Consider the following 144,179-nt stretch of genomic DNA (forward strand, 5'->3'; position numbering starts at 1 on the left):
TATACAGTTAAGGTAAATAGTACAATTTTTAGTTACTGACAGGTCTTTTCATCCTTCCTTGTGTACAACTGGCCTTAGCACTTTACATCCTCAATAATCTTCCTTACCTGAATTTAAATCAAGCTGTTTGAACTGTGTTAATAGTTACTCTTTAATTGAATGAGAGGGTGTTCCCACCCTTACTATTGAATTCTGTTAGTCTGTAACATACATGGCAAAAACATTAGTATAAGTTCAAACTTATTAACAGGCTGTGTTAAGAACATCACTGTAAATTAGTTGTTTGGAACCTGAAGTTTATTTTCCCATGGAAATAGTGGTTAAGTTCCCAGAGGGTCTACAAAAGCTTGCTTGATTAGGAATGTAGCATAAATGAACAGTTACATTTGTGTTGACTTTTGCCGATTATACTGAGGACTCTGTGGATTTCCCTTCTTACTACAGTGTTTTGGCTAACCAGTACTTTTCGGACACAGTTCTTTCATTATAAATTATAGAAAAGGGTGACTGTAACTTAATAATTCTACCCAAATCTAGTCTTTGATACTGCTTTAGGGTGTTTCTTTTTACTAATAATCATTACTTAAAACATGACTTCAGTGGAGAGTTGTTTTCCTTTGTCCAAGGTCAGGAGTCAGAGAATGGCCCAGGAATGCTTATAGCCTTGGTTATGTCCTCACATTATCCGCATGCACCCTGATTAGTAAGGCAGTGAAATGGCATCAGGGATACATCTTGCCTCTGCTGTTGCCAGTGACATCTGGTTCCTGAATACCTTTTGGCCCTTGTGGGATTTAAATAAACACTTTCCTGGTTTCTGGCTTAGCATCAGGTCATAGTTCCCAGGTCTCAATGTTGTGTTAGAATTTGGAGATAAATTACCTGATCATGTCTACTTTAACTATAGTTTAATCTATATTACAGAAATTTCATACTCAAATAATCCAAAGCTCTGATGTAGACATCTGCTTGTCTCAAGAACATTTTCTTGCAAGTCATACTAACAAAATAAAACCAAAATCTTTTGTTTTAGGTAGAAACATCACCCACAAATGTTTCCAAAACAGAAATACTTAATGTGAAAAAATGTGTCTATGGCCATCATAGTGGTTTTGAAAACTTGAAGGCTCTCTACACACCCCACACCTCTACCTTTTCACCTCCTTGGGAGTTTTTACATTAGCTAGGGATTCTTGGTATAACTTCAGAGTCTGCCTATAGAAATGTTAGAGAAAACATTTGTATGACTACGTAAGGTTTATATCCACATCCTTACTCCTCCAAACACTTCCCTAAGTTTGTAAATACCTGGTCTGCTATCGTGTCTTTTTAAATACTTGGTGATTCTGTCAGCAAACATCTGCCAATAAAGGCATGGATTTATTGCTTAAGGACATCTAATATATTAAACATGTATAAATCTTTCACTTTAAATCAACCGGTCTATGACTGAGATCTTTTAAGGATATAGGTGATACTTTCTTAATAACTTCAGCATAGTGTTCACAATAAGGTGGTTATTTTTACAAAATTAAAATCATTAATACCAAAAGGCACATCAATTAAAGATTCTAAAAATAGTAAAAATATTAAGACTAGCTTTCCTATTTCAACTAAAAGCCAAATAAGCTACTTGTGAATTAAGGCATAATAACATAAAAAAGTAAAAACCACTACTGCTTCAAGTACAACATAGGTAAAACTTTGGCACTCATGGCTACAAGTCACTGTCATCCATTAACTAGATCTTTAAAAAAATAGCGTTGTTTTACAATTGCAGGTAACATTTCTAATTATGCTAGTGCTTTATAACATATACTGTTCATTTTCAGGACCAGGAAGGAAGTCTTAATCACAGTGCATTTCAATCGACAAATACATATTTTTGCATTCCTCAAAACAATGGGTATACTTAGGTACTAGACCTCATAAAGGTGAAATAAGCCACTAATAGATAAAAAGGGGTCCAACTCCTGGCTTTGCAGTTTGTTTTTGGTAAAGAGTATATGGTAGGAACACAGCATTTCCAGATATAGATCTCAGAAACTCTAGAGCAAAATTTGGCATCTTATTGGAAAGCTTTAGGGCCAAAGTCTATACTCCCTGAAAGAAAATGACAGACAGTGATCCCAATTTTGTTTAATAGAAGAAGAAAAATAGGAGATAGAAGACGGAGGAGGAGGAAAGAAAAACAACAATAACATTTTGAGCTCTTGGGGGAATTAAATGAGAGCGCATATAAAAAAGCATCCAGCAAGGTTAACAAGATGCTTTAAGTGTTCCAAAATGTTAGTCAGGTTTGAGTGTGGAAAATTTTAGTGGGCAAAATAGGGTTATTTAATTATATCCCTAATTTTGTTAGCACCTGCAACTTCTAGGAATTAGAAATAGCCCCTGAGTTCTGGTATCAACTAAAATAAACACTGACCAATGAAATTCACCAATGTTGCAAATGTAGCAGGATTTCTTTCTTGGTTGGGCTGTAATTCCCCAAGTTTGGGCTATTTAGTTCAGCTGGTGATAAACAGCATGGACTATAGCAGTGTACAAGTCAAGCTTTATAAAGAAAAGACATTGATGCTAAGATTATGCACCATATCCCTATCCCCGGATAGACATCATGCAAACAAGTTTGTTGGTCACAAGAGGGATTGCATAAAAGAGTGCAGTCAGCTTAAAGCAAACATCTTAACTTCTTGAAAAATTCAAAGCATAACTACAAAGCCTTGTCATATAAAAGGAACAAGTTGTTCAAAAACATGTTTTCAAGTCCACTAGAGTTCTACATTAAGGGAACTAATTTCCCTATGACCAGCGTGTTTGATCTTGAAATGTTAAAAAAAAAAAAGGTAAATACAACACAACTGCACAACTGAGGTTTACAAGATGATAAGAATCAGTTAATTGCTTTCGATTTTTCTAACAAAGGGAAAACAAAACACAACACAAAGAAAACCTAGATTATTCAGCTACTGTATTCAAATTCAGATGATAGAGTTGGGGGTATGAAACTAATAACTGATATATGCATTACCTGAACTCACTTCAACATTATGGAATTTCTAAATTTGGAAGCTCAAAAACAAATATTTTAAGTTGAGTATCCATTATTTCTAAATGCTGTCTTTGCAATAAATATTTTTAAATGAAAGAAAGTAAGTAATTCTAATCCAAGGCACTACTGTAATAAATTCATTCACCATTAGCCAACATGTGTGAGGAAAAATAACTTTTAGAACAAGATTCATCTGTCCCTGTAGAACATACAAAAATATCATCTGGTCATTTTCTAGAATTCTTCTTTATTCACAAAAAATAACAGTATCTCTGAAATTTATTTTCCTCCCATAACAGTTCCACTGAAATTTTTGCAAGTAGGCAGTAGCCTTCTCTTACCTCTGTGTTACCTCAGTATTGTGTGGCTTTGGTCCTATTTATCCACTAAATTTTGTTCATTTAAAAAAGCAGATTCATGACATCCGTTGTAATATGTTAAAAGTAATTTATACTGCCTGGCGGCACACTGGAAGTTCTGAAGCTTCAACTCTTAACAAAAATAGGCACAGTTTTCAATTCTATGACACAGAAAGGATAGCAACATGTATAATGCGCCAAAAATCTTAACCTTACAGAATCTAAATAAAACTTTAAAAATTAATTGCCAGGATGTAACTCTTAATTAGCAATTTTACTTAAAGGAAATCTAAAACTGTCTTTAAAATCATTTCCAATTTTACAGTAACGTTTCTTCACAGGCAGACCATAACAGAATTAAGATTATTTCCAGAAATGTGGTCATTTATACTCGTATTTAACCCCCCAGTGATATTGCCTTTATTTGCACTCTGAAAAATAAACAGCTGTATCATGCCTTTCTGGATGATCACTAGGTTTTATTTACATTGCTTTGACAAAAGGAGACAAAAGACATCCCTTTACAATTGTCTTTCAGCAATGTTCTGAGGGGAGTATGTAACACCAATTTTTATACGTAAATAAACAAATAAACACATTACAAAAGCATACAACAGAGATAAAGTGGCTATGCAGTCTCTTCAAGTACAATTTATACACGGACCACCAGACACAGAACTTAGATTTCAATGGAGAAAAATCATTATCAGCCTGAAAAAAAAATTAAAATACCACTGTCACTAACATGGAGAACATGAAATAGAAAATAGAAAACAATAATCACCGGAAAACCTGTGTCTCGTAAAGATTTCTTCCCATCAGAAGATGCAGAAACATTTTCCCCCTGGTGCAAATGAAAACGTTTCTTAAGGACCCCCAGTTTCTTCCCTGCGTTTTCCCCCAGGAGCCGGTGTGGACTTTTTCTCAGAGATGAGAAGCAGAAATTTGTACTTTATCGGGAGCGGGTGCACTTTTCCCCCTTGCCCCCCTTTCCTCTGCCTCCAAGATGGTAGGAAAGTTGTCGTTTCGGAGGGCAGAGGAGCGGCTCTCTGGTGTTATGTCCTCGCAGTGCCTGTAGTGGTGCTGTAGGAGGCTGCCGCCTCTTCTTGTGCAGCCCCGGCAGCCCTGCCTTCTTGGCTGGAGAGTATATTCAGGGATTTCCCCTTAATAATCACCGACCCTGGGAGCACTTTTTAGTTTCCAAAATAAAAATATGATCCTCACCCCTCTTGCTGGACAGGGAAAGGCTCTCTCCGGAGCCCAGGGGGAGCAGTAGCGGCGGCAGCCGAGATTCCTAGTCCGTCGCCAGCGCCTCTCACTCTGATCTGTCAGCCCAGCCGAGGGAAAAGGGGGGAAGGAGAAAAAAAAAAAGCAGCTGAAAGGTAAGCAGAGGCGGCCCCAGGCCCGGCCCACATCCCCGGGCTCCCGTAGGGAGGCGGGCAGGGCCGCGCAGGCAGGGCGGGCGGCGAGCGCGCTTACGTGAGGCCGGGGATTCGCCGGCCCGCGCCAGGCCCAGGACAGAGAATGAAAGGGTGAGAGGGGACGGCGCCGGGGCGGCTTGGGCTGGGGGCCTGAGGGCCCGAGGCGCCCGCGGACGAAGACGGCGGGCGGCCGGAGCAGGGCGAGCGGCGCGGCCTTCGCGGGCCGGGACGGGGGGTGGGGAGCGCCGGTTAGGCCTCGGCCGGCGGGTCCCAGGGCGGCCGCGCCCTGCTCCCGCACCGCGGGCCTCCCCGCGCCCCTGGCGTCCCCCGGGGACCCTGGGCGGGACGGCGGTGCAGTTGGGCCGAGTGCTGCGGCGGCCGGAAGGCTCTCCCGCAGGGTGGCAGGCCCGTGCTCGGGAGCCGGGGCTTCAGGGCCTAGGAGTGGGGATTGGGCGCCGACCCACCCCTTCCCTCGGTCTCCTGCAACCGCCCCCCCAACCCCAATTCCGGTAATAGTTGCATTTATTTATCCCCCTCCTCTGCGCTGCGGGCGTCCAGGCCGGGGCGGGGCGGGCGGCCTGGCGGGCGTGGGGTGGGGTGGAGGGGCGGTGAGAGTCAGGTGCAGCCGCGGCCCGGAAAGTTTCCTTTTAGGCCCGATTTGGGGACTGCCCTCCCTTCGGGGAGTTCTGGTCCCAGCGCTCGCGACCCCCGAGGGCGAGGGGGAGAGCCTCGGCTATTTTGAAACTCTTTGCCAGTTTCCGTCCATTGAAGGTACTCCGCCCCTGCACCCCTCGCCCGCGCCCCACCCCATTCCCCCGCGAGCCCTTCCAGGGCTGCGAACTCCAGCCCTTTCCCTTCGAGCCCCCAGGTTGGGGAGACGGCCTTCTCTTTCCGTTTGGAAAACTTTTCCAGGGATTTTTCTTAGCTGACTAGTTAGTAACTGAGCTTTTTGCTATGGGAAAGGTGGAGGTAAATTCAGGTGGTATTTCTACCGGGCAGGTTTTCTAATCGCCTTTTTTATTAGCCCTTTCCCCAGAAACGGGGGGTGTTTCCAGATTTAGCACCCACCCTCCTCCTCATCCCGGACTCTCGTGGGTCTCGAGCCCCCTTTTCTGGAGAAGCCCCTGCAGAGGGAAAAGATGTGGGGAGCGGTGAGGAGACTGTCAGTGAGAGGGAGCAGAATGTCTGGAGCAGTCCCCAGATGTAGGAGTTTCCGGTCCTATTTGGTCACCGTCCGGTGAAATAAACACATGAATTGAACCCAAGGGGGAGATCCCGGTTGTCAGAATGCTTGGAAGCATTAAACGGGAGGGAGGGAGAAGGGGTGGGCAGGGCAGTTCCTGGAACGAGGTCTACGGTTTAAGGATCAGTAGTTATTTATTCTGATAACTATTTGGATTTATGCGATCCTCTTGTATTCGACCCTAGAAATAGAAAAGTGGGGATTTTAAGGGAACTAGTTATTGCTACAACTCGGAAGGGGCTGTGGAAGAGCCCTCAGGGAACTGAACATAGCTGACACAGTGTGGTTTTGGTATGTTTTTTTTTTTTTGTCCCCCTACGTTTAAACGGATTCAGTTTTAGCAGAATTTGGTGCCATGAGTTTTGAAAGTAAAAAAAAAAAAGACGTTGAAAACTTTAATTTCCAAATCTAGATTTCCTGGTTTTCAGAAATGGGATGTTTCCTGTGGCTACAACTTAACCTCCTTCTGGTTGTTCTTTCGTATGGAAGTTGAAATGTTAATGTACCCTGCCCCCAGCTAACAGCCCCCGGTGTGAGCCTGTTGGGAGTGGTTATTTTTTCGCTTTACATTTCTTCTTTTTTCCCTCTTTTTAGTGGACGTAGGGCAGTATATTGTGTTTGTGGGTCCTGCCTGATAGCAGGCTGTAGTTGGCTGACAGAGGTGCTCCACGTTCCTGACCACTCAGCCCCCAGAGCACTATTACCCAGGGAAAAGCTGGCACTTGCAGAAGTATGGATAACCCAGGATTTGGTCATGCTGACTTCTGTCAGGCGTGGAAGTGAGACTCCTTGACTCCTGTGATTCGTACTAAGGGTGTTTTTCTTTTCCTTTTGTCTGCCTCAAATAAAACTCCTCCTGTTTCTTGGCAATGATAGATACCAGCCATTTAGCATTTTATTTAAGAAAAGCTAGGTATTTGAGATTGTGTGGATTTCATACAAATAAGCAAATTACATTAATCGTTTATTAATTAAAATTGCTTATTGACTTGGACTTATACTTGTATACCCCAAATTGTTACTTCTGTTATCGCTTGTCCTTATTTTTAGAGCTACTTGATGAAAAAAAATAATGAGTCTCTGAGAGCATTGTAAGGTTAAAAGAATCTGTCTCATAATTTGATGTAAAATTTTAAGGTATACTGTCGACTTCACATTCCTAACCTTTCAAATACTGTAAAGTTTTGTACTTTTTTCCCACCCTGTCCCAAGCATATATTAATTTCCTAATGTAATTGCTCCATGGGCTACTTTATTCTTGAAGTAATGGTGGGTTTGATATTTTAAAAGTTACATTTTATCGAAACTAGTAAGTTTCAGGGCAAATATTTTAGATTACTAAGGCAGTATACTTTTTCATTATTAAGTGTTTAATTTCAAAAGTGGGTGTGGATTTTAATTTATAAGCCTAATATAATTAAGTTTTCTTTCCTCTGAAAGATTAAGAAAATATGTATATCCCATCCCAATTTTTTCTCAGCAAATCGTGTTACTGTTTTAGAGAAATAACAGTTTAGATGATTAAAAAATTTCTGACAGCACCCAAAATTAAACATGTCTTTAAAAAATAACTCATGTTCTCCCATGGGTAAGCAGCTGTCACTATCCAGGTTTGAAACAGTAGTTAATGGATAATGAGAGGTCATTTCTATCTGAAAACAGCAAAATTCTCAGACCTTCCCTCCCCATACACACCTGGTAACTTGTAAACAATAGACGAATAGGTGAGACTGGCTTGGAGGCAGCAAATTGTCCCCCCAAAGCAGATAATCTACTGCATTTACTAAGAAGTTGTATTTTATTTATGCTAATTTAACCCTGTGCTTTGCAAAACAAACAGCAATGGAGTCTTCTTCCACTCCATCAGGTACAAGTTAGTCCCAGAGTTCTGACTGTAATGGCTGATTTCAGACAATGCTGGCTATTTTGAGACACTTGCAGAGATAACTCTTTGACTAAAGCTTAAAGTTAAACCTTAGGCCTTGCTCTTTTCCTTCCTCGCACTTAAGATGCCAGGCTATTTGGTTCTGATTCTTTCAGAATGTGATTTATTTTTTTAAGATACCGTTTTGGTTGGTTAAAGTTTATTGAAGCATGGTATCCTGCAGTCAGGCACATTTGGACTGGGCTTTGGGTTCTGACCCCAGCTCTTCCTACTGGGTGGTTACTTTATCACTTTCTTTGGTTTCCTTATCTGTAAAATGTAAATAACAGTTTCTGATGTAGGGGTTAGATAAGATAGCCTGTGTGCTTGGCTCTTGGTAGGTGCTCATTAAATATTAATTCCCTAGCCCACCTTACTTTTCTGTTAGCTCCATCTAAATGCCATTTCTCTTATTTGCATGTCTGCATTTTTCTGACTAAAAGTGATATATGCTCATATTCATCCCACTCAGACCTACTTATTATGCTCAGGAGATAACCACTGTTAACATTTTGCTGTATTTTCTTCTTTTTTGTGTGATTGTGTGTCCATACAATAAACACAATCTTTGGATTTTCCATTTAACAATGCTGTGTAGTTTTGTGCTGGTTAAAAGCTTGGGCTCTGGAGTCAAACTCCTCCAATCCTTCTTATGTGACTTAGACAAATTAAGGCTCAGTTTTAAAGAGGGTGGTGATAATACCTTCTTCATAGGGTTGCTGTGATGATTAAATGAGGACTTGCTCATAAAGCCTTTAGAAATGGCACCTCATGCCTGCCCTTTATATTTTCCTCTAAAGATTTTTAATAGTTTGGATATGAAACTTTTTTGGTGTGAATGAATTCTTGATTCAGTATATGTTAATAGAACTAAGAAGTATTTGAGTGCAGACAGAATATTAGAGTTATGTTCATGGGGCAAATATTGTAATGCCAGGAAAAAATTAGCAGTATATTCAAAGAAAAATTTCAGCAGCTTGATGTCTAGCCTCTGCTGGTGAAACCTGTGACTTGGCAAATAGAAAAGTTAGCACACCAGTGGGCAAAGGAGCTGGTTTATTTCTAGCTCCTCATTTTAAACTCTGGAATTTACCTGGGGGCGGGGTGTGTCTGTGTGTGTGTGTGTGCGCGCGCGCGCGCGCGCGTGGTTGGGGGGGTTGTTGCTGGGCTTTTGAAGATGCTGAGTACTCTGGATTTGGTGGGCTCACCTGGGAAGGGTGGGGTATTTGCCTGAGGCGTGGTAGGAGTTGCTGAAACTAGTGCTGTTTTCATTCATTTAACAGGTTAGCTTCCTTGGAGTAACTGTTGGCCTCTCCATACAGAGACACCTTCTCTGCCCTTGAGGTTTTGGTCTAATAGGGAAGGAAAACAAAACTGAATTTTACTACAGTGAATGCTACAGGATAGATTAGCCTGGAGGAAGGAAACCTATTTATTCCAGCCTAGGGGTAAGCCTGAAAGTGAGGATTGTACAGGTTTCTGGGCTTTTAGGGTTTCTTCCCTAAATGAATGGGAGGAGTTAGAAAAGCATTCCTGGAGGTAGGACCTTCAAGTATGAATAAATGCCTACGGACAAAAGAGTATTCTGTATTGCAAATGGTAGGAATTTGGGGAACAGGAATAAACAGTGGGTGACGGAGAGGTCAGTCTGGTCAGGTCTAAGGAGTTTGTATGTTAGGCTAAGGAGTTGTTGGATTCCTTTTACATTTATAAGCAGACCTTAAAGGCCTTTGGCCAGATAAACCGTTTGCGTTTTAGAGGATTTGAGTTGTACAAAGTGGCATCAAGGAGGGAAAGGCTGGAGTTAGACCAGTGAGACAGCTGCTGAGAAGCGATGGAGAGTTTGAGCTGAGGTGTGGCAGTGGCAGTGGAAGAAGTGAGTGGAGAGGCTGGTCGCAGAGGTGAGGTGAGGTGGGCTGCGCAGGCGGACTGCAGGTAGGTTTGGCACTCATCCTCGTACGGAACACAGTTGAAGTTGTACAAGTTGGAAGTTTTGACTGAGTTAGTGGTTGTAAGTCTTTTTTGAGAATCTGATGAACTTTATGGACTGTTCTCCAGAGAAATGCATTTATGTACATTCACAATTTCTGTACATTTGGTTTAAAACCTGGGATAGTGACCTGTAGTCTAGGGGTGGATACAGAAACTAAGATGAAAGTCTGTAGAAATGTTTTTGACCCGCACTTTTTGTGTGTTTGTGTGTGGTTTTATCACTGCCATTTCATAGATGAGGAAACAGGTTTGTAAAGTAACTTGCTCAAGGTCACACATCTTGTATTTTAACAGTTTAAAGGAACTGCTGACTTAAAAAAAAAATTGGGAGATTTTGTGGGAAAATCTGGATTTTTATCTTCCCTTGAAAAATTGGAAGATATGGAAACTCTGGGTCTGCTTCCTTCTACCCCGACAATAACTTGCTGGAACCCGGTTTGAGTCAGCCTCCTTTAGGTGAGCAGTTTGCCAAAGTCTGTCCCCCGCCCACCCGTAAGGCCCTGTAGGCATTTTGTCTTACATGCCTATAAAATAAGATTAGAGAATCTTGGGGGTCACACTGGCGTTTAAGTGTGGGGGGTTAAGAGAAAGGATACCACTGATGGGAAAGCCCGAAGTAAGAGATTTTCAAGGAGAAAGTGGTCAACAGTGTCACATGCTGCAGAAGGGTCAAGTAAGATAAGGATGGAAATGTGTATGTGGAATTCAGCCACAAAAAGGCCATTAGTTTCAGGTTCTTAGAGGAAAGAATTTTGAGGACTATGGCTACAACTTACTTTGTTTCTTCTTCTTGTCCTGCACTATAGGGTTTCTGTAGCAATTGAGGGTGACTGTGGCATGGATGAGAACTCAGCCTTTGTTGTAAAGAATCATTAACTGGAGCTAAGGAACGCTATAACCAAATTAGATACTGCTCATTCTGCTAGCATTTTCCATGACAAGAACATCAGTATTTAAATACTCTGTAGATTGTGGAAAATATTTTTAATATTAGATTTTTAATATGGATATAGGAAACAATTCTTAATGGATTTTGTTACCCTAGTCCCAAGAAGGTGGGAGGGCCTGACTTAATGGAGAATTATACTCTTACCATTCAGAAAACCATCAGCAGCCGGAGAGTGCATTTAGCCCTGCAGATTCTAGATTAAAGTGATAATACCAATAAACTACTACTTGCTGCTTCCAATAGTAGTTAAGATTAAGTGATTACTATGTGCTGGGTACAATGCTTAGCATGGTTCATGAAATACCTAATTTAATTCTTCTAAAAGGTCTCAGTGAGGTTCCTACTATTGAAGTCCTCTCTTTACATATGAGAAAACTGAAACCCAAATAACTTGCCCAAGATCATAACACTTAGTAGTTAGCAGGACCAGATTTGGGCACCATCTCTGATACCCACTAGAGCCAATGATGCTCCCAACTGCTGCATAAACCAACCATCCTTACTTTTTAAAACAAATCAGGTAAGGAACTCAGCTAGTGTAAGGCCATTTCAACTTAAATTCATAATGAAAACTTGTACAATGCTGTTTGAGCACAGTATTTGGCACAAAATAGATTCAGTAAGCAATTACTAGATTTGTTTTTAAATATTCTAGTTTGAACTTTATGCTGATTATTGACAGTTTTTGGGTAATAGGCAATTTTTCTCACTGATCTTTCTCTTTGAATCACATCAGTTGATAGATTTTCTTGAATCACATCAGTTGATAGATTTTCATCATATCTGAGTTTAATTTTACTATTCTCACATCAATGTGTGAGATGTTAGTTTTTTTAATCAATATATTTCATCTGTTTAGCATCTTACTACATTTTTGTGATCCGTGAAGATGAGTTAAAATCCATTTCAGAAAAAGCTTATGGTGGTGGGGGGTGCTTTCTTAGGCTTTAAAGTATATGACTAGGATAAGTAAATATTCTTTTCATTTGTATTAAATATGCTAGCTATAAATATATATTAAATAAGTGTATTTAAGTTCATGTTGGATTAAAAAAATTGTAAGGTACGTTGTAGGTGTAGGTTCTTAAAAAGGGGTAGAAATATAAAATTACAGAAGGCAATTAGGGAAAAATGCCATGGCAGTGAAATGAACATGCTTCTGAAACATGAGACTCAAAAGAACAGTAATGACATACAGTGATTCCACATGGAGGTGATAAAGTGGCAGTCCCAAGGAGAATAATGTTCATATTTTTGTCAAATTGGTTCATGGTTGCCTTTGGAATACTCAATGGCCCATAGGTTGCTTTTGTTTAAAGCTTATCTTCCTTTTCTCCCTGCTAATGTCTTATTCCTCTATATTTTCAAGAAGAAAGAAATTACAGAAAGGAGTTGTTTTACTTTCCAGTAAAGCTCAGCATAATATCAAGGATAATTTTTTTTTTTTTAAGATTTTACATGTGACCATATTTCCCACTCTTGAATTCCAAAATAAGGGTATGTTTGCTGTGGAAATACTCATTCTATGAGATTATTCTCAGTAATAGTTATTTTTGCTTTTTGGTATAATTCTGCTACTGCTATAAAGTGCTTAATTATCTGTGTTCTCTTCTTTAAGGGTGTATAGATTTGCCCTTAAAGTTTATATTCTAAGTAAGTTATTTCCACAGCTAAAGGTAATACCTGCTATAGCTGTTAATATATTGAGTCTGGTTAGGATTTTTTCTTTTTTTTAAGTGATACTCATCATGTTTTCAAAAGTAGAGCATAGGTATGGCTTTACTTCATGGATTAGACAATGGTGTACTAATTAAATATGAAGGTCTCTAAGTCATTTGATTAAGATCAGGTGTACTTTATGTAGGTTTCTTCTCTTCTTTGTATCTTGCAATGAATGTCAAAGAATGAAGGCTATATGAACTTCCCCTTTGGTGTAAAGAATTTCAGTTGTGGGTTTTTTTTTCCCCCTGAGATCTCCCTTAGTGCTTTTGTTTTGATTTCTTCCTAATTAAAAAGGAAAACCCTACTAATATAGAAAAGACCAGGTTAATTGTTTTCAGTTTATAGACAAAGTGATTTTTATATTAAATAACACTCACTTAGGAGGAAGTTAGATTTCAAAGCAGAGGGCCATTTTCTCCTAATATTCTTTACCTTTATGGTATATAAAGTGAGTCTGAGTACATCAGGGAGTTGAAAATATAAAGAGTAAGTTGAGTTTTCAGAAGAGGGATTTGAAAAATGGAGAACAATTGATTTTTCAAAAAGATGCACAGAATGATGAAAAGTTGGCTTGTAGGACTTTAAAATATTAAAAATAAAAACGGGAAGAAAAAATTAATCACCAGTAGATGTAAAAAAGTTAAGCTTTGGCATCTGTGGCAGATGCTGAAAGAGAGATAGATTAATGTATACTTAGAGTTAAAAGGAAATTGAATAGGCAAATTTTAATGCACTCTTAACATTTTTTAAAAACATTATTTGTTAAATTGCTAAGACATTGGCCAGCAAATTGTATGACATCTGTTTGATGAAATGTTTGATGTAGTACCATGAGGTGTACTGGAATATTCAAAAAATTTAAAGCTTCTTAATTCTAACTTTCTTTTGGCGTACGACTGTGACTATTAGAAATTATTTTATAAACTATTTGAAGTACCTACTCAGTGATTTTTAAAAATTTAATGATCAGTAGGTGAATCTAGTAGCCTTTGTTTTGGTAGGCAACCTGCAGTTAAGACTTACTGTCACAGAAGCTATTTACGAGGGCAGCATGTACATACTGAACACTCACCTATTACCTTCTGGACACTGAGCTAGGCCCTGGGATATAACGATGAACAGAAAACTGCTTGTCTCTCTGGGAGCTTATTTTCTAGGAGTGAAGACAACAGAGAATAGGCAATTAAAGTAGCAAGTAATGAGTGACAAACAGGGAAATACATGGAGCACCTCAGCAACATGTAACTAAGTCAGTTTTTGGAGATCTTGTGGGATGACTAAACTGTTCTGAAGTATAGGACTAGGGCTGGGTAGAGCAGAGGGCGCAAAGTCCATTGCTCTGGACACGGGGCAGGCTGCCTGTTCTTACAGGTTTATAAGGCGAGAGAGGGACCTGGGGTGCTCAGAGCTGTGGGTGAGGCCCTCCAGTTGTGAATGCATCTCATCTCAGATTATAGTCTTCTAAGGGCAAAAGTTATGTCTCTCACTGTTATATTCTCCACAGCTTCTGGGAAAACAATGGACTTTTCATAAGTGTATAACAAATGAACACTTGCCATTAAAGCTAGGAGTCACATGAATTTGATGGTGAAAATAAATCATTTAGTAACTTTAATAGCATGTTGAGTTTTTAGAATAAAGAGCATTATTACACAAGTAATGTTTGTTATGAAAAATAGACAATTTTTTTTGGCCTATTTTACTCTACAGAATTTTAAAAGATATTTCTGGTTAATGATGGCAGAGTACTGACATCTCTGTTCTCTCTAAACCAACTAAAAATAAGGAGAATAAGAAACAAAAGCAATTCAGTCTTTGATCACCAACAAAACCTTAAAATGAGAATATATGAATTGATGTTATTAGGCATAGTAAAAATTGAACCAGGGCACAAGAGGATGATTTCCTCTGTAGAACTCAGGCTAAGTGAGGGGGCTGCTTTCTCCCAAGTAGTGATAACACCATCAGAACAGAACCAGTAACCCCATACTTGGAATGGCGAAGTTGGTATGTGCATTAGGCTTTCTGAGTGGCAAGAGAGGTGGCATTGAATTCCAGACTGTACTGTCCTATTTTTGCAAGAAGTTTAGAGGAGAAATTGGCAGCCAGCAGCCTTACAGCTGCTGATATTAACATGGAAGAGAAATAAAGCCTAAATTATATCCCTTAAAAATCTGCCATGTGGGCCACCGTGAATTGGGGAGACTAGTCCAGCTTTGGGTCAAGCCTCAAGGGAAGAGTGTTGGTGATTGAGAAACAGTGCAGCATGTGAAAATTAGGAACAAATGTTCCCATTGGTGGAGTTGGGGGTGAGACATGGCTCCTCTGAAACAGGCGTTTAAAGATGAGATACAAAAGCTCAAGAAATAAGTGATAAGACACCAGAAAAAGGTTAAGAGTAAGTGGATGGAACCAGGTAACAAAAAAGAAGAAAAACAAAGTCTATTAAAAAAATAGAAATGAAAGTAACTTTTCAAAACAGCAAATATACACTGTAGCTGGGGATAAGATAGTAAGCTTGAGAAATTTGAGCTATCCAAAATAGGAAAAGTAAAAAGAAAGGCTAGAGAGAGAGTGATAGGTACAGAATACAGTAAATCTAGCATACCAATAATTGATACCCCTGAAGAAGACAAGAGAAAAAATGAAGTGGAAAAAATTTCCAAGACATTAAGGAAGAATTTCCCACAATAGAAGAAGACGTGAAATTCTATCTTTAAATATAGACTTTTATTATGAGGTCATAATTGGGGGAAAAATCAAGCCCCCTATAAAATGAAGATGCTGGTCTCAGACTTGCCATTCATGGAAAGTACAAAGTGAGTAGACAAAACAAATATGATCCAAGGATTTTCTATCCAGGCAAGCTATAGTTTAAGTATAATATCAGTTGACATATATTTTCAAACAGAAGAACCATCACTTAGTTTGTGGAAGTCAGCTCTTAGGGGCTGGGATAGAGAAGAGAGATGAGATTATAAATAACTGTTGAATTAAGAGGTGAATTGAAAACTAAGGTTGAAGGACTAGTGCTTAGCAGTGAATAAATTTAAATATAGAACTAATACTAAAATAGAACTAATACTAAAATGTTATAAAAGTATGACAGTGTAGAAATAATAACATAAGTTAAAAATAGGGGATGGGTACGTAGTTACATAAAATGAAAATTTTTCTTATTCATAACATGAGATAATCAGGATAATGCTAAGTATACTTATTTTCTTACTGCATTCAAAAAAAGCATTCAAAAAGATAAAATTAGGAAGAAATATTTGTCATGTAAGTAAATATGAAATTGTGCATTGGATAACCTCATTAAAATCACACTCAGATTGGAGCAAAAAAGTTGAACCTATTAAGAGATGCATCTAAAATGGGTACTCAATTTTAGTAACTTATTTAGTAAATATTTTAGGACTTTTAGCCATGCAATCTCTGTTGGAACTACTCAGCTCTATTATTATTAGCATGAAAGCAGCCATAGATAACATGGAAATGAATGAATAGGACAGTGTTCCAATAAAACTTTTATTTATAAAAATATATAGTGGGCCAGATTTGTCCTGTAAACCAGTTTACTGACCCATGACCTTAAGTGCCTCAGAAAGCTTAAGAATGTAAAGGTGGGCAAAGACTTTACTGACAAATTGAAACAAAAATATGACAGTCCAGATATTTGTGTCAGGCAAGGTTGAATTCAAGACAAAACATCAACAGAGTTGCATTTCATAGTAAGAGTGACAGTCTAGTGGTCATGATCTCATATATCAAACAATCCAGCCTTAAAATTTATAAAACAAAAACAAGGAGAAACAAATCAGATTATAGTAGGCGATCTTGGTTCATCTGTTCTAACTGTTGGTAGAGCACAAAGACAAAATAAGTAATAACATAGTGGACCTTTAATAGCATGATATATGGTATAAGCAAACAATATACCCTGGTAACAGTGAATACTCTTTTTCAAGCATACCTATTAGGCCCCAAAGAAAGTATCAGTCGAATCCAAGAAGCAGAGATATATGCGGATTGTGCTGTGTATTCTTAACAAGAACTAAAACAAAGGAAAGCATAAAGTGCTGCTGTCTGAAAAAAATAACTGTTGGGTCAAAGGAGAAATTAGAAAGTACTGATAATAAAAATTCTGTGAGTTAGTACCTGTGAAATATTGCTAAAGCAGTACATTCTCAGAGGAAAATTAATAGATGTAAATAAATTAGCAAGCAAGAAAAGAATGAAAATCAGAGAATTCAGTCCAAGAAGTTACAAAAATAATAAAGTAACTAGAAAAAAGCAGAAGGTATTAGCAAAGATACAAGCAGCAACTGATGAATCTGAAAACATACATGGAGGTACCAAAAGAGATTTGTTTGTTTTTAGAGGATGTTGGTAAATAGATTAAACAGATTAAACCCCTATTGAACCTAATCACGAATAAAGGGAGAAAGCACAAATATCACATGCATATATGAATACACACAGAATATGAGAATGAATCAGGTATCTAGGAAACTAAATGTAAGTGGTCACATTGCTGAATTGTATACAGATACATTTGAAAACCTGACCTACTTCACAAACACTCCTCAGCCCAGGCAACCTTCTATTTTTTGAAATACTATATTGAGAAAACTGTAGACCATCATCAAAATACAAAATCCTGCATACTAGGAAGTGTAATTTAGCAACACCTTAAAAGGGCACTACGTGATGACCAAGTTGCTTTCATCCCAGGAACATAAGAAGAGTTCAGTAACAGGAAATAATGAACATCATATTTTAAAAAGTACAGAAGTGGAAAGTGAACATCTCCTTAGAAACTGAAAAAGAATTTAGTAAAATTAACCTTCAGTTCTGAGTTCTTTTAAAAAAAGAAACAACTCTTAATAGGAATTACTCCATTCTTTCTTAACAGGAAATATGTCTTATAAGAAAAGCATTATTCCTACTATTGACTTGAAGCAATTCTCAAATTTAATAAGTTAGGAGGAACAATGGTTGCCATTATTAACATTGAGCAGTTCTAACCAATTCGAATAGGAAAAAAAAAGGTGTATAAAAATTTGGGGGAAATGAGGGAAATCAATCTTGACAGATAGGATTGCATATCTAGAATATGTTAGAGTAAAAAGTGAAAGTTGGCCTTTATAATCCTCCATCCTTGCCCTCAGACTTTTTTGTATAATTCATAAGATATTTTCATACATACAGGTGTATAGGCTGATTTTTTTCATAATAGCAATCAAATTGATTCTGTGAATTGCTATTTGTGTTTACATCCAGTGTACTTTTTCCTGAAGTTCATGTAGGTTTACTTGAATTGATTCATGAAAAATTTGTGTTTGCCAGGTGGATTGTGCAGTCCAAAGAGAGTGTAAAAATTAAACAGCATAGGTTTGCTCTGAAATATTTCCTGTCCTGAACATCCAGACCTTCAGGGCAGCTAAATTAAAATGTTTAGTCCAACTTTTCTTCCTTGCATCCTAATAAAATGAAAAGGGAAAGCCCTTACTTTTGTTTAATGTTAATGTGTGATTAGGTTTACTCAGTAATGAGTGTGATTTTTTATTAACCAAGCTAATATTATTTTAAGTGTTTTTTTTCCTCCTACTAGAGTAAGTGAAATGCTTTTCAAGGGTAATATAACTTCTCTGCCTTTACTTAGCATTGGCAGGTAGAATGTAATCATAGTAAGAATCAACATTTATGAGTAACTTCCACTGGTTTAGTGCTTAACATGATCTAGACATGGTACTTAGTGTGTTACAGGCTTTGTAGCATGTGATCCTTAGAGCAATCTGATCATAACAGCTATTATTATTATCCCTATTTTACAGATAAGAAAACTGAGGTTAGATGATTTGTTCAAAGTAATACTGTCTAAGTGGCAGTTTTCAGACTTGAGAAAACATGTCTTCTGACTCCTCAAGCATTTATGAACCTAATCATTCACTGCTGTAAGGAATTTCATACTCAGTTTTGTAAAGGAGAGAGTAGTTCTAGAGTTTTTCTGTAGCTGGTATCTGACCTGTTCCACCAGCCATTTGGATTGCCCTTTGGAGTGTGGAGAAAGTAGATTAGACCACATCAGTCCTCTATGACCCTGACTTTACAAATTAGTTGATTCATTTTCATTGTAGACTATGTTGTGTTATAGTGTATAAATGCTACTGCTGGACCTTTTGTGTATAGAGAGGTAGGAAGTATAGTTTGATTTCTCCCTTCCATTTTCTTATTAAACCTCCAAAGACTCAGAAGCCATGATTACTGTCCTAATTGAATAATTGGGAGCATCATGTGGTGCAGAGCATTGAACTGAATGGTTGAAGTGTATGTGGTGGGTTCCTAGTCTTTGGGCTCAAGAAGTTAATAGTTTGGATGGGTTGTGGGGGAATGAATATTAGGAAAAACGAGTTTTTTAAATAACAGGAATGTGCTCTTTTTTTTTGTATTTCATAGACACATTTATTACAAATAGCCAAATATATTGCCAACATGTCAAAACATGTGGAATTTCTGAGGGAAGTTTTAGGTGTAAAGAGTTCATTCTGTTGGCACTGTAAAGAGATTTAGGTTCTGAAAATAGGTGTAGCATGTCACCAGTAATGAAATAAAAAGACCTGCCACTTTGTGACATTGGTTTGGTGGGAAGAGCCTTGCTGCTTTGAGGTATTTATAAAACTTAACCAGAGTAAAAGTTCTTTAGTTCATTTTGGGAGGGGTAAGGTAACAATATTTCATAATGCCTCTTATTATTTGAATTCAATATTAGGATGTTGGATTGCAATGAAGAATCCATCCCCTTAGGAAGGGTGATATTCTAGTATTTTACTTCCCAGGTGAGCAAGTTTTATTTATTTCTGTTTGTTAACTAGACCTTTTGATATTTTTGTAGACAATCTGCTTCATCTTGATTCTGCAGCATTCCAAACTGTGGTATCCTTGGGGTTCTCTAAACATTGCTATGGTGCAGAAGATTTAAAATCAGGTATGGCTGTGGGGCCAGAAGTCCCTCAGTGAAATTCTCAACTTAAATCTGACTTATACTCTCTGATTTATCATTTGGATTTCTGTTTTTTTTTTGTGTGGTGGTCTTTTAGCTGATGTTCACAAGGAATAGAGTCACGTGATGTATGAAGGGAAACATATACACTTCTCTGAGGTTGACAATAAGCCCTTGTGCTCATATAGCCCCAAACTGTGCAAGCAGCGGCGACTCAACGGCTACGCTTTCTGTATCAGACACGTTCTGGAGGACAAGACTGCCCCCTTCAAGCAATGTGAATATGTGGCCAAGTATAACAGCCAGCGCTGCACCAACCCCATCCCCAAATCGGAGGATCGTAGGTAAGAATAAAGGGAATCGATTTTTGATTTAATTAGCAGGGTTGGGGTTTTCTGTTTTTTTTCCTGATAAGGTGAGTTTAAATGTTGAGTTTTTTCAGGATAATCTAAGTAAACTTTGGAATGCTTCTAAAGATGAGAGATGGCAATTAAAAAAAAAATGTAGTAAATTTGGAGAATTTTATTTTTTATTTTTATTTTAAATGTTTTCTTCTTTTTTTTTATTGATTTGCAGACTTTGTAGGATTACTTAAAAAAAATCATTGCCCCCCAGTTTGTTGCTTGAAGTCTTGGTACTAAATGTGTTTGGTTTGCAGCCTTGTAAAGTAGTTGCTGGATTCTCTACTTAGTTCTGTCACTTGCCTGAACAAGAGAAATTATAGGAACTGCTTAGGTGTTGTAATCAATGATACTTTGGAATTTTTAAATCTGTGCTTGAAAGGTAGCAATTGGTATGAACATACTGAAAGAATATTCAAAAGAATGATTATTTGAATTATTCAGAAAATTTATTTCTTATCGGACTTCAAAGTAGTGTTTGGCATTGTTTTATAATCTTGCCTCTTTTGGTTAAAAAGAGTTCCATGATAACAAGGAATTATATTTTCATAGTAGGGGTAGACTTTATTGTTAGAATTATGAATTTGTGCTTTGCTGAATATTTTTTTAAATGTGGAGGTGTTTTTAAAGAAGGAGTGTTATGCTAGTTATTCATCTTCCATATTTTTAGGAAAATTCACACTATATTTCACATATAATCATTTTCATGTTTCTTTTTCTTCAATTTTCCAGAAACCATATTGGTCATTGTAGGATATTGCAGAGAAATGCATGCTTATTTTTCGAAAAGTTTATCCTTAGTTGAAAATTTGAACTTTTTACTTCTGTCTTTAAAATATATATATACACCATCGTTGTTTCCTCTGCGTAAGTAAAATGTCATGGATATTAATTGACTGAAAGGGAATCATGTATTTTATATGTCATGGTGAGCAATTTTTACACTTTTAAAGTGAAATAAATAATTTGTGTTGGTAGAGATCCCACCAACATGAGTGTAGTATAATCTGGTATAATTGGGAATACTCCCTTAGAATTTCAAATGAGCATGTAATGCTTCAAATTACAATACCCGAAAGTTAGAAACAGCTGCTTAGTAAGGCAAGGAATAAAACATTAATATCAGATGAGAAAGGGACTGCTGTATTAGGCTAATAAACATATCTGTCCAATTGGTTTTAGCTGATTGAATGTGATAATTCCATACTCTTGCCTTTGTTTAATGTGAAGAATAGATAAACTTGGGTTAATTTTTTTCATCAAGCTCCATTATAAACACACCTCCATAATTTTGTCTTAAATTCAGTTTATTACAGTTGCAGTTGTCAACCTTAGATTTTTTTTCCATTTCAGCTGAAGCAAGTATTAAAAGCTAACAGCAAGAAGTGAGAGTCACTCTGAATTGGTGCAAAATATTAATTATCTGAAGCATATGTCTTCACCTTTATATTTGAAGTAATTTCTTCTTTTTAGAACAAGAGAAGAATGGAAAGGACTTTGGTAGTGCTATGTCAAGAGAAGCTATACTCAATAAATACTGAGTTGTATTTTTTTTTCAAAATTGGTCCAAGACCATATGAATGCAAATGGGATTGATATTTTTATTATTTGTAAGAGTGTTTGAAAATAGATTAAAGCAGACATTCGCAGGAGGTAATGTTCCTATTTTACCTCAAGAAATCCAGGTTGAATTCATGAAATAATATGTCTAAACCGGTGTGTAAATATTGATAGTTAAAACTATACTAATGACATAAGGTAGAAAAGGTTAATATTCTTTTGAAAATAAACTTTCATTATGGTTGATGCAGTTACTCTTTGGATACTAGGGATTTGAGATGGTTTTATGTATTGTTTTAGAAAACAAATTCCCAAGGGCTTTTAATTGACAAAATTATCTGGTTGGTGGTCAGCTAGAGAAAGCTGCATAATATCTGGTGTCTAACTTACCTGGTGTGTATCATGAATGCTAATTTATGGGACTCCACCTTTTTAAAATAGAATATTATTATGTTCAGTAGAAGTATTGGTATAATTAAAAAGTAAAGTCCATTTTCTAGTACACTTTACAGTGGGAAGCTGAGACTCATTACTGTACTTGATTTCTCAGAGATACTAAGTTCGTTATTTTTATATGATATTTTAAATATGCTATAATGTGGTATGTATTTTTAGTAGTATGTATTTGCCAAGAAATTTGTTTCCTGAGTGTTTATTTTTTTTTCCAAACAGCTTAAGATACAATTCACATCACATACAGTTCCCCCGTTGGAAGTGTACAATTCAGTACTTTTTAGTATATTCACAGGATTGTGCACCTATCACCACAGCCTAATTTTACGTTTTCATCTCTCCAAAATGAACCCATTAGCAGTCCCCTGTAAATTTAGACTAGAAATTTATATTTGCATATTTATTTTAAATGTTCATAACTAAGCTCTTCTAATTCCGGTTATGAAGAATTTTCCCTTTTAGAAGAGGTGCAGGGTTTTTTGAGTTCAGACTATATGTTGTGCCAACAGAGTCAAGAATGAGGTTCTACGAGGACTGTACATGCAGATCAGCCTCTGCTCCGTTCCATAATGCAGCTCACAGTAGCCTCATTTACCAGTTCAGGCTGCCCAAATGTAAATGAGCAGGAAAGTTTGATTTCTAAACTAAAAAGAAAAACAACTCATTTCTTTCCACTAAAAAAGCTAATCATTTGTTAACTTGACAATGACTTGAAAACAACCACAAAAAACATTTATTCTTTATTGGGAAGCTTCCTCAGTATAGTTACCTTGAAACCCCTTTCCTTGTCCATAGCTGAATCTATTCTGTTTAGGGGATGTAGCCCAAATCTGCTAGGTACACATATACAGACACACCCTAAAGCTCTCATTGTCTGAAAACTATTAAGGAGTGCCTCTAATTTATTTCTAAGACTGAGCAGCAAAACAGTGTCTCCTGATTATTTGGTGAATCTGTATTTTTAACAGTTATGAAAAAAAATTTTTTGATGAAGCCCAGTGAGTTTGAGGATTGACATTAATTATTTTACTTTATTGCCTTTTTTCCCAAACTGTATTCAGTGGAGATAATGCAGGTGTGCTGCAATAAAAATAGATGCCACTTTCAAATAAGTTTGGGAAACACTGCCAGATGTGTACATCTCTACCTTAGAGTATAATGCCTATTATCATACAAAATGCTTTAAGAAGTTGTTCAGGAGAAATGAACAACAAAATCATTGTCTAATTCTGCTTAAGCCAGCATCTTCCAGATTTAGTTAAGCATGGAATACTGCTTTTACTACATTCTTTTAGCATATTATGGAACTGTGTGAGGAATACCAGTTTGGAAAAATAGTACTTTTCTACTGATTTAAAAGCCTCTACAGGTTCTCAGTGTGGTTTATTGGAATAATATGCATTCTATTTTCTCATTATATAGAAGGATCCTTTCATAGTATTTTAAAAATAGCATTCGCATCACCAAAGTAACCTGCTTGTGGTTGAAGACTAATAGGAGTCTTCATGAGCTTTGATTTTTAGGGTTCAAGTATCAGCCATCACTTTCTAGCTTGGTGGTTTTGGGCAAGTTAATTTAACTTCTGTAAAGTTTAGTTTCTTCATCTCTATAAAGGGCATCATTTTAGTACCTAGTGCATGGAGAAACTAGAGTGACAATCCATGTACTTATATCTGGCTCTTAAGGAACTCATTTCATCTATAATCCCACTAGCCAGTTTTATTATTTATTATTTTACTTTCTCCTTCCCTCTATTGTGTCTGTGTGTGTGTAGAACACACAGTAGATACTTGACATTCTTAAGGATTATGTTGTAAGGTCTTCGTGAATCTCTAGATACTTGAATTGCATTGGCACATAAATTTTTTTCTCCATAGGAGAATGTTAAGTGGTCCTTTAGGCTCTAGGATCCTTTAGGATGAGTTACTTTGTATACTATGAATGGAGAACAAAGCATGTGAGAAGCAATAGCTGGGCCATTCTCCAGGGCCACTCACTGTCTGAATGACTTGCTTCTGTCTGGCAGCCTCTGCACATGTATAGTTCACATACTTGCTTCAGTAAAATTCAGAGACTCTGAGGATTGCTTGAGAGTAATGGAAGTTGTATATATTAAATCCATGAATGCCAAGAGTTACCTATAGTTATGCATTTTTAACATATGAGGACTCACATTTTATAATATGTGGTTTTATATTGTTTTTAAATATGTATCATGAACATTTTCCCATATATATGTGTATTTTTAAAGGTACTGCAACAGCCACTTGCAGGTACTTGGCTTTATCCCGAAAAAAGAGAGGAAGAAAAAGAATGATCCTATAGATGAAGTAAAGGTCAGGCACCAGATGGATACCATGGCCTTCAGCCTAGCGGTGCCCACGTTGGCCCTGAAGATGCCGAATGGACTGGATGGAATGTCTCTCTCTCCACCTGGGGCAAGGGTCCCTCTCCACTACCTGGAAACTGAGTTGGAAGACCCATTTGCTTTCAACGAGGAGGAGGATGACCTGAAGAAAGGGGCAACTGTGAGAAAGAAGCTGCAGAGCAAGTTGGCCCAGAATCGGCAGCGCCAGAGAGAGACCGAGATTTTAAAAGTTCGACAAGAGCACTTTAGTCCCCCTCCTGCCCCTTCACAGCAGCAGCCTCTGCAGCAGCACTCCCACTTGTCACCTTCGCCCACTTCTTTAAAACCTCCAGCGCCAGCGCAGGGTGTAGTCTGCAAGTCACCTCAACCTCAGAACACCAGCCTACCAATGCAGGGAGTGGCCCCCACCACACACACTATAGCACAAGCAAGGCAGTTGTCTCACAAGAGGCCTCTGCCCCTCCTGCCATCCAGTAGGGCTCCCATCGCGGACCCACCCAGGACGGACCGGGTCCTTATGAGAGCCACAGCCTTCTCTCCACACTTCTCTTGTATAAGTCGACTGCAGAGACTGGTGAAACTGTGCACCCAGAAACATCAGTTGGACACTGATCTGTTTCCCCATTTAGGTGAGTTATCATCTCTTTTACCACATCATTTGTGTGCAGTATAACAAAATGTGCCCTTTTGCATGGGGCTTTATTTTCATAACTACCACCAGTATTCTATGGGTAGAAGAACCCCGGGACAGAATGTGCCAATTCAAGATTCTGTACTTAGACCACCTTAAAGTAAATATGCTACTGGAGAGGAGAATAATTGGTGGACAAGATACAGAAATAGGGGTTGGGAATTAGAATTTCAGTTGTAGCTTCTCACGGTAGTAGCAGCATGAAAAGGCAGTTTGTTTGATTGTGTGCCTCTGTGAGATCAGGGCCTGTGTGTCTAATGAAGTCTTCTCCATGACTTATCAGAGGACTTTGGAATAATGATAACATTGTTAATATCTGCCTATAGATTTTTTTTAAAAACTTTTTTTTTTAATTCCCAAAGAATACCTGTTCATGATTTAAAAGTGAAAAAATGAAGATAAAACTTATAATGTAGTCAAATGTCATTCTTTGTTGCTTTTGAGTTTTCTGTCTCACTCAAGAAAATCTCTCTGATCTCAAGTTTATACAGATATTCTCTATTTTCTATTAATACTTTGATTGTTTTGTCTTTGATCATCTAAACTCTTAATTCATGTAGAATATTCATGAATGTGCTATACACTGGGATTCTAACTAACTTTAGGAAAAAATTATTTGTGTGACATTTAGCAATAGGAAAAAGAGAACAGAATGGGAATAGAGGAAGAAGAAATACCAATAAATAAATGAAAACTTCAGTCCTCATAGCAGTGGGGTGGGAAATGCAGATTAAAATGGCAATGAATTACCATAAGATTGGCAAAAATTATATCCACTGTTAATGAGGATATGGGATCGTATGCATTGTTGGTGAGTGATGTGACAATACGTACAAAATAAAAGTATATGGTCAGCAAACTGACTTTTGGGATTCTGTCCAATGAATTAAAAAAGGATCAGATTGTAAGGATATGTGTTCAAGGGTGTTAATTGCCACACTGCTTACAATATTAAAAATCTGCAAATAACTTTTATAACCAATAGTAAATTACTGTATACATGTATTTTTTACAAAGTATTATGCAACTACTTTATAAAAAAGAATATATGAAATCTGTATCTTTTACTTGTGTGCCCATGATGTATTCACAAGTAGAAAAAAATCAAGAGGTATTATCCCGTTTTTGTAAAAATAAAGTAAATAAACAAGGACCATCAGTATGTATGTTGAATCAAGTAAAAGGATAGATTCTTGCCTATTTGGTATGCACATAGGTAAAGTGTGAATGGATATACAGTACCAGGCTATTGACACTGACTACCAAAAGGGAATGGAGTTGGACTGGATATATTTTTAGGGAGATGGGGGTGGTAATTCTTCTTGTATTGTTCTGTATTGTACTAAACTATGTATGACTTTTGGTAATTTAAAAAAACTAATAAGACTTAAAGAAAAAATATTGATAAACAAAAATAATAAATTCTAGCACACACTCTTTATAAATACCCATTTGTTAATACTTTTAACTTATTCTTTTAGATATATATATTTACATTGGTGTATATGTATGTTCTTTTAGATATGTAAAATTCCTGCCACACATAAAGTTTTGTGACCTGTTTTAAATTTTTTTCATGTATTATCAAGTTAGTAATTTTTCAACAACATAATTTGTCCCAGCTGAATTCTTTAAGTTATTTCTAGTTTCTATCATTATAAAAGTGTTATAGCTGTATAGCCTCACAATAAAATAATTCTGTCCATCTTTAATTTTCCTTCAAAAAGATTCCTAGAAGCAGAATTGACAATCTCTCTTTTTTAAAAAAGGTTTTTGATATGAGTTGCCAAATTTTCCTTAAGAATTATTTTGTCAGTTTAACCTTCTTTTAGCAGTATAGGAGAATGATAGTTTCTCTACGTGTTTGCAGCATGGATTATTAGATGATATTAAAAATTTGGTAGAAAATTTGCTGTAACTTGAATACCTTAGATCAGTGTTTCTCAGAATTTTGATTATAGAATCCCTTTATCTTCTGAAAAATTATTGAGGACACCATAGAATTTTTGTGTATATGAGTTGATTCTATTGATATTTATTGAATTAGAAGTATAAATTCAGAAAATTAAAAACACTGATTTGTTTAAAAATAACAAACTGACTACATTTTAGCATGTTCTTTTTATGAAAAATAACTATTTTCCAAAACAAAAACATATAATGAGAAAAGCAGCATTATTTTACATTGTTTATTAGCAAATCTCTATGGTTTGTTAGAAGACAGCTAGATTCTCCTATCTACCTCTGCATTCCATCTGTTGTGATATGCAGTTTTAGTTAGTATATGAAAATATGGCCTTACACAATTGTAGTTGGAAAAGGGCAGAATATTTTAATAGGTTTTTTTCAAATACTTGTGGATATTATTTAATTCTACACCAAAAGTTGACAAGTGATAGTTTTTTTAATTAAGATTTCATTGATATACAATCTTATAAAGGTTTCACATGAGCAACATTGTGGTTTCCACATTCACCCATATTATCAAGGCCCCCCACACCCATTGCAGTCACTATCCATCAGTGTAGTAAGGTGCTGTAGAGTCATTAGACAAGTGGTAGTTTCTTATATTAGTTGCAGTGTGGAATCTGAAATTATATCAAGGGATTTTACATACTGTTACCTTAAAATACACTGATCTATTTTGTATGTTGAATGGACCTGTTACCAATGCATGATTTTGTAATATCACATATTGGTCATTTGAAAATATTGGTTTACTGAGTTATAGAGTTGTTCCAGATGTTGACCTATTTCATTATATAAAGTTTAGAAATCTCATTTGTTAATATTACCACCAATCTCATCAGAAAAGTCTAACTATTAGGAAGTTGTTGTACTGTCAGTGATGAATTCAAGTTTTCAAAAAAACTGAGCTTTTAAAGTGAAAATTTGAATTTTATCATTGGCAACAAATATTTCCCATTGTTTTCCTTAAAGTGACAGTTTCACTGTGTTCATTTTAGAACAACTAACTGCCAAGTAGCCAATTCTTAATAACCACAGTTTGTGTGTCAGCTATTTTTTCAAATAAAAATGGTGTTGAACAAGAACAGTTCAGGTCACAGTTGAAACAATAGTCATGCAAGTACTTTTCTGCAAAACAACCGTCATACTTCTTCATATGCCGCTGAGGTACTCTGTATATGCTTTGCAGTCACATGGAATATTTTAAAGACATATACTCAGAAATCAAGATTTAATAAAATTCACAGCCCTTCATAGTGTTTTATCAAGGACATTCTTGAACTGGTTTTTCTGTTTTTTGTTTCTTTTTATTTAACTGCCAGTCAGGGAGTGAAACATGCATGTATCTATGTAAGGACTACAGTGCAGTCTGGTGCTGCTCCCTTGATTCATGCTGAGAAGTCAGAAGTTTTACCCATCATGGTGGTTTTACCATCAGTGCAAATGTCAACGTAGTGAGAAAGCCAAATAGCATCTTTGTTTTGTTTTGAAGATAATGTTAATCTCAGGGGCTTCTGGAGAGAGTTTCAGGGACCCTTGGGGATCTGCTAACCATACTTTGAGTGAGAACTGCTATTTTGGATTAGTAATATAGTTCTGAATGTTTGTTCATATGCTTTTTGGACATTTGTATTTTTTATTTAGCTTGTCCTTTCAATTTTTTTCATCCATTTTTAAAGTGTTTTTCTCTTTTACTAATTGGTAAGAGTTTTTTATATGTATTTCATGTTTGTTGCAAAGCCTCTCCTCCCTTGCATTTGTTCTTTGCTTTCAATACCTGTTATAATGATAAGGGAATTTAGAAGTTAAAATTTTTTTTGTATTCTTCTTTTAGGATTTTTTTCTTTATGAATTAGTTTTTTTTTTCCTCCTTATTTGGGTTCTTTTCATTCCAGGAATGTAAAAATATAGTCACCTATATTTTCTTTTAAATCTTATTATTATTTATGTTTTAGTCATCAATTTGGAACTCATTAAGCATTAGTTTTGAGGTAGAGATCTACTTTTTTTCCAATGTTTGCCTCATATTCCACCATTTACCTTTACCATCTAAATTTTTATTTATACTTTTAATTAGTTGTAGATGCTAATTTTTTAGCTTTTGAAACTATAGAATATTATGTTGAAAATAATAAAATTTTCTATAATTTTGAAACAAAAAAACCTAAAAACAACAAAAATCTAACAGAAAAACTATTCTTTTTCTTTTTTTTTTTTTTAATTCAGGTATATTAGGGGACTAAGTTTTCAAAACAAAAGTTATTTTGGAGAAACCAGAAATTGTAGTACACTGTTATGACCAAGCATAGTCTGCATTCACATCAGTAAAGAGTACTTAAAGAAAAATGTAGTCTTGGAATTAGCTTTTACAGCCCTGACTGGGCTGGTTATCTCAGTTAGTTACATTAAAACCAGTGATAATGAAGCCAGGATCAAAGGTTAGCTTTATTGGACAGTTAATTTCACAATAGGAGAAACAATTCCATCTTAGTTTTTATGACTTATATCTTGATTTTTTCAGAGAAAATATAGGTGTCTTAGTAGCAGTTACTAGTATCTACAGAAACAATGAAAGATAACTCATGTTCTCATTTCGAAAGTGTCACTTTGTGTTTGAAAGACCTCACCTTGCAACATCCTGAAGCTGATGCTGTTGTGATCACTTAATTAAAATTTTTTAAACAAATGACTAATTATTTTGATTGAGAGACAGTAACTTACGTTTTAAAAAGGTGACCTGACATTTTGGATTGTCATCTTGGAACTAGATTTGAGGTTTTTTTATGCCAGTGGCAATGTGTTACTCAATTTTAAGCATTTATAATTTGCATTTCAGTTAACCTTTTCTTAATTTCCCTATTTGGCACATGGAAATTCATTTAAATTATGAAAAACTATCTGTGAGGTTCTAATGAAGATGGTCTTTTGATTTTGAGGGTCTCAGGAAGGAAGACAATACTAGTTACGAAGGTATCTAAAATTTCATAGTGGTATGAGTATATTAAAGCTATGTAGTCCCACACATAGCTTTATTTATATTTTAGGCTGTGCAACATAGTATTTATCAAGACCTCTTCAAGATAAAAACTTTTAAAAAGTAAAACCCTTATATTGGAAACTAACAATTATCCAATCATTAAAAATAATAACATTTAACAAAATCAGTATTGTTCATACTATACTTACCTACTTTCCCTCTAAACTTGTTTTTCAAAATGGGACACAATGTGGTGGCTATTGTGTTAAGGTTTAAAAGAAACTCAAGCCACATTAGAAATAGGACAACATTGTCATCCTACAAGTGCCTCCAGGGTCCTGCCTAGTGGTTGGGGTCCTTTCACCCAGAGGTGTTGGGAAAGGGGCATGGAGTGTGTCTGCCATTAACAGTTGATTCTAGGGTCTTTCTTTATTGAAGTACAGAGTGACTCCACTGGCATTTTTTTACTTTTTTCTTGCCTGAATGTATATTAGGCTTCTTTTCCCACCATCTTAAATATGTTTCATGGTTTTTTGACATTATTTTAGTATATGATGTTTTGATACTTAAGACATTTTACCCTTTTTTTTGACTTGACCCCTTTCACTTTGTGTTGTTTCTACTCCATTTGTGAAGTGTCTGACAAAAGAAGTTCATTCTCAGAATGTGGTATAATGTCATTATTTTAAACCTGGGGGTATGTCGTACAGTCATTATTAATATCTTTGTCAGAACGGCGGTGAAACTCACCAGGAGGCATGTGTTCATACTGTTAGTACTTGTTGTAGGTATTGGGTTATGGAAGCTTTGTATCCAAACTGTAGGTGAATGTAAATTTGATTAAATTAAAACTATCCTCTCACCTGTCCCAGGGTTGGACTGGTCTGAAGAAAGCGGAGAGGAACTGGACGACTCAGAGCAGGCCTCGCCATACCAGGTTGCATGGTCCATCCGAGAAACCCTCAGATATGAAAGACACACGTAAGTCTTCCTTTTTGTCTTTATTCTTAACTTACCACTGTAGTAGATTAGACTGATTTTTCACTAATATCTTTTTATTTTATTGGATCAGGTTTCATTGTGATGGAGGTAAAATAGATTCCACTTAGAAAGAAATGTACTGTCTTACAAAGCCACTCTTAAGTTTTCTTGGTAGATTTGTTTTTGTACCTTTCCCATCTGTCACTGAAGGAACCAACTGTGATAGGATTTAGAACAGAAAGGGACTTCAGAGATTATCTGATCCCATTTCCTCATTTTATAGAAGAGGAAACTAAGGCCCAGACAGGTTAAGGAACTTCTCTGTGATCTCAGGGCTACATGGAGCCTTACGTCTGATTCTTCATGTCGTCTTTGGCCCTATCCCCACAGTAGCTGGAAATAGTGCTCTTTACTTCACCTCTGTCTTCTTTAATATTTCTTAAGTGCTGAACATTTCTAATGTGCTAAATGTTTTTCAAGATAACCTCATTAGAGGTTCTTGGTATCTACCATATCAAAAAGCTGTAGATTAATTCACAGCCCCTTCAGTGGTAGTGAGAAAGCTGGTTCTCTTTCAGGATACCACCTTTTAGCATCATAGGGATTCACCTGGTGAATCTAACAGTACTGGGATAGATCACTGTCTGGGGCCAAAATATGTATGACTCACACACCCTGGCTAATTATTACTTTTGAAGTATTGTGGTTTTTGTATAAATGTTCAGCAAGTTAGAGGGGAGACCTGTTGTCTACTCTGACTGACTCCTAAAATTTTAAATATCATTGTAGGGACATACACCCTAGGGTTTGATTTTTGAATTTATAAGCTTAAAAAATATGATTTGTAAGTACATTCAGAGGTTTAGAGGACTAATTCTCTAGAGACTAATATATAAACCAAAATGCTGTTTATAGTGAGAAATATCACTAGGGTAGTACAAGTGTCCACTAAGCAAAACTACATGAGAAGCAGATTATAATCCTCAGTTTATTTGGGCATGGATTAGAGCAAGTGTTAGTTGGATTTATTAATGGCCAGTGATTAAACTATAATGTCCTGATGCATCCATTTCCACTCTTGGAATTTATCTCCCATGTCATAGTTCCTGCTTCTCCTATCTCCTACATAGTACTGGAGAATACTATATCCTTTTTTCTCTCCATTTTATATGTCAGTCAAGACTTTTGCTTACCATTAGCATATTCTTGCTTTCATATGGAAGTACAATTGAGCTTAAGCTTTCTTCGTTACAAATACTATCAATCATGCTTCCCAAAGTTGATGCTCATGTCAGTTTAACTTGGATTATTTTGGGTTAATTTTACAAATTGTTAAAAATGAGATAACATAAATGCTTAGCACAATACCTGGTACATGGGAAATGATGATGAATGATAGTCATGATTCCTATTTTCATTCTCAAAGGGACCTGAACATCAGTATTGGGAGTATTTGCTCTTGATGAGGAGCAGTGTGTATTCTGTATCTGCCTTCTATGCTTGCAGTTTTCAGAGTATTACTTTTATTGTTTTAGAGTTGTGATGATCCTCATTTTTCTTCATTTCTGTAGCATTTCACTTTCTTAGCTGCCACTTTTGCTAGCTTGCTTCTTCTTTGCCTCACCGTGGTATCCTGCTTTCCTGGTTCTTCTTGTCCATCAGTGTATTTATCTCTTTTTTACAAGCATTTACCCTTCCTTTTTGCCCAGCCGTCACTTTAATCATGTCCCCTTCATCCTTCTTTCTTCATTCATATAATTACTCACTTATTCAACATATTCTTGTTGAACTCTATTGAGTGCCCCAGATCTGGAACACAATGTTCTTGCCCCCAGTGAAATGGGGATTGAACTGGTTTTCCATCCCTTCTATGCCTGCAACTCCACTTCTGTATCCGCCACTGTGTCCTTTCACAGGAATCTCTTGTCATGTATTTTAAACTACCTATACAATGGCTTTATTCCAATGTCTTGTTGCAGCTACCTGTCATTTATTGTGCTTTCTTATACTTACAGGTACTAAAAAATGGAGAGAATTTGTAGAAAATCAGTTCATTTAAGCAGAAAAAAAAAAACAGTTTGCCCATTTCTCCCATCTCCCACCCCAAACCCCATCTCTGCAGAGAAATTGCCAATTAGTTTCTGTATCTGTGAGCTTGATTTTTTTTTCTAATTCCACCTATTAGATCATACATTATTTGTCTTTCTGTCTGATTTCACTTAGCGTAATCCTTCAGAATCCATCCATGTTTTGTAAAGTGGCAAGATGTTATTTTTTTTATGGCTGAATAATATTGTGTGTGTGTGTGTGTGTGTGTGTGTGTGTACGTGTACGTACCCACACCACATCTTCTTTATCCATTCATCCATGGATGGACACTTAGGTTGATTTCCATATCTTAAATATTGTAAGTAATGTCGCAGTCAACATGGGGGTGCAGCTGTTTTTTTGAGTTAGTGTTTTTGTTTTCTTTGCATAAATACCCAGAAGTGGAATTGCTGAATCATATGGTAGTCCCATTTTTTTTTTTTAATTTAAGAGTAGTTGGTATTATTTTTAACTTTTTGAGGAACCTTGTATTCTGGTCCAGTGTCTGCACCAGTTTACATTCCCACCATCAGTATACCAGTTCCCTTTTCTTCACATCCTCATCAGCACTTGTTATTTCTTGTCTTTTCCAGAATAGCTATACTAACAGGTGAGAGGTGATATCTCATTCTGGTTTTGATTTGCATTGCCTTAATAAGTAATGATAATGAACTTATTTTTATGTAGCTGTTGGCCATCTGTATGTCTTTGGGAAAATGTTTTTCACATCTTCTGCTCATTTTTAAAATTAGATTCTTCTTTGCTGTTGAGTTGGTTGAGTTCATCTTTTTTTTTTTTAAGTATCATTGATATACAATATTATATTCATTTCTAATGTACAACACTGGTTCAATAGTTGCCCATATTATTAAATCCTCACTCCCTCTAGTGTGGTTACTGTCTATCAGTGTAGAAATATGTTAACAGAATCATTGGCTGTATTCTCCATGCTATACTACTGTCCCCATGATCAACTTATATTGTGATTGCCAATTATTGTGCCCCTTTATCTCCCTCTCACTTCCCGACAGCCTGCCCCAACCCCTGCCCCCTTGGTAACCACTAGTCACTTCTCAGCATCTATGAGTCTACTGCTGTTTTGTTCCTTCTGTTTTACTTTGTTTTTATATTCTAAAACAAGTGAAATCATAAGGTATTTGTCTTTCTCTGATGGCTTACTTCACTGATCATAATGCCCTCTATATCTGTCCATGTTGCTGCAAATGGGAAGATTTCTTTTCTTGTTATGACTGAATAATATTCCATTGTGTATATGTACCATATCTTCTTTACCCATTCATCTGTTGACGTTCACTTAGATTGCTTCCATATCTCAGCTATTGCAAATAGTGTGGTGATAAAAGGGTATATATATCTTTTTGAATCAGGAATTTTGTTTTCTTGAGGCAAATTCCTAGAATTGGAATTACTGGATCAAATGGTATTTCTATTTAGTTTTTGAGGAACATTTATACTGCTTCCCACAGCAGTTGCACCAATTTCCATTCCCAACAACAGTGTAGCAGTGATCCCATTTTTCTGCATCCTTGTCCACATTTGTTATTTCTTGTCTTTCAAATAGTGGCCATTCTAACTGGTGAGAGGTGATGTCTCATTGTGGTTTTCATTTGCATTTCCCTGATGATTAATGATGTGGAGCATCTTTTTATGTGCCTTTTGGCCATTTGTATTTCTTCTTTGGAGAAATGTTCAAGTCCTCTGCCCATTTTTTAATTGGGTTGTTTTTTGGGTGTCGAGGCATTCAAGTTTTTGATATATTTTCATTTATGAATATATTCTCCTGTACTGTAGGTTGCCTTTTTGTTCTGTGATGGTGACCTTTGTTGTACAGAAGTTTTTTAGTTTGATGTGGTCCCACTTGTTCATTTTTGAGTTTATGTCCAGGAAAAAATTTCTCATGCTTATGTTCAAGAGATTTTTGCCTATGTTTTCTTCTGAGAGTTTTGTGGCTTCATGTCTTACATTCAAGTTTTTAACCCATTTCAAGTTTACTTTTGCATATGGAGTGAGTAATCCAGTTGCATTCTCTTACATGTAGCTGTCCAGTTTCCCCAACACCATTTATTGAAGAGGCTGTTTTTTCCCCATTGCATATTCATGGCTCCTTTATCATTTATTAATTAACCATATATGCATGAGTTTATATCTGGGCTCTCTATTCTGTTCCATTGATCTATGGGTCTGTTCTTTTGCCAGTACCATACCATTTTGATTACTGTAGCTTTGTACTATAGCCTGAAACCAATGAGCATAATCCCCAGATTTGTTCTTTTCTCAGTATTGCTTTGTGATGTTTGCTTTTTAAATTTGTAAAAATGGGACCACAGCAGCCTTTAGTTTAGTGTTAATTTTACCCCACTACTGAGGCAGTATGCTTCCAAGCAGTCTACTGAGAGCCCGATGTATTACAGATTTTTCCACTTTGGGTGGTGGGAACACAGCTGCAGAGATTTGTTTTGCCTATTCTTCAGAGCTCTGCTCTTTGTATACCTCTCTCCACCCAAGTTCTGCCCTTTGATTCAAACATTTTTTGATTAGTTAGATGTGGATGGTCACACCAAATAAATATCCGTGTCTGAAGTTGATTGTGAAGGATGGGCTAAAGAACAAATTTGTCTTTAGTATATAAGTTGATGTTCAAGTTATGAAAATGAATGAGAATTCCCATAAATGAAATGAGGACTGAGCAGAGAAAGGAAAAGAAGAAAAATAAAGAGCATGTGATGGGAGAAAGCAAGGAGGTAAAAAGATTCAAGGTGAAGGGAAAAGAAAAATAAATGGATTCCTTGCATAAGAGATATCTAAGTGAGATAGGATTGAAAAGTATTTGTTGAATGTGTCTGTATTAATTAACCTAGATTGGATGTTTTTCTTTTTTTATACACTGCTATATTGAATTTGCTATTATTTTTTGTATCTATCATCAATAGGATTTGCCTATAATTCTCCTTTTGCCGTATTGTCCATATGAAATTTTGGTGTCAAGTTTATGCTAGCCTTATTAAATGAGGATATTTCCTCTTTTTCTGATATCTGGAAAATTTTTTGCATGCTTGGAATTATTTTTCCTTTGAATATTGGTAGAGCTTATGTTAAAATTATTTGGTGCAGGAGTTTTCTATATGTGTGTTTAATAAGTGATTTGATTTTAATTAATGGATATGGGACTCTTAATGGATATACTTCCTCTTGAGTCAGTTTTGTAACATAGTTCCAAAAAATTTGTGCTTTTTGATTAAGATTTAAAATGTTTTGGCCTGAAATTTATTATTATATATTCTCTTTTTACTTCCTGTTATCCATAGTTACATATTCCTTTTCATTCCTAATATTTTTACTTTTTTTTTTTTCTTATTGAGTTGATAAATTTTACCAGTTTGCTATTTGTTGGTATTTTCAGAAAACCAGCTTTGATTTTTTTCATCCTTCTTCATTATGTATTTGTGTTCTATTTTGTCGATTTCTGTCTTTATTTTCTACTTTATTTATGTCCATACTGTTGTTTTTTTAAATTTAAGTAGTTAGATGTGAATTTCTTTTTCTTTATCCTCTTTAGGATTTGTTGGGTCCTTCAGTCTGTAGACTGCGATCTTTATTTATTTATTTTTTGTGTTAAGGTATCATTGATACACACTCTTACAAAAGTTTCTCATGAAAAACATTGTGGGTACTACCTTCACCTATATCATCAAGTCCTCCCTGTACCCCACTGAAGTCACTGCCCATCAGTGTAGTAAGATTCCACAGATGTAGACTGCTGTCTTTCGTCAGTTCTGGAAAATTCTCAGCCATTATCTCATGAAATAGTGCCTTTCCCCCATTGTCTTTCTTCTCAGAATCCAGTTGGAACTATGATATACTTTCTCACTCTGTCATCCATCTTTCATATTTTCTTTCCTTGTCTGTACTGTATTCTGTATAAGTTTCTTAGTTTTGTCTTACATCTATGTCTAAGCTTCTGTTAGAACTGTTTATTGAATTTTAAATTTTAGTTATTTTATTTTCTACATCTATGTCTAAGCTTCTATTAGATCTGTTTATTGAATTTTAAATTTTAGTTATTTTCTTTTCCCAGAACTTCTCTTTAGTTCTTTTTCATATCAACTTGCCATTTATTCATATTCTTAAGGCCCTCTTTTATTTCTTGAAATATCTTACCCATACTTGTTTCATATTCAATGTCTGATCATTCCAATATCTAAAATTATCTGTCTCTTGTTTCTGTCAGCTGTTTACTCCACATACCTTGTTTTCCTTTGGTGTTTGTGAAGATTTAATGTTTTTTATAGTTAAAGTTTTAAGGAAAATTGTCTGTGAGAATTTTTTTAATGCTAGGGTGAAAGTGGGTTCTCCCAGAGAGGATTTATATTTGCTTCTGTAAAGCACTTAGAAACACTATTAGTCTGAGACCATTAAAAAAAAAAAGTGGCAAAATATACATAACATAAAATTTACCATTTTAATCATTTTTAGTTGTACAGTTCAGTGGCATTATGTGCATTCACATTATAGTACAATCACCACCTCTCAATCTCAAAACTTTTTCACCTTCTTAAGCCAAAACTGTACCCATTAAACAAAAGTTCCCCATCTTCCTCTCCCCACCCCCTGGCAACTACCATTCTACTTTCTCTCTGTTAGTGTGACTGCTCTAGGTAACTCATGTAAGTGGAATCATATAATGAATGTCCTTTTCTATCTGGCTTATTTCATTTTGTATAATGTCTTCAAGATGTTGTATTTGTCTTGTGATGACAATGTGTTGTTTTGTCCTCATTCTGTTGGTAGGGTCTGTTGCATTGGTTGATTTTTGTATGTTGGATCCAGCTTGCATTCCTAGGATAAATCACATTGGTCATGGTATATAATTCTTTGTTATGTGCTGCTGGATTTGGTTTGTTTGTATTTTGTTGAGAAGTTTGCATTTGTATTCACAAGGGATATCAGTCTGTAGTTTTCTTTCCTTGTGCTGTCTTAACTAATTTGGTATTGGGGTTATACTGGCCTGAAAGAATGAGTCAGGAAGTGTTCCCTTTTCTTCATTTTTTGGAAGAATTTTTGAAGGATTGGTGGTAATTTTTCTTTTAAACATTTGGTATAATTCACCAGTGAAGCCATCTGGTCCTGAGACTTTTTGTGGGAAGTTTTTTAAATTACTAATTCAATCTCTTTTCTTGTTACAGGTTTATTCATGTTTTCTGTTTCTTGAATGAGATTCAGAAGCTTATGCCTCTCTAGGAACTTGTCCATTTCATTTTTTAATCTAATTTATTGATGTACCATTTTTTTATAATAGTCCCTTATAATCCTTTTCATTTCTGTAACATAGGTAGTAATGTTCCCTCTTTCATTTGTAGTTATGGTAATGTGAGTCTTCTTGGTTAACTGAGCTAAAAATGTTGTCAATTTTGTTGATAATTTCAAAGAACCAATTTTTGAATTCATTGAGTTTTCTCTATTATACTTCTTATTTTTTCATTAATTTCTTCCTTACTCTTTATTATTTCCTTCCTTCTGCTTGTTTTGGATTTAGATTTCTCTTCCTCTACTTCCTTAAGGTAGAATGTTAGGTTATTGGTTTGACTCTTTAAAAAAAAGTGACTATAGTTGTAAATTTCTCTCTGTTGCACTGCTAAATAAGAGAAAATAGATAACCATCTGCCCCATGTCCAGAGAGGGGAAAGGGGCTGGAAATGTGGTTAATCATCGATTATGCCTACATAAGGAAGCCACCCTAAAATCCCAATAGTATGGGATTGAGAGAGCTTCTGGGTTGGTGAGTTCATGGAGAGGTGCTGAGAGAATGCTGCACCCAGAGAGGTCACAGAAGCTCTGCACCCCTTCACACATACCTCATTCTGTTTACCTCTTGCATCTGGATGTTAATCTTTATCTTTTATTATAACCTTTAATAAACTGGAAAATGTGTTTCCGTAAATTCTGTGAGCCACTCTAGCAAATTAATTGCACCTTAGGAAGCAGTCATGAGAACTTCTGATTTTTAGCTAAATCGGGCAGAAGCTGTGGGTAACCTGAGGATCTACAGCTTGTGGTTGGCATCTGAAGGTGGGAGCAGTCTTATGGGACTGAGCCCTTAACTTGTGGCATCTGACACTATGGTCAGGTAGATAGTGTCATAATTGAGTTAAATTGTAGAACATCAAGTTGGTGTTGCAAGACAGTTCTTTGGTTTGAAGAAGAACCACGCTTTTGGAAACCAGAATTGTTTTGTGTGAGAACTAAAAGCCAATATGGAAGAATGCCTAGGAAGGAAGAATCTTGAGTTTTTTCTTTATAGTCTCCAGTAAGTTATGATAGCTGTATTCCATTTTTACTCATCTCAAGATATTTTCTAATTTCCTTTCAGATTTATTTTTTGGCCCATTGATTATTTAGGAGTGTATTGTTCAATTTATATAAATTAGTGAATTTCTCAAGTTTCATTCAGTTATTAATATCTAATTATCTCTGCTGTTGTCTTTAGAAACTTTGTAGATTTAACTTACAGCTTTAACATTTAGATCTATGACCCACACAATATTTTTTTTCATACGGTATGGTCAGGGCCAAGTTTTGTTCTTTTTTTTTTAAATATATGAATTTGTAGTTGTTCCAGTATTATTTGTTGAAAATACCTTTCATTTCCTGTTTAAATGCTTTGACATCCTTGTCATAAATTGACATAGAAATGTGAGCCTATTTCTGAACTCTCTACTCTGTTCCATTGACTAATTTTTTTATTTTTAGGCTTCTTCCAGTTCTCTTATTACTGTAGTTTTATATTACTTCTAGGAATTCAGTGGTTTGAATCCTGTAACTTAGTTCTTTTTTATGATTGTGTTGACTTCTCTAAGTTTTTCATTTTTCCACAGAAATCTTAGAAACAAATTGTTGTATTCTACAAAATGGCCTATTGTGATTTTGTTTTTTATTATGATTCAGTTTGTGGAGAATTGACATTTTAACAATAGTGACTTTTCCAATCCATGACATGGGATGCTGCACTAGGTTTGGCCTTTTCAATTTTTTCTCAGTAATGTTTAATTTTTTGATAGGAAGGTCTTGTAAATATTTTTCTTAAATTTGTCCAGAAATATTTTGTTTTTAATGCTCTTGTAAACTGAATTATTTTTATTATTTTACTTTTCATTTGTTTGCTGCTTATGTAGAAATAAATTTTATTGTTAGGTTGACATTAGTCATGAATCATAGATTAGTCACTGATATATACTGCAATTTTGATAAACTCAGTAGTGTAGATTTTTTGGTAAATTTATAATTTTCTTTGCAAATAATCATGTCATCTATACATATGGTTTACTTCCTCCCTTTCAATCTTTTATGCCTTTTATTGTTCTTTCTGGCCTTATTGCACTGGCTAAGGCCTTCAGTAAAATATCAAGTGGAAATAGGGAAGATGGACATATTTGCTTTGTTTTCTTTTTCTTGGATAAAATATCCATGACATTTTGACTTGAAACAATTTTTTGTATATGAGGTTCATTTCTTTTCAGATCTGTCTGATTGTTTCTGTTGGTCTTCTGTTGCTTTCTTTCTTTGTAAATCGGTCCTTTAAACATTTCACATGTAATTATTTTATATTCTTTATCTCACAATTCCAACCTTTGGAGTCCTTGTAAGTCTCTGTCATTATTTTTTTCTTCTTGTCATGCAAAGTGGCTTACTTCCTTATTTGCATGGTAATTTTGAATTTATATGTCCTAGACTTTCCCTAGAATCTTAGGTTGAACTGCTTTATCTTCTTGGGATGAGGTTTTATATCCACTGTTAATGCCCCTATCATTATGTACCCTGAATACATACCCTTTTGCTCCATGCTTCCAACTTGAGCCTCAGTTCTGATTTTTTTTTTTAAATGTTTGTTTTTGACCTACCAGTTTGAAGAAGAGATTTCTTCTACTTCCTTGGAAACAAACAATGCATCCATAGGTGTACCCTATCCACTATGTAGTTGCTTTTGGTTCAGGAGAGTATCTAAATTTCCATATTGCCATAAGTCTTTCATTCTTCTGTTTTGTTTTAGCTGTTATCTCTATCACACACACATATAATTCCCAAATATTTTTCTCATGTCTCTTCCTTTTGAGATTGAACTGTCTATTGAATATTTCTCATTGAATATTCTATCAGTACCCTAAATTCAGCATTTCTAAATATTAGACTCATTATTTTCCTCAATATGTGTGTCTGTTTCTGAGTCCCATGTTTTTATCAGAGATGTTACCATTTTGCTCTGGTTTTAATAAACAAAAATAATTTTATTTGGAGAATTTCATGTCATGCCTTAAGATTCTGGCATGAAGTCTTAGGAAATCAGGTTTGGAGTTTACTGCTCCATATTTGGAGTTCTTAGATAATTTATAAAAATAATAATTTTATTAATATTTTAATAGTATCTATTAAATATAACACTTTAATGATGAATTTTATATTTATCAATAAAGTAATATCAATATTTATTAATAAATTTTGATTATAGATACTGTGATTATTTTAATAATTCCTATACTTATATTGTGATTTTATATATATCATTTCTTTTTTGTTTACTTATTTATTTTTTTATTAAGGTATTATTGATATACACTCTTATGAAGGTTTCACATGAAAAACAATATGGTTACTACACTTACCCATATTATCAAGTCCCCCCTCATACCCCATTGCAGTCACTGTCCATTGTGTAGTAAGACACCAGAGTCACTACTTGCCTTCTCTGTGCTACACTGTCCTCCCCATGATCCCCCCACCCCCACACCATGTGTGCCAATCATAATACCCCTGAATCCCCCTCTCCCTCCCTCCCCATCCGTCCTCCCCCACCTCTCCCCTTTGGCAACCACTAGTTCCTTCTTGGAGTCTGTGAGTCAGCTGCTGTTTTGTTCCTTCAGTTTTTTTTTTTTAAGGTATCATAGATACACACTCTTATGAAGGTTTCACAATAAAAATAATGTGGTTATTACATTCACCCTTATTATCGAGTGCCCCCCATACCCCATTGCAGTGTAATAAGATGTCACAGAGTCCCTGTTTGTCTTCTCTGACCTACATTGTCTTCCCTGTGACCCCACACACACATCATGTGCACCAGGCATGATACCCTACAATCCCCTTCTCCCTCCCTCCGTCCCCACCCGCCCTCCCCTGGCCCTCCCCTTTGGTAAACACTAGTCCCTTCTTGGAGTCTGTGAGTCTGCTGCTATTTTGTTCCTTCAGTTTTGCTTCGTTGTTATACTCCACAAATGAGGGAAATCATTTCTTGTTTGTCTTTCTGTGCCTGGCTTATTTCACTGAGCATAATACCCTCTAGCTCCATCCATGTTGTTGCAAATGGTAGGATTTGTTTCTTTCTATGGTTGAATAGTATTCCAGTGTGTATATGTACCACATCTACTTTATCCATCCATTTACTGATGGATACTTGGGTTGCTTCCATTTTCTTGGCTATTGTAAATAGTGCTGTGATAAACATAGGGGTGCATATGTCTTTTTTTTTTTTTAGAAAAGGTGATTGTCCCTCATACTATCTATTTTTTTTAAATTTTATTTTGGTATTATTAATCTACAATTACATGAAGAACATAATGTTCTTCATGTAATTGTAGATTTCTAGGCTCCCCCTTCACCAAGTACCCCCCACATACCCCTTCATAGTCACTGTCCATCAGCATAGTAAGATGCTGTAAAATCACTACTTGTCTTCTCTGTGTTGCACAGCTCCCCGTGCCCCCCCAACACTATATATGCTAATCGTAATGCCCCCTTTCTTTTTCCCCACCCTTATCCCTCCCTTCCCACCCATCCTCCCCAGTCCCTTTCCCTTTGGTAACTGTTAGTCCATTCTTGGGTTCTGTGATTCTGCTGCTGTTTTGTTCCTTCAGTTTTCCTTTGATCTTATATTCCACATATGAGTGAAATCATTTGGTACTTGCCTTTCTCCGCCTGGCTTATTTCACTGAGCATAATGCCCTCTAGCTCCATCCATGTTGTTGTGAATGGTAGGATAAACATAGGGGTGCATCTGTCTTTTTCAAACTGGAGTGCTGCATTCTTAGGGTAAATTCCTAGAAGTGAAATTCCTGGGTCAAATGGTATTTCTATTTTGACCATTCTGAGGAACCTCCATACTGCTTTCCACAATGGTTTAACTAATTTACATTCCCACCAGCAGTGTAGGAGGGTTCCCCTTTCTCCACAACCTTGCCAACATTTGTTGTTGTCTGTCTTTTGGATGGTGGCGATCCTTACTGGTGTGAGGTGATATCTCATTGTGGTTTTAATTTGCATTTCTCTGATGACAGGCGATGTGGAGCATCTTTTCATGTGTCTCTTGGCCATCTGAATTTCTTCTTTAGAGAACTGTCTCTTCAGCTCCTCTGCCCATTTTTTAATTGAATAATTTGCTTTTTGTTTGTTGAGGTGTGTGAGCTCTTTATATATTTTGGATGTCAATCCTTTATCAGATCTGTCATTTATGAATATATTCTCCCATACTGTAGGATACCTTTTTGTTCTATTGATGGTGTCCTTTGCTGTACAGAAGCTTATCAGCTTGATATAGTCCCACTTGTTCATTTTTGCCTTTGTTTCCCTTGCCCGGGGAGATATGTTCATGAAGAAGTCACTTATGTTTATGTCCATGAGATTTTTGCCTATGTTTTTTTCTAAGAGTTTTATGGTTTCATGACTTACATTCAGGTCTTTGATCCATTTCGAATTTACTTTTGTGTATGGGGTTAGACAGTGATCCAGTTTCATTCTCTTACATGTAGCTGTCCAGTTTTGCCAGCACCATCTGTTGAAGAGACTCATTTCCCCATTGTATGTCCATGGCTCCTTTATCGTATATTAATTGACCATATATGTTTGGGTTAATGTTTGGAGTCTCTATTCTGTTCCACTGGTCTGTGGCTCTGCTCTTGTGCCAGTACCAAATTGTCTTGATTACTGTGGCTTTGTAGTAGAGCTTGAAGTTAGGGAGTGAGATCCCCCCCATTTTATTCTTCCTTCTCAGGGTTGTTTTGGCTATTTGGGGTCTTTGTTGGTTTCCTAGGTATTTTATTCTTTTTGATGCTATTGTGAATGGAATTGTTTTCCTGACTTCTCTTTCTATTGGTTCATTGTTAGTGTATAGGAAAGCCACAGATTTCTGTGTATTAATTTTGTATCCTGCAACTTTGCTGAATTCCGATATTAGTTCTAGTAGTTTTGGAGTGGAGTCTTTAGGGTTTTTTATGTACAATATCAGGTCATCTGCAGATAGTGACAGTTTGACTTCTTCTTTACCAATCTGGATTCCTTGTATTTCTTTGTTTTGTCTAATTGCTGTGGCTAGGACCCACTATGTTGAATAACAGTGGGGAGAGTGGGCATCCCTGTCTTGTTCCCGATCTTAGAGGAAAAGCTTTCAGCCTCTGGCTGTTCAGTATGATGTTAGTTGTGGGTTTATCATATATGGCCTTTATTATATTGAGTTACCTGCCCTCTATACCCATTTTGTTGAGAGTTTTGGTCATGAATGAATGTTGAATTTTGTTGAATGCTTTTTCAGCATCTATGGAGATGATCATGTGGTTTTTGTCCTTCTTTTTGTTGATGTGGTGGATGATGTTGACGGATTTTCGAATGTTGTACCATCCTTGCATCCCTGGGATGAATCCCACTTGGTCATGGTGTATGATCCTTTTGATGTATTTTTGAATTCAGTTTGCTAATATTTTGTTGAGTATTTTTGCATCTACGTTCATCAGGGATATTGGTCTGTAGTTTTCTTTTTTTGTGCGGTCTTTGCTCGGTTTTGGTATTAGAGTGATGTTGGCTTCATAGAATGAGTTTGCATATGTCTTTTTCAAACTGGGCTGCTGCATTCTTAGGGTAAATTTCTAGGAGTGGAATTCCTGGGTCAAATGGTATTTCCATTTTTAGTTTTTTGAGGAACCTCCATACTGCTTTCCACAGTGGTTGAACTAATTTACATTTCCAGCAGTAGTGTAGGAGGGTTCCCCTTTCTTGCCAGCATTTGTTGTTTGTCTTTTGGATGTTGGCCATCCTAACTGGTGTGAAGTGATATCTCATTGTGGTTTTAATTTGCATTTCTCTAATGATTAGCGATGTGGAGCGTCTTTTCATGTGTCTGTTGGCCATCTGAATTTCTTCTTTGGAGAAGTGTCTGTTCAGATCCTCTGTCCATTCTTTAATCGGGTTATTTTCTTTTTGGGTGTTGAGGCTCATGAGCTCTTTATATATTTTGGGTGTCAACCCCTTATCAGATATGTCATTTACGAATATATTCTCCCATACTTGTAGGATGCCTTTTTTTTTCTACTGATGGTGTCCTTTGCTGTACAGAAGCTTTTTAGTTTGATATAGTCCTACTTGTTCAATTTTCCTTTTTTTCCCTTGCCCATGGTCTTTGATCCATTTCGAGTTTACTTTTGTGTATGGAGTTAGACAGTAATCCAGTTTCATTCTCTTACATGTAGCTGTCCAGTTTTGCCAACACCAGCTGTTGAAGAAGCTGTCATTTCCCCATTGTATGTCCATGGCACCTTTATCGTGTATTAATTGACCATATATGCTTGCGTTAATATCTGGACTCTGCTTTGTTCCATTGGTCTATGGCTCTGTTCTTGTGCCAGTACCAAATTGTCTTGATTACTGTGGCTTTGTGGTAGAGCTTGAAGTTGGGGAGTGAGATTCCCCCCTGCTTTATTCTTCCTTCTCAGGAATGCTTTGGCTATTTGGGGTCTTTTGTGGTTCCATATGAATTTTAGAACTATTTGTATATGTAGAAGAATGCTGTTAGTATTTTGATTGGGATTGCATTGAATCTGTAGATTGCTTTAGGCAGGATGTATTGCCTGCAATTTTATAATTATTTCCTCCCTGCTCTCTTCTTCCATCTCTCCTGACAGTGTCCTCTTCCTCGTGCATAGCTCTGTTACTGTTACTTATTTTCGTAAAAATCTACATGGTTCTTCATTGCCCATAGAATAAATAAACTTTTGATCTGGTGTTTAGCATTAGAAAGTTTATCTTACCCACCATCATTCCTTCCGTGCCCCACCCCTTAGCTGCACCATGCTACTTAGTCCTTCCTGTTCCCCAGCCTCCATCTCTGTATCTTGCTTATTTTGCTTTATCCTTGTGAGGTGCCCTTTGTCTCTCATCTTCAAATTCTACCCTTTCTTCACAGTTCAGCTCTATTGTCATCTCCTGTACAAAGCCTGTCATTCAGAATCTTTCTAATGAACTTGGACAGCACTTTATCTGTACCTCTCTTTTGTTGCTTAGTGCTTTCTACCTCATACTAAAGATGTAAGATACAGCACTCACTGACTCGACTAGAACTCCCAAATGGAGCCCTGCTGTGGGACTTATGGGGACAGTTCAAAATAAAGATTCTTGGGTCTCATGCCAAGTAAATTCTAGTTCAATGGATCTAGGGTAGGCCTAAGTTTACAGAGTAGCCTGTTAGAAGCCATTCTGAAGGAAAAAAGAGTGATACCACTTGAGAAGCCAAGCAATGATTTACAGCAGATTAGTAAGATAATATATAGTCAGTATTATCTATCACACATGTGCTATTTATTTATGTTATGGTAGAAGAGAAAGAAGATAAAATAACATGGGCCAGTTTTCAAGTCTAGTGTGCATTCTTCCTAACAGTAAAAAGTGAAATCACATTTGTTCCATAGAAATGTGACCTTTCTAACCTCACTGGAGGTAGACATTGCTAACTAACCACAGTATTCTTATTGCTGAGCCTAGGTGTGCCCTCAGCGTCATTTTCAACATAGCACTCCCCTAGGGGCCACCAGTCATTAGATATTTGCATAATGGCAGGAAAACCTCTATGTTAACCCAAGTATTAGAAATGTTGTTTAGGGTATGTCCTGTAGTTTAAAAAAAAGATACTGTAAACTGACTGTGATCCCAACAATCAGAATTCTTTATGTGCTTATTAGCAGAAAAGTGTAGTTAAAGCCAGTACATCTCAAAGGAGGTTCTTTGATAATGCCCTGGTAGAATTCACTGCTCTATTTCTAGTGTGACCTGATGTCTTTCATGAAATTATGCTGAGTTTTCCCTCCTAACTGCCATGTCATTTATGCAGAATTTTTAATAAGTAAAGGTAAATAAATTATTTTCTTCCTAAGAATCCCTAGTCACTTAACTTTTAGAGGCACTCATGCATTAAGGGCTAATGACGACATGCTGGAAAGGTTAAGCTCTGAGAGCACTGGATTGTCTCTACTGCCTTACTTAAGGTTGAAACATTGTCCTTATTTTCAACTCTACTGAAATGTCTTCCTCTAACTTTGTTAAGCTTGTGCTCACGTGACACAAGTCTTAGCCCCGTGCATCCAGCCACTCCTTCTCACCCACTTTTCCCCTTCTAAAACAAGCCTAACGCTTACCAATTTTTCACTTCTCTCCCTGCACTTTCCAGGTCAGATGACGATGACACGGAGAGTAGGAGCTCCAGGGTGACCCAACTTTGCACTTACTTTCAGCAGAAATATAAGCACCTCTGCCGCCTGGAGCGAGCAGAATCTCGTCAAAAGAAATGCCGGCACATGTTTAGGAAAGCCTTGCTGCAGGCGGCCAGTAGAGAGCCCGAATGTACTGGTCAGTTAATACAAGAGCTGCAGAAAGCGGCATGCAGTCGAACCAGGTTAGAGCCATACATAGCCACCTGTCTCAGTCTGTTTTCTGTTCTCTGTATTTTTTTTAGGGTAGTCGAGACACAATGGGTAGTAGGCATTGAGGCCTGAATACAATTAAGGATTGTATTTTGGGTTTTTTGCTCAGAATATGTTCTATACAGGTAACAAAATAATACTGCCAGGAGCTGATGGTGAAATTAAAGCATTAGTGTAATTTTGTTGGAGTTTGATTAGAATTTATTCAATAAAGGATTTGAGAATATTGCCTATCTTTAAAGAAAAATACAATGCTTAGAAATTCTATATGCTATTTAAAAGTAATATTTACAGTTTTTACTACGTAAGAAATAGTTTACATTTTTCACTTAAACAGTTGACCTTTGAGCAACGTGAGTTTGAATTGTGCAGGTCCACTTATACATGGATTTTTTTCAATAAGTATATTGGAAAAGTTTCTGGAGACTTCTGACTATTTGAAAAAACATTTTCTTCTCTTTAGCTTACTTTGTGGTGAGAATACAATATATAATTCATATAACATACAAAATCTGTGTTAATTGACTGTTTATGTTACCGGTAAGGCTTCTGATGAACAGTAGGCTATTCATGTTAAGTTTTTGGGGAGTTAAAAAGTTATATGTGGATTTTTGACTGCAGGGGAATTCACATTGCTAACCCTGCATTGTTTAGGGTCAACTGTATTATTTAAAAATTTTCTTGCCGGTGTATTTTCTGTTAATATCTGCATTAGCCCACATATTATATGTTCAAAATAGTTTATAACAGATTTCTTTTGGGGAAAAAAGCCTTTTTTTATAGTGCAGTACTTGCTTATTGTGAAAAATTTGAAAACTATAGAGTAGATAGAAGGGGAAAATCTCTGTAATGGCATCCACCATCCACAAAACAGAGCATAAGCCCTATGAATGTTTTGTTCTGTTTCCTTCTAGTCCTTTTCTGTGTGTGTATATGAAATCTCTAGTGAGCCATATGTTTGTATTAAAAAGTAAAACTGAGGTCATGGTATATATATTTTTTATTTCCTGCCTTTTTTCCACCTAACACTGAATCATGACCATTTTCTCATGATATTAATTATTTAAAACATAGCTTTTAACAGCTTCAGAATACGGATGTCAACTCCTGGACTTTCCCTATTTTATGTATATATTTAAGCAAAACTGGATCTATACTATTTGAGTTAATGTCCAGTTTATTCCTTTAAAAATATATCATAGCCATCTGCCTACATTCCTAACATGAGTTGTATTTCTTACATAATATTTTAGTGATTGAAAATCCATATTTTGGAAATGTATGTTTATTTGATTCTTCAGTGAAGATATCATAGTGTATTACCATTTTGGAAGTTTGCTTATCTAGGTGGTGAAAACTTAAATTGAATCATAATTAGATTATTCACCTTTTGAAAAATACTAGCTTAATTGAATTAAAATATTTTTAAAACATTAAAGTAAATAAGTTTTATATTTGGAAGGTTTAGTTTCATATTGAGTTTACTTTTTCACACTTTTTGCTTATTATTTTTTCAGGTAACAACCTTGAACATATGTGTATAAAACATTTTAGGAATTCATATACCTAAATTATAGCAGTGATTATCTCTAGATGGTGGAATTATTGAGAGGTAAAAATAATTTGTAGCCTGTATATTCTAATTTTTCTGTAGTGATCATGAGTCATTTGAGGGGGGTGAAAGGGTTTAGAACAAACAAAACTAAAAAATAACCTTTGCTTTGTAATTATTGATCATATTTCTTATACCTATATATGTATTATTTTTCCTATATATTTGAAATTTCATTTTAGTATTGCATGTTTTGGTTTTCATTTTATTCATTGTAAGAAGGTATTATTTTACAGTTGCATATCTCAGAAAGATACTGTGCCCTTAAGAGTTTCTGTTTCTTGGCATAGAGTTGTTTGAAACTATGTATGTGTATCTAATATAACTGCTTAAGGATTGCAGCCTATTTTCCCTCATTCTTAGAGCTCCAATCCTCTGTAAGGGAGGTAGTGTCTGTTCTAGAATATCCTTTGGGTCTTAATTACTTACTCAGAGATTTATCTTTCTCAGAGAAACATTCTCAGATTCCCTTGACTATTTTGGTCCCCTATTATATCTGTTATTGTATTCTATGCTTTATTTAACTACAGAATTATTAATATTAAAAGCTGGCTGTCAGGCTAGACAGTAATTTCTATGAGGGTAGGAATAATATACATCTTGTTTTTAAACTTCCAGTGTTGGTGAATGAATAAACAGAATTGAATAAATGAAGAGACATCTGTTCTCTATTTGTTGGAAGAACCCACTCAGTTTGACATAGGTTTTAAAATGATGATATTAACATTTATATTATATAATGCTTTCAAGTGTATAATTTCAGTAGAAACTTAAGTTCTGAACCCAGCATGACAATCTATATGCAAAGCATTATATACATTGAGTCTAGTATATTATTATGACCTTGTTAAAGATGTAAGAGTCTTTAAAGATGTTGAGTTTGGGACAATTTGGTATTTATGTAGAAAACTCTGTTTCTGATTTGTAATTGGCAGAATCAACCCCTTCCTTTCAGAACATCTCCCAAACCACCTTCAGTGATGTTTTTAAAAAAAATGTCATGATAACTATTACAAAACAAACACCAAGATGAACTGTTACAGTTCTTAAGTTTATTTGCTATAATTTGGTTCTGTCACCCATGATTAGTAAAAATCTTTTGCCCATTGCATCACAAATAATCATGTACCAACGTGCCATAATCATTCCTTGGTGGTTGTTGGCTTACGGTAACTTAATATTTTAGGTTCACAAAAAGCAGCTGTCAGTCAGATGATGCCCTCTATTAGATATTTTTGCCATCAAAGACCAGTTCCACAAAAGACAGTTTAAAAGTTCCTGTTAAATATTTTAGAAATTAAAACTTTAATGGCTACCTTCTAGTAGGTACTCTTTAAAATACTGTTTGGATATAAACCAAATAACATCAAAGTATTCTTTGTTATCTCATAACTTTATCATGTTTATTGGTATATATGTGGAATAAGCCATTGAAATAGCTTGAAGTATGTAGACCCAAATTGAAGAATCTTGTAGCCCACAATCTTCTGGAGACAATCTGAATGTCATTTGTTTGAATAAAAACTTCATTGTTGAAGGGGGATCTAATAGAGTATACAAAAGGGAAACCTGTAGTAGGTGTTTTCATGTTAAAAACATCAAAACATTTTGGTAATTCTCCCTTTGTTTTGTTGGGGTTATTTGGGTAATAAAATATATCTAACATCACATCAGGCACTTTTACATTAATTATCCATGGGAATATGAAAATTCTGACTTAGGGTTTATTTTAAGAGAGAGATTGGGACGTTGGAACATATTTGTGATTTAAAAAAATGAAATCAATGGTTTTCTTTAAAATCTAGGATAAAGAAAAGAAAGGACTATGTTGTATACTAGGCTTGGTAGATGGCTGATCAAATTATTAAAGTTCAATGAAAATTATCTATTCAGTATAGAGAGCTACCTCCTATTTAAATCCAGATCAAGAGAATTTGGGCTTAGCTGCCAAAATATTAAAGCTTCATTTATTTTAAATTGTATATCCTTTTCACAGGGCTAAAGTTAATGACCCACTTCCCCACTCTTACAATCCTGACAAACCTTGCAGAACTCTTATTTAAGCAACTACTACAGCAGCACCTAAATTATCTATTTTTATTTACTGTTTATATGAAAGTTGTAATAGAAATATTTTTTATTTAGATTTGATGTAATTTAGATTCTGTATGACCTTTAATTTGTGTAAATCATTCCATTGACAGCCTTAGAAAAAATAGTAAAAATAAGCAATTCAAAAGATTTTTAAATTTTAATGTCTGACTTATGTATGACTGAGTAAAGGCCTAATAGTTTGTGATGCTTTTATAAAGTCACAAAGAATAGTTTTTGTACTTCTAAAAATTTAAATACTGTTTATTTTATTTTTTAATTTTGAATGAAAACTACAGAAGGATCTGCAAACTAATAAACTGAGTATTTATAGAGTGAACAGGAACTGGCAAAATGTGACAAGGATAGAAAGGAAATAATTTACTGCCTGACTTTCTATTCTTTGGGTTTTTGTTTGGAACCATATGAATGCATTGCCTATTCATAAAATTCTAAAATGACATTAAAATATTTGAACACTAAATTCACAAAGGGGAGGACTGTATTTAATAAAAGATGTACTTGTTTATATAATTAAAAGTTAAAAAAATTTGTCCAAAGTGAGTACATTTTGGAAGATGAGAGCAGATCAACCATTTCTGCATATCAGGATCCCCTTCCTTGTGTATTAAATCAGATTTTTTGCAGATTTACTGTTTAGCAGCTTGACGTGGCCAAAATGTAATGATTGCAGCAGTGACTAACAGCCACTGACTGTTTACTAGGTACCATACTATATTCTGTGTATGATAAATGTTTAGATGTATTATATCTTTTGGTGCTTACCTGTCAGCTAAAGATATTCTTTTTTTAAAAATTTTTTATTAAGTATTATTGATATACACTCTTATGAAGGTTTCACATGAAAAAACAATGTGGTTACTATATTCACCCATATTATCAAGTCCTCACCGATACCCCAATGTAGTCACTGTCCATCAGTGTAGTAAGATGCCACAAATTCACTATTAGCCTTCTCTGTGCTACAGTGTTTTTTCCCCGTGATCCCCCACATGATATGTACTAAACATAATGCCCCTCAATCCCCTTCTCTCTCCCTCCCCTTTGGTAACCACCACTAATCCCTTCTTGGAGTCTCTGAGTCTTCTGCTATTTTGTTCCTTCAGTTTTGCTTCATTGTTATACTCCACAAATGAGGGAAATCATTTGCCACTTATCTAACTAAAGATATTTTTATCTCCACTTTACAGGTGAGGAAGTGGAGGCTTGAGCAAGGCCAAATAACTTGCCCAAGGTCACACAGCTAGTAAGAGGTAGAGCTGAGATTGAACCGGTCTGACTTATCTAGTCTCACTTTTTGCCAGGACCTCTTTGTGAAGTAAAAGAACCAAAATATCACTTTAAAAAAAAAACAAGTAGACATAGTTGAAACCGATAATAATATTATTATTTTGTCATAAGATTGGGAAAATACTGAAACTAGTCATTGTAACTCATATTTGAATTTTATTTAATGAATGTAGATAGATAACATATTAGTGTTACATTGTGATAACATAATGTTGAAAATTTGCCCTGGATACTTCAAAGCATTTAAAAAAAATTAATATTGGTGTTTTCCCTTTCTTAGCATAAGCCGGACCAAGTTGAGGGAGGTGGAACCAGCAGCATGCAGTGGAACCATAAAGGGTGAACAGTGCGCTAACAAAGCTCTTCCATTCACCAGACATTGTTTCCAACGTATCCTCAGTAAATTGAGCATGCATTGCAAAGTGATTCATTCAGGGCTACGTATTTTATTCTTAAGCCAAGTGAATGACTTGGAATCATAACTAATGTTTGAAATAATTATACATGAATTCTAATTTTCATGATATCCTCTGAATAACGTTTTTCTGCTTATGTGCTTGTGATTCTTTAGTCAAGAGTCACGTCAAAATAAGCAAAACTGAAAGCAGGTAGCAGATTGTTCCAGTGGTTGTCACTAAATTGAATTTTAACAGAATTTTTGTCCTTCCAGTGGTTCTGGGTAGTTTGTATGTAGCAACTATAATACTCATTGATGGAAAAATAAATCGTATTTTTTTTGTTTTTAGTTTCCTTGGAAAATAATGCTGTTACTCAGTGTGCTTTTGCTGTGGGAATCATTTGCTATTTGTATGAGTATAGCACTGATTTGAAATGAATGAAAGATAAGCTATCACTGACTTGGAAAGAAGATACCTTAAGACAGTATACTTGAGGAAAATCTGTGTTAAGGGTTTCACGCTGGTTATAAAATCTTACCACTCTTATTTTTATTAAACATTTAAAATTGCATAGCATTTAAAAAATTTATATAGTAGCAATTACTCTTCCTCACTATCTGGTTTGCCCTCCTTCTGTTCTTGGAGTTGTAGTTTCACAACTCTTTCTGCAGCAGTTTCTGTGCAGTAAAGGCTTTATAAATAGCCACAACTGTAAAGGCATAAAGGAAAAGCAGAAAGGTATTTTCTTAATAGACATAAAATAAGTCTTGTGGAAATATAATTAGTGGCTAAAAGTATGGATGATTAAAAATGATGTAAAGCTGACATTCTGGTTTTTTTTTTTTTTGCTATTCATTAATCTACAATTACATGAGGAACATTATGTTTACCAGACTCCCCCCATCACCAAGTCCCCCACACATACCCATTACAGTCTCTGTCCATCAGCATAGTAAGATGCTATAGAGTCACTACTTGTCTTTTCTGTGTTGTACAGCTCTCCCCGTGCCTCCCCTCATTATACATGCTAATCATAATGCCCCCTTTCTTCCCACCACCCCCTTATCCCTCCCTTCCCTCCCATTCTCCTCAGTCCCTTTCTCTTTGGTAACTGTTAGTCCATTCTTGGGTTCTGTGACTGCTGCTGTTTTGCTTCTTCAGTTTTTTCTTTGTTCTTATACTCCATGTATGAGTGAAATCATTTGATACTTGCCTTTCTCTGCCTACCTTATTTCACTGAGCATGGTACCCTCTAGCTCCATCCATATCGTTGCAAATGGTAGGATTTGTTTTCTTCTTATGGCTGAATAATATTCTAGTGTGTATATGTACACATCTACTTAATCCATTCATCTACTGATGGACACTTAGGTAACTTCCAATTTTTGGCTATTGTAGATAGTGCTGCAATAAACATAGGAGTGCATATGTCTTCTTCAAACTGGGATGCTGCATTCTTAAGATAAATTCCTAGGAGTGGAATTCCTGGGTCAAATGGTATTTCTATTTTGAGCTTTTTGAGGAACCTCCATACTGCTTTCCACAATGGTTGAACTAATTTACATTCCCACCAGCAGTGTAGGAGGGTTCCCCTTTCTCCACAACCTCACCAACATTTGTTATTGTTTGTCTTTTGGATGGTGGTGATCCTTACTGGTGAGAGGTGATATCTCATTGTGGTTTTAATTTGCATTTCTCTGATGACTAGTGATACGGAGCATCTTTTCATGTGTCTGTTGGCCATCCGAATTTCTTCTTTGGAGAACTGTCTGTTCAGCTCCTCTGTCCATTTTTTAATTGGATAATTTGCTTTTTGTTTGTTGAGGTGTGTGAGCTCTTTATATATTTTGGATGTTAACCCTTTATCGAATCTGTCATTTTTGAATATATTCTCCCATACTGTAGGATGCCTTTTTGTTCTATTGATGGTGTCCTTTGCTGTACAGAAGCTTATCAGCTTGATGTAGTCCCACTTGTTCATTTTTGCTTTTGTTTTCCTTGCCCGGGGAAGATACGTTCATGGAGAAGTCACTAATGTTTATGTCCAAGAGATTTTTGCCTATGTTTTTTTCTAAGAGTTTAATGGTTTCATGACTTACATTCAGGTCTTTGGTCCATTGCGAATTTACTTTTGTGTATGGGGTTAGACAGTGATCCAGTTTCATTCTCTTACGTGTAGCTGTCCAGTTTTACCAGCACCAGCTGTTGAAGAGGCTGTCATTTCCCCATTGTATGTCCACGGCTCCTTTATTGTATATTAATTGACCATATATGTTTGGGTTAATAGCTGTACTCTATTCTGCTCCACTGGTCTGTGGGTCTGTTCTTGTGCCAGTACCAAATTGTCCTGATTACTGTGGCTTTGTAGTAGAGCTTGAAGTTGGGAAGTGAGATCCCCCTTGCTATATTCTTCCTTCTCAGGATTGCTTTGGCTATTTGGGGTCTTTTGTGGTTCCATATGAATTTTAAAACTATTTCTTCTGGTTTGTTGAAGAATGCTGTTGGTATTTTGATAGGGATTGCATTGAATCTGTAGATTGCTTTGGGCAGGATGACCATTTTGACAATATTAATTCTTCCTAGGGAAGAGCATGGGATGAGTTTCCATTCGTTAGTATCCCCTTTAATTTCTCTTAAGAGTGTCTTATAGTTTGCAGGGTATAGGTCTTTCACTTCCTTGGTTAGGTTTATTCCTAGGTATTTTATTCTTTTTGATGCAATTGTGAGTGGAATTTTTTTCCTAATTTCTCTTTCTGCTCATTCATCATTAGTGTATAGGAAAGCAACAGATTTCTGTGTATTAATTTTGTATCCTACAACTTTGCTGAATTCAGATGTTTGTTCTAGTAGTTTTGGAGTGGAGTCTTTAGGGTTTTTTATGTACAGTATCATGTCATCTGCAAATAGTGACAATTTAACTTCTTCTTTACCAATCTGGATGCCTTGTATTTCTTTGTTTTGTCTGATTGCCATGGCTAGGACCTCCAGTACTATGTTGAATAACAGTTGGGAGAGTGGGCATTCCTGTCTTGTTCCCAATCTTACAGGAAAGGCTTTCAGCTTCTCGCTGTTAAATATGATGTTGGCTGTGGGTTTGTCATATATGGCCTTTATTATGTTGAGGTACTTGCCCACTATACCCATTTTGTTGAGAGTTTTTAATCATGAATGGATATTGAATTTTGTCGAATGCTTTTTCAGCATCTACGGAGATGATCATGTGGTTTTTGTCCTTCTTTTTGTTGATGTGGTGGATGATGTTGATGGATTTTCGAATGTTGTACCATCCTTGCATCCCTGGGATGAATCTCTCTTGGTCATGATGTATGATCTTCTTGATGTACTTTTGAATTTGGTTTGGTAATATTTTGTTGAATATTTTTGCATCTATGTTCATCAAGGATATTCGTCTGTAATTTTCTTTTTTGGTGGGGTCTTTGCCTGGTTTTGGTATTAGGGTGATGCTGGCTTCATAGAATGAGTTTGGAAGTATTCTCTCCTCTTCTATTTTTTGGAAAACTTTAAGGAGAATGGGTATTATGTCTTCTCTATATGTCTGATAAAATTCAGTGGTAAATCCATCTGGCCCAGGGGTTTTGTTCTTGGGTAGTTTTTTGATTACCGCTTCAATTTCGTTGCTGGTAATTGGTCTGTTTATGTTTTCTGTTTCTTCCTTGGTCATTCTTGGACAGTTGTATTTTTCTAGGAAGTTGTCTATTTCTTCTAGGTTTTCCAATTTGTTAGTATATAGATTCTCATAGTATTCTCTAATAATTCTTTGTATTTCAGTGGGGTCCATCGTGTTTTTTTCTTTCTCATTTCTGATTCTGTTGATGTGTGTAGATTCTTGTTTTCTCATAATACATCTGGCTAGGGGCTTATCTATTTTGTTTATTTTCTCAAAGTACCAGCTCTTGATTTCATTGATTTTTTTCTATTGTTTTATTCTTCTCAGTTTTATTTATTTCTTCTCTGATTTTTATTATGTCCCTCCTTCTGCTGACTTTGGGCCTCATTTGTTCTTCTTTTTCCAATCTCAATAACTGTGACTTTAGACTATTCATTTGGGATTGTTCTTCCTTCTTTAAGTAGGCCTGGATTGCTATACTTTCCTCTTAGAACTGCCTTTGCTGCATCCCACAGAAGTTGAGGCTTTGTGCTGTTGTTGTCATTTGTCTCCATATATTGTCTGATCTCTATTTTAATTTGTTCGTTGATCCATTGATGGTTTAGGAGCATGTTGTTAAGCCTCCATGTGTTTGTGAGCCTTTTTGTTTTCTTTGTACAATTTATTTCTAGTTTTATCCCTTTGTGGTCCAAGAAGTTGGTTGTTAGAATTTCAATCTTTTTGAATTTACCGAGGCTCTTTTTGTGGCCTAGTATGTGGTCTATTCTGGAAAATGTTCCATGTGTACTTGAGTAGAATGTGTATCCTGCCGCTTTCGGGTGTAGAGTTCTGTAGATGTCTGTTAGGACCGTCTGTTCTAGTGTGTTGTTCAGTGCCTCTGTGTCCTTACTTATTTTCTGTCTGATGGATCTGTCCTTTGGAGTGAGTGGTGTGTTGAAGTCTCCTAGAATGAATGCATTGCATTCTATTTCCTCTTTTAATTATGTTAGTATTTCTTTCACATGTTGGTGCTCCTGTATTGGGTGCTATATATATTTATAATGGTTACATCCTCTTGTTGAACTGACCCCTTTATTATTATGTAATGTCCTTCTTTACCTCTTGTTACTTTCTTTGTTTTGAAATCTATTTTGTCTGATACAAGTACTGCAATACCTGCTTTTTTCTCCTTATTGTTTGCATGAAATATCTTTTTCCATCCCTTGACTTTTAGTCTCTGTGTGTCTTTGGGTTTGAGGTGTGTGTCTTGTAAGCAGCATGTAGATGGGTCTTGTTTTTTTATCCATTCTGTTACTCTGTGTCTTTTGATTGGTGCATTCAGTCCATTTACATTTAGGGTGATTATTGAAAGATATGTACTTACTGCCATTGCATGCTTTAGATTTGTGGTTACCAAAGGTTCAAGGGTAGCTTCTTTACTGTCTAATCGTCTAACTTAACTCTCTTTTAAGCTATTATTAACACAGTCTGATGATTCTTTATTTCTCTCCCTTATTCCTCCTCCTCCATTCTTTATATGTTTGGTGTTTTAATCTGTACTCTTTTGTGTTTCTTTTAACTGCTTTTGTGCATAGTTGATTTTGTTTTTTTGCCTTTAGTTAATATTTGGTTGGTCTGCTTTCTTTGGTGTGATTTTATTTTCTCTGGTGACATCTATTTAGCCTTAGGAGTGCTTCCATCTAGAGCAGTCCCTTTAAAATACCCTGTAGAGGTGGTTTGTGGGAGGCAAATTCCCTCAACTTTTGCTTGTCTGTGAATTGTTTAATCCCTCCTTCATATTTAAATGATAATTGTGCTTGATACAGTATTCCTGTTTCAAGGCCCTTCTGTTTCATTACATTAAATATATCATGTCATTCTCTTCTGGACTGTAAGGTTTCTTTTGAGAACTCTGATGATAGCCTGATGGGTTTTCCTTTGTATGCGACCTTTTTTCTCTTCTCGCTGCCTTTATTACTCTGTCCTTGTCTTTGATCTTTGCCATTTTAATTATTTTATGTCTTGGTGTTGTCCTGCTTGGGTCCCTTGTGTTGGGAGATCTGTGGGCTTCCATGGTCTGAGAGACTATTTCCTTCCCCAGCTTGAGGAGGTTTCCAGCAATTATTTCTTCAAAGACATTTTCTATCCCTTTCTCTCTCTTCTTCTTCTGGTACCCCTGTTATGTGAATATTGTTCTGTTTGGATTGGTCACACAGTTCTCTTAATATTCTTTTGTTCCTAGAGATCCTTTTATCTCTCTCTGCCTCAGCTTCTCTGTATTCCTGTTCTCTGATTTCTATTCCATTAATGGCCCCTTGCACCTCATCCAGTCTGCCCTTAATACCTTCCAGGGATTGTTTTATTTCTGTATTCTCCCTCCCAACTTGATACTTTAGCTCTTGCATATTTCTCTGCAGGTCCATCAGCATGGTTATGACCTTTATTTTGAATTCTTTTCCAGGAATATTGGTTAAATCTATCTTCCCTCGCCCTCTCTCTCAGGGGTTGTCTGGGTGATTCTGGACTGCACCAAATTCTTCTGTCTTTTCATGGCGATAGAGGTAGTCATAGGCAGGTAGTGCGTGTGTTAGCTGGGAGAACAAAGTGCCTTCCTGCTTGCTGGTCGCCTTGCGCTTCTCTGCTGCTTGTGTCAGTTACCCACACACCGGAAACAGGCTCCGCATTAATTTCCTGAGCCGCGGTGGGTGGGGCCACCCAGAGCCCTGCAGGGAGAGGCAGGTGCGCCCGGTGTGCCCTCCTGTGAGAACGAAGCCCGTATGTGCCTTGCCCCAGCCTCCACTGCCTGCACTGGGCAGCTGCTCGATGATGGCAGCTTTTGGATCTGGCCCAGGCAGTTGCACGCTGAGAGGAGGCTCTGGGCAGCTACTGTGGGCATGGCCACTCCCTGGCTGCTCTGCCGGGGCCGCGGGGGAGGGGGAATGAACGGCAGGCTGTTTATCTCTGTGAGGGGCTTCAGAGCTGTGTTGCCACCCAGGGGCTTAGGGTGCCTCACGTTCCCCAGGATTCCCAGCTGCTGGGCTGAGTGTGCCAGTCCGATTCCATCCAGCTGTGAAGCCCCTGTCCCTTTAAGACTTTCAAAAAGCACTTGCTTTTCTTTTGTCTCTGGGGAACCAGCTGTGGGGACCCGCTCGCAGATTTTACTTTTCTGTTTCTCTAATATCCAGCACAACATGCAATGTGTGTCTGCGCTTCCAGTGTGGATTACTTGGGCAGGTTATTTAGCAGTCTTGGGCTTCTACTCCGTCCCTTCTCCAACTCCTTTCCTCCCGCCGGTGGGCTGGGTTGAGGATTGTGCTCACATCCCACCAGGTTGTGGCTTGTATCTTACCCCCTTCGTGAGACGCTGCGTTCTCACAGATATAGATGTAGCCTCGCTGTTGTATTGTATCCTGTGGTCTTTCTGTTACACGTAGTTTTTTTTGTTGTTTTTTCAAAAATACATATGGTTTTGGGAGGAGATTTCCGCTGCCCTACTCACACCACCATCTTCCCAAAAATCTGTCTTCAAGCAGTCAGCCGTTCTCTCTCTTGATCAGACCGCAGCAGAAGAGCTGACATTCTGTATTTAATAACTGTTACAGTTTTGATTTAAAAGTAACTTTCCCTAAGTTTTAAGTTTGAGCTTGGTTGCTAGAAATGTAAATTGAAAATCCAAATATGGGTAGGTGAATTTCTTATAATTATAACTTAAAATTTTTATTCCCCTTGATAACTGTCATGTCCATAAGTTTTCCTTAAGAGAAAGCTGGGTATTTTTAACTACTAGAGTGGGATTTGCGGGAGTTGGTTTATTAAGAAGGAAATAACCCTGCTTCTTCAAATAACAGCAGTCAAAATGGCCATAAGCAGATTCATGTTAGGAGCCCAGTAGCAACAAAGATTCCTTCAGAAGTTATCGTCTAATAAGTAATGGTGATAAATTCAACTGTTACCATTTTCCCACATCAGTAGTTTGATTGGTTCTTTAGCTTTATAGATAATAAAATTTATACTTAGTAAGAGAAGTTTATGCAAGGAAAGAGGCAAATTTTATATAAAAATTGGTAAGTTAAATAGAGTTTCAGTGTATTTTATTCTTAACTTAAATAAAAACAGATATCCTCTTGAACCGCTCTCAGCAGCTCTTCTCCAGCTGCACAGCCAAGTTTGCAGATGGACAGCAGTGCTCTGTGCCCGTTTTTGACATTACACACCAGACACCTCTGTGTGAAGAACATGCCAAAAAAATGGTAAGTTCAGGTTTTCTTTTCTGAAAAATAAGCTTTTGAACTTTTGATAGCTATCCAGGGGGAAGTATTTTGTGACAGTTACAAACTATGTGTATATATAAATCACTGAAATAGGTTTTATGAAACAATACTTTTAAAACCTGATATTTTCTAGTCTCCTCTAATTTACTATAAAAAAAAAACATACTGGTCATGACCCACTGATTTAATTCATACCCTTATTTAAAAACAAAACAAAACCTCTATTCTAGAAGATTTCTAGTGGTTAATTATATATATTTATTTTGTTTATTATCTATCCCAATTCTGTACTTCACTTCTCTGTAAGATATATTTTTGTACACATAGCAGATTTCCCAAGGTTTGTCTTTGCCCCATTTGCTAGGTTTTTTGCTTTTTTATGTATAATTCTGTGAATGTCTTAAGATATTTGATAAAATTTCAGCCAAAAGCCAGCCTTTCTGAATTATATTGAACTTAATTATTGCTTTTGTTAATGTTAGTTATTATACTCCTATTAATTCAGAATAATTTGGAGGAGACACAGTTCTGAGAACTCTCTGAATTATGTAGTCATTTAAAATAAATGCATTTTCGTGATCAAAACCGAAAGTTTCTGTGATGACTGCCCTTGTACTGTTCACCATGTAAGAACTTATTCACTATGTAAGAATTTGTTTGCTATGCTTCAGAAGATCAGAGACTGATGAGAATTAGGCTTGGGGTGGATTAATGATTGTGCATTGAGTCCTCTATGCAGAATTTTATTGTTGTTAACCATTTGATCAATAAATATGAGAGAATCCCTCTCAAAAAAAATAAAATAAAATAAAATAAATGCATTTTTATTATTTTCATCCATCAGACTCTTAATGAATTCTTCTGCTATTTGTGAGATATTGTGTAAGGTATATGTATTAAAAAGTTGAGCAAGACAATTCTTGCCCTCTAAGAATTTTGCAGTTTCCTGGGGTGCATCAAGGTAACAGTGGTCATTGAATCAGGACTTAATATTTTAAAGTTGTGATCCTGGTATTACTTCTAGCTAAAAGTAGAACAAAGACTAATGATTCATCTTTTCTGAACATGAGTTTTCATGAAGTTCACTTGTTCCTTCTCCGTCAAGAACCTCTTCTGTCTTTCACATTTCTTCTACGAGCCATATATTTTAAAATGTGTTTACTAAACTACGTATACAAACGTTGAATATTTATTATCCTGTTTTAATTTAAAACCATTTAAAATACAGACATTTGTCAGCTTATTCAAGTTTAATCATGATTAAGGAATGGTTTCTATATGTTCTTGGAACCACTTCACTGATGAGTTCACAGGCACTGCAGCTGTCAAGCCACTGAAGTAAATGATCCCAGTTACATATTTCGATTTTCAAGGTGGACCATTCCAGCATACTTCTAATAAGACTAGTAAAATATTGTTAAATAGAGAAGCTATTTAGGATCTGTCTTATTGACTTCATAAGAGTTTTTGATTAGTATAACAATTATTATGTGAATGCTTTTAAACTAATTAAAAGCAGTTTATTCTTTTCAGCTGGCTAAATATTCCTACTTAGGCAGATTTTGTTAGGCAAGCTTAAGGTTGAATTACTATAATCAAATTCGTCAAAATAGTGTATATTTTATATTATAATATAAAATAAAAATGTAAATAATAGGTTTTTAAAGATATTTACAATAATAAAGTATTTTGAAAATGGTTTTCTCTCTCAACACAGTTACAGAATCTGACACTACTGTCAGCTGTTTTTAAGCTAAAAATTATACAAGAGTATAGCAAACACTTGTACCCCATCAGTCCCCCAGTGAGACTTACTTACACTGGGTAACAAAAACTGCAGATCTATTGGCTCTACTTTCAAACTGTATCTTGAATCCAAACACATTTTACCAACTTCACTGCTACCATCCTAGTCTTAGCTACCTTCATTTTTGCCTGGATTATTGTCATGGTCTCCTAATTAGTCTCCCTTCTTCTTGTCATGCTCCCCGTACCCAGGGTACTGTTTACATAGCAGCTAGAATAGGCTGTGTGTGTCCTACTTTCTTTGAATTTACATATAGTAAAATTCATTCCTTGTGGGGCAGAGGCCTATCAGTTTTGGGCATGCATACAGTTATATAATTACTACCATAATCAATGAACAGTTCCATCACGCACCCCCCCAAATTCTCTTGTGCTACCCCTTTGCAGCCAACCTTTTCCTCTATCTTCATTGATACATTTCTGTCCCTATGTAATTTTACATTTCGTGAATGTAGTATGTAGCCTTTGGAGCAGGAGTTTTAGGATATACATATATTCATTTTAGTTTCCTAATCAAAACCTTCCAGTAGTTTTCCATCATGTCTAGAATCGAATCCAAGATTCTTACTGTGGCCTTTGAGACACTGCCTGATCCGGCCTTTGCAACCTCTCCAGCTTCATCTCACACCCTCTCTTCACTTTCAGAGTTCCAGCAACATGGGTTTTTTTGCTGGTTCTTGAACACTTCCACCTTAGGGGCTTTTTGCTTAGTTTTCTCTTTTCCTGGAATGTTCTTTTTCCAGCTCTCCACATGCCCTGCTTCTTCATTTCAGTCAGGTTTCTGATCAAGTGTCACTTTGTCAGCCAAGTCTTTCCACCTCCCCTTTACCCTGTCACTTCTGTCCTCATCCTCTACCTTATTTTTCTTCCTATAACCTTTATATCTGCCTAATATTATTCATTGGTTTATCATCAGCATAACTTTACTAATTATGAAGAAATTAATGGTTAGGTGCATGGCTGGGAGGGGTTGAGATTCAGGACTAGACAGGGCTGCCGGATAGGATGGCCATTGGTAGAAGCAGCTCAAGCTGCAGGAAATCCTAGCTGGCCCACACGACATGGTATTCAACAGGTATGCGACCATGACAGATGAAAGTTAATAAACGCATTGTCCTGACACATAAGTAGAATGAGACAGACTTCTGAGAGGGAATGGTGTTTGTAGATGGTGTAGATAAGTGAGGCAGTTGGCAATAGGAAAGCCTCTAGGGTGCAGCAGCTCGAGCTCTGGGAGCAGCCAAGTGGGGGACTTTTAAGAGCAAGGCAGGGCGCTGGCCGGGGGCAGTTCTGTGTGGAGTACCAGGCACATTACCAAAAATGTTGCTGGGCTATGAGGCATAAGCTTAGGAGAACAAGACACATGCCTAGAACCAGGTAATTCTGGGAGTCTTACGTGTGGGACTTGTATATATTGGGGTGGAGTTCTCTGACTTCTTGCCTAAGATCCACACCGGTCCTGGAGGGAAAGCCTGGAATGGATGGGTGCCTGGCACCCTGTGGGTACTAGTAGTCACTCATTCACTATTTGTTAATTAAATCATAAAAGTAGACTTCAGGCATTGAGCCCGAAAAGAACTACAGAGGCTGGGAAACAGCCTCTTTTGTTGTCATTTGCGACTTGAGGCTGTATTTGTGTTTGGATTCATGTGTTGGGCTGGAATTAAACTTCTTGAAGTTTCCTGAATTTATGCTTTAATTTTATTCTTTCTTGTTTGGAATTTGATAGCTATTGGTAACTATTGGTAAATAGTGATGATCTTCAAATACTGTTGTCAGCATACTTTTCACATTTTTAATTTTAAGAGTTATTATTGAAATCAAAGGTAACATCAGTTGTAAAAGCACTATTGTTATAAATACCACAGAGAAAGAAAAAATCCTGCATAGTGCATTCTTACCACTTGCAGTTTTTGTTTTATACTTACCAAAAAGGCTTCTTTACACTTAGACATATATTTTTATCTTTATCACTCGTCTTCAGGTGTATTACTTGACATGTGAAAGGCAGTATTCTCTAGGTACACTAACCTGTAACACAGCTACATCTATTTGGTGGTTATTCTTCTTTCTCATTTGGTCATTTCTTTGCAAAAAAGAAGAAAATTGTGATCAGTTCGATCATGAGTATTTGCTTCACTAGTAACAATTTGTACCCTGCTGCTCCCTGTGCCTTTCTACATACACAACAGTTTTTTCTCTTTGTGTAAAATGAACAACGCACATACCTTAATTCAAACGGTGATGGTATAAAGAGCTGTAACCAACTTCGAGCATATGTGGACAGTGCCAACTATAATGATCATCACCTGGCTGGCAGCAGTTACAAGGTGTTGTCCCCAGTGGTGCAGATATTTAAATGTGTGTCTTGAACTTGATGAAATATGGCATTCAGATTTAAGGGCAGTAGCTGAGGAAAGGTAATTATTATATTGTCAGTTTCTTTCTTCCTTACTGCTTTTGCTTCTTTGCCTACTCACTTAATGGCAGCACTTTTATAACACTGTGTCCCCATTGTCCTGTCCCTTTGCCTTGTCTCCCTGGCCCATGTAAATTAGAGGAAGGACTTTCACTGTGTCACAACTTCCAAATCTACATCTCCGTCCCTTCCTTTATCCCTGTGCACCAAGTAGTTTTTCTCTTCCCTCATATGTCAAAGTGTATGTGAGCCAAACGGAATTCTTTCACTTTTCTCCTAACTCTGTTGTGCTGTGCTCTCTCTCTCCCAGCTAGGGGTATCGCCACCTAACAGTCACCCAAACTAGAAACCCTAGAGATGTTTGAAAAGTTTTATATTCCCTTCATCTTCACCATAGCCAGGGAGCTGCCAGATCTTGAGAATTGTGTCTTGTCAGGCCCTTGCTTTTCCATTCCCCCTCACTTTGCCGTTTCTGGCTGTCCATATGGACTGTTGGGATTGCTCTCTGATTGGAACCATTGCCTCCATTTACAAGCCTTTTCTGTCTGTTTCTTTACATTGCTACTGAGATAGTTGGTCCTTTAAAACATTTGCCAAGTCATGTTACTCAGCTCATGGAAAATCATTCCCCATTGCTTATAAAATAAAGTTTAAAATCCTCAACAAGGTATTCAGAGTCATACATGATTTGATCCCTGCCTTCTTTATAGCTTACTTTGTATCTCATCCTTCATTATAACCAAGCGCCAGCTGTTTGCTCTTCTTTTTGTCTGGTTTGTGCTGTCTCCCTTAGCCTAGGATGATCTTCCCCTATGCCAACAACTTAAATTCCTGCTTATCCTTTAGTCCCATAAAACTAAAAATACTTGATTTTCCTTTTGTGCACCCATAGAAGGTTATTATATCATTGTTGCCCAGTTCTCTCTGTACTGTATTTATGTATGCTTGTATTTGTGTTTTTCCCTTGGGAGTAAGTCCTTTGGGAGCACAAATTAAGTGTTATTCATTTTTTTATACTGTAGCACCTATCACAGTGTCTTTACATGTGGGATGAACTATACACACACACATACATATATAGTGAATTGATTTGAGTTAAATAAAAAGATGAAATTTTTATTAATTATCCTTGTACATAGTTTTAGGCATACACTATGTTTTAAGAATTACATAGAATATTAAAAGACATAAATAGTTTCTAGGTGGCTGTTAGGTTTTTCCCAGATAGTCTGTTTAAAAATACCCATGTATTCATTCCACAGGATAATTTCTTGAGAGGAGATAGCTCCCGTAAAGTTCAGCACCAGCAGCAGAGGAAACCCAGGAAAAAAACCAAGCCTCCTGCACTTACCAAAAAACACAAGAAGAAGAGACGGCGTGGACCTCGCCGACCCCAAAAACCCATTCCCCCTGCAGTCCCCCAGGGGAACCTCAGCATGCCCACCAGCGTCTCACTGCCAGTGGAGGCCGCTCAGATTCGGTCAGTGACAGCACTAGAGTTTACATTTCCTTCTCGCATTCTGACTGTGGTCACAACACACAGCTTCATTTACTTTCCTAGCATTGGAATTTGGCTGCAGAAACCTTTTGGTGTATCATCCCAGACTTTCTAGTTTTCAGTACAATTTTTACCAAATCACCTGACTGGGTTTTAGAGCTGAAGTAAAGCTTTTGATTATAACAAAGAAAGCAGATGCTGAAATTGAGACTTTGCCTACTTTCAGATCTTTCTGTTTTATCTGAAATTCCACATACATTCCAACAGAAATACTCCATTAGAAATTTGATGTGATTCTAGTTTTGGCAGGTATAGGCATTTTGACCAGATCAAGAAGCTTGTTTTAGCTAACCATTTTGGTTTAATCTGCTTATTTCATTTAAAAAAATTACTTTGGCCAGATTTGAAATCCCACTGAAAAAGTATTAAGACACTCTTGATACACCAAATTGTAATTCATTCTACTGATTTGAAGTAAAACTATTATCTCAAAATGGTTGTCTTAATCATGGTTTAAGGTTGTAGAAATACACGACTGCATATGGTAAGGTCTACCTTTTTGCCTTCAAATTTCCTTCTCTATAGTAAGAAAGGAGATGTTTTGAGTTAGATTTCCCATGTCGTGTTTGGTGAGCGTATCTTGGTGGTGGTAGTGGGAGGTGGCAGGGGAGGAGTAGGACCAACGCTGTCGTCTGCCCCAGGAGCCCGTCCACGCCAGAACTGAGTGCTGATGAGTTACCGGACGACATTGCCAATGAGATCACTGACATTCCGCATGACTTGGAATTGAACCAGGAGGACTTTGCAGACGTCCTGCCACGGCTACCTGATGACTTACAAGATTTTGATTTTTTTGAAGGTATGGCCAATATTTGGGTGCAAGAAGACTGGTTTTTAAAATGAGTTTTTAAAAAGGAAAATAATTTTCTTGAGATATGTTTGATGTAATCTTCTTCACAAATAATATCTTTCACTAAAGGTAGAAAAGGTAACATGTCTAACACTAGTTTACCCTTTTCAGAAGGTAGGGAATATACAATGCCATTAACCATATTACAGGCTTAGTAGGTTCATAGTTTGATAGCTAGGTTTATAACTTCATTGTTTTAAAATGAGTAATTTTACTTTAGTTCACTTTTGAACAAAGACCTGACTTTAGAAGCCTTTTAGAACTTGTCCTGATTTTAATACCCGACCCTATACTCCAGTTGAAGTGCACTTGTCTGAACAAAATTTGCTTAATCCCACCACTTCTCTAGTGGTTTTGGGGGAAATCTTTTATGTTCTTAGACTGTTTCTTTCACCATTAAAGATTGAATATTTTTGTGGTGATTAATCAAATTACTAAGAGTATATATTTTTATAGTGGAAGTGAAATCAGTATAGGCCCATGGGCTTCCATGTTACAAAAATTAGAAATGGGAGAAAAACGAAAGAGAAGTATTAGGGAGTAATGCAAAAGCATTTTAAAAGAAAACCTATGAAAAGAGTTGAGTGCTTAGTGTGCGCTGATATGTATGAATTTCTGTATTCTAGTCTTCACAGCTGCCCTCCAGCTGGAGGAATCCTAAAGTAGAAGAACTGAGGTGGATGACTCCTACACAGCCTTTTGTCTCACATCAGAACTGATACGATATGTTCTCCATTTTAATAACTTTAATATGACTTTAGGTAGAAAACATGTGTAATCAAACAGTAACTGTGAGTTTTAAATTGGTAATCCTGAGAAGCCCTAAAAAGTTAACACTTCTATATGGTGGTTTTTCAGAGTACCATAAATAGACTGAAGATGACGTTTCAGACCTGGCCTGCAGATTAATACTCCGCTTATTTCTTCCAATCCCTGGGGAACTTCTCTTTCCAAAGGGACTACTCAGCTTAATAGAATATTGCTAAAAATAATTCAAATTACGATTTTCATGGTATAGGACAGGTTAAAGACTCTGCTGATTTTCAATGGCTTTTGTTTACACAGGAAAGAATGGAGACCTCCTCCCCACTACCGAAGAGGCCGAGGAACTTGAACGGGCCTTGCAGGCTGTAACTTCTCTCGAGTGCCTGAGTACCATTGGAGTACTTACCCAGCCGGATGGTGTGCCAGTCCAGGAGCTGTCCGACAGAGGAATAGGGGTGTTCTCCACGGGTACTGGAGCTTCCGGAATTCAGTCTTTGAGCCGAGAAGTAAACACAGATCTGGGGGAGCTATTGAATGGGCGTATAGTACATGATAATTTCTCTAGTCTAGAGCTGGATGAGAACCTGCTCCGTTCTGCTACCTTGTCTAACCCACCTACACCCCTGGCAGGGCAGATCCAGGGGCAGTTCTCTGCCCCAGCCAACGTTGGCCTTACTTCTGCCACTCTGATGAGCCAGAGTGCACTTGGGGAGAGAGCCTTCCCAGGACAGTTCCATGGACTTCATGACGGCAGCCATGCCTCCCAGAGGCCACATCCTGCCCAGCTGCTGAGCAAGGCAGATGACCTAATCACCTCACGACAGCAATACAGCAGTGACCATTCACACTCCTCGCCCCATGGAAGCCATTATGATAGTGAGCACGTGCCGTCTCCCTACAGCGACCATATCACCTCTCCCCACACGACGACATCTTACTCTGGTGATAATATGGCAGCTACCTTTTCAGCAGAGATACCCATCATGGCGCAGCACTTGCTCCCAACCCAACTTGAGGTGCCACTTGGAGGAGTCGTAAACCCCAGAACTCACTGGGGCAATCTCCCTGTCAGCCTTGGAGATGCCTCTCCATTTAGCAACCTTCTTGGCGCAGATGGACATCTTCTTTCCACTTCCCTCTCCACACCACCCACCACTTCGAACTCAGAGACCACACAGCCTGCCTTCGCCACCGTGACCCCCAGCAGCTCCAGTGTGCTTCCGGGGTTACCGCAGACCAGCTTCAGTGGCATGGGGCCCTCTGCAGAACTCATGGCCTCCACCTCTCCCAAGCAGCAGCTCCCTCAGTTCAGCGCAGCCTTTGGCCACCAGCTGAGTTCTCACAGTGGCATTCCTAAGGACCTGCAGCCCAGCCACAGCTCTATAGCGCCTCCTACAGGCTTCACAGTAACAGGTGCCACAGCTACAAGTACCAATAATGTATCTTCTCCCTTCACCTCCCCTAACTGAGCGTGTCTGTGTGTTTGCAGGCAGGTGGGGAAGCTGGTATTTTCTATCTTTGTTTCCTCTTTATCATCTCTTTGCCCTTTTCCTGAAGAAGATTTTAAAAACAATAGATGGGGACTAGAGGGGAGCTCCCTTTCCCAGTTAAACAAGTCACCCTGCAGTGGGCCTTGCTTCAGTGTTCACATGTGCTCCTTTGCACTGGTGCTCATCCCCTCCTGGCAGGTTCACTCTACCCCAGTGGTTTCCTATTGGCTCAGCACAGTGACTGGAGAGAATTGATGTTTAGCAGCAAGTCCTAGAAGTGGAAGATACCTCAGATTACCTGTGCCCTTTACTATTTCCTAGTATTCTGATCAATGTTTCCATTCTATTACCAGGTCTTTACATAGGTGGGTCTGAACAGAATAATCCTATCCATTGAGTTCCTGTGTTAAGAGAAGCAAATGATGTGTAGAGGCAGACCAAGGCTCTGATGTAACACCAACTGCTAAACACACAAAGCCAGGATTCCATTCCTAATTGCAATCATGTTTAATTAAAGAGAAAAAAATTAGTCTCTTGACGCCTGTGTGTATGTGTATGCCCACTTGTGTGTTTTTGTGCCGGGCAGGAAGCAGCTGTCCCATTGTAATTTTTTTTCCTAATGAGTATAAGGCCCTTCCTTCTTTCCCACATCTCACAACCCTGGTAATGTTGTTCATTCTTTACCACTGAGTTAAAACTAAGTTTCCTGAATAGGGAGGGTGGTGGTCTGGTCGTGTGAATAGCACAACCCTTTTCTGCTAAGTTATCTTGGAACACAGAGAGCTAAATTCTTGTCAGTGCCGTGGGGGTGTCGTGAAAAGCTTTCCTGGAGTGGCCACAGGGTTGCCGAGATTCTGATATCTGGTGGTTATATTGCCTTTTTAGACATGCATTTGTTTCTAAATCCCTCTCTCATGGAATACATTTGCAAGATGTAATTAAAATATTTTGATGTGAAAAGCGGGATAGGTCAGATTTGGAAAGATGGGATCTGTGAACTCCTTGATCCATCTTTTGCTTTTGAATTTTTCATGTTTACAGTAGTGATTCTTTGGTAAGATTTGTAAAATGTTGAAGACACTTGTAGAATCAATGTATGAATCGTGAAGTGATACGTAATATCTGAAGGATACACATTTTAAAGTTTCTTTCAAAGCAGAATATGGAAATTAGACATAAATTTTACCCATCCTTTGGTACTTTTAAAACAATTTAAGTACTTAGGTTTAAGTTTTGGGAAATCTTTCTAAAGTACCAGAATTTTAAGGTTAAAAATTAATATTGGGTAGTTTAGTTAAGTTGATGACTTCGAAATGAATATGTGATGTTTCTTTTTACCTGCCTTCTCCCCTGGCCCCCCTCCCCAAGGGTGGAACTGGATTTTAAAGGCATCTGTACTCTGCTTTTGCTGAGAAGTTTCACTGTCCTCTAAGATACCATTGGCTATTTATACCTGAGTCTAGTCTAATTTACATATATATATTTTAAAAGATGAGTAGAGAGAACATATCTATTAATGATGTGATATAATAATTCATTTGTCAGGGAATATTTGATCTTAATTCCTTTTCAACAGGTAAAGAGTTGGATGTATTTTCCTACTTCCTATGTGTATTCTCTTTATGCCATGCTAATTCTAACCAGTCCCTTCTTTTGAAAGCTTTTTTTTCTCTGCTTTTTAAAGGAATGATGGTGATCAGCAGGCATTATGCAGATAACCACGTGCCTGAAATTATGGAGGGGAAATGTCACATGACTATGAAATCATTGTATGCCCTATTTTATATTTATTGAAGTTTCTTTTTGTGGGCCAAAAATATGTTTGTAATATATTTAGTTTTTTTTTAATCATGGTAATTGGAAGATTTATTTTTAATAGCTTTGCCTTTTTTGCAGATTGAGAAATTTCTGAATTATAAATTATGCCACAAAGCAAAATTATATTTGGTATCACCATAAATTTCTATTCTGCATGGTGAGAACAAATAATTTGAATATTTCTCACCTGTGAACCTATGTTAGTAAGCTTTTTTATTTTAATGTACTGTAATGAAGTGATTATGAGTAGTTATCTCTGCTCAAAAAGTGTCATTTAGCTTGCTAAACTCCTCCCACATCCCATTGCAATCACTGCTAGATAACTGTTCATTCCTAACGATTCCACTTAGTTTCCATGGTGTACTAATTAAAGGTTGTAGCAGAGCAGCACATTGACTTTATCAGCCCTTCCTTGACAGCAAAGGGAAAGTCATGGGTAGTCAGTTGTAAAGTTTCTGGCTATTTCTCCCTCATAGTAGCTGCTTAGACTTCTTCAGTTATCAAAACTGAGTTTGCAGTAAGTTGCACATCTTATTCTTTACAATTTTCTGTTCTATGTGCATTTAAAAGCCCTTTTCTGCTTTCTAGTAAGGAGGCATGAAATGATCAGGAATGTTGCCAGTTACAGCTTCACACCAAAAACTTTTTGAGTGCATTCATTTTTGTTTAGATGCCCGTGATGATAGCTGAGGAAAGGGCACCTGTACAAAGTACCAGTGTAGGTTTGAGGAATTAGAAAAAAACAAATTTTTCCTCTCATTTATGTACTTCAGAACAAATACATCTGAGCTTGCCGTTTGCTTTGCTCTTGCTGTTTCTTGTGAGTCCTTTTTTGGAAGAGAGAAGTTACCTGAACCAGAGACATCCTTTTTATTTTCTTGTAGCTAATGGAGCAATTCTAGTCTATTAATAGTAGGTTTGCTGTTAATATGTAAGGAAAGGAATGAAGTGTCTTTTACTCCAGAAATAAGAAAATTAGTGTCTTCTAAAATAGCGCTTATGCTATATAGTGAGGCAATACTGGAATCAGAAACAAGTTTTATGTAAGGTCCTAAGTAGGTGGAAACTAGCTTTTTATACTAGTGTTAAACTCATGAAAAATAGTGGCAGAGTTCACTCTGTTTCTGCAGTTCTTTGGGACCATTTGTAAAGGCCAGTTAGATTGTGTTAATGTGATAAAATATACAAAGTTGCTGCAGTTAATGGATACATTCTGCTCTGAGCATCTGAATTCCTTTCTAATACATGGTATTCACTGGCTGTGATCTATAGCATCTGAAGAAAAGCATTTTTCTCTCCTTCCCTGTCTGCATAATTGCTAATATTATTTTGATTGAAGTACTTAAGACATTGTTTTTTCCCTCTGTAAAATGGCTTAGCAATTTGCACATCTGGGTAGGTTCTATAGCTAGTAAACAATTCACAATAGTAAATAGCAGTTACACTTAACCCACCAAATGGCAGACTATGCAAAGGTTTTCTAATTATCGTCACATAGCTTATACAGCGAAGGATTATTTTCTCTAGTAACCTACCATGTGAGATACAACTGCTTTATAAATGACTTCCTGAGCAGTTTCATGTTGGCAGGCAGTGTGGTGTGTCTAGTGTCCCTCCATGAAAAATTAGAATAAATGAGAAGCAAACAAAGGTATGAAGAGTAAGTTGGAAAGCGTTTTGTTCCTTCTTTCCTTAAAATTGTAGTTACTGTTTTGAGTGGCTTAAGGCTAAAGAAAGTACTTTATCTTTGCCAAATAATTTATAAGTTTTATTTCTTAAATAAGCCCAATCTCTCAGCTGCAAGTTAAGAATGATCATTCTCTGTGACTAACACTAAAGCTTTTCTTAACAGAGCTTGTTTGCAATCCATGACCACAGTCCACAGAGGCAAGGACAGTTCTTTGATATGGAAGGAGACAATTCCGTGATACATACAGGTGGTGCCCTATCTGTTCAATTTCTTCATATGTGAAAGGATTTCCATTTCTTTTGACCTGTACCATTCAGTTTTTATCAATTGGCACTAGAATTTGAGTAGGTAACTCCCACACTCTCAGTTCTTTGTTACTTGCTGGTAAGCTTTCCTGTGCCCTTGAATCATGGGGCTGGTGGAGGTGGTTGGTAGTGTTTGTGTGAGGCAATCACTTTGTCTCCAAGTTAGTTCAAAAGATGTGGTATTGCAAAAACATGAGGATATTAATAACACTAAGTTGATTATTTATTAGGTTTGAAATTCATTAAATTTTTTTGAGTGTCTAATTTCCAGTTTCTTTCAAATCTTTCTTTTTTAGCCTTCTTTTAACATTCTATTAAATTTCATTTTTAATCTGATATATATGGAATAATCTAATACAATGGTCTTCCAAAGGGTCAACAGAACTCTGCAGTTCAATGAGGTGATTTAAAGGATTCCTTCAAAGAAACTGTTACACTGAATAGCCTTTGTCTGTATCTCTTTCGTCAATGACACCTTCATCGCTCCAAGGAGTTTTTCCTGATGAGAAATACTTTTCTTGGGAGTAGGGGTGTGATGTGAGAATATATACATATAATAGAACATAGAATTTTTTTTTTCTCAGTACACTGAAAATAATTGAATCTTTACTGGCATTCTATAGAAAGGTAAAACAATTTAATGATTTACCAATGTCTTGAACTTTATAAGCTTTCCAGTCTCATATTCTGGAGGAAACCAACATTCATGTTTAATAGATTATAGTAACATTTAAAATGCTGTCTTTTAGAAGATTTGTAACAAAATGCCAGTGAAGGTTGTATTTGAATATCTAGTAAGTATTTTCACCTGACTGGTGAGTTAGGAAAGAAAACATAAAAACATAAGTGAATAATTAGCGTCTCTCCTAATAACCAGTGTCATCAATGCAAAAATTGTGGGTCAAACTAAGCCTTATTTCCAAATAGCAAAAATTTTCTCTTCACTCCAGCTCTTATTTTTTGTTATCTTTCCTTTCTCTGCACTGGGACACAGAGCTAATAAATGTGGCATGGCATTTCAGAGAGAGAGCAAATTTGGGAACCTTTCTTTACCCTAGGTTCCCAAATCTAGAAACGTTTGGTGACTTTGAATGGCAGATTTTTTGTGATCTGAAGTTTAGTCTGAAAAACAAACTTCTTAGAAAAAAACCTGTGTCACTCTAAGTAAGCTCTGTAGGGCAGCCAGCTTCCCTTCCTTTTTCCCTTCTGCCCGCTTGCCTCAACCCACCCCAGGTACTGAAGTTTGCACACATACATGTGCGCGCGCACACACACACACGTGACCTGTACTGATCCTGACCTAAGAGTAATAGATCTTTTTCTTTCACTTGTTTTTGTTTTGTTTTTTGTTTCTGTTTTTTAAACTGGGGACCACTGAAGTAAGCTCTAGATGCATCCAAAGTTCCCCTTGGAAAAATTTTCATCATGCAGTGCCAAAGGTTCCAGTGCAGCTAAATGCCACACCATTGCTTTTCCTTGGGTAATAGACTGATTTGCCCTGAAATGACTCCACCCTGCATCGTTAAGATACAGTTGGCTTCAGCGGATTAGTGTGGAAGTGATGGAAAGTTTGGTACTTGCGATATTGTCTTCATCTGCTCAGAAGGGTTGAAATCAGTTCCTCCCAACAGTGACAATTCTTTTCACTGTATAGTGTTGAGTATGTCTCAGGGATTCCTTGTGGAAATTAGGGCACTAATTTAAAAAATTAGTTTTTAAAATAAAACAGTTTTCAAAGAAGCTAAAGGTGACTCATCATTGAAGAGAGCGCAAGAAAGAGAACACATTTGGTTTTGTCGCCCAGTGTCTTGCATAGGACCCTTTCCTTTCTCCTCCCGGCTCTCATCTCAGCTTCAGCATAGAGACTCTTTTCCCATCACGCACAGCTTTAAAACTTTTATTTAAAAATATCCTTTCCCAATGAACTTTCAGAATACTTATTGTAGATTTTAAGAGAAAAGGTATATTAATTTATGCTATTAACATCACCTCATAAATTATAAGTTTTATACTAAAGCTGTATTGAGTGTAATGAATTATGTTGCCTATGTGTTTAATAGCTACAAAGTGATATATGAACTCTTTTTTTTTTTTGACAAAACAAACTAGTGAAGCACCTTTTTACACTGGATCTCTGCCGTGTCAAGGTGTATAGCTATCCTTTGCTACCTTGCAGATATATAAAATAAAAGGATATCCTGGGGCCTCAAAATGTAAAACACCTTTAGACCATTTATTACTGCTCATAGAACTGTTGAGAGTCATGTTTCTTTAGTAAATGATCTGTGGTTTACATTTAAGATGGCTAGAAGCTTAGTTACAGGGTAAATAGAAATAAGTACATAGATCAAGTAAAACTCCCAACTACTGTAGCTGGAATTTGTAAACTAAGGTTTGAAGACCTCTTTTATTTCCTATGGATTTGTTCATTAATTTACAGTTTATTCTGTAAGTTGGGAAGTAAAACAGAGAAAATAATAACTATAGATGTTCTCAGTGTCTTATTCAGGAACTTTTTATCCCTCCTCACTAAGGAATTCCCACTGTGACTTAAAATAGAATTGATTACTTGTGTGCTTGTGTATGTCTGTGTTTTTACACACATGCAGAAATATACATCGGGGGGCACATGTGTGAGATGAATGTGTGCTTAGGTAAAACTAGAGAAAGGTAACAATATATTGTGGAAATATGATTTATTTAGCTGAGGGTATTGGAGTTATTTTCTCATCGTCTTTGTTGTATAAATACACCAAATTTTTCATTATGTTATCTTGTGTTAAAAGGCTAGCTCTGATATCATGTACATTTTATTTTAACCTTTTGATTAACTTATATTATGCTGTGTTTTTTTAAATGACATGAGAAACAGCAGGTTATAAGACCAGCCTCTCACTTTTGGGCATAAAAATGTGAGAGAGAGAGAGAGACAGACCCAGATGTGAGCTGTGTTTTTCTTTTGGGGTGATGGGACCAGAAATCAGTTGAAACTTTTGTGTGTGTGTTTCAATAGTAGATTCTTCATATTCTGAGTTAGAAAATATTGTTGACCATCTTGTCTTGGTGAAGTTAAGAAAATTATAGGCCTTTTATAAGAATGTCATTTTTGGAGGGGCTGCTTTGTTCAAAGAGTTGGTGGGATCATTTCACTGTACATATTTCAAAGCTGGGATGATTTCAGTTTTTCCAAAAATTTTTCAAAAACTACTCAGTTGTGCTATTAATTATAAAGTTAGCCTGTCCCCCTGCCCCCATATTTTCCTATATGAAAATAAGCTACTTTGGAGTTTTACATGATTCATGTAGAATTTAAAATATATATATATTTCTGTATTTTGAGTTTAGTCATTTTGCTATGCATTCATTACTGGAGTTATCTGGTGGTCTAAAATAATCTAAACTAGAGTTGTTATTGAATGCTCCAACCAGATTTACTTTTAATATAAAAAACATGTACTTTGAAATATGTCAAAACAACTTCTGATAATACACATGAATTTGTAGTTATCTTTGAAGCCTCCTTCATCTTAGTTATAGTCAAGACCTAGGAAAGCTTTATATGTTGTTCCTTTTATAGTTGTACTTTTGCAGCATCTCCCAGTTTCATTCATTCTTGTTTTATGGATTAAAAAGACATTTGCAAATTCCTTGTACATATGCATGCAAACGAAAGAATGGAGTTTGTATTGGTGCCATTTCTCCCTTCAGTTACTGGTTAATGGGATTTGCTATAATAAATTTCCCCTGATTGAAGGGTGAAATTAGACCCTTTTGTGTATATCTGTACAGAGATGTGTATATGGGGTGTGGTGGCACTTTGCTGAATGTGAACTTGCCTTGTCAAATGGAAAGATTGAGAAGTATTATGTTTATTTATACATTTGTATAAATCTATATATACACGTATGTATATGTGTGTGTATAGATAAAGCTAAATACATATATTTCCCTAAAAATGTGTGTGTATAATAGATAAACAGCTTCTGTTAAGCAAGATTATATGTCTATGGAAAGTTTGGATTATTCTGTAAGCAAGAGGAGGTGACAGTCTAGAGTACATCATCAGGGCATACTGAGATGGAAGTCCTTTGGGTTATAGTCTTCTTTATGATTATTGTAAGTGAATTCCTGTTAGAACTATTCTTCCTTGCCAATTCCACTATTCTTCATCTTCACTACCTTCTAAATCAGTCTCTCATCATTTAAAAATCACATTTCATTGTCTTTTTTTCCCTTAACTTCTCAGTTCTTTTAAGGATCTTTATCTCTGAAATTTCCCAGAAGATATAAATGTTGACAGTATTTTCCTTAGTAATCTTGAGAATTGGGCATTCAACTTTGTCTCAAAAATGAACAAATAAAAAACCAACAAACAAAACTAATTTGGAAGTTTTACTTACATAATTTTGGGACCTTTTACCTAAATTGAAAAAACATAATTACGATTTTTTTCATTGATATTAGTGTTAGATTTATTTCCTCATTTCTTGTCATTAGTAATTTTTCAAAAATTTGGTTTACTTTGTGATTTAATCATAAATCTACCATTTTCATTTTAATGGAGAGCGTACAAAGTCACATGTATGCCTCTTGAATTCTTTAACTCATTTTACTCATGATTAAATTACTTTAATGAATCCTTACATAATGAATACTGCTATAGTTCCTTTAGACTTTTCACATTTGTGACATTGTCTTTTAACTTAGCTGCAGCTCTCTAGAAAACTTGCATCCCTATATATTGTGCCTTTAAAGCTCTTATGCACACACAGACGGAAGTGTATATATACATGTTGGAGCATGTGTACATATACTTTGGTATATACTCACACAGTATGTCTCTAGTATATATTGTGGGAGTGGATATAGAGATATTCAAAGGCAATGAAATGTTGCTCTCTAGATATATATGTATATAAATAGTGTTGATATACTGTATATACACATGTATATGTATGAGTTTTAAATGGCAATCTTTTACATTTAGCAAAATGCTGCCCCTACTGGAATATTGCCACTGCAGTGGCAGTTGTATGTAATGATTTAAAAATACATTGTCAAAAATTATTTAAAGAACATTTAAAAGTCTCATCTAAAAAGACATCCACATGTTATTTATTTATCTTCCTTTTCCTTTTATTATTATTATTTTTTAAATGAAAGGGAGACTGTGATTTTTAGAAATGTCATCTGTTCCATGGGAGAAAGAGCTGGAGATTCACCAGAGGAACTTTGTGCTGTTTTTTCCTCTCTCTGAAATGGAGATTACCACAAACCAGGCTGTTTTTTCCCCTTATAAAGCAATCCTAACATTTCCATTAGTGTATGTCATCTACCATCTTCTTAATTCACCAATTTGCCTCTTCCTTTCATTAATAAATAATGAACATTGAGATCATTTTGCCCGGGGGAGATTAACTACCCTCTAGGTGCAGGGAAATATATCACCTCATTGTTATTCGGCCTTGTTCAAAATTCAACTTTGAGAGAAGGCAGCGCTCATGAAGCTGTCTTAAAGCATGTTTTACATTTAGTTAAAGGTCCCAGACTTTTTTTAAAATTCCAAGTCTGCATGCACTTGACATAGATTTAATTCTTGTTCCCCACAGCTTCAGGTGATTTTCATTAATATATAAATTTGACACACTGAACGAAAAAATGTTAAGAAAAAACTGTTCAGATTTATTTTGTGATGAGTTGGCAACAGGTTATATTTCAAGACCTTAACAGAGAGAGGAACGTAGTGGATGATCCTAAATTGTAAGACGTCACCAAAAGCAGTGGTGTCAGAGGACCCGTGAAGACAGATGGATAGGCTGGGCTTTGAGCAACGGCACAGAGTCGCATAGCTGGGGCTCGGTGTCCGAAGCGGCCTGTCAAAAAACGCCTCTGGGCAGTTGCAGTGGGAAATCAAAGGTGAGGTAGCTTATTTGAAACCAGTAAATGACAGGCTGCGCAGTTTTAAAATCTCTTCTAACCGAGTAACTGCATGGTAGCAAGGACTAGCAGTTCTCAACCCTTCTTTTTCAGTGTTCTCATTCACCTTGGCACAAAAGAATGCTTAACAGGTCGTACGTTAAAAATATTTACAAAAAAAACCAAACAAAAACAAAACCAAGTTGCTTAAAGGGAACTTACAAACTGAGGATCTTCTCTGCAGCTTTGCTAATAGTGGCCGGAAGCTTAGTTACATGCCCAAAAGCTAGGAGCCTCTCGTTTCTGCACGGACTGTAGAAACAAAGTGAGATTGGCAGGTCTGGGTAAGAGCCCCCAGTTCCCACAGAAGGGCATAGCTATGGCATTGGGCATGGTGTTGCTGGGGGAGACCACATTTTGGGAAACGATGGGCTTTGGGTTTGTAATTTCCCTTTAAACAAGAAGAGATGGCTCACATTTTCCATATATATCTCAATGAATGTACTGTATTACTGTTTTAAAAATTTGATGAAATAATGGATTGGTCTCCTTTTGTTATCTGGTCCTTGTTTAATTTGTTTAAGGGTTTTTGTATACAAAAGTTTACATTTTTATGTATATTTTTCTTGTGTAAAAACTGATGTAATATGTGTATAAAACACTGTATGTATTATCTGTATATAGTGTGACAATGATTTTTCTTTCTTTCTTTTGGATGTATTAATAAATCTTGCTGTGAAGTAGCCTTGTTTTTGGTATGAGTCCCTTGGATGTTGATGGAAGCTGTCAATCTAGGGTAGGTATTTTTTTCTCCTTTGTTATTTAAACAGTGAATTTTATCAGGAACTCTAGGGAGATAAATAATGGTTCTTTATGGTTAGATTAACAATGGTTAATATTTGTAATAGCTGTGGATCAATTAAATGCTATCCAAAGTGACTTGAAATCCAACCAGAAGTTGCATTTGAGATTGTTATATGCTGTAATGGAGGTCTTACAAGCGGATTTCTATTTCATATATTCAGAAGCCCATTCTTTCTTCATTTTCATAGCTTCACAAGTATAAAAACAACTTTGTATTGTATTACTAAGTTAAAAAAAACTTGAAGAAACATTCTTTTCCTTTAAAGCATTGCCGAGTGCCTGCCTTGTATCTCCTTGGAAATGAATTTTTGGAACTTTTCATTTCCTGTGCTCTTTTGTTGGTGAGGGATTTTGTGGTACATACAGAGACAAGAACAAAATTCACGCCCCAAAAGTAGTAATCTCCTAATCACACATTCCTTTTGAAGAGATTCACTACAAAAAAAAAAAATTAGTTTTGAAGCATTTGGACTTGTTCCCCGTGGTCTCTAATCCGGGCATGGTTAAAATACCTTGTAAAATCCTACTTTGCTTCTCTGAAAAAAATGAACAGTTCTGAGACTAGAAGCAGATTTTGCCATAGTGCTAGTGAACTGGCCAGCAGGAACGGAACGTCCATCCACTTCTCTGCTTGTGAAATCAACTAGGTATGAAGAAGAGTGTGTGAAATTGGTCTATCCATTTCTTCAGTTTTATCAAATTCCATTCTAAACTCTTTTTACTTAAAAGTGCTTTTTAAAATATCTCCACAAATGCAGAAACTTTGGAGATTGTGCTAAGTTCTTGATTTAATTTTTTAAAAACAGCTCTGAGACAAGCTTATTAGATGTTTGACATGAGGCCACATCTTCAACGTGGTGGGTACTGAGAGCCTGTGAATTGCCAAATGGAAGCAAGAACGAGTATAGAAGAGAAAGTATTTTCTTAACTCCTCCTCTTAGATTATCTCCACCTTCCTCTTCTGCTTAATTAACAATAATTCTTAAAAAGAAAAAAAAACCTCTATTGTTTAAAAAACCTGCGTACTTGCATTTAATTTGTACCTTTCAGCAATGTATGGACCTGAACATTAGGTGGTGGTATTTCAATCCTTTCGTATAACTAGTTTCCAGAAAATTCTTTTTTAAAGTTACTATAGGCAGTTATTTTTCCTACTTTAAATACCTGTGATGGAGACATGCCTGTTGCTTAGCAGTGTGAAATTTCAGTCAAGCCCATGGTAGTATGCTATTGTGATTCTATTCTTCCATCTGTCCATCTTGCTGTCTTTCTGGTCATTATTCCCTTTTTTATTCACTTATATTTTTGAGCACTTTGTGTTAGGGATAGTGAGACACAAGAACAAATCACTACTGGGATTCTACACTCAAAGACTTTGCCGTGCAGTAGACGAGGGAAGATGTGTAACTATACAAACATGGCAGAAGTTATTAAGTGCTTAGAAGAGTGATAAAATGCTGTGTAACTTTATGTCAGAAAGGGATGATTTCCAACCAAAGGAGAGTAAGTTTATAGGACAGTGCATCTGAACAGAGCTTTGAAGGATGGGTAGCATCTGGACATTCAGAAATGGAGGGAGAGTTCCAGATTGGGGGAGTGGCATAAACAGTCAACATAGCTCGTGGTTTGTGTGAGAACAGAGAGCAGGTGAACTTGACGAACAGAGTATGTATGAAGGAACCGAGTGGAGAAGCTAGTGGGAGGGAGAGCACAGTGGGCCTGGAATGCCAGAAGGGGCAGTGAGCCAAGGAGTGATGGTCCACTGTTGGCTCAGGAAGACTAATCTGGCATCATAATTTAAGAGATTGAGGTCCAGAGCAGAGAGGTAAGTTAGGAGAAGGCTACTGCAATGGTTAGGCTAGTAACAAGTCAAAACTAGTTGTGACAGTAAAAATGGAAAGGAAGAAGGGATTCAAAAAGACTTGGGAATAGATCAGATGTCAGAGGCAAGGAGAAGGTGGAAACACAAGAGACTTCACCCCTGGACTTGTGGAAGAATGGTGGTGCCTGTGGCAGAGGTGGGTGGTGTCACTCAACCCCCTGGTTTTGAGAGAGCCAATGAATTTTAAATACATAAAGTTTTGCGTTGGAAGCAGGGGCCTCCAGTTGACATGGCCGACTGGTAGTTGTAGTTAGGGTTCAGAAGAGAGGCTTAAGCTGAAGATACAGAAGTTATGAGCACAGAGGATCAAGCCAGCTGTAAGTGATCAAGAGAAATAAGGATGGATTTTAGAAACAGCTTTATGTAATTTACTACTACATTTTATTTACAGGCCCAGAAAAAGCATAAGTTAATTTTCCCAGTGTCTCCCACCTAGTAAATATGGAGCTGGTATTCAAAGGCTAGCAGGCTGACCTGTGTCCCCCACACCCCCTGGGAGTGGTGGTACTGAGGAAAGCCCCTCCCCTGCCCCTGGCCTAGTGAGGGCCGTGGGTGTGTGCTCACCCCTCACACTATTCTGACGACTTCTTGTTCGCCTCACCTTCGGAACAGTGTGCTCCAGTGTCTGTGTCATTGGCTTCTGAAACCCCAGCCCCTAGCACAGCATGCTGGCCCATTATCACACAATAAATGTTATCAAATGAAGTTAGTACTCAAGAAGTTCATGAAGAGAAGGAATGCACTTCTGAAGAGACTTAGAGGATCGGGTGAGAGGCAGTGTAGCAATTGGTCAGGGCTGTGGACTTGGAGAAAGACTTCCTTGGTTCCCATCTTGACCCGTTTGCGAACTAGGTAAGGCAGTTGGCCTCTCTTCCTACTTCAGTTTCCTCTCCTGTAAAACGCACTGGGAGGGTACATGGCACAGCCTGGGTGAGGCACTTGGAATAGTCTCTGGCACTTATTAGCACTTAGTAAATCGTAGTTAAACTCATTTTATGACTAGAGGAAAAGATAGAAGATACAAACAACATAGGCCAATTCCTAAAATGCGTATCCAGGGGAAAGTGGAGAGAAAATGAACAAAGGCTAGGTGTGGACGAGGTGGTGATTGGCAAGGAGCTTGGGTAAGAATTTTCTGATGAACTCTGATAAAGTGCTACTGATTTTTGTAATACAAGAGGACTTAGGTTGTCAATAGATAGGGTTCCTTTTACTCAATCAAGTTCCCATACAGCCTAGAATGTATTCAGTTATTAAACTGTTAAATATGTTTGCCTTTCCATTTATAACTTTAAAAAATTCTCCTACATTTAATCTACATAGTACAAAGCATCATTTAATGGGAAAAAAAATAGATCATTGTATCCTGACTTGGAGAATATACTTCAGGTTAAAAAGCATTTAAGAAAATAAAATATATAAAGAATTAGTAGAGGGCCCTTTATCAAAAGATGTGCATGTCACCTGCTAAACTAAAACTTAGAAATCAAAAATTTAGAGCCAGACCACGCCATCACCTTTACAGTCCAGACAGGCCAAGTATGGGGCCCCATAGTACTTAGCTTCTGTACCATAGCTATTTCTGAAATACTGCAATATTCCCTCAACTTTCTGATCCCTTCAACTGTGTTGTGTCTTTTTACTGCTAAATATTATACTTGCTCTTTCCACTATTACTCCTCAACCCACTGCAACTTAGCTTTCACCTTGTTGTTTTCCTAAAGCTATTCTTTCCAAGGCTATCAGTGACTTTCGCTTGTCATTCTCTTTGACCTCTTTGAACCAGTCAGCAGTGATAACATTCCATTGTTTTGTTTTTCCTCTTAATTCTCAGATTATGTCTTTTCTGGGTTCTTTGTTAGTCCCAACTCCTGTTTCTTCTCCCTGAGTTTGAAAACGTCCCATTCCTTCTTTAGCCTTCTGTGGTGTTACGTACTCTGTGTACAAGCTCCCCAGGTGGGATCCTTCTACTGCTCTGGCTTAAATGTGAACCTCCCTGATGATTAACTCCAAACCTGCGTCTACAGGTCTGGTTACTCTCAGACTTAAGTCTCACATCTCCTACTGCTTCCTGAGGACTTCCACCTCCAGACACAACTATCACTGTAAGTTTAGTTTGTCAAATCCAAACTGAACACACTTTCCCTTTTAAGCCAATTCACACTCTGAATTTTTGCCCCTATTCATTTGTTCATTCATTCATCCAGCAAATATAAAGACTCCCAGTCACCCACATTAGAATCTTCAGTCCTCTGATTTTTTTCAGTCTTTCCTAGCTTTTCATCACTTGGTGACTAAGCACAGTAATGTCCTAACTGGAATCCCTGCTTCTAATCTCTCCCCCATCAAATCACTCCTGGCAGACTGATAATCCCAAGACACCCCAAAATTGGCCAAGAGTAATTTATGATTTCAGATCTGACCCTGCTTCATTCATTCTTCCTTTTCCCATGTTGGAAGGTCTCAACATAGTTTGTTTTTCAAACCTCCTCATAATGTCTTTTATAACCTGTTTGAACCAAATTGCATTGTGTGATCATTGAAAACAAATGTTCTCCCCTTCACAGCTCCCCTCTTCCAGCCAAATGTATCTACACACACTTTTGTACATACACCACAGTCCCGTCTGGACCTGGGATGGCACATACAGTGAAGACCCTCCCTTTGCTTATCTAAAAACCACCTACTTCCAAACCATTTTACTCTCTAGAAGACCTCCTTCTCCAGGGAAATCCTTAGTCATTTTTCCTTGGCAGCGCTCAATGCCTGTCGCACTAATTTGATGCAGAATATGCTTCTCTGACTTGTATTTATCTTTCTATGTCCGGTGCCTCCTTAAGACAACCAAGCCATGTTAGATTAAGGACTTGTCTTTTTATTTTTATTTATTTATTTATTTATTTATTTATTTTTATTTTTATTAAGGTATTATTGATATACACTCTTATGAAGGTTTCACCTAGAACAGTGTGGTTACTACATTCACCCATGTTACCGTGTCCCTCCCACACCCCATAACAGTCACTGCCCATCAGTGTAGTAAGATGCCACAGAGTCACTACTTGCCTTCTCTGTGCTACACTGTCCTCCCCATGATCCCCCCACCCACTGTGCCAATCATAGTACCCCTGAATCCCCTTCTCCCTCCCACCCCTCCCACCCTCTCCCACCCCTTCCCTTTGGTAACCACTAGTCCCTTCTTGGAGTCTGTGAGTCTACTGCTGTTTTGTTCCTTCAGTTTTGCTTTGTTGTTATACTCCACAAATGAGGGAAATATTTTGCTGCTTGTCTTTCTCCACCTGTCTTATTTCACTGAGCATAATATCCTCCCAACCCCATCCATGTTGTTGCAAATTGTAGGATTTGTTTCTTTCTTATGGCTGAATAATATTCCATTGTGTATATATATATCACATCTTCTTTATCCATTCATCTACCGATGTACACTTTGGTTGCTACCATATCTTAGCTATTGTAAATAGTGCTGCAATAAACATAGGGGTACATATGTCTTTTTGAATCTGAGAAATTACATTCTTTGGGTAAATTTCTGGGAGTGGAATTCCGGGGTCAAATGGTATTTCTATTTTTAGTTTTTTGAGGAACCTCCATATTGCTTTCCATAAGGGCTTAACTAGCTTACATTCACCAGCAATGTAGGAGGGTTCCCCTTTCTCCACATCCTCACCAGCATTTGTTGTTCTTAGTCTTTTCTATACTGGCCACCCTAAGTGGTGTGAGGTGATATCTCATTGTAGTTTTTATTTGCATTTTCCTGATAATTAGTGATGTGGAGCATATTTTCCTGCCCCTGTTGGCCATGTGAATTTCTTTTTTGGAGAATTGTCTGTTCCTATCCTCTGCCCATTTTTTAATCAGGTTATTTGCTTTTTGGGTATTGAGGCATGTGAGTTCTTTATATATTTTGGGTGTTAACCCCTTGTCAGATATGTCATTTACAAATATATTCTCCCATACTGTAGGATGCCCTTTTGTTCTGTTGATGGTATCCTTTGCAGTACAGATTTTATTCTTTTTGATGCAATTGTGAATGGAATTGTTTTCCTGATTTCCCTTTGTGCTAGAGCATCGTCAGTGTATAGGAAATTAACAGAGTTCTGTGTATTAATTTTGTATCCTGCAACTTTGCTGAATTCAGATATTAGTTCTAGTACTTTTGGAGTGGATTCTTTAGGGTTTTAGATATCATATCATCTGCAAACAGTGACGGTTTAACTTCTTCTTTACCAATCTAGATGCCTTTTATTTCTTTCTGTTGTCTGATTGCCGTGGCTCGGACCTCCAGAACTATATTGAATAAAAGTGGAGAGAGTGGGCATCCTTGTCTTATTCCTGATCTTAAAGGAAAGGCTTTCAGCTTCTCGCTGTTAAATATGATGTTGGCTGTGGGTTTGTCATATATGGTCTTTATTATGTTGAGGTACTTGCCCTCTATATGCATTTTGTTGAGAGTTTTTATCATGAATGGATGTTGAATTTTGTTGAATGCTTTTTTGGCATCTATGGAGATGATTATGTGGTTTTTGTCCTTTATGTTGATGTGGTGGATGATGTTGATGGATTTTCTAATATTGTACCATCCTTGCATCCCTGGAATAAATCCTACTTGATCATGATGGATGATCTTTTTTTTTTGCTACCATTAATCTGCAATTACATGAGCAACATTATGGTTACTAGACTCCCGCCATCATCACGTCCCCACCACAACCCCTTTATAGTCACTGTCCATCAGCGTACTAAGATGCTATAGAATCACTACTTGTCTTCTCTGTGTTGTACAGCCCTCCCCGTGCCCTGCCCCTGCCACATTATGTCTGCTAATTGTCATGCCCCCTTTTCCCCCTTATCCCTCCCTCCCCACCCACCCTCCCCAGTCCCTTTCCCTTTGGTAACTGTTAGTCCATTCTTGGGTTCTGTGAGTCTGCTGCTTTTTTGTTCCTTCAGTATTTTTCTTTGTTCTTATACTCCACATATGAGTGCAACCATTTGAAACTTGTCTTTTTCCACCTCCCTTATTTCACTGAGCATAATACCCTCTAGCTCCATCCATGTTGTTGCAAATGGTAGGATTTGTTTTCTTCTTATGGCTGAATAATACTCCATTGTGTATATGTACCACATCTTCTTTATCCATTCATCTACTGATTGACGCTTAGGTTGCTTCCATTTCTTGGCGATTGTAAATAGTGCTGCAATAAACATAGGGGTGCATATGTCTTTTTCAAACTGGGCTGCTGCATTCTTAGGGTAAATTTCTAGGAGTGGAATTCCTGGGTCAAATGGTATTTCTATTTTGAACTTTTTGAGGAACCTCCATACTTCTTTCCACAGTGGTTGAACTAGTTTACATTCCCACCAACAGTGTAGGAGGGTTTCCCTTTCTCCACATCCTCACCAACATTTGTTGTTGTTTGTCTTTTGGATGGTGGCCATCCTTACTGGTGTGAGGTGATATCTCATTGTGGTTTTAATTTGCATTTCTCTGATGATTAGCAATGTGGAGCATCTTTTCAGGTGCCTGTTGGCCATCTGAATTTCTTCTTTGGAGAAGTGTCTGTTCAGCTCCTCTGTCCATTTTTTAATTGGATTATTTGCTTTTTGTTTGTGGAGGTGCATGAGCTCTTTACATATTTTGGATGTCAACCCTTTATCGGATATGTTGATGGATGATGTTTTTGATGTGTTTGAATTTAGTTTGTTAGTATTTTGTTGAGTATTTTTGCATCTATGTTCATCAGGGATATTGGTCTGTAATTTTCTTTTTTTGTGGTGTCTTTGCCTGGTTTTGGTATTACGGTGATACTGGCCTCATATAATGAGTTTGGGAGTATTCCCTCCTCTTCCACTTTTTGGAAAACTTTAAGGAGGATGGGTATTAGGTCTTCACTAAATGTTTGATAAAATTCAGTGGTGAAGCCATCTGGTCCAGGAGTTTTGTTCTTACATAATTTTTCGATTACCAATTCAATTTTGTTGCTAGTAATTGGTCTGTTCAGATTTTCTGTTTCTTCCTGGGTCAGCCTTGGAAGGTTGTATTTTTCTAGAAAGTTGTCCATTTCTTCTAGGTTATCCAGTTTGTTAGCATATAATTTTTCATAGTATTCTCTAATAAGTCTTTCTATTTCTGTGGTGTCTGTAGTGATTTTTCCTGTCTCATTTTTTATTCTGCTTATGTGTGTAGACTCTCTTTGATAAGTCTGGCTAGGGGTTAATCTATTTTGTTTAGTCTCTCAAAGAATTAGCTCCTGCTTTCATTGATTCTTCTATTGTTTTATTATTCTCAATTTTATTTATTTTTGCCCTAATCTTTATTATGCCCCTCCTACTGCCTTTGGTTCTCATATGTTCTTCTTTTTCTAGTTTTGTTAACTGTGAGTTTAGACTGTTCTTATGGGATTGTTTTTTCCTGAGGTAGGCCTGTATTGCGATATACTTCCCTCTTAGCACGGCCTTCACTGCATACCATAGATTTTGCGGTGTTGAATTATTGTTGTCTTTTGTCTCCATATATTGCTTGATCTCTGTTTTTATTTGGTCATTGATCCATTGGTTATTTAGGAGCATGTTGTTAAGCCTCCATGTATTTGTGTGCTTCTTTGTTTTCATTGCATAATTTATTTCTAGTTTCATACCTTTCTGGTCTGAGAAGTTGGTTGGTACAATTTCAATCTTTCTGAATTTACTGAGGCTCTTTTTGTGGTCTAGTATATGATCTATTCTTGAAAATGTTCCATGTGCACTTGATAAGAATGTGTATCCTGCTGCTTTTGGGTGTAGAGTTCTGTAGATGTCTGTTAGGTACATCTGTTCTAATGTGTTGTTCAGTGCCTCTGTGTCCTTACTTATTTTCTGTCTGGTTGATCTGTCCTTTGGAGTGAGTGGTGTGTTGAAGTCTCCTAAAATAAATTCATTGCATTCTATTTCCCCCTTTAATTCTGTTAGTATTTGTTTCACATATGTAGGTGCTCCTTTGTTGGGTGCATAGATATTTATAATGGTTATATCCTCTTGTTGGACTGACCCCTTTATCATTATGTAATGTCTTTCTTTATCTCTTGTTACTTTCTTTCTTTTGAAGTCTATTTTGTCTGATACAAGTACTGCAACACCTGTTTTTTTTCTCCCTATTAGTTGCATGAAATATCTTTTTCTATCCCTTCACTTTTAGTCTGTGTATGTCTTTGGGTTTGAAGCGAGTCTCTTGTAGGCAGCATATAAATGGATCTTGTTTTTTTGTCCATTCAGTGACTCTACGTCTTTTGATTGGTGCATTCAGACCATTTACATTTAGGGTGATTATCAGTAGTATGTACTTACTGCCATTGTGATTACATTTAGGGTGATTATCAGTAGGTATGTACTTACTTCAGATTTGTGGTTACCAAAGGTTCAAGGGTGACTTCCTTACTAGCTAAGAGTTTAACTTAACTCACTTAGTATGCTATAAGAAATACAATCTAAAGGTTCTTTTTTTTCCCTTCTTTTCTTCCTCCTCCATTATTTATATATTAGGTATCATATTCTGTACTCTTTACCTATCCCTTTTTATTATCTCTGGTGACAGCTATTTAACCTTAGGAACACTTCCATCTATAGCAGTCCCTGCAAGATACACTGTAAAGATGGTTTGTGGGAGATAAATTCTCTCAGCTTTTGCTTATCTGAAAATTGTTTAATCCCTCCTCCAAATTTAAATGATAATCTTACCAGATAAAGTATTCTTGGTTCAAGGCCCTTCTGTTTCATTGCTTTAAATATATCATGCCATTCTCTTCTGGCCTATAAGGTTTCTGCTGAGAAGTCTGATGGTAGACCTATAGGCTTTTCTTTGTATGTGATCTTATTTCTCTCTCTGGCTGTTTTTAATAGTCTGTCCTTATCCTTGATCTTTGCCATTTTCATTATTATATGTCTTGGTGTTGTCTTCCTTGGGTCCCTTGCGTTAGGTCATCTGTGCACCTCCATGGCCTGAGAGACTATCTCCTTCCCCAGATTGGGGAAGTTTTCAGCAATTACTTCCTCAAAGACACTTTATATCCCTTTTTCTATCTCTTCTTCTTCTGGTACCCCTATAATACGAATGTTGTTCCGTGTGATTTGGTCACACAGTTCTCTCAATATTCTTTCATTCCTAGAGATCATTTTTTCTCTCTGTGTTTCAGCTTCTTTGTATTTGTCTTCCCTAATTTCTGTTTTATTTATTGTCTCCTCCACTATATCTAATCTACTTTTAATACCCTCCATTGTGTTCCTCAACAATTGGATCTCTGACTGAAATCCATTCCTGAGTTCTTGAATATTTTTCTGTACCTCCATGAGCATGTTAATGATTTTTATTTTGAAATCTCAGGAAGATTTATTAATTCAGTCTCACTCAGTCCTTTCTCTGGTGTTGAGATTTTGCTTTGAACCAGGTTCCTTTGACGTTTCATATTTGTATGTGGCACCCTGTAGTGCCCATAAGCTCTACTCTCTGGAGCTTCTCAGACCCTGCAGCAATGTTGGGGTTTGCAGGGGAGTGGTGCTGGTGCCTGGGGGGAGGAAAGAGCTGTTTCCTGCTTCCTGGCTGCTATGCCTGTCTCCACTGCCAGAACCAGTGGTCTGAACACAGAGGTGTAAGCCTCTATGCTTTGTGTTTGTAGCTGCTATAGGTGGGGCTTCCCTCTGGGTGGCCTGACGTCAGGGCAGGGGCTGCCGGCTTGCGAGCCAGGAGGAAGGTGCAGCAGGCTGCATATCATGGCAGGGGGTCTTGGAACTGTGTAGCCAGCCATGGGGATGGAGTGCCTGAAGATCGTTTAAGTTCCCAACATGCTGGGCAGAGTGCTCCTGGGCAATTTTTTCTACCTGTCCTTTCTCCTGAGCAGTAAGCTCTGTGCAATCCTTGCCCCTTTAGCAGCCCTCTTGCTTTTAGGAAATCTCTCATACTGACAGCCCAGATCATTTTGGTATGAATCCCTGTTTTCCACAAGCAGCTGGAATCTCCATCTCTCTAGGTATTCCACCTGTCTTAGCATTCCAACCCCACCAATCACCAGAGCACCATGTAATGTAGGTTCATGCTCCCAGAGCAGATTTCCAGGGCTAGGTGTTCAGCAGTCCCCGGCTTCCACCCCCTCCCTCCTCTGTTTCTCTTCCTCCTGCTCATGAGCTGGGGTGGGGGAAGGGCTTGGGTCCCACTGGATCAAGGCTTTGGTACATTACCCTGTTCCGTGAGGTCTACTCTTTTCTCCAGGTGCATGCAGTCTGGTGCACCCTTTTTTCCTGTTGCTTTTTCAGGATTAGTTGTATTAATTATATTTTCATATTATATATGGTTTTAGGAGGAGGTTTCTGTGTCACCTCTCACACTGCCATCTTTAATCCTCTGAGTCAGGACTTGTGTTTTTTAAATGTTTGTTCCTTGGGATAATGGCCCAATGCATACAGCAGAATCTCAATAAATTTTTGCTCATTATGATGCAAGCAGAAGCCAAACAATACATCTGATTTCTTTGTTTAGGTGGAAGACATGGAAACTTCAAATATATCTTGATGTTCAGAATTGGTGATCTTGTCTATACCATTCATTTGTCTGTCACAGCAGATACTAGACTGTCAGCTTCTTATTCCCTCAAAATAGGTGCAGAGTATTAATCATTAAGCTGTGTATCCAGTGTCTTTCTTGTTTAACTTTCACGTGCTGATGGACTAGCAGTGCCAAAACTGTATTTCAAATTTTGGTATTGAAAGTATAACATGTTTTTTGTTGTTGTTCATGGGCTTTACCTACATTTCTCTCTGAAGATCATAAGAAATTTGGGGCTATAATTTATTTGCACTCATCATCTGTATTCCTTATCATACTCCTGGTTAATTAATAGGCTACTTGACAAAACAAATTTATTCCTAGGAAGTTGGCAGTAAATCTGATTTATATTAATCATATTTTCATGTTGACATAAATTATCAAATTGGAGATGCTCTCCTTCAGTAAGTGTTTTAAGTCTAAGACTAAATGAAAACCTTGCTAGAAAGTGCAATGAAATATTAAAATCACATATAGGCAGACCTCGGAGATATTGCGGGCTTAGCTCCAGACCACTGCAATAAAGTGAGTATCGCAATTAAGTCAGTCAAACGAATTTTTTGGTTTCCCAGTGCACACAAAAGTTATATTTACACTATTCTGTAGTCTCTTAGGTCTGCAAAAACATTATGTCTAAAAACCAACGTCATACTTTAATTAAAAAATATTGCCAAAAAATACTAACAATCAGTTAAGCTTTCAGTGAGTCATCATATTTTTAGCTGTTGGGGGGTCTTGTCTCGGTGTTAAAAGCTGCTGTCGAAAGGATGGTGGTTGCTGAAGGATGGGCTGGTGGTGGCAATTTCTTAAAATAAGACAACAATGAAGTTGGCCTCATGGATTGGATCTTCCTTTCACAAACAATTCCTCTGTAGCACTGAATGCTGTTTGATAGCATTTTTCCCACAGAACTTCTTTAAAAATTGGAGTCGAGCCTCTCAAACCTTGGCACTGCTTTATCAACTGAGTGTATGTGATATTCTAAATCCCTTGTCATTTCAACAATCTTTGCAGCATCTTCACCAAGAATAGATTCCATCTCAAGACACCACTTCACTCATTTGTTAGAATCAACTCCATTAGTTTTATCATGAGATTGAACAATTCCATCACATCTTTGGATTCCACATTTTTTAAAAATTAAGGTATCATTGATATACAATTTTATGAAGGTTCCACATGAGAAACACTGTGGCTTCAACATTCACCCATATTATCAAGACCCCCCACCCCCCCACCCCGTTGCGGTCACAGTCCATCAGCATAGTAAGATGTAATAGAGCTTCGGACTCCATTTTTTTTTTTTGAGAGGGCATCTCTCATATTTATTGATCAAATGGTTGTTAACAACAATAAAATTCTGTATAGGGGACTCAATGCACAATCATTAATCCACCCCAAGCCTAATTCTCAACAGTCTCCAATCTTCTGAAGCATAACGAACAAGTTCTTACATGGAGGACAAATTCTTACATAGTGAATAAGTTCTTACATGGTGAACAGTCCAAGGGCAGTCATCACAGAAACTTTCAGTTTTGATCACGCATCATGAACTATAAACAATCAGGTCGGACTCCATTTTTAATTCTAGTTCCTCTACTGTTCTTACCACATCTGCAGTTACTTCCTCCACTGGAATCTTAAACCTTCAATATGTAAAAAACAGAATATTTACAAAGTGCAATAAAGTGAAGCACAGTAAAATGAGGAGTGCCTTTTTCTTAAATTTCTGATAAAATAATGCTTAAATTACTAAGAATGGAAGCTATTCTGGATGTCATTGAACTAAATGTAGTAGAAAAAAAGTAACTGATTTTTAAAAGCATAATTTCAGTCTCAGAACAGGAGAATTCTAAAAGTCTGTTTTGCTTTTGAACAATCTCTTCTATTCTGATTTTGTATTGGTGAACCAAAGCGTGTAGTAATTTAGAAATGAGTAGCCTATTGGAAACAACACTGTATTGTGAAGAAATACTCAGGAGAACAAGCTATTTCTCTAAACCAGAAGTTTAACCTCAGAAAAATAACCTTACCCTTCTGGGCCTTTGTTCCCTCATCCATAAACTAAGAGAATCAGGCTAGATTCATGGTTTCTAAACTTGCTCTGTGACTGTCCTCAAGGCTCCTCAGAGTGGTGGGTGGGAATAGAAAACGGGGGACAGGAATGGACTTTCAGACCCCAACATTCCCCTTTTCATGGTTTTTGTTTAAACAGGGAATTCTAGAAGTGAAAATTTTCAATGTTTGAAAATCTTTGGATTATAACATCTCCAAGATTCCTTTCATACCTGAAGTTCTAATAACTTTTATTTTTGTTTTGGAAACTGTCAGTGTCTTTGCTCTGGAGTACAGAGTGCTAAGCAAACAACTGTTTTGGATTTCCACCCCTAGCCCCTTTTTAAAGACATACTTTTCCTCCTTACTCCACAAGGTTCTAGCTTTGCAGGGTCTTGAGGATCAGGAAGACCCAAATTCTAACAGAGCCCATTGAGCACAGTCATTAGGGAGCACTATGCTAAGTCCAAAACTCTTCAAAACGCATATTCATGTGACATAATAGGACAGTTTTCCTCAGAGTATCTGTTACTTTGTCAGGCTTTAAAAATTCTTTGTTCTGAGAAGTTTAAGCCCTTCTGCTTTTGGTTTGGTGGATGTAAAGTAGTGCTTCCAGACCCACGGGCTGGGTACGCTGTGGACCTTCCCAGGGTGTCGTGTCCAGTGGGGTTTCATTACCTCCTGGTCCATGGCAGCACCACCTCAGCAAACCAACACTGTCTGTGTGACCTCTTCCCCTTGTCCTGTAGCACAGACTCGGCTTCCTAATCAGAACCTTCTTGGCTCTTCTTACGGACTTCTGCATGTCATTCTTCTGTCTCTCCTAATCTTTCCCAAGAGACTCTTGAAGGCCACCACAGTGGAGGGGAATGACTCCACCCTGGCGCACGGGCAACCTGTGCAGGTCTCCACCCAGGCCTGGTGATTGCCTCAGGACATGGGGGCCTTGTGAGGAGATGCCATAGGGCCACTTCTCACTTGCCTCCAAACCTTCCTGGGAAACCAGCATGAAATAGTTTCTCACTGCTTCCTGCTTCCAGTGAGGCACGAGGCCTTGTCCCCTCCTTAGAGGACTGACCATGGCAGGCTCTGCAACTGCTTAGAGGTGCGTGTCCCGGCTCCTCAGCAACAGAGCGCCCTTGCAGCCATGTTGTCGTCATCTGGCCCGTTCCTTTCAGTGTTGCCCTGTGGGGCAAAGCACATGAGGAGCCACTTTTCTTTTGCTGTCTATGTAACTGATAAGCTGTTTGAATATAATAGGACTCCTTGTTTCTCTTCTGGCAGTCAGCCTCGCTTGACATGTGGCAATTATCTCTATACACAAGCTATCTCTGTCCTTGCCATTCCCCCACTTCCTTTCCAAATACACTGTAGAAAAATTTGAAAAGTACAGACACGCTATGGGACAAACTAGATTGGAGAATATATTCCTAGACTGTATTGTAAAGGCACCTTTTCTGCTGTGGCGATTCTTATTTATTGGAATCGTGACTTACTCATCATCTCTGGGCAGAGTTTCCTTGTAATTCATTCGCTGGGTGGCCCTGGGAAAACGTTTGGATTAGTTTTAGTACCATTAAGAATGCTTGTTGGAATGATGGCCTTGGAGCCTAAGTCCATCAATTATTCAAGGACTAATTATCTGTTCTGTTTATTATTCAAGCTCCTTAGGCCTCCTAACTCTTCCTCTGGCTGCTTGTTTTACAGCCATTTCATGCTGGATAAGCACAGGCACCACAGTGTGGGCAGGGGGATAAGGAACTTCGGTCAGTTCTGATATTCAAATTTGTAACTGAAGATCTTAGGCAAAGAGGCTTTGTGAATTGTGGGCCTTGATTATTCTAATAATCCTAACACTCCTCCTGGTATTCTATTTTTAGCTAGTGCACAAAATTCTTGAACATTCCATTTGAAGGGTAGAGTATCAGAACGGGAAGGGTAATTTAGACTAACTCCATAATGCAAGAACCATCCTTCACTACACTTAAAAGATGTCTTCCTCCTTCACCCCCTCTCAGGTAGCCCATCCCATTATTATATATTCTAGTAAGAAAGGTTTATACTTAGCTGAAATCTACAAATTCCAGCCACTGTTGTGTATTCTCCATTGGGCACACGCCTATCAAGTATTCATTCTCTTTCCCATAGTAAAGATCTGGGTTCTGCCATTAACTTGTTTGGGAACCTTGTTTAGCAAATGTCTTAACTTCCCTGGTCTTTAATTTTTTTTCTCTGTGAAAGAAAGCAGTTGAGTGATAGTATTTGAAGTGCCTTCCAATTCGATAAGTCAAGGATCCCCTGATTTTAGTGGTGAAGTCAGTATTTCAATTTTTGATCCCTAAGTATTCTTAAAAATGGAACTGTAACCAGGAGGTACCAAACATGAAGTTATGGTCTCTAAGTTCAAGTGCGCCTTAATGCTTCTTCACAAACGTGTAGTTCCTTTACTCCTCCCCTTCTGATGGCAGGTTCATACTTTCTCCTGTCTTCTCAAACCTACCTCATCCTCACCTTGAGTGGATATATTCACTCCCTAGTTCACTAAGAAAACAAAAGTGATGAAAGTCAAAACCTGCACACTCCTACGTCTCTACTCATGGGGAGATGCCTCCATCCCCATTTACTCCACCTTTTTTTTGTACCATGGATGCTCTGTCTGTTCCCCTAGCAAGGGCTGCCTCTTCCGCTTGTGCTTGGATCCATGCTCTTTCATTCACCCAAACACACGGCTTCTAATTTTGCCTTCTCTTCTCTATTGTTTCCTTATCTATTGCATCATTTCCACTTACAAACATGCTGTTACGTTTCACGTCTTAAAAAAACAAAACAAAAAATGCTCTCTTGCTTTCTCACCTTTAGCTGTTATTACATTTTTCTTCTTCCCTCGAAAGCAAAGCTCTTTCAAAGAGTTGCAGGTGCTTGCTGGCTCCAGTTCCTTCCTCCCATTCTCTCTGGAATCCGTTCTTCTGAGGCCTAACCTACCACCTCCTGCCCCACAGCCCCACAAGAACTGCTCTTGTCAAGGTCATTTACACCTCTGTGTCGCTAAATCCCCAGGGCAGCCCTTTCTCCTCAGTTTCCTCATCCTTGCAGCAACACCTGTCACAATTGACTATTTCTCCCTCTTAAAACTCTTTTTCATTTATCTTTTAGGATGCTAGATTCTCTTGGTCTTCTTTCCTACCTCACTTGGCTGCTTCACAGTCTCACCCTGGTTCCCAGGGCTCAGACCCTGTACTTTTCTCTCTGCACTCACAATCTAGTGATTTCTTCTAGTCTCATGGCTTTAAGTACCATCTATTGGATACCTCCTGATTTACATCTGTTAAAAACAAGACAACAGGACCCAGACAGAGTTACTTATGCTAAGCCCCATGTCACCCAACAGAGATCCAATGTAATTACAGCTTCAGCTCTCCCAGAAGTGGAATGCTAGACCAGTCCGATCAGGAATGTCACTCATTAGGTGGCCTGCCTGGTAGGCTCCTGCCACCTGGAGGGAAGTAAGCTTGCAATAACTAACCTGCTTTTTTGCATAGTTTGACTTCCTTGTTCCTGCTCCCTTCTGCCTATAAAATCCCTTCTTTCATTTTGTACAGCTCTCGGGAGTGCCTTTCTATCTGCTAGACTGGCTACAGCTCAATTCACGAACTGTTAAGTAAAGCAAATAAGATCTTTAAAACTTCCAGAGTTGAATTTTGTCTTTTAACATATTTAATTCCAGTTTCTTTCCTCGTCTCACCAGACACGTGCATCTGCATTCTTGACCCAGTCTCCACTTGGTTGTCTAAGAGGCTTTCAAATTTAATGTTCAAAGCTGAGCCCCTGATAGCTAAACCCACCTGATCCTTCCCAGTCTTCCCCACCTCAGTCCTGATACCATCATCCCAATTGTTCCCACCTAAAACCTTGGTGTCAGCCTTTTTCTTTCATACCCCACATCTTGTTCATCAGCGCATCCTGAGGGCTGTACTTTCTTTTTTTAAAAAATCATTTTCATATCGATTCTTTTTTTATTTTTGCTATCATTAATCTACAATTACATGAAGAACACTATGTTCACCAGGTTCCCCCTCTCACCAAGTCCCCCCCACACCCCACTACAGTCACTGTCCATCAGCGTAGCAAGATGCTGTATAATCACCACCTATCTTCTCTGAGGGCTGTACTTTCAAAATGTATTCTGGTCACTAACAACTGGTCCATCTGATTAACCACCTCCCCTGGTTACCACAGTGGTCCAGCCACTGTCATCTCTCGCTTCGGTTATTTGAGTGGCTGCCTGCTCACCCTGCTCTTGTTCTTGCATCATGCCAGTCTATTCTCAACACAGTTGCTAGAGTGATTTAATTAAAACCTAAGTCAGGTCCTGTGAGTCCTTTGCTCAGAAACGCCCATGGGCTTCCCATCTCAGGCTGATGCAAGGCCCTATCGATCTGGCCTTCGTTTCCTCTCTGGACTCCCTCTACCTAGGCCTGCTGGGCTTTTTGATATTTCTTGAATGTGGGGCATGCTCGTGCCTCAGGGCCTTTGTACTTAATCTCCTTTGACTTAGAGGGCTTTTTCTAGATACCTAGACATGGCTTGTCCCTGTGCCAAACAGTACCTTCTCAGGACGCTTTCCCTGACCATCTTATCTAAAATTTCAGTCTCTCCCAACACTTGTTACCTTTTCCCTGTTTTATTTTTTTCTCCTTACCACTTGTCAGTACTAATATATACTGTTGACCCTTGAACAGCACAGAGATTAGGAGTGCTGACCCCCCTGTGCAGTTGAAAATCCATATGTAACCTTTGACTCCCTCAAAACTTAAGTTCTAACAGTTTACTGTTGACCTGAAGCTTTATGAATAAATGAACAGTTGATTAACACATATTTTGCATATGTATTATGTATTGTATTATTACAATAAAGTAAGCTAGAGAAAAGAAATTTTTTTTTCAAATTGTTGCAAGGCTCTCAAAATTTTTCCAATATATTTACTGAAAAAAATCCATGTGTAAGTGGACCTGCACAGTTCAAACCTGTGTTGTTCAAGGGTTGACTATATATTTTACTGACTTCTTTTTAGTGTCTGTCTCCTTCATTAGAATGTAGGGAGCAGGGATTTTGTCTGTCTTCTTTACTGCTGTACCCCAGCACCCAGAACAGTGTCTGGCATATAGCAGGCACTTAATCATTGAATGAATGAATGAATGAATGAATGAGTAATTCATCATTGGACTTTATCTGCTATTAAGATGGTTATAATTTATATTTATTTATATATTATTTAAATGTATTGTACAAGTATCACATGTTCTTATAGAATAATTGGAAAATGCAGTTAAACAAAAAGACCCTCAAAAAAGGTGAAATAATGCCTTCACCCACAAATAACCTCTGAAATTTGACCATGTATTATTCTAGGCTTTTGTCTCTGTAGAAGTATATATTTTTAAAAATGGGATCCTACTCTACATCTGGTTTTTTAGCCTGCCTTTTAGTCATTTAAAATGTGGTGAACATCTTCAATGTCAATAAGTCTACATCTCCATCATCATTTCTTAATGGCTGCATAATAATTCATTGTATAGATGTACTGCAATTTATTTAACCAATCCTCTTTCTGGGCAATTACAGTACTGTGTATATTGCTTTCAAATTGATGTACAGGCGCTGGCAGATTTGAACAGGAAGAGGTCTAGGACAAACATGCCAGAACACCTGTGTTCAATTATTTAAAGGATGGGAATAACATGTATTTTTCATAGTTCCAGAAAATAGGACTTGGATTAGTGGATTGAAATTAAATAGAGGTAAGTTTCAGCTTGATAGAAATAACTTTGTAATAGTTCTTGAAAATGGAAAAGGTTGTCTTATTGAGGTTGTGAACACTTTCTGGAGGTTTTCAAGGAAAGGCTGGCTGTCCTCATTTCTGAAAGAATCCCTGCTTTGAGAGGAGCTTGAAGTCAACAGTCAGTGGTCCTGCAGTTCGACAGCTTCCACAGGCCAAGTGTGGAGAAGAGTCAGGTTTGATCCTATCGTGCTGGGTTTGCGTGGCTGAATGCTGTGGCTTCAAGACTCCTCACGCCCTGGGCTAAAGCAGAAAAACGAAGTCTCCAAAATTTATCTTCTTGTGTGTGGCCTGGGAACTACAAGTGAGGAAGGAAGGGAGCAAGTAGAGGATATGTCTTCAGGAGAGTCTTTTCCTTGGGCTTCTTTTATTTTCCTTTGGTCAGATTTTCCTTTTTTCTCTTTACTTCATCCCTTCTTTAGTATCTTTCTTTCTCTCTTGACTTAGTTTTTGATACTAAATTCAAGCCACGGTGTTGGTGGGTTTGGCTGTGACCTCAGGGTGTGGGGCCCGGCCTCAAGCAGTACCAGGCCAGGGATGGGTGGTGAGGAGTCGGGGGAGGGTGAGCAGCTGAGGGCCTCTGGGGCCTCTGCCCTGCCTCTCACCCCGTGGACTTGGCCAGATTCCCTAGTAGAAGGCTTCCGGTCGCCAATGCCCTCCTTCTTCTCTTGGACTCATGACCCTTCCTGTTTGCAATAAGTAGACCTCAAAAGACAAGACTTTCTTGTCACCATTTCTGAGTCTCCATGACCTCTTAGGAGACCTCTCACTAGGAAAGAACAGAGTAGAATGGAGAATAACTCCCCTGAGTGTCGGCTGCTTGTGGTACGCCTGGCTGGACATGACAGAGCCACCTGAGGCGGCTCCATCCTCAACAGCAGCCACTGGTCACAACGGGCCATGGAGCCCTTGAAACAAGGCTAGTTGGAGTTGCGATGTACTGTTGGTATAAAAATACATAACCAGATTTCAAATACTTCATATAAGAAAAAGATTTAAAGCATCTCAAATAAATTCTTATTAGTTGTATATTGAAATGATGATATTTTGAATCATTGGGTTAGATAAAAATGTCTTGTTACAATTCATTTTATCTTTCTTTTCTTTTTTACTTTTTTAATGTAGCTACTAGCAAATTTAAAATGAGTGGCTCACATTTTTGCCTTGCCTGACATTCCCACTGAAGAGCACGGCTCTAGAACCTGAAGTGCAGGCCCTGTTCTAGCAGCATTTTTTGAGAGCCTGTTAGAAGTTCAGGATCTCGGAGCTCACCCCAGAGCTAAGGGATCAGACTACATTTTAATCAGATCCGATGGGGATTCAGGTGCACATTCAAGTTTGAGAAGCCCCTTTTAAAGGGCTTCCTGTCAGCTAGCAGATCCATCAGCTACCAGAAATGCATTGGAGCACGGCCACTGTACCGTGGTGCGTTAAAGGACGTGTAAAAGGCTTGCAGAACATGGCTGCCCATACCTCTTTTCTGTCCCCAGCACGGACTTGTTTGGATTGAGTTGGACTTCCGTGGGGAGGCTGTCCTCTGATAACACCCTGTGGGCAGGGAGGTGGGGTGGGGAGAAGCAGGCTCTCATAGGAGAGGAGGGATTCATCAGTTCCTTGTTTGGCTCAAGTTAACGGTTAACTGACCAGGGAGAAGGGAGCAGTTGAGATCGTGGACTTTAGTATCTGGCTCTTTTTCTACAAACTTCTGTGGCCTTGGTTTAATTATCCTTCCTTCTTGGAGAACCGCAAACACTGAGAATAGGTTGGGCCTTTTTATACCCAAGGCCGGAGAACTAGGGGACTCAGCCGAGAAGAGCAACGGCTGGGCTTTTCGCTGTGGCCTGGTTTTCTGCCCTTCTCTGGAAATTACACTGCACTACACTTTTATAGTCTAATTCACTTCACGCTTGGGAAGTCATTTAGCTTCTAGAACCTCAGTAAGGTCTCCCACCTTAAATTATGGATCAGTGTTTTGACAATCGTAATGAATAAATGGCTCAGGTAGGATTTTTAACAGCTTTTTATTGAATATCTTAGTCAGTCTGGGCTGCTATAACGAAGTGCCATGGTTTATAAAGTGGGTGGCTTCTAAACAACAGAAATCTATTTCTCACAGTTCTGGAGGCTGGAAGATCAGGGTGCCAGCACAGTGGGGTTCTGGTGAAGGACTGCTTCTGGGCAACCACCTTGCTGTATCCTCAGATGGCAGAGAGCAAAGAGGGGAAGGCTGCTCTGTCCTCACTGCCGTGAGGGAACAAATCCCATTCCTGCAGACTCACTCTTCACGGCCTCCTCTGATTTTAGTCACCTCTCAAAGGCCACATTGAGAGGGAGGATTTCAGCGTGGATTTTGTAGGGACACAGTCAGTCCATAACATGGAGGCATAATTTACATGCCATAAAATTCACCCATTTTCAGTGGACAATTTGAGTAGAATTTAATTCAGTAGAAAAGTGATGACATTTTTCTCAGCCCTCTCCTATTAATCAAGCATATGAATTGTGCATGTTTAACTACACACTACATACTACACTACAACATGATTCAACCTTACATTTGAAATGCTACTTGTCAAAATTCTTTTGGAACAGGAAAACATTTTCCCAGAGAAGTTTTCATTTAGCATGATGTCATTCCACATTATATATCTCTCTTCCAGGTAAACTGCAGTAGAAGATTGTTGCATAAATCTAGATTTGAAAATTCTGTTTTTTCCAAATTACACTGCACTATACTTTTATAGTCTAATTCATTTCACAGTTGGGAAGTGGATTTCTCCATCCAATAAACAAATCTAATCAACTTTTTCTGATAAAGATATATTTCAATATTTAGAGAAAAAAAGAATCGAGAGAACTGAGGGAGACTAAACATGGATATTCTCCTGTGTATGGAAATTATGATTTTCATAAAGAAAATAAATATACATGCAATGAAAAACAGAGATGTAATGGAGAAATGACTAATAAGCACACTGTCAGTAGGTCATGCCTGTTGAGGAGGAAGAATTTTCTTTTACCCCCTTCATGGTTGCTCTCACTGGCTAAGAATCAAATTGACACAAGACAGATTAACAGGAGAAAAAAAAAACAAAGCTTAATTACATATGTACGGGGAAGCCGTAGACGTGGGTTCCAAAGACAGGAGGTATATGTCGTCCTGCACCAAGGAGAAGCGGGTAGAGGCCTGCGACTTCAAAGGAAAAGGGAAGCAATTTACAGGAATATGAAACGAATAAATGCTTCATAAACAAAATACTTGATGGGCCACATAGAAATGATGGGGCATAGGAATTTTAAGAGACTTTGTCTCATTCCTTCCTGTCACCCTTAGCTGACATTATAATACAGCTCTCTATGGCAAGCCCTCTCCTCCCGGAGCAATTGCTTCATCTAAATTCTGTTTGTGTAGTTGGAACATGCAGGGGGGTCATAAAAGTATCTCCCTGAGTCTTTTGGGCCTTGATGATTTTCAGCTCAAAATGGTCACATGTCCCAGTGACATGTGTGGGGTGGCCTCCCTTGGTCCCCACATGCCCAATGAAGCTCCACAGGCTGAAAAGGAAATGGGAAATATACACACTCTATTTTATCTCCTACACTCAATTTCTTCAAAATGCCATGGAGAAATACATGTTTCTTTTTAATTAAAGTACAGTTGATATACAATATAATATTGACTTCAAGAAAAATACATGTTTGAGGGATACAGATAACCATTTCACGTGTATAGAGCTGTGCGTGTTCTCTTGGCTGGAAAAAGCAAAGTCTTGCTCTGCTCTTCAGGCGTTTCTCGACAGGGCTCACCCTGCGGTGTCCTTCTCTCAAACACGCACAAGCCATTCGGCCGAAAGCAAAGAGGAAACAAGATCAGTGATACCAAGCCACCAGGGACTCCAGGTGGATCGAATCCTTCCGCACGCCCGGCTCCCGCGTGGGTAGTTGACTGTAGAATTCCCAGCCTCGGACTTCCCATCCCTCTCTGTTGGGAAGTCAGGGCTTTTCCCTCCCTGCCCCATCCATCCGTCCTCATCCCTTTCTTACTCCGTAGCCTTTGCAAAGAAAGTTTGGGCACCTGGGTCAGCTGCTCAAGTAGGTGCGCCTCATAGGTAAGCTGAAGAGCTGAGTGAATTTTTGACCTGAGCATGTAGTGTATAGGGGGAAGAAAAGCTTTAAAAAATAGATGCCAAGTAGGAAAAAAATGTGCACGAAGCGGGAGGAAGGAAAAGCCCTTGGGATCTTAGAGGAGAGCTTTGTGCCCGGCCGCTGTGGGGACAGCCCGCCAGCAGTGGGCTGCTGACCGTATGGCTCTCAGTTGTCATCGGGTCAGATGCTCCACTCCGCCTCACCCTTCCGACCTCTTCCCTCCGGAAAACTGCTTTGAATGAAGGGTTGTAGCTTTTTTATTTCATGCAGCTTAGCCTTTGGAGAGGATCGTTTGGGGAAAAGGTGGAAACCTGTAGAGGGACTTGGCACTTTTAAGGCTTCACCTTTCACAAGTACTGAAGATTAATTTATTTTCCCTTTTATTTCCCATAAATCAAGCCCTTACTACCTGATGTTTACCAGTCAGAGTCAAAGAGATTTACTTTGTGGCTTTTGTGAATCTTCCCCATGAGGCCCTCGGGGCCTCATTTCTATTGGAATCACCAAAGGTGTGTGTAATTACGGTAAAGGTCGGCGAGGACAAAGCTTTCTCTGGCACGTTCATCAGCAATAAGGCATATCCTGCTGGGCCTGCGGCCTTAATGCCTTTATACCACACATCTAAATAGTTGGCTTTCTCTTTACGCTTGAAAAAAATACACATTTTCAATAAAAAAATTCTCTTGGGGTGTAACCTAAGAATAGCTATGTCACTCAGCAGCTGGATGGGCATGGCTTTAGCAAAAAGAAAAGTAATTGAAATTATATATTTAGATCTAAATATCTCTCCTCCATTTTCCTTTCTCACAACAGTCTTTCTCTCCTCGCCACCTTTCCCCCAACAGATCACAGACACTGCATGCACATGCGCACACACACACTCACCTGCAGTGGAAGTATGCACGGGTTTGTCATCTCACCTTCTGCTGAAATCCTGCCAAGACTTGCAAAGCCCAGGGGTTTTCACTGGAGAGCAGGGGAGACACATGGAAATGCCCTTTACTCTGACATATGCAAATATTGGCCCGTGGCACCCTGCAGGGCAGAGCTCACATCTAGGTTCTTCAATATGCCTGGTGGATGTTGTTTCCATTATTGATCCAAAGAAATTGTGGCTAGAAGGAAGCGGAGAGTGTGGAGAGCCCAGGCTTTGGTTTCTCTTTTGGGGGTTATTTTGGGCAGGGTGGTATTTTTCTTTAATTGGTAATAAGTTTTCATTTTAGTATTTGAAGCCAGTATTGAACTAACCCCATTAGAATTCAATTAGACCTGTTATAGTGACTCCAAGTATTGTCATCTTTTCCTGGTTCCTGGTCCCTTTCAGCACCCAAGCGTGAGTATTTACAGTCTTGCTACTTCCCCTTGCCTCTCTTCACGTGTGAATGCCCATGTGAGTTTGACTTCCCTAATAATCTAAAACACATTCTTCTGCTCAAATGTCCTATCCCTGGATCACCAACTCTTTTCCATGTTGTGCCTTGCAGCTACTACCTATCCTTGTCCCTCAACTACTTCCAGCTCCATAACCAGAATGACCTCCCTTTCCCTGCCCAGCCCTTCCACTGGCTCAACTTTGGGGTCCAACAGCCCAAGATTTGAGCCCCAGCCTCTGCACCTACTAGTTATGGCCTTATACAAATTCTTTATTCTCTTGGAAGTTCAGTTTCTTCTCTCATACTTGAGCAGCCTGTGGCTCTGAATGTGGCCCACAGATACAGATGGACTTTATTTGCCCTGCATAGTGTGTTAAGGATATTTAACAGTAAGAAAATATATGTATTAAAAACAATTAAAAATGTGAAATGTATGTGCACACATGTGTATATACATGTATTCATACACTCCATTTATCTATCTGTATTTTTCTAGCTTCTCTGAAAAATCCCCAAATCCAGCTGCTCTAACTTTCCTATGTATCAAGCTGAGCAGGGGCTGTCCCCTTTAGCTGACATGCTCTTTGTCACCACCCCTGCCCCATGTCAATATTTTAATTTCCAGTTATTGATTTATCTGAATTGCTCTGATGGATTTGGAGCCCAGCCCTTTCCTGACTTCCTTCTGAACTGCAGTTCTGAGTCCATGAGCTCAGGATGAGGGTGCCAAGAGACAGGAGCTGTGTCACTGAGGAGCTCGGCGTTATGTGCCGCTCTCAGTGGCTTGGCTTTTGCATGCCCTGGGCATTTGCTCACACTGTACCTTCCACCTGGACTGTGCCTCCCCAGTTCTTTACCAGAGAAGGTTTCTCTTCCTTTAAAGCTCAGGGTAAAGGTTACACTTTACCCTCTTGCACTCTTTTCCTGCTCTCAGAGTGAGTCCCTTCTTTGCTTGTACCTCTGCTGAGCACTGATGAGTCCCTAATGATCTAAAACACATTCTTCTGCTCGAATGTCCTATCCCTGGATCACCAACTCTTTCCCATGTTGTGCCTTTGCAGCTACTACCTATCCTCACCCTCTTGCAGTCTTTTCTTGCTCTCAGAGTAAGTCTCTTTGCTTGTACCTCTGCTGAGCCCTCATTTACCTGTCTGCCCATCCCACCCAATTTCTCTTTCTCCAAGTCAGGGATCCCACTCAACACACCATAGAGTCCACCCCCCTTTCTTGCTCTAGCCCTTGTAGGGACCAAGGACAGGCCACCCCAAGATGTGCCATTGTGATTCACAGATCACTTTGAGCCGAAAAACCACCAAGGCCCAGAGGACTCTGGATACTTGTACTGCCTGCTCCTCCCCTGCCCCCACCAAAACAGGAGAAAAAGAATTTTGATGGAGCAACTACTCCTCCAGGAGGAGCACTCTCAGAGTAGATGGCTGCATTAGAAGGTACACTAGGTGTGGTAGACAGGGAGGGTGTGGCAAAGTCTTTTAAAATTCCTCTTTGTGCCCTCATTGTTTGTTTGGCCAACCAAGTATTTTGTTTAACAAACATTTACTCTTCTCATATTCCTGTGAATTACTTCCCTTTTCCTTTGAAGTCCTGGGCCCCCTACCCTGTTCTCCTTGATCCAGGATGACACCCATACTTCATTCTGACTGTCTTTGGAACCCACGTCTAAGGCTTCCCCATATGTGTGTAATTAATTTTTTTTCCCTCCTGTTCATCTGTTTTGTGTCAATTTGATTCTTAGACCAGCTAGAAGAACCTTGAGGGGTAGAGGAAATTTCTTCCTCCCCAACACCCTTAAGCCCTGAACACACTGTCTGGCACCATTAGAAGGACTTGGTGGATGTTTGGAATTGAACTGACTTCCTTAAGGAAACTGAATTTTACATTTTCATATTACTGATTGAGAAACTGACGCATGGAGAAAAGTACTTGTTCAGAGGCTCAGAGCTCCAGGAGAGGAGCTGGTTAAATATGACTTTCAAACTCAATGCTTTCACAATGCCTGGCACATCATAGGAGTCCAATGAACAGTGAATAAAGCAAAGAATGAATGAGGTATTTATAGCAAAGGCCGGAACCCAAGTCTCTTTGTCTTCCCCCGTATGATACATATTAAAACCAAACTGAGTTCTGCATTGGATGTGAACTGGCATTCTCAGAGTCCTCACTGTTCTCTCTCAAGTTAACCAGGACACTGCATTCTGTACCCAAGCAAAGGTTGTTTTTCACAACCCCAGTTACAGGAACTTTGTGTGGGGTTCAGATACTGCTTTTTTCTACATTTGCCCCATCCCTTGCTGAGTAGTGGAAGGGAGTGGTAAAACATCTAATAATGACATCAGGAGATGACTGTCTTTCCTAGGCAGTTTGCTACGGAACATGAGATCTCTTTGCCTTACTTCTTAGACCTTTGTTGCGAGAAGTCTTCACATCCATCTTCTCTAACTCATCCTTGCTTTTCAAAAATGAGCATCGCTTCTATTCAAATGCTATTTAAAGAGGAGAGGTTCACACACTGGTTAGTAGCAGGTGCCAAAAGACCATTTTCACCCGACTGGCTGCGTGTCTACCTTATAATTGGATGGTAGATACATCCTAAAGAGAAACATTAAAGTTGAAGTTAAGTGTTAGGAAAAAAAAAAATTCTCATTATAAAAAGTACCTGAACATACTCCTACTTTTCGTAGTTGATCCTACAATATGGGACAGTTTCTCAAGTCCTGGATGAAAGCAGAGCTGCTTCTTTAGTATATATAAGGAGGGCAGGTTGGCCCTGCCCAGGGAAGTATTTTTGATACATCTTAAGATCTAGGCATTTGGAGTTAGTTCCAGGAAGACTTTTGCTTCCTATTATGGGTTGAATTGTGTCATCCTTCCCACCCACCCTTCCCCAAATTCATGGGTTGAAATCCTAACTCTTAGGTCCTTGGACTGTGGCCTTATTTGGAATTAGGGTTGTTTCAGATGTAATTAATGAAGATGAGGTCATATTGCGGTAAGGTGGGCCCCTAATCAAAAATGACTGCGTCCTTATTAAAAGGCAAAATTTAGAGACAGACACACACACCGCAAGAACTCCATGTGGACATGAAGGCAGAGTTCAGGGTGAGGTGTCCGTCTGCCAAAGATTGCCAGCAAACCACCAGAAGCTAGTAGGCAAGAGGCACGAAACAGATTCTCCCTCATAGCCAGCAGGAGGAATGAATCCTGACAGTGTCTTGGCCTTCCAGCCTCCAGAACCCTGAAACAATACATTTTTTTTGTTTAAGGCACCCAGTTCGTGGCATGTTGTTTTGGCAGTCCTAGCAAACTAATACATTTTCTTTTCACCTACATTTCTTCCAAGAAGATTGGCTTGTAAAGGTGAGGTGCTTATCTGAAGCCTTGGCAGGGAGATTCATAGGGGAAAGAAAATTCTAGCTTTTCTGCCCAGGGTCAGTTCTGCTTCCTTTGCTGGCAGCAGGGCACGTGGCACAATGTGTGGGCACTTGATCCGGACTTGAATCTTGGCACCACTTGGTGCTTATTTTCCTTGTGCTTCAGTCTCCCTTTCCGTATAAGTGGGGGCCCGAACAGCGCCATCTCCATAGGGCTGCTCTGTGGTCTAAGTCATAAAGCACTCAGAGTGTGCTCAGCACAGTGAATCATGTTAGCTGCTATTATTATTGTACCACTTGTGTTTTTCAATGGCATCTCTCCCTGCATTTCTCCCCAGCCAGCCTGTTGGATCCTGGCCCTTCTTTGGAGCCCTCTTTGCACGTATCTTCAATGACCCATCTGCTCAGGTGACCTGGGAAAACAGGTGAGATAGTTTATCTGGGGCAGTGTCTGCATCAGTATCACGTGGGGACTTGTTAAACATGCTGATACATAGGCTCCACAGTGCACTTACTGAAGGAGAAGCGCCAGGTGTGGGGCCCAGGAATCTGCTCCAGGGGATTGTGGAGAGACAATGCAGGATGGCTTTTCTGCCTCACTGCATGGCAGCTCCTCCAGATGTGCCTTCTTTCTGCCCTCCCTCCATGACATTCCTCCAGGCCTGGAGGTAACTGATCAGGTAAGTTCTTCTCCCAGGCAGGAGTGGGTAACAGTGTTTATGCCCCCACCTCCAGCTTGGTTCTCTGGATTAATGTGGTTCCACTGTGTCTAAAGGGAGAATGTCTTTCTCTGGCAAGGACCACAGGAGGAGCACCTCCTGCTTTCTTTCTGATTCTGGATGTAACTCTCCCACTCCCTTCAGGAACCAAGCCTCAGTCTCTCTGCATGCCAGTGCCTGCTCTAGGGCCTGTGCCAGGCAGCCCCTCAATAATGCTTATGGACACGAGGCAGGGATGGCAATCCATTGAGTGCCAACAGATTCCTTAGTGCAAATCCTTCTATGCAGACAAGCGAGGGCTGGCCATAGCATTCACATCATTTGTGTTCAATTTGTGCAGAACCGAGCCCTTCTGCTACCTGAGGTTGGGGAGATGTGGGCTCACCATGCTGGCCCTGCTGCTGGAGCTCATGGCTCTGTCCCTGGGCCTTAGTGTCCTCTTCTTCCTCGGGGTGAAGTGACTGGGTTCTCCCATGACTCCTGGCCTGTGACACTGTGCTTGCCAATTTCTTTCACCTCCTAGCCCACTTGAGGTCTTTCCCATCTACCCTAGTCCCACCCTGACAGAGCTGCTGCACTGTCACCTGAGGTAATAGAGTGTGGTGAAGAGAGGACGGGATCTCAGTGTAGGGTGTACAGGCTGGTCTGCGCCACTCCCTACCTGCACCTCCCCTGCCCCTCCGAAAAGCTCCAGGCGTCCCCAAACTCTGCATGCCCCTACCCCTGTGCAGACTGGGACGTCCTCCATCCTTGGTCGGCTCTCACCTGCTGTCAGCCTCTTTGGCCTCTGGCCCATCCTGTCCCTGTCCTGCTCCACCTGCACTGGCTGAGGGCTCAGCTGTGTGTCACAGTGTATTTGAACATTTCAGTGCACGTGGCGTCAGCATCTTCTGAAAGATCGCCTTCCACCTTCAGGAGAGTTTGCTGTTTTATGACTTCCCCAGGAATATTTGCATGATAATAGGAGTTTCTTGACTATCAAAACCCAAGACTCAAAGTAATTCATAGTTTAGGGTGGAATACAATTAACCAAGAAATACAGAGCAGAAGGTAGTTTGGGGGCAGACCTACCAATTTACCTTCCAGCCAGAAGCCCTTCTGGGGCGGAGCGTCCAGGCTGAGCCCTGGTTCTTGCCTACTCACTCTATAAATTTATTCGTGACCCTGGGTCTTAGGGGGAACCTTGCACAGCCTATTTATTTATTTGTTTTTTATAACAGCTTATTGGGATAGAAGTCACATACCATAAAGTTTATTCACCCTTTTGAAGTGTACAGTTCAATTTTTTAAAAAGCATGTTCTTAGACATATAAAACAACTACCGCCATCTAATTTCAGAACATTTCACTACCCCAAAAATAACTGTGTACCCTTGAGCAATGATTCTCCCTTCCCCTTTTCCCTCAGCTCTTGGCAACCACTAATCTATTTTCTGTCCCTATAGATTTGCTTGTTCTGGACATTTCATGTAAATGGAATCATACAGTATGTACCTTTGTACCTGACTTTCACATAATATGCTGCTCCCAAGGTTCTTCTGTGGTATAGCGTGTGTCAGTACTTTGTTCTTTTTCTAGATGAATAATATTCCACTGTGTGGATGTGGCACATTTTGTTTATCCATTTAGTAGTTGATGGGCATTTGAGTATATTTTTGGTTTTGTTCTTCTGTCATTTGTGCCAGCTATTTGAATTAAACCTAATCTGCAGAGGAAAAAGAAACCACTCTGTTGGGCTCCATTCACCTTTCTTGGATGTGTGTCTCTCTTTTGTGGACCCATGGTTACTTGCAAGAAGAATTTGACTACTTTGTATATTTTGTTATTAATTCTGACTTGTCTTGTGTGTATTAAGCAAGTCTTTTATTTTCTGTATTCTGATGCTTTGTTATCTGGGGCCTTGGTGACCCTGGAGGGACTGCCCCTCCCGCAGTTAACCAGTTCCTGGAGGTAGCAAGCACCTCACTCTCTAGTGTGCTTTTCAAATGCAAACCAGCCAGTCCAGAGCCCACAAGGACCACCACCTCCTTTACTGAGCTCTTACACTCTGGGCCACTCTCCACCTGCCTGATCAACCTGGGGCCAGGTACCAGACAAGCAGGGACACCTGCTTACCCTGCAAGTGCAATAATTTCCTTACAATGGAAATTATTCAAACTGGCCAATCCTAATCCTGCCTAGCAAGTTTACCCTGTGTCAGCCATTCCTTCCCATGGAAACCTCAAAGAAGACTCTTGCCCAGACCCGCCCCTTCTGCCTCCTAATGGGCCGGGTGCTGCCACGTGCAGCCCTGTGTGGCATGTGGGCCCCTCCTCTGAGAACCAGGAGTAACACACTATCTTTCAGTGGAAATTGTTTCCTGATCTGTTGGCCTTTCTGTATCTACACAATAACAATGCCAACAGAACACTGTACCCTGGCACTTTGCCAGATCCTTTATTTCTGGTGTGATGTAACAATTGTATATAACATCCATTCATTCCAAACATTATTATGCTGATGATATCTTGAACTTGCCTTACAGCATTTTATAATCTCCTTAATCCTAAGAAACTAACACCTCTTATCTTATTTTTAGCATCGGAGATCACTTGTCAAATTGTTTTTCTCACTAGCTTTGTATACAGATCTTATTTTTTACCATCTCCAGCTTCCCCTGGGAAATAAGACTTAAAAAAAATGCATATCATGCAATGCATCTTTGATGAGACTATATCCATGCCCGCAGAGGAGAGGCAGCAATAGTGTGTGTTCTGATCTTTTTTTGGGAAGGGTTGGCAGGTATTCTTGCAAATGCACTTGTCTATAAATGGTCCCAGCTTTCCCCCATGGCTTGGAGCACATTCTGTCAAACTGGATATTCATAGATAATAATGCTTCATTGTGGTAAAAGAAGAAGACAGCTGATCTTTGTAGCTCATTGGAATAACTGTATAGCAGGTTCTAGCACACGGCTTGTCAGTCTGGACACTCTAACCACTTTGGGTCAGATAATGCTGCACTGGAGTGGGTGGGGCATCTGCCTCTGCACTGTAGGATTTTGGAAGCATTCCTGGCCTCTATCTACTAGAGGCCACTGGCATCCTACCCCTAGTCCCCAGTTGTAACTACAAAATTGTCTCTAAACATTGTTAAAAGTCCCTGAGGGGTGTGTGTGTTTGTGTGTGAAAAATTGCATTAGGCAACCATGCTGCTGGCTGTGGGAGGCCTGGGGTTGGGTGGGGAGGGTGAGTGATGCTTGAACATTTCTGGGGTTCCCTCTGCCTGAGGGAATTTTCTTCTTCTTCTTTTTTTTTTTTTTAAATAATTATTTTTTATTGAAGGGTAGTTGACGCACAGTATTACATTACATTAGTTTCAAGTGTACAACACAGTGATAAAACATTTATATACATAATTCTAGGTTCCAGCTATCACCCTACCAAGCTGTTACAGTATCTTGACTATATTCCTTATGCTATACATTACATCCCGGTTACTTATTTATTTTACCATTGGAAGTCTATCCTTTTTTTTTTTTTTTTTTTTTTTTTGTCAGGGCATCTCTCATATTTATTGATCAAATGGTTGTTAACGACAATAAAATTCTGTATAGGGGAGTCAATGCTCAATGCACAATCATTAATCCACCCCAAGCCTAATTTTCATCAGTCTCCAATCTTCTGAGGCATAACAAACAAGTTCTTACATGGAGAACAAATTCTTACATAATGAATAAGTTACATGGTGAACAGTACAAGGGCAGTCATCACAGAAACTTTTGGTTTTGCTCATGCATTATGAACTATAAATAGTCAGTTCAAATATGAATACTCATTTGGTTTTTATACTTGATTTATATGTGGATACCACATTTCTCTCTTTATTATTATTATTTTTAATAAAATGCTGAAGTGGTAGGTAGATACAAGATAAAGGTAGAAAACATAGTTTAGTGTTGTAAGAGAGCAAATGTAGATGATCAGGTGTGTGCCTGTAGACTATGTGTTAATCCAAGCTAGACAAGGGCAATAAAACATCCACGTATGCAGAAGATTTCTCTCAGAACAGGGGGGGTGAGGTTCTAAGCCTCACCGCTGTTGATCCCCAATTTCTCACCTGATGGCCCCCCTGCGACTGTGCCTGTCTTAGGTTGTTCCTCCCTTGAGGAATCTTACCCGTCTCTGGCTAACCAGTCATCTTCCGGGGCCATACAGGGAAATGTGAAGTTGGTAAGTGAGAGGGAAGCCTTATTGTTTGAAAAGGTTAGCTTTTTACTTCTTTGCATTATTTATGCCCTGTGGCTTCTATGCCCAGCATTTGTCTTGAGGTATCTTTACCACTTGGAAGAATTATGATACTCGGTAAATTTGATATGAGGCACGAATTCTATTTAAGGGTTGTAATTAGGAAGGAAGAAGAAAAGCTATAGAAGTAGCAGGCAGAAGAAAACATGGGAAGATTGATTATTTCTTTGACATATCTTCTTGTAGAGTAACTTCAGCATGTATAGGTTTTGAGCTACTACTTAAATTGCGCACACACATTAACATAATAGGAGTATAGTCACATAACCAAAGCATATCTGTAATTACCAGCCATCTCCAGTGAAACCAAGAAAACCAGTTAGGCACCTTAGGCATTTGTGAAAACTTATCTATGATATGGTGGATATTGTCCAACTGAACTTGAACAGTCTGAGAGAAATCAGACAAATTAAAACAACCCATTCCTGGGGAATGTTCACATCCCTTATGTTCTTTTAACAGTAAATAGTCTGTAGTTGTAAGATTTTGGAGCGCTACAATTTGCACTTCTAATTCTTGGTTGAGTTCCAACAGTATAGATCCAGTCAAATTTGTTGTTTTACTGTATGCACAGGCCAGCTTAGATATCTCCTTCCTCATTCCCATGGCAAGTCCAGGAACTGGTGGGATGAGTGCATCTACAGCTGTAGCAGTGCGTGGATCTTTGTTGGGGTTTTTTGATGATCATCTTCTGGCATGAGTCTTCCAGAGAGTGCAGATGTTGGAAGTTCTTTTTCATATCGTATCTTAGTTCATTTTCGGGATAGCCCAATTAGGCTTTGATCTTCTGTATAGACGCAAACAGACCCTTTGCCTACACTTTTATATGCCCTTTATACCCTTGTGTAGAACTCATTGGAGGTTACCACACAGGAACTGCCCTTTTTTTTTTGTTTTTTTGTTTTTTGTGTTTTGTTTTTGGTATCACTAATCTACACTTACATGACGAATATTATGTTTACTAGGCTCTCCCCTATACCAGGTCTCCCCTATAAACCCCTTTTTAGTCACTGTCCATCAGCATAGCAAAATGTTGTAGAATCACTACTTGCCTTCTCTGTGTTGTACAGCCCTCCCTTTTCTCCTACCCCCCCATGCATTTTAATCTTAATACCCCCCTACTTTTCCCCCCCCTTATCCCTCCCTACCCACCCATCCTCCCCAGTCCCTTTCCCTTTGGTACCTGTTAGTCCATTCTTGAGTTCTGTGATTCTGGTGCTGTTTTGTTCCTTCAGTTTTTCCTTTGTTCTTATATTCCACAGGTAAGTGAAATCATTTGGTATTTCTCTTTCTCCACTTGGCTTGTTTCACTGAGCATAATACCCTCCAGCTCCATCCATGTTGCTGTAAATGATTGGATTTGCCCTTTTCTTATGGCTGAGTAGTATTCCATTGTGTATATGTACCATATCTTCTTTATCCATTCATCTATTGATGGACATTTAGGTTGCTTCCAATTCTTGGCTATTGTAAATAGTGCGGCAATAAACATAGGGGTGCATCTGTCTTTCTCAAACTTGATTGCTGCGTTCTTAGGGTAAATTCCTAGGAGTGGAATTCCTGGGTCAAATGGTAAGTCTGTTTTGAGCATTTTGATGTACCTCCATACTGCTTTCCATAATGGTTGAACTAACTTACATTCCCACCAGCAGTGTAGGAGGGTTCCCCTTTCTCCACAGCCTCGCCAACATTTGTTGTTGTATGTCTTTTGGATGGCAGCCATCCTTACTGGTGTGAGGTGATACCTCATTGTAGTTTTAATTTGCATTTCTCTGATAATTAGCGATGTGGAGCATCTTTTCATGTGTCTGTTGGCCATCTGTATTTCTTTTTTGGAGAACTGTCTGTTCAGTTCCTCTGCCCATTTTTTAATTGGGTTATTTGTTTTTTGTTTGTTGAGGCGTGTGAGCTCTTTATATATTCTGGATGTCAAGCCTTTATTGGATGTGTCATTTTCAAATATATTCTCCCATACTGTAGGGATCCTTTTTGTTCTATTGATGGTGTCTTTAGCTGTACAGAAGCTTTTCAGCTTAATATAGTCCCACTTACTCATTTTTGCTGTTGTTTTCCTTGCCCGGGGAGATATGTTCAAGAAGAGGTCACTCATGTTTATGTCTAAGAGGTTTTTGCCTATGTTTTCTTCCAAGAGTTTAATGGTTTCATGGCTTACATTCAGGTCTTTGATCCATTTTGAGTTTACTTTTGTATATGGGGTTAGACAATGGTCCAGTTTCATTCTCCTACATGTAGCTGTCCAGTTTTGCCAGCACCACCTGTTGAAGAGACTGTCATTTCGCCATTGTATGTCCATGGCTCCTTTATCAAATATTAATTGACCATATATGTCTGGGTTAATGTCTGGATTCTCTAGTCTGTTCCATTGGTCTGTGGCTCTGCTCTTGTGCCAGTACCAAATTGTCTTGATTACTATGGCTTTATAGTAGAGCTTGAAGTTGGGGAGTGATATCCCCCCTACTTTATTCTTCTTTCTCAGGATTGCTTTGGCTATTCGGGGTCTTTTGTGTTTCAATATGAATTTTTGAATTATTTGTTCCAGTTCATTGAAGAATGTTGCTGGTAGTTTCATAGGGATTGCATCAAATCTGTATATTGCTTTGGGCAGGATGGCCATTTTGACGATATTAATTCTTCCTAACCACGAGCATGGGATGAGTTTCCATCTGTTAGTGTCCCCTTTAATTTCTCTTAAGAGTGACTTGTATTTTTCAGAGTATAAGTCTTTCACTTCTTTGGTTAGGTTTATTCTTAGGTATTTTATTTGTTTTGATGCAATTGTGAATGGAGTTGTTTTCCTGATTTCTCTTTCTGTTGTTTCATTGTTAGTATATAGGAAAGCCACAGATTTCTGTGTGTTGATTTTGTATCCTGCAACTTTGCTGTATTCCGATATCAGTTCTAGTAGTTTTGGGGTGGAGTCTTTAGGGTTTTTTATGTACAGTATCATGTCATCTGCAAATAGTGACAGTTTAACTTCTTCTTTACCAATCTGGATTCCTTGTATTTCTTTGTTTTGTCTGATTGCCGTGGCTAGCACCTCCAGTACTATGTTAAATAACAGTGGAGAGAGTGGGCATCCCTGTCTAGTTCCCGATCTCAGAGGAAATGCTTTCAGCTTCTCGCTGTTCAATATAATGTTGGCTGTCGGTTTATCATAGATGGCCTTTATTATGTTGAGGTACTTGCCCTCTATTCCCATTTTGCTGAGAGTTTTTATCATGAATGGATGTTGAACTTTGTCAAATTCTTTTTCAGCATCTATGGAGATGATCATGTGGTTTTTGTCTTTCTTTTTGTTGATGTGGTGGATGATGTTGATGGACTTTCGAATGTTGTACCATCCTTGCATCCCTGGGATGAATCCCACTTGGTCATGGTGTACGATCCTTTTGATGTATTTTTGAATTCGGTTTGCCAATATTTTGTTGAGTATTTTTGCATCTACGTTCATCACGGATATTGGTCTGTAGTTTTCTTTTTTGTTGGGGTCTTTGCCTGGTTTTGGTATTAGGGTGATGTTAGCTTCATAGAATGAGTTTGGGAGTATCCCCTCCTCCTCTATTTTTTGGAACACTTTAAGGAGAATGGGTATTATGTCTTCCCTGTATGTCTGATAAAATTCTGAGGTAAATCCATCTGGCCCGGGGGTTTTGTTCTTTGGTAGTTTTTTGATTACCGCTTCAATTTCGATGCTGGTAATTGGTCTGTTTAGATTTTCTGTTTCTTCCTGGGTCAATCTTGGAAGGTTGTATTTTTCTAGGAAGTTGTCCATTTCTCCTAGGTTTCCCAGCTTGTTAGCATATAGGTTTTCATAGCATTCTCCAATAATTCTTTGCATTTCCGTGGGGTCCGTCGTGATTTTTCCTTTCTCGTTTCTGATACTGTTGATTTGTGTTGACTCTCTTTTCTTCTTAATAAGTCTGGCTAGAGGCTTAACTATTTTGTTTATTTTCTCGAAGAACCAGCTCTTGGTTTCACTGATTTTTGCTATTGTTTTATTCTTCTCAATTTTATTTATTTCTTCTCTGATCTTTATTATGTCCCTCCTTCTGCTGACCTTAGGCCTCATCTGTTCTTCTTTTTCCAATTTCGATAATTGTGACATTAGACCATTCATTTGGGATTGCTCTTCCTTTTTTAAATATGCTTGGATTGCTATATACTTTCCTCTTAAGACTGCTTTTGCTGTGTCCCACAGAAGTTGGGGCTTAGTGTTGTTGTTGTTATTTGTTTCCATATATTGCTGGATCTCCATTTTGATTTGGTCATTGATCCATTGATTATTTAGGAGCGTGTTGTTAAGCCTCCATGTGTTTGTGAGCCTCTTTGCTTTCTTTGTACAGTTTATTTCTAGTTTTATGCCTTTGTGGTCTGAAAAGTTGGTTGGTAGGATTTCAATCTTTTGGAACTTTCTGAGGCTCTTTTTGTGGCCTAGTATGTCGTCTATTCTGGAGAATGTTCCATGTGCACTTGAGAAGAATGTATATCCCGCTGCTTTTGGATGTAGAGTTCTATAGATGTCTATTAGGTCCATCTGCTCTACTGTGTTGTTCAGTGCTTCCGTGTCCTTACTTATTTTCTGCCCAGTGGATCTATCCTTTGGGGTGAGTGGTGTGTTGAAGTCTCCTAGAATGAATGCATTGCAGTCTATATCCCCCTTTAGTTCTGTTAGTATTTGTTTCACATATGCTGGGGCTCCTGTGTTGGGTGCATATATATTTAGAATGGTTATATCCTCTTGTTTGACTGAGCCCTTTATCATTATGTAGTGTCCTTCTTTATCTCTTGTTACTTTCTTTGTTTTGAAGTCTATTTTGTCTGATATTAGTACTGCAACCCCTGCTTTCTTCTCACTGTTGTTTGCTTGAAATATGTTTTTCCATCCCTTGACTTTTAGTCTGTACATGTCTTTGGGTTTGAGGTGAGTTTCTTATAAGCAGCATATAGATGGGTCTTGCTTTTTTATCCATTCTGTTACTCTGTGTCTTTTGATTGGTGCATTCAACCCATTAACATTTAGGGTGACTATTGAAAGATATGTACTTATTGCCATTGCAGGCTTTAAATTCGTGGTTACCAAAGGTTCAAGGTTAGCCTCTTTAGTATCTTACTGCCTAACTTAGCTCGCTTATTGAGCTGTTATATACACTGTCTGGAGATTCTTTTCTTCTCTCCCTTCTTGTTCCTCCTCCTCGATTCTTCATATGTTGGGTGTTTTGTGCTGTGCTCTTTCTAGGAGTGCTCCCATCTAGAGCAGTCCCTGTAAGATGTTCTGTAGAGGTGGTTTGTGGAAAGCAAATTCCCTCAGCTTTTGTTTGTCTGGGAATTGTTTAATCCCACCGTCATATTGGAATGATAGTCGTGCTGGATACAGTATCCTTGGTTCAAGGCCCTTCTGTTTTATTGTATTAAATATATCATGCCATTCTCTTCTGGCCTGTAGGTTTTCTGTTGAGAAATCTGATGTTAGCCTGATGGGTTTCCCTTTATAGGTGGCCTTTTTCTCTCTAGCTGCCTTTAACACTCTTTCCTTGTCCTTGATCTTTGCCATTTTAATTATTATGTGTCTTGGTGTTGTCCTTCTTGGATCCTTTCTGTTGGGGGTTCTGTGTATTTCCGTGGTCTGTTCGATTACTTCCTCCCCCAGTTTGGGGAAGTTTTCAGCAATTATTTCTTCTAAGATACTTTCCATCTCTTTTCCTCTCTCTTCTTCTTCTGGGACCCCTATAATACGGATATTGTTCCTTTTGGATTGGTCACACAGTTCTCTTAACATTGTTTCATTCCTGGAGATCCTTTTGTCTCTCTCTATGTCAGCTTCTATGCGTTCCTGTTCTCTGATTTCAATTCCATCAATGGCCTCTTGCATTCTATCCATACTGCTTATAAACCCTTCCAGAGTTTGTTTCATTTCTGCGATCTTCTTTCTGGCATCTGTGATCTCCTTCCGGACTTCATCCCATTTCTCTTGCGTATTTCTCTGCATCTCTGTCAGCATGTTTATGATTCTTATTTTGAATTCTTTTTCAGGAAGACTGGTTAGGTCTGTCTCCTTCTCTGGTGTTGTCTCTGTGATCTTTGTCTGCCTGTAGCTTTGCCTTTTCATGGTGATAGGAATAGTTTGCAGAGCTGGGACGAGTGACGGCTGGTAGGACTTCCTTTCTTGTTGGTTTGTGGCCCTCCTCTCCTGGGAGAACAGCGACCTCTAGTGGCTTGTGCTGGGCAGCTGCGCGCAGACAGGGTTTCTGCTTCCTGCCCGGCTGCTATGGAGTTAATTTCCGCTGTTGCTGTGGGCGTGGCCTGGCTCGGGCAGCTACTCCAAAATGGTGGAGTCGCGTTGGAGCAGGAGGTGCTGGGAGGCTATTTATCTCCGTAAGGGGCCTCCCTGCTCCCTGCAGCCCAGGGGTTAGGGTGCCCAGAGATCCCCAGATTCCCTACCTCTGGATTAAGTGACCCGCCCTGCCCCTTTAAGTCTTCCAAAAAGCACCCGTCAAAACAAAACGACCACCAAAAAAAAAAAAAAAGGAAAAAAATTTTTAAATTAAAAAAAAAAAAAAAAAGTTGTTAATTAAAAAAAAAAAGGTGGTTCGTTTTTCTTTATTCTCTGGTGCCAGCCTCAGGCCTCTGCTCACCGGTCTTTCTGCCCTGTTTCCCTAGTATTGGGGTCCCTATCCCTTTAAGACTTCCAAAAAGCGCTTGCCAAAACAAAAGAGCAAAAAAGCAAAAAATAAAAAAAAAATGGTCGCGCGCTTTTCTTATGTCCTCTGGTGCCCAGCCTCCAGTGCCCGCTCACTGTTCTTGCTGCCCTGTTTTCCCAGTATCGAGGGCCCTGCACTCTGGCCCGGATGGCTGGGGCTGGGTGTTCGGCAGTCCTGGGCTCCGTCTCCCTCCCGCTCTGCCTGCTCTTCTCCTGCCGGGAGCTGGGGGGAGGGGCGCTCGGCTCCCGCGGGGCCGGGGCTTGTATCTTACCCCCTTCGCGAGGCGCTGGGTTCTCTCAGGTGCGGATGTGGTCTGGATATTGTCCTGTGTCCTCTGGTCTTTATTCTAGGAAGGGTTGTCTTTGTTATATTTTCATAGATATATGTTGTTTTGGGAGGAGATTTCCGCTGCTCTCCTCACGCCGCCATCTTACCGTCTCTGCCCTGGAATTTCCTTCTTATGTTAACTTTTCTTCAGTTGAATTTACTAGCTGCTGCTGTTCCCACCCAAAACCCATGCTTCTAGGAAAGTTTCAAGCTCTCTTTTGCCTCTGGGGTCACAGAGGGGCCCCAACCGTTCTGGATGGAAGGAGGAACTGGATCTGCAGGGCCCAGGAGAGCACCAGCCTGCGGAACGGAGCAGCGGTTCCCACATCCCCTGGAGTGTTCGGCACCCCTGCTGGCACCTGCCCAGAGCATCCCCCGGAGGCTCCTGTGGGAACAACACACACACACACACATCAGACCGTAGGTTAACCTAGAAAGACACTACTCGAGCTTCATATCCACTGTATAGTCATCATGTACTGAATAACTTAGGAAATTAAAAAATTTTCTGGTTTGGCATTGCTTTATATTTTTAATTACATGAGGGGCATGGCCCTTCTGGTATACTTAGGGCATCCATCAAGGTCCTGGATCTCAGAGGGGGAGGCCCAGGCTTCTCCATTTTAAGTAACTCCCCAGGTAATTTCTATGCTTATCAACATGTTGGGACCATGACTTTGGCATAAATAGTTGTAGGATCTTTAAAAATGTTTATTGGAACTTTCCTATTACAAACATATTACATACTTATTATAGAAAATTTGGAAAATGTGAAAAAGGAGAAAGAAGACAAAACAATGTCCAGGCTCCTCTTTCACCATCCAAGATCGCCACAACACCTTCTCATTATCTCTTTCATTTTAATCTATTCCTTTGTGTGTGTGTGTGTGTGTGTGTATTTTTAAACCTTTATCAAAGACATTCGTGCACACAGCCAAAAAAAAAAATCAATGAGCATCAAAAGGCTTATAAAGAAAAATGGTAATTTCCTGCTCCGTTTCCTTCTACTCTCTCATAGGCTCCTATTTGGAGCTCCGTGGTTGTTTCTTCTGTATTTACTCCATATTTCTAAGTAATATACTTATGTTATTACATATTAGCTGTCCATTTTGGACAGGATCTCTTGGCTTCCTGGTAGTTGGGGATTTGCCCCCTAACAGCTCCTTCCTCTACCCTCCATCCCGGTCCTACCCAAATGATGATATTACAAATGGGGGTTAAATTAATAGTCATGTCTCTTTACTGCTAGGTTAAATTGTACAGCATTTTGCTTTTCCTGGAGTTAATAATTATCTTAATTTTTTAGTTTTCTGGATCTATCACTATACACAATTTTTTTTCCTAAATACTTCAGCAGATCTTCCCAACACAATACTTTACATTGTTTCTCCAAATGCTCAAACAAATGACAGTATCCTATAGTCTGGTGCTTCCCTTGAGCCCCTGCCTCCCGTTGGTTGTGTGTCCTCTGGCTTGGTGCACATGACTTCCTGTTATTTCCTGCTCAGCTATGTTCCATTTTCTCTGTTCTTATTATCTGGAACTTGCACTAGAAGGGAGCCTTCCTTGATTGATCCCCAGTTTTCTGCACCCCGCATTTTCCATCTCATTTTCTTTTGATTCAGCTTTCTGGATGTTTTCATCAGCTTTACTCTAATAAGCCTTCTATTGAATTTTTTATTCAGCCACTACATTTTTACTTTGTATAAGCCTTCTTATTCCCTGTTTATTCTTGTTTGCCCTGTTCCGCCAGTAGCTTCCAATCCTTGTTACTTGGGTGCATATAACTCTCTGAGGATATTAATTAATACCTTGTTGAAGTTTTATTCTGTTTCTTGTGTTGATTGCATTTTCCCATTTTCTTTTTTTTTCTGATTGTTTTATTCATCAAATATATAGTGAATGCCTTTTATATGCCAACTATTGTTCTATGTATTGGGGATATAGTGGTTAATAAAATAAAGTCTCCTGACCTTATGAAGATTACGTTATAGCAAGGGAGAATAATAAATGAATCATACTGTGGCTATGAATAAAAAACAGAGCAGGATGAAGGGGCTGTTTTAGGTAGGGCAACAGGGAAAGCTTCTCTGTCTAAGGCTTCTTTACTCCCCCCCATCTGCCTGCTGGGCCGGGATGACTCAAAGGCGGGGCTCAGCTGGGCTTGTGCACCAGAGCGCCTACGCATAGATACCTCATGCGGCTTGGGCTTCCTCACGGCGTGGTGGCTGGGGTCCAGGAGGGAGTGCCCTGAGAACACGCTTTACAGGAGACCAAGGCAGAGCCGTAAGACTTCTCTTGGTTATAGGAAAATCATTAAGGCCAGGCCAGATTCAAGGGGAGGGGAATTAGGCTACCTCTTCATGGGAGAGTGGCAAGAGCACATTGCAGAGAACATGTAGGATGGGAGAGGATGTGACCATATTTGGAAAATGCAGTCTACCCCATGTTATGACTTAAGCGACTTGCTGGTTCTCCATCCACCTCACATTTTTTGAAATTGCATTATCTTCGGCTATTTCATCTTCTATTCTTTTGTTTCTTATAAGTTAATATCCTTTTTATTATTCCTTCACAGCCTCGTTGGGTGTAGGGAATGGAAGGGAACAAATACGTGTTGTTGGTAGGCCTTTCTGAGGGGCAGTCATAGATGAATGGCTTCAGATAATCCATAATGCAGATGGTTCAACGTTGATGGCATGTGGGGAAACAACAGCAGAGCTTAGAGATGGCTGAAGTAATATGTTTTTTCTGTTTTCCTTTTTTACTCTTGGTTAACATCTTAAGAAAATAAGGCACATGGTTAGGTGATTTTCCAAGATACTGCTCAGCTAGAGGCAGAGTTGAGACTGCATTTAGGCCTGTGTTTCTCAAATTCTCTGGGTTATATTACAAAACAGCAACAAAATTTTTTTTTTGAAGACCCAAGAACAAAAATTTCACTTAAAAAAATACCCCCAAAACAAAAAACTTATTCAGAGGTCCAAGAAATTAGGACATTCTGCGTTAAGCAAAGTTAAACAACTTTACTGCTGATTTCTCTGAGGCTTTCATATGCTAAAGCACATTCAGTATCTCCAACTAAGGAGAAATGCAAGATGTGCTAGTACAAGGGGTGTTATGTTGGGAGTGGTGGTGTCAATTTTCCAAACTTCTGTGACCAGTTTTGTAAGTTGTCTCTGGGACTGGTGTCTCATAGACCAGACTGGGGGAAATGCTCATGCAGACCCTCACTATTTAAATACATTCACAAGTGGCTCTCACAATGTGTCAGGGGGTTCCCAGCTTGTCATTCTATCGCCCAAACGAGCTGCTTGTCTTCATTTGACCACCAACAGAGATGTGCACGGCATGGAGAGATGGTCAGCTACCTAGGACCGAAGGGGTTTGCAGACACTAACTGCTCTTTTTCTGTCCCTCTGTGTGGTAACCAGGACAGGCTTATGTGAGCAAGCAATTTATGAGCCTTTCGTTCATAACCTAGAGGCTCAGAGAAGGAGCGTCTCCCTAAAAAAAATTTTTTTTCCCTCCCGCAATCCCATCTTTCACTGATCACTGAGAGCAGATTTGAGGAAGCCATTCTGTTAATGACGACTGCAGCGTTTGGGACTCACCTCTGCAGTCTTTTGGCTGGAGCGTTCAGGGTCATTTCACTTTTGGCCACCAGATGGCAGACTACTATCGTGCTATGATCCTTGGACTGTCTTGGCAGGTCTGTGCCGCTGTCGGGGAGAAGCCGGCGGGAGATGTGGGCCTTGGGAGAACAGTTACGTTTTTGGAACACTTTGAACATTAGATTCTATCTTGTTTTAATGATGCCTGGATTGATTTCTGACCATGTCAGTTCTTTGAATAGGGTAACTGAGCCCTAAACAGAACTTTCATAAAAATGGCTTCATTTTTTCTTCATGATTTGCCAGCTCCCACTGTTTACTTGCTGGCATGTTGTTTCAAGGTCAGTTTTCTGATAGCACAACAACTACATTTTTTACATTGGAAAGTTGAAGTAAGATACTTGTCAAAATTTAAAACTCTTTCCAATCAGATTGCTTATTTGGGGCACAGGAAAAGAAGGCCAGCAGGATGAAAAACACCTCTATTTATAAAATTTGGATTTCAAGAACTAGGATGTCATTGTAGATCTTTATGGGTACAGGTTAGTTTCTGCTTTCTAGTCACAGGAGATTGGATTTGGATACACGTAAGGTCCAGAACAGATGGGCCCCTTGAGGGAAGGGAGAGATCCCCTGACAGAAAACCCTGAATGGTTTGGCTGGAAGAGTTAGGATTCGGGGGCCCAGGAATAGCCCCCAGGAGTTCTAAAGAGGCCTCCAGCCCTGTGAAATGAGCAAAATCAAATATCACTATATTAATAACCAATTTGCCAGACCTTGGCCTGGTTCTTGAGGGTAGGAAACGAGATGGCTAGGGTGACAGAGACAGACTTCATTCCCTCACTCCCCTCCTTGCGTCTCCTCTGTCCAGCAGCGCGCTCTGTGGCTGCAGTCCTCAGTCGGCCTCCATCTGCGTCTGGAAACATGCCCACGCTGCCATGCTGTGAGCACTGTCAGGGCGGCTGGGAGGAAGAGGTGAGGTGGGAGCTGTTGACCTTGTTATATGCCTCATTCCGTCTTGGCCTGACTGTTGGCAGTGCGATGGTTTGTGTCACTGCCGGGTTCTCCGGCATCTGCTCCTTCCTGGTGGCCAGAAGGGGGCTGTCTCCTGCTGGGACAGTTCTCTGAGGGCTCATTGCTGCCTCTGCACCGGCCAACCAGTCCGAGGCCACCAGCTTCTCTACAGCTTCCCATCTCCCTGGGAGAGCTGTGGAGCTCATTGTGTTCTGTGCCCTTGACTTTCCAAGCTTCAGCTCCTCCTGGCACAATGAGGAGGCATGTCCCATAACTCACAGGCTGCATCTGTGTTCTCGCCAGGAGCACAGCCGTTCCCACTGCAGTCAGAGGCCAAGTGCCGAGGGGAGCGTCGTCTTTAGTCTGAGCTCTAGGTGAGCCGTTGGAAGGATGATGGAGATGCCCTTACCCAAGGTCTCTTCCTTCCCTTTAATTCTGTTTCTGCTATGTTTTGAGACTCTTCAATTGTTGAGGTCAAGAGAGTGAAAAGAATTATGATTATTTATTGTCACAATTGCCATCTGTCTGATTCTCTGTTGACACCCAGGGCCCCTCATCAATCTCGAACATCAGATTACCACTGCTTATGAAAAAAACCTGCTTTATGAAAGATTCATAAAAAGGCACAATTTGTGGGGACCACCTCCTTGTACCAAAAATCACCAAGAGGACATACACAAAGCAAGTTGTCCCAAAGCATCACTCAGCTTGAAAGTGGTTCCTGTGAAACGTGGGTTTTTGTTTTCTTTTGTTTTGGTCTTTGTGTAGAAATGCTGGCTCTGTTTTCTGTCATCTTGTCTTTACCAGCAAGATCTATCGGTTAAACTTCTCCCAATATCAGAAGATTGTTTTTAAAGCCTGGTGGAAAAGAATCAAGATAAAAATCTATAAGGACAGGCTCTATGAATTTCATGTTTATTGGACTCTTTTTAGGTCCAGAAACAGCTTGTTTTGCAGTGTTTGGTACCATGTCCATCTGCAGAGAGCATACGCTGAGAGCAGAAGGCAGAGAAGGGGGGGACCGGCCAAGCTGGGGGAGGTGGGGACATGATGACATTCTGAGCCAGCACTGCTCCTGTATCTCCCATTTCCTATCTTGTTTGCTTTCTGTGTTCATGTTTTCTACAGGTTAGGATGATTTTCTGATATGGCTGAAGGGTGTCTTCTAAATTTCATCTTTAAAAAAAAAATTCACGTCTGCTGATTAATCAAATAAATGAAAAAAAATGGCACAGAATGAACATAACATCAAAGCAGCTTTGTTTGTATCTTTTTGGAAAGCCTTCATTTCCTCATAGTTTCACTCAGGAATCAAATTGGGAATGCGTGTCCGCAGATAACTTATTTTAAGTTTAACTTCATGCCCTATTTCGGTGGAAAGAGATTTTAGAGCAGTTGCTTTATCTCCTAGCCCCAGACTTTCTCGGGTCTCTCATTGTCCTCTTTTCAAGCATTTTTATTCTCTGTTGGCATAGCCATGGCTACCAGAGATGCTAGGGGGTGTTTCCCCACATCATCCAGTGTGGGTGACAAGTGTGATGGCTTCTGCTCATGGCTGTCTCAAGTCCCTGTGTAGGCTGCAGTGGAGCTCCACATCCATGCACACCAGTCCCCCGCGGCCACGTGCCTGGTCCTGCCAGAGGAGGCGGGACCATGCAGCGGGCTGGGGGGGGATGAGCCAGGCCCCAGAGGATGCCAGCCGCCCCCCAGAGTGCCCCAGCACGGTGCCCCTGGTTACATTCTGTCTTCTTTCCTTCCTTTTCCTTTGAGCTGGGCTTCTGCCCGTTGAGGGATCCCAGGCTAGTTTGTCTGCTTTTGGAAAGCCAGCTCTCAAGAATGTCATGTTTGGTACATCTCCCCGGACTTGAGTTGGTGGGTATGAGGGAGCTACCATGGCTCCTGGCATCGGGGGTGGTGGATGCAGCACAGAGGTGTCCAGGCAGTGCTTTCTAGCCCGAACAACCTGCCCTCCGCTGACCGGGCTTGAATGGCTCTGTTCTACACCTGGAGAAGTGGAGGAAAGGTTTTGCTTGAGGTCACAGGGTCTGCTGATGGCTTGAATCAGTGGAGTCACACCTCAGAGGACTGCGGAGGGAGCAGTGAGGTACATTTTCTGCAGCCACAAAGCCCCTTGGCTACACTCGGATAAGGATTTGCCTGCCTTACCTCACGTGGGTCCCATCTGGGCTGACCCCCAGCACCCCTTGCAGAAAGGGCAGGCTGGTTATGACCCCTGGAATCTGTAGCAGGCGCTGACCTCCTTCAGGAGGGGACCACAGCTACATGAAGGCATTACTGTGCTCCACTTGGTGGGTGCGGGCACTGTCTCCCTGTCAGGACGCGTGCACCCCACTGTCTCTCTGGGCTCTCCTTAAATCTGATTATTTTGGTTCAACCTGTTCCCCGTGCTGAAAAAATACATTTCTTCTGCATTAGTTTATTATCACATAGGAAGTTGTCCTCAATTATCCTGATAGCTCACAAGCTCATAGGCCTAGATTTTCTGTTTAAATCTCTATCTAATTAAAAAAAATACTCGTCAGGATGTCTGTACAGTTGCTCTTTTGTCTTTTTCTTCCCTTGCACCATGTGACTTCTCAGGACGTGGTGTTATCTTTCTCCCACAAACGGGAATTTGCTGCAAATAGGCCCCACAGGATACTTCACTTTGCCTAAGCAGAGGAAAAGTTCTCTTCCGAGGAACAGACTCTACACGGGATGGCAGAAGACAGAGACAAAATCCAAGCATATTACTTTCTGGCTGATGTTTGCAAAAAGTCTTTATTTAATTGAACATTATAGACTTAAAATCGGAACCCCCCACCCCACCCCAATATACCAAGGTATTGCTTAAAATACTATTTAGTTAAGGGTAAAATATCATTTAACTTTCATAGTAGGGTAAAATTATACATAAATTTATATTCAGATGATCCCCGGAGAATAACAAAGCTGGGAAGGGTCTTATATTTTCTGATGACCCTCAGAAGGGGAAGTGGAGGCCCCTGCAGAGAGGTAAGGTAATCAGAACAACTATGGGGCGGTTTGGGGGAGTTAGAGGGTGGACCCTGGTCTGCACCCTCTCCGCGTCCCACTAAGGAGTGTACCTTTAGAGTTCCCTCCAAGCCACCTCTGGGCTCAGACACAGGAGTTGGCTGTGGCCAATGGGATGGTACAAAAGACACCAACCAGGTACAGGGAGGTTTGCTCACTCTCTCTTGCTCCTCTGCCACCACCACCAGCGCGTGGCCAGACCAACCCGCTAGAGGAGGGAGACCTGGGTCACAGAGAGACCTGGGCCTCTGGGTCACAGGCCCCAGGGGATTCAGAGTAGTTCAGCCGAACCCCCAAGTGGACCCCACATACATAAGATGAAATAAGTGAGCCTCATGTGAGAAACAAATGTTTGGTCACATGGTGCTTAGGGCTGGTTTTTGGTTGTTTTATGGCATATAAGGCACTGAATGTTTATGCCCCTACCCACCCCAGTTCATACGCTGAAGCCCCCACTCCCGGTGTGATGGTGTTTGGGGATGGATCCTTTGGGAGCTAAGTAAAGTTGGATGAGTTCATCGGGGTGCAAACCTGGTCCGATGGGTTAGTGCCTTTCTGAGAAAAGCTGCTTCTCGCCTTCGCCCTCCCCTCCAGTGCCCGGAGGAAAGGCCATGTGAGGTCTCAGGGAGAAGGTGGCCACCTGCAAGCCAGGACAGGCCCTGCCAGTGACCCACCCTGCTGGCACCTTGAGTCCGGACTTCCAGCTTCTAGAACCATGAGGAAATAGGTTCAGCCGCCCGACCTGTGGCATTCTGCTAGAGCAGCCTGAGCAGACTAAGAGAGGCAGCCATAGGGTTCTCCTGCAGCGGTGCAGTGAAGACAAGCTCCTATGGGTGCCCTCTCACCCTTCTTACGAGTGCGTGTATGAAAGCTGGGAAGGCCTCCCCTCCCTTCTCCTGCCAAGTCCTTCATTTGGTGTCCGCTCCTTGTTTGTGGGCTCTCAGCTGGGGTCAGGGCTCTTTCACACCAGCCCGACGTATGTATGTGGGTCTAACCAGGACAGACGTCCTGCCTTCTGATGATCGCTCTCATTACCAGTGGTCACGAATCCTTCCTAGCTGCTGCCTACCTCATTTTCAACTCAGAACTGTCTTTTTTATTTCCTTTTCCCATTATAAATGATAGCTTGACAGGAAAAGGGAGCATTTGAGATGTAGTCACAGTGTTTTCTGATTTTTTTCTCTAATAAGTAGGTACAGTTTTAGAGGGGAACCTCTTATTTAAATACAGGTAAAACTGCTGTTGGAGAATGGAAATAATTTGACACAAACTGGTAAAAAATTATCAGAAGAACTAACTTTAAACTTTAGGCATCACATTGTTTTTAGTGTTTGTTAGGTTTAGGATTTGTAAAAAGGAAAGAGAGGATATGGTCCCTGTCTGAGTTTGGATAAAGAGTTTTGCTTTAGAGCTAAAATATTTAGTTACCTTTTTTATAACCCACTTGAAAAAATGAAGTTCTACTTCTACATTGCACTATTCAGATTATGCATATTAACATGTGTGCTACTGTGGAACTATGTGGTGATTAGATTTGTTTTTATTATTTAATATATTTTAAGTGATGATTTCTAAACAAGAATATATATACACACATATATAAATTTAAATCATATTACAATTGTAGCAAGTGGAACTGAGGGGCAAGAACTAGACCTCATGCCTGCAGCCTTGAGGCCACTTTAGATTTTGCTACTAGGGTTGCAGTTGGAAGACAAAGAGGATGAATCTGAGAAAACTAGGGAAGAAAAGGGGAAGGTCAAAGTTTATTTTTTGTCGAATGCATGTATGCCGCTCTTTCCCCAGAAGGATTTAGGATGGTTGGTTTAGTTTTCTCTCCAGACTTTGCATAGGAAATGGGGTCCAAGAAGCAGCAAATTGTTGGTCATAAAGGTGAAGGCTGGGACCATGAGGGGCAGGGCCTGTCTGGTACAGCTGGGTGACCCGCTCTGTCCTAAGCTATTCAGTCTCTCAGATGAAAGAGCTTTCATCTGCCCAGTTCCTTTAATTGCTCCCACCTCCCATCACGCAGAGGCGAGGCGGAATCTTCCCTGGGACAGGGTGGGTAGGGGTCTCCTGGAAGCATCAGAATAATGTCAACAGAAAAGTCTTTCATGCATTCAGTCCACTTGTGTAAGAACTGCTGGGCTCCACCATGGATGAACCTGACCTTAGACACAGGGGCAAGGCAACAGCTGTTGAAGCAGGAGTATTTAAGCTGGGAGTGGGCCTGTCCGTGAAATTTGTGTATCTCCTCAAACATGAGAAATAATACAATGATTTAGTCACACAGGGAATCCATTAGACTTGGCAATTTAATTTCTACTTCCTTAAGATCTTTTCTTGAGGGCTTAGGGGCAGGAGTGTCTTCATTGTTAGCATAATAGATCCGATTAGATTCCCCAGGGGTTCCTAATTCTTTGGGCGATTTTAAGAAGGTGTTTTTTTTTAAAAAAAGTCTGTCTTGTCTGAAATGAAAATAGGTTATGAGCCTTGATCACTTATCATTTCAGATTAACATGGAAATGCTAGAGGTTGGAGATCTGTCAAATGGGGCAGCAGAAAATATGGTTATCTCCAAACAGGGGAAGTGCAGATTAAGAAATTTCATATCCAATATTATTTATTGGGCGTTTGCTTGGCTAAACTGAAAATTCTCCATTCTGAGTCAGTGAGTGTTCAAAGCGTCACAGGATAAATCTGTATTAAATGAAAAATAAATCAATTGTCATGGTCGTATAGCCCAGAAAATTTACAGCTCAAGTAAGACAGAGGAAAGTGACCCTGGCTTCCTCCTTCCCTCTCGCTCCCCCATCACTTCACACCTCTGGGTGGGCGAGTGTCCTGGACACACAGTCGTTCAGCCCAGATGGTACCAGTGAAATGGGGTGGTGTGGGCTCCTGTTTATGTCTGTTTTGTTTTATCACGAGCAGTTTTGAGGCTGAGTGTTAGACGGAAGCTCTGCTGCTTCATCCTGCCCTCACCTGGGCCCCTTCTCCGATATCTCTGCTGCCTTTCTTTGGAAAACCTCAGCAAGGTATTTTTGACGCACAAGAAATTGAAAATAGTATTTTTTCGCATTTGTCAAGTGCTTCAATTAATTCCTTTTATAGATTAAAAGAAGAGGCCTTAATCCCCTTTCAAAGGGGAAAATAAAGATTATTTCCCCTTCAAAAATTTGGGGTGGGTAACATTTAATTTGAATCATAAAAAAACTGTGTTATGGAGTAGCCTCTATCTGAAGAATTTAGGGATATTGTTACCAGGGGCACCAAGGTGTGGGAGGTAGAACATTCCCCAGTCTTCCCAGCCGGAGCTTTAGGGGTCTGGCTGTCCGAGGCTGCTTCTATGCCTACAATTATATAAGTGGCACTCTTTCTGAACTGATAGCTCAACTAGCAACTCTTTCCAGGAGGAAGTTGGAGCCAGCCCAAGTTTCTGATAAGGAGCTGTCCTCAGTAAGCCTGATGATGGCAGAGGCTTCTCCTCTGGGGGTGCACCTTCCCTCCTAGTGTGAATCCTTTGTATCTTGTGGATACCACAGGACTTCACTAATTTGAGATCGTGGTATAATTTTTGGATTAGAAGCATTTGGCCTAAGAATCTTAATGCACATTCTGTCACCATGGCTGATTCTTTTCCAGCCAAATCAGTAGGGAATACTAATTTCAAGCCTGTTGGGAGGAGTTTTGGGGAAAAAACGTATTTCTTTTTTTTTCAAATTGCCAAAGATAGTGCCACTGAGACAGTCTAGTTGCTAATGACATACTCATCCAAGGAAGGTATTTAAACTCCAAACCACCACCTCCAACAGAGACTGATCTTGTCAAGTTACTGTTTGGCAGGTACCATAGAAGTGTTCCTATTATTTTATAGGTAACAATGTCTGGTAGTTAGTTAATCAAAAAGGTTAGGTGTAGTACGGGGCTGTAAAACATGTTACATACATGTCACAAACATTTGTTGTGACTTAAAACATGTATCGTATTTCATGGATGCTATGATGCATATTTTTTTCCACTAACATCTCTGAAATTGGGATTGTTTTGTAATCACTGCAAGGCAAAATTCACAATGTTTGTTGTCACTGCCTGCATGAAGGTATCAGTTTGCTATTCCCATGTAAGGATGCTTTGAGGAAGGACTATGAATCCTGGCTGTTGTTGGCAACATTCCCTTGACATCTTCTAGTGAGATCGAGAAGGGGATAACATTAAAAGTTGCTGACTGTGTGTCAGGGGCTGGGAAAAATTCTTGGAAACAATCATGTAACAACCTTTTAAGAAATGCCTGCCTTGCCGTTATCCTGATAAAATAGGGGAAGATACTGAGTTGAAAGATACAGACATCCATGACTTGGGAAGGACAATGATGTCTGAATCAGACTCTGCATGTCAAGAAATTTTTGGAATGCATTAACCAATTTATTTTGCTTATGTATGTATATTTAATAGTCTATAAGACTGATAACAAAAATCAGTATCCAAAATAATTTTTTCAATAAGTCTAATATAGAAATTCTAAGTGGTAAGAAATCTTTGATTATAGTTTTGGCTGAATTTTTTCTTTCCTAGCACTGTGCATAAAATAATGCACATCTTAACAATCAATGGTATCTTAGATTTGATGAAATGCAGTGAGCATACATTTATTCTCCACTTTGTTGGTGTCGAGCTATTTTCTTTGAACATGGCTTGGTGTGCTCCATTGTCTTTCTTGCATTTTGTATAATTTGCAGTTGCAATTTCTTTAAAGTGGAGTAAGAACTGGAAAATGGTGAAGAAGAGCAGATTTCAGCAATAGCTGGGAGGTAATACTGGCAGACTCATCTACTGATTGGATATATGAGGATAAAGAGAGAAGGAAATATGGTGATTCCCAGGTTTCTGGTCAAAAGGGTTGACAAATTATGACCACAGAGTCAACTTTGGGCAACCACCTGCTTTTGTCAATGAAGTTTAATTGGAACACTGCCAAAGTTTATGTATTGTCTATAGCTGCTTTCACCTTACAATAGCAGAATCTAGTAGTTGTGACAGATACTATATGGCCCAAAGGTCTAAAATATTTATTATTTGGCCCTTTAGAGAAACAGTTTGCCAACCCTTGGACTAGGGGAATGGTGGTGTTCTTGAATTAGTCTAAAGAATATGAGAGGAAGAACAGATGTAACACAGAAAGATGACAGGTTTGTTATACTGCATGAGTGAGCAGTGGATTTGTTTAAAGAGAAATCTTGGATTCAGTAAAACAACTGAACTGAAGGCAGATATTTTTAATGGTCTGGAAGGAGAGTGTTAACAGAGAGAGATACTTTTGACTCTGGTTCTGAACTAGAAGCATGGGAGAGAGAAAACCTGATACTCAAAGAGTTTCATTCTTAGCCCCTACAAGGCATGAAGTGGACTGAAAACATACACAGAGCACTTCCGCCAGGAGGACTGGAGACGGCTGTGGGGCAGCGTTTGCAGATGTGGAAAATGGGAGCAAAGTCTCAGACCAGCAGCTATTTAGGGGGGCTCAGTGCCCACGGTATGCTCGACAGAGCTCTCCAATTAAGCATCATCTTGATGAATATGATCTAATCAATGCCAGAAAATTAAATCTGAAAGTTAGTTTCATATATATTTTCTCCTCTGAAAGTGAAACCAGAAGCTATGTTTCAGTTGGTTTTACTTGGAGCCTGAAAAAAAAGCAAAGCTGCAAAAACAGTGTGAGAAAGCAATTTTTAAGAAGCAAGATGATCAGCTTTAAAGACTCCTTTGCCTTCTGGTCTCTCTGAGTTAGTGTGTAGGAGTGGATTTTAGGCATAACAAGAGGTCAGTCATTGCTGGCCTCCAGACGGACTAGAGAGTCTTCTGATGACATCAGCCTCTCTGCTTCCTGCTGACCACGGACGGCCTTCATATCACAGAGAACGGGACGTTTTTGGGGGAAGCACAGGCTCACAGGGTGGGGGTGGGGTGGGAGTTAGAAACACTGTGTTTTAAACCCGGTTTGGAGATCACCTGGAATGTCTGGGGAAGAGAGGCCAGTTGGAAAGCTAAATAAACGGGCAAATGAAATTCATTAGACAACTTGGGTGAGTTCTGACCAATCAGAGTAGAATTACCTGCATTGTGAAAAATCAAAGAATGCCAGGAAAAAAGAAAACACAGTTGAGATAAAGAGATCAACATTAGCCCTCTTCTGGGAAGCCTTGCTAGGATGTTAATAACCTGCCTGAGCTTTTGATTTCTGCAACTGCCTCTGAAATGAATGATCTGCTCACTGTGGGACAGGGATTTGCCAGACCAAGTTCACCAACTTACCCCAGATAAGGGCTCTGTACGCCTCAAAGATCTCTGCTGCTGGCATGAGTCTCACTGGCGGAGGGTCTGGATGGACATTTCTGCTGCTCGAGCTCTTTGCGGGTTTTGGATAAGGAAGGAGGTGCTGGGGAGGAGCAAGGTATCATGACTGCAGGGCCTCTGGAAAGCGCCATGAGGGTCCTACGCAGCTATCAACTGTGTCAACTCGGTGTTTATTTTCAAAGACAGTTCCAAATATTTGAAATGGGAAGGAGAGAGAAAGAAAATGAAGCACTTAGGCTGGCCATCTTTGTTAGACTAACTGCGGTTAGAGGCTGTGATTGCCTCTTCAAGGTGACCTTTGGACACAGCTTTATGCCAGAGTGGAGAAATTCTGGGGCGCCTGGCAGCCCCTGTTCCTGTGTGTGCAGGGCATGTTGGCGGGCAATTACTGAGTCTGGGGAAAGGGATTGCATTATTAATATATGAATTATTAATTATTATAATTGCTTTTGTCATTTATTGAGCACCAGCCGCGCACTAGAAGCTGAGCAGACCTTAAGAGTCCCTGCCCAGTGGGGGGTGACTGAGGTAATTACATTTGAGATAGCTGCCGTCACAGGCTCACAGCCTACCTAACTAGTGGCGTATATTAAGTGCATGGTGCAACTCCTGTTCTTTTACTCTCTCTAGAGCCATATATCCTCATATGATTTTTCTAATTTGTTTATGTAAAGATGGGGGATGAGCTGTTTGTCAGAATGAAAGATGCTGCATTGGGTTATTTTAATTATTATTTATTACATCCTTCTACTGACAATAAGAAATTAAGTGAGAAAATGCTTCCATGACAAAACATGTGCAAACCTTTTTTCCTGATCAGCCATTCCTTGATAAGGGCTATTTGGTCAGGAGGGGAGTTCACACGAGGATGCAGGGACCAATCTTGCCTTGTTGGGAAGCCCCTTCTGGGCTTGTCTACCTGGAGCACTGTATTTGCATAGTATGGGCTGCACATCTTAATAGTTAATTTTTAACACTTCATATGTAGAGTCCCAGAATATTAAGGCTGGAATGACTTTAGGAATCATCTTATCCAAACTTCTCGTTTTGCATATTTTGAAACTGAGTCTTAAAATGTCACACAGTCTGCTTGAGGTTATATGTTTCAAGCAGGGCCTGTGCTAGAGGCTTGTCAGCCCTTAGGTTAGGGACTCCACTGCTAGCCCTTGTTCTACGGACTTTGAAGAAGGAGCTAGGATACAACTGGACTCATGAATTCAAGAGGGGGAGTACCAAGTTCAATCCATGAGGGTCGCTGTGAGAATTTTCCAAGCAGACCCTTGTCAGTGGTTGCTTTTTCTGCTTTCACTCTGTTCACCAAGTAAAAGACTCCATCCTGAGTATCATTCATTACATACAATGATTCTCCACCAGGGGGTGTATCTCTATATCCTTCCTCCGGCAGCTGTATCTCCAGATCCTGGAATGGGTCAGGCAAGGGATTGTGAAGGTCGCCACCCCACGCAAGCTGACTCTATCCACCCAGAAGAGCAGGCTTCCCACCCACAGTGTCAGGAAAATGGTCAGAAGCCCTGGCTGTCAGGGCTCAACAGTGTGCCTCACTCTAGACTGCAACTTTAGCAGTGTTCTCTGAAGGCTCTGAAAAGTACATGGACTCCAGCCACATTTTGGTGGGAACCTCAGCAAATCATTGTGGGGCCCCCAAATACATAACGTTCAAGTTTGATTCCCGACAGGATGCACCTGTCCTTCTGTCCAGATGTGGTTGGGTACAGGTGTCCATGCCTCACCTTCCTAGGCTGTAACGGAAGAAGTCCTCACCTGACAGATGTTCTTTTACGGAAACGTTGAGCAATGTAGATACTACATGTTCCTCTTAGTCTTCATAAGCACTTTGCTGAGGAGGGTGTACAGCCTCCTGGGTAAACATTTACTTATTTCCTCTTCTTAAAGGACAGCAATGGAGCATTTTAATAAAACATATGCAACCTTCAGTAAATGAGTTATTTATTTACAATGAAAATTACAGCATGGGAAAATTACCTACAGCAGGGCTTCGCCATTCATTTCTGGAAACACTGCATATGTTTCTGGACTCTTCATCTGCCAGGTAAAGTACAGTCATGGAATTTCTCCATCAAACCACTCATGTAACCTGGAAATGTTTATGTTGGAGGTTCAGATCCAAATTCAAGCCTCCAGTTTCTTTGCACTTGAGTACTATGTTTTTTTCCCCAACTAGACTTTAAAATCTTAGTTTGCCTGAACACTAGGCTCAAGTCTGCCATTTTGAAGTGTGACTCCTCACCAAAGCCAGTTAAGATTTTCCTTACACAGTTGTATAAATGACCACATTCCCATCTATTTTTGCAAATGCTTTGGCATTCAGACTGCATATACATTTTATTGAATTTCCCTGTATTATGGCGTTTTCACTGGGGATTAAGAGGCTAATTCAGAACCATGTGATTACAGGAAGATGTGTGAGGAAAGCAACAGGGATACCATTCTATAAGGTCTGCTGGGCCCAAACAAGGAATCCATATGTTTCCATTTCCCTAATAGGCAGAGAAAATAAAAAACAAAGAGGCCTAGAGACACGCACCTGCATAAGCAGCAGAGCAGAAGTAACCTATAAACACATGAAAAGCAGCTCTTGAACAATTCCATCTGCATTTTATTGAAAGAAACGTTTGAAAAGGAGAGAGAGAAGGTACAATTTACAAGAACCATGGTATAAATCCTGCCACAGTGCCAATTGCTAAAAGCATTGGAGCCTGGGAAGGAGGGAGAAATCCATTCATTCATTGCCCCCAGAAAATAGGTATCCAGGCCAGCCGCATACCTCATGCGCCCCGAGGGATTTACACCTCTGACTGACTGATTGCATGAATCACCTTGGATTGATTGCTTCTATATAGAACGTTCCTTTATAGCACATACGCTTTCTCATTGCAGAACTCGGCTTCATTCCATTCTGTGGAGCCTCTTTGGGACACTTTGCATGAGAGATGCGGGAGAAGGGAATGTTTTGTTTGTTGGCTTCTCTGGTACATTTCAAGACTGATTTACTCTTAAGCCGGGTGCAGAGGGAAATTCCATCATTCTCAAATCAAGTGGCCTCCTCCCTATTTCTACAAAGGAACGTGCATTTGTCTCTTTCCCATATTGTTATTACCTTTAAAAAAGAATTCCCTCAGGGACACATATGTACCTTTTTTCTTTCCTCTCCTTTCCCTTCTATTCTTTTCCAGAGGAAAATAATTTTGTTCATTGGATATATCATTCAGTGTGGCTGGTGTTAACAGTGTGCGCAGAGCAGCTGAGTTCCAAGGTTTTTCTCTCTTTCTCTCCTTTGCCTGGCTCTTCCTGGAACGTCGGGTTTCTGTCCCAGGGCTGTCCATCTGTCCTCAGCCTTTTAAGGGTTTTGGTAAGTCCTGCAGTCATTATTTTGTTGGTTGCCATCCTCATTCGGGCGAGCGTACTCAGGCCACCTAAGGTCTTTGTGAAACCTTTCAGAGCATCTGAACTGGTCACACTGGACTGAAGGATTGAGAGAAATAAGGATTTGAGAGTGGTCCAGCTTCTCTCCGGCAGAAACACCATAGATCAAGCGCCGAGCCCAGCCCCCCCCGCCCGCGGCGCTCCGTGGACGGTGTTCCTGCCGGTGACGTGCACTAGGTGGCGCTCCAGGCCCGCGAACGGCTGGCCCCTCTGCGGGAAGCTGCGGCGGGGCCGACGGCGGGGCCAGCCCGGCCCCTCTGCGCGCAGGAGGTCCTGCGCCCCGCGTCTGGATATCCCAGCGCTACCTCGTTTTCTCCGTTTTTTTCTCAGACTGTCCTCGGTGTGGAACTGTCAGGGACCCTGCAGGATTGCGTCGGGCGTGGGCTGGAGCTGGTGCGAAGCATTTTAACAAATGCTGCTCTTGCCTCCACCCCGGAAGAACTCTTGAGTGCGTTATTCACGTTAGTGTGGAGCGCTCCCCCACCTCCAATGACTGGGTTTGACCCTAAGACACAGTCACGGTTTTTATGAATGAATGCATGACTGACCTAAGAGCCTGCTCTGTGGGCAGCAGCCGTGGGGCAGTAAGGCTGAGCTGGGCTGACACCGAAGGCGGGTTTGAGCCCATTCTCCAAGAGCCTCAGACAGGTTGCTTAACCTCTGATTCTCTGAACTTCAGTGTTCTTCTCTTTTTCTATCAAAATGGGAATGATAATGCCTCTGTGAAGAACAAATTGGGCTCTTTGTCCTTGAGGCCCCCTCTCTCCTTCCTTTGTTTTCATGACATCACCATCTCCAGATTTTTCTTTCTTTTTTTCTTTTATTTTCTTAAAACAAGCAAAAATTTATTGAGATATAATTGGCACATAACTCTCCTGAATTTTCTTCTCTTTCTCAGACTTTTAAAAAGTGGGTTTTCTTTCCTTTCTATAGTTTCTTAAAATTTGGTGTGTCTCCTGGATTCCATCCATTTGTTCATTTGCTGTGGCTGTTTAAAATAACCCTGTGGGCTTTCCCTGAGGAACAGGGTCACTCACCAGGATTCAGCTTGCCCTGCTGGTTCCGGATCACCAGCCCCGCTGTAGTCAGTGTCCAGAGCTCGGGAGCCAGAGGTCAGCCCTCCCCAGGGTATTATGCAGGCCCATGCCCCAGCCTTCCCTGGCCACTCCCTTCTCTGACTCCTCCCCCTGCTCCTGAATTTCCTCCCTCACAAATGACACGTTTATCTACCACCACGCTTCTACGGCAGACCGTGGGAATCATCCTCACTTCCTCTTCCTTTACCTCCCCATGGGCATAGTCACCAAGAGCTTTTGATTTTCATAAGGGTCGCCCTCTCCACCCCTTCCCTCCCTCCCTACAGCCACCAACCCCTGGCTCCCCCTCTCTCCTGCCCCCTTGCCCGCCTCCAGCCTCCTCCCTCCCTGCCACAGTCAGAAGGACCTTTCTACATTGTGGATGGTGTCACTCCTCCGCTTCAGTCCTGCTGGGAGCCTGGTGATAACAGCCAAGCGCCTTGCCTGGGGCGCAAGTCCTGGAAGCTCATACCACGGCCCACTTGTCCGCCCACTCCCCACAGCCAAGGACGGAGTGACGCACCATCTCTGCGCTCAGCCCGCCTCACTGTCTGGAATCCCAGCGGGCCCTCGTGCTCGGGCTCACGGTCACCACTGCCGGGAAGGCTCCTCAACTGACCTCTGTCCTTGCCTGGGTGTGTTGGAGGGGCCCCTTCAGTCACTGTGCCCCTCACACTATGTGCTAACCTGGCTTCCTCCCTGCAGGGGGGCTCCCATGTCTGTCTTCCCTGTGGCGCAGCACAGTGCCAGGCACATGCTAGGTGTTCAGAGGGCGCTGGCTGAGGGCACAGAGAATGACTGAGGGAAGGGCCCTGCCGACTGTGAAATGCAGTGCAAATGGACGCGTCTTGTGAGGTGGAATGCCTGATGTGAGGGACAGAAAGATGATTTAGACCCAAAACTGCCTTCAGTGGAAACACATCTTGAAGAGCGTCACAGAATGCAGTGAACCATTGACCAGGCTCTAAAGCAGGTTTTCAGATCCCGCTGAAGAGCCACGTCATGTCACCCACTTCCCTGTTTCCCTCTGCTGGAGTCTTTTTCATGCCAGAAGCCACGGAGGGAGGGGTCTTCCACTTCTCATGGATCAGCCTCGGGCCTCAGAGGACTGGAGTGTCTTTCCTTACTTTAAATGGCCCAGGGGGCTGCGCGCAAGGGCCCCCAGCGTGGTCTGCAGATGACTTAGCAGGAGAGAGAGTGCAGAGGAGGGGAGGGAGGACCAGTAACTCCTTGGCGACTTCCAACCTGCTGACAGATGGGAGATGTGGAGACACTCAGACCCACAGGTGCCTTTTCTATTCAGCTGTGGACTCAGGAAGGAAGAGGTGCTGGGAAGTCTGTGGGATGGGAGCTACGTGTTGGCCATAGACCCATTCTGCTCTTGGAATCTTGACTATATGGAGGCTGCTTGTTCTTGCTAAAGGGATGTGATGCAAGGTCGTCATGCAGAGGGGTTGGTGGGCTGTCTGATGTATGCACAGAAGGTACATAGATGCAATGATGTAGAACAACTGGCTGGGAGCTCCCGGCTGTGAAGGCGTCTTCTGGCTCTACAGAACCTCTTTGCCCCACTCCCTAGATGCTTAAGGTCTCAATCACATGCCATTAGAACTGTTTGGAGTTGATTTTCTGGCAATGTCTCCCAAGTGGCATGGTATCATCTGAAGTTCAAGTCTTTTCTTTATGCTCAGGTTCTTTTAATCATAGTCAGGAGTCCCCTAGTTCACCAGAATCAATATCTTGACAGGATGCAATCCATCAGCTTGGGCAGCCTGTGGAGGGGAGGGCTCTGAGCATCTTGGTGGCCAGGGTGGGCTTGCCCATGCCAGGCAGAAGCCGGGGTCGTCAGGCCTCGGTCAGCAGGGCCTGCCAGGCTGATGAGAAGCCAGGATGGCTTAGAGTGATGCCTGGTCCCCAGGGCCCATGGGAGCTGTGGCTCCTTTTCTGTGCACCTGCTGAGTGTGAGATGCGTCTACACTGTGCCGCAGTGTGCTGAATGAGAGACCCGAGGCTCAAAAGGCTGAGCATTCGAGGGTCATCTGGTCTCTCCTCCACCAGGCAGAACATTCCCCAGACGGTCTTTCCTCATCTCTGTCCTGCGCCCTTATAGGGGTCCCATGCTACAGAGTTCTGGCCACTCTCCTTGAGGGAACAAGTCCACATACATACACAGCTGAGGACTTCAGGGAATCTGCTGCATAGTGTGATGGACACTGTGTGGGGTGGAGGGCATTCCCTGGTTGGATACTTTGCTCTTCAAAAAATAAAAATAAAAAAAGACCTTAACGTCCTGTCTCCCTCTTTCTTACTTTTTTCTTCCTTTTCAAAAATTAAATAAATTGAGTTGCCCTGAAGAGCTGCTGGCTCATTCCTAAATATCACAGTCCTTTCAAGCTTCTTGTCTGGACTTTCCTCTAAACTCAGAGTCTTCTGCAATTGTAGGTCCTTGGATAAAAGAGCTTTCCTTAATCTTGGACATGCTGCGTATGGTGAATCTAGCAAAAACAAACCCATGGGGGGGAGGGTGTTCCTTTTATTTGTACCCCAGTTGATCTAAATGGGCAATTACTTGAAATTAGACTGACCTCAGTTACTGGCTGCGTGACCTTGAGGCGCTTGCTTAACTTCCCTGAGAGTCAAGTTCTTCATCTGCAATGTGGGGTTGATATTATTTCATTGCATGGTTGTGAGTAAATGTGTCCTTGCATGTAATGTGCTTAGCAGAGAGCCTGGTACATTTTGAGGACACTTCTTAAGGTTTACTTGATATAAAAATGGCAATAATAGGTAGACCTAAAGCTGTGTATACTTACTATTCTGATGTTATTCAAAAGGAGAGAGACCCAGAAGTAAGAGTCAGGAGCCCCAGCTCTGCCCCTTATTTCCCTCCCCATCTTGGCAGGTTCCACCTCAGCCCTCAGCCTCATTCCCTCCCCTAAAAATGGCTGTTGTGGGGATTAGATGAGGTCATGTCCGTAGGAGCAGGTAATTCTGTGCGGTGCACCCTGCATCTCAATGACTAAAGAAGAGCCGTGGAGCTCTCTGCTGTCCCTTCTCTCGGCTCCACTCACTCCTCCGTCTTCCTCTAGATAGAAGCTGGACAGCAGCACCACGCTTAGCCCTTGCCTCCATCCTGCCAGGTGGTCGCTATTTCATTTGCTGGTGAGGAAGACACCCTTGGCCTGGATGCAGTCGTGCCCGAGTGTGCATCTGCCCTGAGACTCAGGCCCCTGAGGTGCCCTGCTGGCTGCACCCTGGCAGAGGAGCGCCGAGGCTTGTAAGCACTTTGAAGGAAAGTGGGGGAGGAAGGGCTTAGGCAGGCACTCTGGAAGGTGCCACCCTTTTCTGTGGATGATGTCTAACTTAAGTAAACTGACGCCTGGAGCAGACAAGAGTCCTGCTGAAATGTGGGACTTTCACTCGCCGAGGAACTGGACTCAGGTAGAAGTCCGCTGAGCGAGTCTCTATTCTGTGCTGGCGCTCTTCACCTCTGCCTCCTCTCCAGCCCTGGCTGAGGAAAGACCAGGACTCATTCACATGGGTGTGCAAACAACTGATCACATTTAATGCATGAACCCTCCCATAGAAATTTCATCTTAACATCTGAAGGAAGCCTCAAGTTATAGGCATGTCTCCCTCATAAATGAATTTTAGACACAATCCAGGGAAGGAGCCGTTATTTCAGCCAATTAAACAAACCTGAAAGCATGCCAGCAACTCCAAAGGCTGGCCTTGTAGACATAACAATGCATTTTATTATTAAAACTTCAACCAAATGCTTGGCAATGATAAGTATCAGTATTTCATGAATCCAGGACAGGTGTTTTGGAGGAAGTCAATCGAAGAGAGATAAATTAGAAAAAGAAGTGAATTAGTGCTGGGAAGGTAAAGATTCACTCTGCAGATGCAGAGAATCAATGGCAGGTCCCAGGCCACCATTTCAGACAGGTGAGCTCTTTCCCCCTGTGCTGACGTACAGCTCCAGGGGGCAGGGGACCTCCTTTTTGGAGGTTCCTTTCTAAGTACACAGTTCAGTTTAGTGCTCCGTGGACACTATCAAAGAACTCATAGAATCAGGTGTAGAAAAGGGACTAAGAAACATTTTAGCTGATACAATGGTTGAAAGTGGACGGTAGAACGAATGCCAAACAAATATGATCAATTTAATTTCTCTTCAAGGTGAAGAAGGAATGAGGAGGAGAGTCAGGGGCACTGTGATAAACCATCAAGTAGGGTGAACTGTTGCTTCTGTAGATGAGAATAACCAGGATCCTTCAGTGCAGGAGGAATTTCTACTTGAGGGAATAAAGTGAAGAAAGGGGGCATTGCAGACACACTGTGGTTGGCAGAATAAGGCCCCTCACCCTCAAAGATGTCCATGGCTAATCCCCAGAGCCAGTGAATCTATTATGTTACATGGCAACAAGAAATTAAGGTTACTAATCAGCTGGCCTTACAATAGGGAGATTATCCTCAGTTACTCAAATGGACCCCAGGTCATCACAAAGGTCCTTTAAGGTAGAAGAGGGAGGCTGAAGGTCAGGGTAAGAGAGAGATTGGAAGAGGCCATTCTGCTGGGTTTGAAGAGGGAGGAAGGAGCCAGAA

At 39.5% G+C, this 144,179-nt stretch overlaps 1 protein-coding gene across 8 annotated transcripts; it reads left to right on the forward strand.

The window, feature by feature from the left end:
* Positions 1–4,656: 4,656 nt before the first annotated feature.
* On the forward strand, positions 4,657–80,557 carry INO80D (INO80 complex subunit D). 8 transcript variants are annotated; one of them, XM_036927954.2, is made up of 12 exons: positions 5,276–5,606; positions 19,564–19,656; positions 19,769–20,015; positions 24,337–25,082; positions 30,962–31,070; positions 47,653–47,877; positions 53,200–53,309; positions 61,041–61,174; positions 66,683–66,900; positions 67,620–67,777; positions 68,894–70,006; positions 70,437–80,557. In XM_036927954.2, the coding sequence occupies exons 3-12, from the start codon at positions 19,798–19,800 to the stop codon at positions 70,478–70,480; spliced, it is 3,075 nt and encodes a 1,024-aa protein (XP_036783849.1). In that variant the 5' UTR covers positions 5,276–5,606; positions 19,564–19,656; positions 19,769–19,797; the 3' UTR covers positions 70,481–80,557. The 8 variants fall into 8 exon arrangements, with proteins under 8 accessions (XP_036783847.1, XP_036783844.1, XP_057359638.1 ...); XM_036927949.2 differs by lacking the exon at positions 5,276–5,606 and adding an exon at positions 4,659–4,796 and having other exon boundaries at positions 68,894–80,557; XM_057503655.1 differs by lacking the exon at positions 5,276–5,606 and adding an exon at positions 4,659–4,796 and having other exon boundaries at positions 19,860–20,015; positions 68,894–80,557.
* Positions 80,558–144,179: the final 63,622 nt, after the last annotated feature.

The sequence above is a fragment of the Manis pentadactyla genome, chromosome 6 (assembly GCF_030020395.1).
Source record: "Manis pentadactyla isolate mManPen7 chromosome 6, mManPen7.hap1, whole genome shotgun sequence".
Classification (NCBI taxonomy): Eukaryota; Metazoa; Chordata; class Mammalia; order Pholidota; family Manidae; genus Manis; species Manis pentadactyla.

Coding starts and splice junctions, on each gene's coding strand:
- INO80D (XM_036927952.2), top strand. CDS start 19,798: ATGTATGAAGGGAAACATATACACTTCTCTGAGGTTGACAATAAGCCC. Junction 31,071..47,652: donor CTCAGATATGAAAGACACAC/GTAAGTCTTCCT, acceptor TGCACTTTCCAG/GTCAGATGACGATGACACGG. Junction 66,901..67,619: donor GTGGAGGCCGCTCAGATTCG/GTCAGTGACAGC, acceptor CGTCTGCCCCAG/GAGCCCGTCCACGCCAGAAC.